General features: G+C 36.7%; 4 protein-coding genes, 3 long non-coding RNA genes and 1 pseudogene across 8 annotated transcripts; 3 read left to right on the top strand and 5 right to left on the bottom strand.

The window, feature by feature from the left end:
- The first annotated feature begins 8,802 nt into the window (after positions 1 to 8,802).
- Positions 8,803 to 14,151, top strand: LOC145166809 (vacuolar sorting protein 39-like). The gene is made up of 12 exons (XM_079085847.1): positions 8,803 to 9,390; positions 9,458 to 9,669; positions 9,763 to 9,894; positions 9,978 to 10,121; positions 10,208 to 10,320; positions 10,415 to 10,838; positions 10,924 to 11,232; positions 11,309 to 11,530; positions 11,596 to 11,838; positions 12,966 to 13,409; positions 13,495 to 13,593; positions 13,678 to 14,151. Exons 1-12 carry the CDS (start codon positions 8,943 to 8,945, stop codon positions 13,876 to 13,878), a joined length of 2,991 nt encoding a protein of 996 aa, XP_078941973.1. The 5' UTR covers positions 8,803 to 8,942; the 3' UTR covers positions 13,879 to 14,151.
- A 16,412-nt stretch (positions 14,152 to 30,563) lies between these two features.
- Positions 30,564 to 32,418, top strand: LOC145166810 (AP-3 complex subunit sigma-like). 2 transcript variants are annotated; one of them, XM_079085848.1, is made up of 7 exons: positions 30,569 to 30,894; positions 31,063 to 31,105; positions 31,397 to 31,458; positions 31,777 to 31,873; positions 31,957 to 32,027; positions 32,112 to 32,203; positions 32,283 to 32,418. In XM_079085848.1, the coding sequence occupies exons 1-7, from the start codon at positions 30,826 to 30,828 to the stop codon at positions 32,344 to 32,346; spliced, it is 498 nt and encodes a 165-aa protein (XP_078941974.1). In that variant the 5' UTR covers positions 30,569 to 30,825; the 3' UTR covers positions 32,347 to 32,418. The 2 variants fall into 2 exon arrangements, with proteins under 2 accessions (XP_078941975.1, XP_078941974.1); XM_079085849.1 differs by lacking the exon at positions 32,283 to 32,418 and having other exon boundaries at positions 30,564 to 30,894; positions 32,112 to 32,207.
- Positions 32,419 to 32,501: 83 nt separating this feature from the next.
- LOC145166811 (uncharacterized) lies at positions 32,502 to 35,925 on the bottom strand. Its single transcript, XR_013740725.1, has 3 exons — positions 33,017 to 35,925; positions 32,673 to 32,830; positions 32,502 to 32,575 (listed from the first exon to the last, which is right to left on the bottom strand). It is a non-coding gene; the product is annotated as an uncharacterized LOC145166811 (long non-coding RNA).
- A 304-nt stretch (positions 35,926 to 36,229) lies between these two features.
- LOC145164256 (putative mitochondrial protein AtMg01250) lies at positions 36,230 to 36,715 on the top strand. Its single transcript, XM_079082979.1, has one exon. It carries the CDS (start codon positions 36,230 to 36,232, stop codon positions 36,713 to 36,715), a length of 486 nt encoding a protein of 161 aa, XP_078939105.1.
- A 1,458-nt stretch (positions 36,716 to 38,173) lies between these two features.
- Positions 38,174 to 44,352, bottom strand: LOC145166812 (CRAL-TRIO domain-containing protein C23B6.04c-like). The gene is made up of 6 exons (XM_079085850.1): positions 44,099 to 44,352; positions 41,029 to 41,116; positions 40,762 to 40,938; positions 40,144 to 40,242; positions 39,592 to 39,840; positions 38,174 to 38,648 (listed from the first exon to the last, which is right to left on the bottom strand). The coding sequence occupies exons 2-6, from the start codon at positions 41,089 to 41,091 to the stop codon at positions 38,388 to 38,390; spliced, it is 849 nt and encodes a 282-aa protein (XP_078941976.1). The 5' UTR covers positions 41,092 to 41,116; positions 44,099 to 44,352; the 3' UTR covers positions 38,174 to 38,387.
- A 4,237-nt stretch (positions 44,353 to 48,589) lies between these two features.
- Positions 48,590 to 49,371, bottom strand: LOC145162728 (uncharacterized). Its single transcript, XR_013739279.1, has 3 exons — positions 49,350 to 49,371; positions 49,129 to 49,202; positions 48,590 to 48,932 (listed from the first exon to the last, which is right to left on the bottom strand). It is a non-coding gene; the product is annotated as an uncharacterized LOC145162728 (long non-coding RNA).
- Positions 49,372 to 90,334: 40,963 nt separating this feature from the next.
- LOC145164257 (lipid phosphate phosphatase 2-like) lies at positions 90,335 to 94,968 on the bottom strand (annotated as a pseudogene).
- A 4,434-nt stretch (positions 94,969 to 99,402) lies between these two features.
- On the bottom strand, positions 99,403 to 100,193 carry LOC145162729 (uncharacterized). Its single transcript, XR_013739280.1, has 3 exons — positions 99,867 to 100,193; positions 99,648 to 99,784; positions 99,403 to 99,566 (listed from the first exon to the last, which is right to left on the bottom strand). It is a non-coding gene; the product is annotated as an uncharacterized LOC145162729 (long non-coding RNA).
- Positions 100,194 to 144,179: the final 43,986 nt, after the last annotated feature.

Genomic DNA, 144,179 nt, shown 5'->3' on the forward strand with positions numbered 1-144,179 from the left:
ATAGACTACAGAGAGTTGAACAAGGAAACGGTGAAGAACAAGTATCCATTGCCAAGGATTGATGACTTATTCGATCAGCTGCAAGGTTCGAGATATTTCTCAAAGATCGATCTCAGGTCAGGATATCATCAGCTGAAGGTAAGAGAGCAGGATATTGAGAAAATTGCGTTCAGAACGAGATATGGACACTACGAGTTCTTGGTTATGTCATTTGGACTAACCAATGCTCCAGCAGCATTCATGGATTTGATGAATAGGGTTTGTAAACCATTCCTCGATGAATCCATGATAGTGTTGATAAATGACATTCTCATCTACTCGAAAAGCCAGGAGGAGCATGGCAAGCATCTACAAGAAGTGTTGGGAGTGTTGAAGAGGGAGAAACTTTATGCAAAGTTCTCCAAATGTGATTTTTGGATCCGAAAAGTCCAATTCTTGGGTCATGTGGTTAACCAAGAAGGGATAATGGTTGACCCAACAAAGATCGAAGTTGTGATGAAGTGGGAATGACCGAAAATTCCCACAGAGATTCGAAGCTTTCTGGGATTAGCTGGATATTACCGAAGGTTCATCCAAGGCTTTTCTCCGATAGCTGCTCCATTGACAACTTTGACCCACAAAGGAGCTACTTATACATGGAGTGAGAACCACGAAGAAGCATTCGAGAAGCTAAAGAAGAAATTATGTGAAGCACCGATTATTTCTCTACCCGATGGAGTCGAAGACTTCGCGGTCTATAGTGATGCATCTGGGGTCGGTTTGGGTTGTGTTCTGACCCAAAGAGAAAAGGTGATAACATACGCCTCTCGACAATTGAAGGAGCAAGAAAAGAACTACCCCACTCATGATCTGGAGTTGGCAGCGGTAGTTTTTGCCTTGAAGATATGGAAGCATTACCTCTATGGCACGAAGTGAAAACTTTTCACTGATCATAAGAGTCTCCAGTATCTCTTTAATCAGAAAGAATTAAACATGAGACAAAGACGATGGCTAGAGTTACTCAAGGACTACGACTGTTAGATACTTTACCACCCCGATAAAGCAAATGTTGTTGCTGATGCTCTCAGTCGGAAAGTCAACCATGAAAGGAAAAGGCCAAGAGTGTTGAGAATAAAAGTTGTCTCGACGATTATGGAATGCATAAAGAAAGCTCAGGAAGAAGCTTCATAGAAGAATACCTGAAAGGAAGAACGTTTGGGTAAAACGTTAGTGTTCGGTACAAACAGTCAAGGACTGAAGGTATTCCAAGATTGGATTTGGGTACCTAAGACAGGAGGAGTAAGAGATCTTCTGATGGAAGAAGCTCACAAGACCATGTACTCAATTCATCCCGGCAACACAAAAATGTATAGGGGCCTAAAACCCTACTACTGGTGGCCGACGATGAAGCTCGATGTTACAAAGTTTGTGGCTGAGTGCGTAACTTGTGCTAGAGTTAAGGCACAACATTAGAAACCGTATGAGAGTTTAGAACCTTTGCCTATACCCATGGGTAAATGGGAAGACATCACCATGGATTTTGTGACTAAACTGCCCAGGACGAAGAACGGTCACGACATGATTTGGCTAGTCGTGGATCGTTTTACTAAGAGTACACACTTCCTAGCTGCCAACGAGAGGTGGTCTATGGATAAGCTTGCAAATGCTTACGTGAAGGAATTTGTAAGACTTTACGGTGTTCCTCTAATGATTGTATCAGATCGTGACAGTCGTTTCACGTCCAGATTTTGGAGAAGTCTACAAGAGGAATTGGGTACGAAGTTGTGTTTGAGTACAACTTACCATCCACAGACTGATGGTCAGAGCGAAAGAACGATTCAAACACTGGAAGATATGCTGAGAGCATGTACCCTGGAGTTCCAAGGTAACTAGGATGAGCACTTACCTTTGGTAGAGTTTTCCTACAATAACAGTTTCCACTCGAGCATCAAGATGACACCCTATCAAGCTGTGTACGGACAAAAGTGTTGTACACCGTCTTGTTGGCTTGAGGCTGGGGAAAAGCAGTTATGGGCCCCGAGATAGTCCATGAGACTACTGAGAAGTTAAAGGTGATCAGGGAAAGGATGTTAGCAGCTCAGGATCGCTAGAAGAGCTATGCTGATAAGAAGAGACGACCGATGACATTCGAAGTTGGGGATTCAGTTTTGCTTAAAGTCTCACCGTGGAAGGGAATTATAAGATTTGGGAAATGAGGAAAGCTAAGTCCAAGGTTTATTGGACCATTCAAAGTTCTTCAGAAAATTGGGAACCAAGCTTACAAGCTCGAATTACCCGAAGAACTAGATGATATTCATAACACCTTCCATGTGTGTTATCTGAGAAAGTTCACGGGAGAAGTTCTCGACATAATTCCAATCTCAGAGTTAAGAATGGATGAGAATAAGAGGCTGATTGAAGAGCCTGAGGCAATTGTTGACCGTAAGACTAAGAAGTTACGACGCAAGATGGTCGAATTAGTGCTAGTCCGTTGGAAACATTTGAATGGGTCGAATCTCACTTGGGAAACAGAAAGTGACATGATGAGTCACTATGCGCATCTGTTTGCTGATGCATGATTCCAGGACGGAATCATCCTAAGGGGGAGAGAATTGCAACGCCCGTGTTTTGGGGCTAAGCATTAGTAGATGATGTAATAGTCTAGGTCAACTATTGTAAATCTTCTTGAAGTAATAAAGCTGAAATATTTGAGTATTATGTGAATTATGTGAATTTATATGTTTTATACTTAATTATAAAGGTATAATTAATAAAGAATAAAAATAAGCGTCAAAATTAAAGTGTGAGATAAGCCCGATATCTTTACATAAAGTTGTAGTGGTCGAAACAAGGATTCTGGGGATATAAAAAACGCTGAAATCCGAGTTATAACGAAGAAGTTATGACCCGTCGAAGTTTCGCGACAGAACCGACACGGCACCGGGAGACATAAATAGTGAATTTACGATAGAGCGACTTTTAGCCTTAGCGATCTAAACGAAAGTCGTAGAAAACGTTAAACCGAGAGCATGGATATGAAGAACGTTGAAAACGAAGCTCGTATGCGTAAGTTACGAATTTTAGAAGTCGAGATATAAATCTACGAAATGTGATGACATGGCATAATCTAGGCCGATGCTTGCTGAGCACGCCTCGCTTCGGATGGGTGACACCTGGCCTCGCTATACCTCGCGTACGAGAGGAGCGCCCAGCGTTCGAAGTACGCCCTGCGTACAAGAAGGTTACGCGCAACAGTTCGATCCTTCCTGCGGTCCGAAGAAGATCCACGATGACCCAACAGCCTTGCGACGCGTGTCTCGTACGAAGCCACACTACGCCCAGCGTACGGCTTTGGTACGCCCAACGTAGACCCAAGCTGGAGCCTATAAATAGGTTGCGAAGGCAGCCTCTTTTCTTCACCAATTTACTCACCATTTCTCTCTCTACTTTCTTTCACTACCCCCTAACCCCCCTAAGCCTAGATAAACCCCCTAGCACCCGAAGGAAGCCCCGAGGCTCCCGGAGTCCCGAGAAAAAGGGTCTTTCGTCTCGGAAACTGTAACATCCCAAATTCAGGAATATAAGTTCGGGGTGCTATGTGTAAATAAAGGAGTAGACTCGACGAGTAGGTATCTTAACTCGTCGAGTCAGAGGGGGTTTTGGCCACGTGTTAAGTGACCAACTCGCCGAGTCGGCAGCGGGACTCGACGAGTCGGTGCTGGGAAGAGAAAACCCTAATTTTAGGGTTTGCACCCTATTTAAAGGACCATATGTCCTCCCTTCAGCCTCCTTATTGCCCTTGAGAGTCAGTAAACCCTAAAATCGTGTGAGCTTCCATTGTTAAAGAGATTTGAGCTTTGGAGGAGGAATATTGAGAAGGGAGCTTGAAGATCAAGAGGCTAGCTTCAAGGGATTGGTGTAGATCCAGAATCTACTTCAGCTTGAATACATTTTGGAGGTAACAAGCTGTTACCTTGACTCTATTGCATTTATATCTATTCAAGAATGAGATTTGGGGCCATTTTGGCATGTAAGGATCTAATTCGGGTTAGGGGGTCTAGATCTGAGGTTGCTACTTCAGATCTAGACTTGTCTTGGTCCAGAGACTCACAAAGTATCAGCTCTTGGTTTGTTGGTGAAGCATCCTTGTCTTTAACCTTAGCCCTAGATTGATTTGGGCCTATAGCTTCTTGTTTCCACGTAAAGTTTGCAACTTTACGTGAGAGTCATGCCCTAGAAGAGTGGATCTACAGTTTGGAGCCCCTGCATGGCTCGAAAAGCCTTTGTTTGAATAAAGGACTGAAGAGACTCGACGAGTCACTTGGGTGGACTCGGCGAGTCATATGAAGATAGGCATGAACTCGACGAGTTGGAGGAACAACTCGGCGAGTCTATTGAAGATTGTCGTGGACTCGGCGAGTCAGAACGCAAAACCCCAACCTCTTCTGGTTAAGACTCAGATCAGTGAGTTGAGTGGTGACTCAGTGAGTTAGACATGATAGGACTCAGAGATTGTTGAACTCGACGAGTCATGGGGTGACTCGGCGAGTCGAGTCGTGATATGGGAGTTTTCTGAGTTTAGGAACTCGGCGAGTCAGTGGGTTGACTCGGTGAGTAGGGTCAATCAGGAAGGTTGACTTTGGCCAGGACTTTGACTTTGACCAGTTTGACCTTCAAGGGTATTATGGTAATTTGGATATTCATGTCAATGGATCATTGATGGCTATAGGTGTTGGAGTTTGGGGCAGTGCTTCGGGATTGTGCTTTCGTGGTTCGGTTCGGCAGTTACTAGGTGAGTTATCCTCACTATGCCCAAGGGTCTAAGGCACCAAGGCCGGCCCTTTGATTGGTTATTTGAGATAGTTACTGCTGTGATATGTTAGTTGGTATCCTGGTAGATAGGATGGCTATATGATGGTATGCTCTGTTAGATCAGTATCCTGGTAGATAGGATGGCTATATGATGGTATGCTCTGTTAGATCGGTATTCTGGTAGATTGGATGTGGCTATGCTTAGTGAACTGTAGTTGGTCTGACTGTCTGTATGATGGTAGGAGATTACCTGTTATATGTGCACGTGTTGAGCAGTAGTAGAGGGTATTCCATCCCGGTAGGATGATAGGGCCCTAGTATGTTGTCTTATAGACTGTTATATGGTTATTTGATAGGTGCACATGTTTGCTAGTATGTGGGCATTCCAACCCGATGGTTGTGGGCCAGGAGTATTCCATCCCGGTAGGATGATTGGACTCATAGTAGGTGGGCATTCCAACCTGATGGTTGAGGGCCAGGAGTATTCCATCCCGGTAGGATGATTGGACTCATAGTAGGTGGGCATTCCAACCTGATGGTTGAGGGCCTGGGGTATTCCATCCCGAAGGATGATTGGACCCATAGTAGTTATTGTATGTATAGGTGTGTGGGCATTCCAACCCGATGGTTGTGGGCCGAGAGTATTCCATCCCAAGGATGATTGGACTCATAGTATGTTGGCATTCCAACCCGACGGTTGAGGGTCTGGGGTATTCCAACCTGATGGTTGATTGGACCCATAGTATGCTGTTCATTGCTGTATTTGTATGGTTATGTGTGTACGGGTATTTTGGGGGAACTCACTAAGCTTTCGAGCTTACGGTTTCAGTTTATTGTTTCAGGTACATCAGGTGATCGTGGCAAGGCAAAGGCGTGATCGTACCGCTCCTCATATTTCATGATTTGTGATTTGGTTCTGGGGATACTCTGATGTTTAAACTATTTTGAAAACAAGTTGTAATAACTTAATGGTTTTTGAACGGGTTAAAATGTTTTAAATTGGCTTAAATTTTATGGGTGTTACAGAAACGGGTTAAAATGTTTAAAGTATTTTATATAAATTATGTGCTACGTGTGCATATTATCTGTATACTTGCTATCTATGCTGGATGAACGATTTTATACATGTTTTAATTAATTTAAATTGTATATGTATTTTATATCTACAAAATGTGTTGGGTAAAACATGGGTAGATGTAATAGTTGTTGTGTGACAAAATAAAATAATGAGAGGCCTCGTTATAGATGTTATTGATGATCCAGTCATCTAGCGGAGTAGAGATGACGACCACAGACTATTTTAGACAGTCCAGCGGAACGTTAGCAGGCTCGCAACCTGTAGGTGTTTATTTGAACTGTGTGCTCACCAGCAATACTCCATCCCCCACATGGTTGCCTTATTTGACATGAATTGCTGAGGAACCCTGTGTTGTCACCCCGATGAAAGTCCTTAGACTAGGTCCCTTGTGTTAGATGTTTTAGGGACGTAAAGTGAGGATAACGAGAAGGGGTAATCAGGTTTGATTGGTTTGATAAAGTTAATAAACTTATTTATTGTGGGTTGAAAACCCTATGTGCTCACCAGGCTCCCAAGCCTGACCCACTCAGTTTCTTGTATTACAGGTAGTGGCGCATGAGCATATATGTTTGGATGAGAGATAAGGGATTGTAGGCCTATAAATATGAAATAATGTAGTAAGGCTTACGTTGTACTGTTTATGCTTTTGATCTGTATCGAACATGACATCCCGAGGTTTTTAATGAAATACATTTCTTCGGAAATGCTTTGATAAATCTTTATCATATTTTATTTTGGGAACAAATTCTGCAACACTTTTATTTAAAATGTTACTCTGATTTTTAAACAAAGCATAAACAAAATCAGTCTTTTCTGACCGTGAAAATGGGGATGTCACATAGGGTTTGGGACGTCTCTAGGGTATGGAGGCTGAAAGTGGTGGGAGAAATGAGCCATAAGGATGTTTATATAGCACCCAAACCCTAAATATTAGGGTTTCCTTCTGTCATCTGTACGCCCAGCGTACACAAGTGTACGCCCAGCGTACTAGGGCGCGCCTAGTACGCTCAGCGTACCCTTATGTACGCGCATCGTACTCCTCTTGATTCCCAAAATTGCAATTTATCCCTTATGCTTCTCCTGGCTTCACCCATCTATCCCAGGGACTATAAATGACAAATCTTGGGATGTTACAGTCGGTATTGTTTTGTGTTGTAGGCCAAGATCCCCGGGTGGTCCAGTGTACTGTAGGCCTTGCGAGGCGATCCAATCAGACTGTAGGCCCAAGGGAGCGGTCCAGCTACTGTAGGCCTTGCGAGGTGGGCTAGTAGACTGTAGGATTGGTAGAGTCCTCCAGTCATCCTGTAGGTTTTGCGAGGCGGTCCAGGCAGACTGTAGGCTCATGTGTGCATGAATTTTATGTGTATTATTGTGTGAGGTATTTTGGGGGAACTCACTAAACTTTGGCTTACAGTTGTGAATTTAAATGTTTTCAGGTACTTTAGATGATCGAGGCAAGACGAAGGCATGATCGTACACATCCTCCTGCTGATTTTTGCTTAAGAGATGATATTGATACTCAGATTTTTATGGTTTTGTTTTGAAACAATGGTTAATTACTTTATGGGTTTATGAAAATGTCTTTTGAAAAATGAAATTTTTTACTATGGTTTTTGGGATGTTACAACACTTAACAACTCCAATTTGAAGGAGTGAGCCAAAAGGACCATCCATAAAAAGCTTTCAAACAACAAGGACCATACTTGAAGACAAAAAAAAGTTAAGGACCAAACTTGATATTACTAGAAACTATATAGATCATTTTTAAATATTTGTATTAAATATATTATATACAATATTAAAAACCAATATGAATGATGACATTGGTTTTCAACTTTAGTCTCTCTATTTTTTTTTTCTTTTTTGGTCCTTAGTTGGCATGTTTGGTGATTTTTTTTCCTTACTTAAGTTTAGTCTCTATAGACTTTTTTTTGGTCCTTACTTGGCAAGTTGGGTTTCTTTCGCAAATTTAGTCCAAATGCCTAACGTTCTTATTTTGACATGAACTCATGTTGAAGGTTTAGAGAAAATTATATTAGATATTTAGAAGACCACAGATCATTTGGTGGTTGTTCCTTGACCTTGGTTTTGATATTGTATTGTACACCCTCTTATTATAAAATTCGAAACTTGGTTGTTTAAACATTAAACAATAGATTGAGACCAAATTTCCACAACAACTTTTAAAACGATTAATTGTTTTCAAAATATAACTTAATAAATTTTAACCCGTACAATGAATGCTTCAAGCATGTAATGCGACTTGTGCAAAATATGGACTTGAGGGACACTTTGCAAGGACTTGTAAGAAAAAACCACTCATATGAAAAGAAAAGGAATTAAATGAGGAAGTAGGTGACGATGAAGTGGAAACTTAAAAGAATATTTTGAATACAAGTTTGAAGAAAAATCATCTTTTGGGAATGCATAGTGAGTGATGAAAAATGATGAACATATATTTTTAATGCCTTTTTGCTATTTTTGTTTGGCCTTTTGCCATTTTTGGATGGACATGATAAACTTATTATGTATGTCCTTTTTGATATATTTATATAAAATATGATGCTTTATTTTGTAAAACAAACCCCACTCCAAATGTAAATAGATGACACCCTTTGATAGTAATGAAAAAAGTAATGAAATCATGGAGTTTTTTGTATTTGTTACATAGTTATGCATATGTGTTTGTTTATGCATTCCAATATATGTTTATGTAGTACACACATGCAAAAGTGTAGTATCAAAACAAATTTGGATATAAACATATGTTTCTCACTCTTTCTCAACTATTACTTTGGTCATTCACACTAAAACATTATACTTTAAGAGTCCAATTATAGGAAATAACAACATATTTTGATGATTTATTTTTACTTAGAAAATCTACTTCCTCTTTGATTATATGATCCAAGGCGCACCAAACCACCCCATAAAGGCCGAGTTCAAAAGCGCGGGCAGCTTTGGCTCAGGGTTTTTCATCCTCTAAACAGTCAACGACCACTACGACGTCGTTTGACCCGAATAACCAGACACCTTATATTTCTCAGAGTTTCAAGGAAGATCACCGGAAAAAATGGTGCACACTGCATTCGATTCGCTTGAACTACTCAATGGTTGCCCCACGAAGATCGACGCGGTTGAATCCTATGGCTCAAACCTACTAGTCGCTTGTGCCGATGGATCTCTTCGAATCTACGGCCCGGAATCCTCCACCTCATCAGCTGACAGATCTCCACCATCCGATCGTCATTCTAAAACCCTAGAATTGAAGAGGGAACCATACGTGCTCGAGAGAACTGTCAATGGATTCTCCAGGAAGCCTATGTTGGCTATGGAGGTGTTGGGGTCTAGAGAGCTTCTGCTTTCTCTCTCCGAGTCAATTTCGTTTCATAAGCTCCCGAATTTGGAGACGCTAGCGGTGATTACGAAGGCGAAAGGAGCTAATGCTTACTCGTGGGATGATCGCAGAGGGTTCTTGTGCTTTGCTAGGCAAAAGAGGGTTTGCATTTTCAGACACGATGGTAATTTGTCCTGAAATACTAAGCTTAATCGCTGAAATCTTTATCACAACTTTCAATTCTTCTGTAGGAGGGCGTGGATTTGTGGAGGTGAAAGAATTTGGTGTTCCAGATACAGTGAAGTCAATGTCTTGGTGTGGCGAGAATATATGTCTTGGGATTAGAAGAGAATACACGATATTGAACGCCACCAATGGTGCACTTTCAGAGGTCTTCCCCTCAGGAAGAATTGCTCCACCATTAGTGGTGTCTCTTCCATCTGGAGAACTTCTTTTAGGGAAGGTACTGTATACAGTATACACTCTTTCTTTCTTACACGCCATTTTCTTCGATATTTTACATATGTGAATGAGTGAATCAACACACTGTTCTCAGGATAACATTGGAGTTCTTGTGGACCAAAATGGCAAGCTCCTTCAAGAAGGCAGGATCTGTTGGTCTGAAGCCCCTGCAGTAGTTGTCATTCAGAAGCCTTATGCTACAGCTCTTTTACAAAGACACATAGAGGTATTATAGATTTCTTATCTTCTTTCTTATCCGAGGTTAGTACCTAATAAACTAATACATTATTCTTATCTTGATGTGTCCAGATACGATCTTTACGAGTCCCTTACCCATTAATACAAACAGTTGTTCTTCGTGATGTCCGCCTTATTCACCAAGGAAACAATGCAGTGATTGTTGCCCTAAACAACTCCATTCATGGATTGTTCCCTGTTCCTATTGGAGCACAGGTTTGTCTGAAATCTGAAATCCAGAAACAAAAGCAATGGCCATTTATGTAATTTTACCAGTTCCTAAATCTTATATCACAATGCAGATTGTACAACTGACAGCATCTGGAAACTTTGAGGAAGCTTTAGCATTATGTAAGCTACTTCCACCAGAAGATTCAAACCTTCGAGCCTCAAAGGAGCAGTCAATTCATATCAGGTAATATTTACCATTTGTATGAGGGGTATTCTTGTCATTTTCATTGTTGTTCTCTAATGTTATTGTTCTCTAATGTTGTTGTTCTTTAATACAGATATGCACACTATCTGTTTGAAAATGGGAGCTATGAGGAAGCCATGGATCATTTTGTGGCATCTCAAGTGGAAATAACTTATGTTCTTTCTTTATATCCATCAATAGTTATTCCAAAGTCATCAATGGTTTCTGGACCTGAGAAGTTTTTGGATATGAGTGGTGAAGTTTACTTATCAAGAGCTTCATCTGGTATGTCAGATGACATGGACACTTCTTCACCTTCTCCTACACTGGAATATGATGAAACCTCTGCTCTTGAATCCAAGAAAATGTCTCATAACACATTAATGGCATTAGTAAAGTTTCTACAGAAGAAGAGAAACAGTGTAATTGGAAAAGCTGCTGCTGAAGGAACTGAAGAGGTTATATCAGATGCTGTTGGACATTCCCATGAAAGCAATCGATCCAAAAGATCAAACAAGGTAACAATTCAACATTATTTAAAGTGAATAGTATTAAGATATAATATTATAAATTGAACTTATTTTTTTTATTTTTTACTTTTAGGGGAGAGTCAACATGCCCCTTGACTCAGGTGCTCGAGAAATGGCATTGATATTAGACACTGCACTTCTACAAGCTCTGCTTTTAACCTCACAATCTACTCCTGCTTTGGATTTACTAAAAAGTTTAAATTATTGTGATGTGAAAATATGTGAGGAAATATTAAAAAATGGAAACCATTATTTATGTTTATTAGAACTTTACAAATGGAACTCCATGCATCGTGAAGCTCTCAAGCTTCTTCATAAGCTAGTCAACGAGTCAAAATCAGATCAAAAGTTCAAACCTGAGATGATAATTGAATATCTCAAAGTAAGTTGTTAACTTTTTAATTATCATGTATAAATTTTTGTATTGTGTATTTGAATTGTTTTATACTTTTATGCAGCCTTTATGTGGGCCCGACCCTATGCTTGTTCTGGAATTCTCAATGCATGTTCTTGAAAGGTGTCCAAGTCAAACCATTGACCTGTTTTTGACTGGAAACATTCCTGCAGATTTGGTCAACTCTTATTTAAAACAACATGCTCCCAAAATGCAAGCTATGTATTTGGAATTGATGCTTTCAATGAATGAAAATGGAATCTCTGGGAATCTTCAAAATGAAATGGTATGTCAATATATATTTGTTACTGTTTAATCTCTGAGAGATTAATGTTTGTGTTGTAATTGTAGGTGCAAATATATCTTTCTGAAGTGCTTGATTGGTATAATGATCTGATTGCTGAAAAGAAGTGGGATGAAAAAAGTTACACAGCATCAAGGAAAAAGCTGTTATCAGCATTGGAGGGTATTTCTGGATATAATCCAGAGATTTTATTGAAAAGATTACCTCCAAATGCTTTGTATGAAGAACGTGCAATTTTATCAGGGAAAATGAATCAACATGAACTTGCATTGTCCATTTATGTTCATAAGGTATTATTATTATTATTAGGGAAAAGGAAAACTCCATAAAAGTCCTTATATTTTGGCCTCATAATCGGTTTAGTCCTTATTTATATTTTTTTTATTTGATTAAGTCCCAAAAACCGACAATTGTAATCATTTTGACCCTTTTATTTTGGTCAACAGGGCATCCCACTTTCAAAATTTATACACTTTTGGACGAGATTTTAAATTTTATTACAAATTTGGATAACATTTTACACTTTTGGCCTAAATTTTAAAATTTTGTTACGAATTCATCATAAGTTTAGTTTTTTTACATCCTTTTTTTTCAAAATTAAGGATGAATTCATAACAAAATTTTGAAATCTGGGCTAAAAGTGTAAAGTTTGGACCAAATTTGTAATAAAACTTAAAATCTGGGCCAAAAGTGTAAATTTTGTTACAAATTCATCCTTAATTTCGAAAAAAAAGATGTAAAAAAACTAAATTTATGATTAATTTGTAATAAAATTTAAAATCTGGGCCAAAAGTGTAAATTTTGTTACAAATTCATCCTTAATTTCGAAAAAAAAGATGTAAAAAAACTAAATTTATGATTAATTTGTAATAAAATATAAAATCTGGTCCAAAAGTGTAAATTTTGGAAGTGGGATGCCCTGTTGAACCAGAATATAAATTTTATTGCAAATTTGTTCCAAAATTTACACTTTTGGCCAAGATTTTAACTTTTATTACAAATTCGGTCCATAACTTTACACTTTTGGCTCAGATTTCAAAATTTTGTTACGAATTCATCATAAATTTAGTTTTTTCACATCCTTTTTTTTTTCAAAGTTTAGGATGAATTCGTAACAAAATTTTGAAATCTGGGCCAAAAGTGTAAAATTTGGACTAAATTTGTAATAAAATTTAAAATCTCGTCCAAAGTGTAAATTTTGAAAACGGGACGACCTGTTGACCTGCTAAAACGGTCAAAACGATTAAAATTGCCGGTTTTCGGGACCCAACTGAATAAAAAAAATATACAAGGACTAAAACGATTATGAAACCAAAATATAAAGACTTTTAAAGAGTTTTCCCTTATTCTTATTATTATAATAATAATATTTTGTTTCTTACTATTCCATCAAATTTACTTGTATTCCATATTCCAGCTTCATGTTCCAAGCCTAGCTTTATCCTACTGTGACAAATTATACGAGGCAGGACTTCATCAACAACAAACTACAAAAACCAACATATACCTCACTTTACTTCAAATCTATCTAAACCCTAAAAAAACAATAAAAAATATCGAAAAAAGAATCGCAAATCTCGTATCTTCATCATCATCATCTCCAAGTCCTAAAGTCGGTTGGACATCAGTAAAAACCAAAGCAAAAGGATTAGGAAAAAAAATAGCAGACATCGAAGGCGCAGAAGATTCTAGAATCAGCCCAAGTGAAACCGATAGTGGGAAAAGTGATGGAGATGATTTTGGTGAGGAAGTTGTTTCCAATATCATGCTTGATGAGGTTCTTGATGTGTTGGGTCAAAGGTGGGACCGGGTCAACGGTTCACATGCACTTAAACTTTTACCTAAAGAAACCAAACTACATGTAATTAAATTACCCACTTACCCTTCCTGTCTTGTCTTTACTCTTTACGTTATACAAATGTTTTTGAATCTTTTTTTTTTTTTAGAATTTGCTTCCATTTCTCGGACCTCTTTTGAGAAAGACGAGTGAAGCGCATCGGAACTTTTCCGTGATTAAGAGATTGAGAGAATGTCAGAATCTCCAAGTATGTTTATGTCTTGAAATAGCAATGTAACTTTTTTTATTTTAAATTTATTTTTTTAATATGTGATTTTGTATAATGGTGTAGACGAAGGATGAGTTATATAGCCAGAGAAAAGTGGATGTGAAGATAACGGGAGAGAGTATGTGTTCTCTTTGTAACAAGAAGATAGGGACTAGTGTTTTTGCAGTGTATCCAAATGGAAACACAATTGTGCACTTTGTTTGCTTTAGGGATTCCCAGAATATGAAAGCAACTGGAAGAGGCTCATCCTTAAGGAGAAGATAGAAAGAAGAATTCATTTGGTTGTTGCAAATTTAAGATATTTATTGTATAGGTGTGGTAATTGGTGTAAAGTGTTTTCGTGAAGAGTTGAGTTTTTTTTTTTTTTTTTTGGTGTGATTGAGATTGTTGTTTTGTGAAGTTTGTAATTGACGAATGTATGTTGTGTGTGTAGACTCCGAGTTGTGTAGTTGAATCGTTGGAGAGTGTGGGTGTAATTGATTATGTTATGTGATTTTGATTGTGATAATTTTATTATATATTGTAATTTTCTTTTTAGAGACTAGTGGTTTTTCTTTGGTTTTTATAGTTTTATGATACATGTTTAATTTTGTAATGTAGCCTGCGTGAATGACTTGAAAGGGTAACTGTGTGAATGACTTGAAAGGGTAACAGAGAAAAAAAAAAATACATTTAACAAAAAAACAATAAAAAATAAGAAATGTTAAGTACAAATATCTCATAATATGTGTCACTCATCCATTCTTCCCAACTTGCCACTTAATAAAATCTATATTTAACAAATATCGTATATTTGCTTTTAACGAAAGTTACTTTTAAAGTGACATTGCAAGTCGCTTCCAGTTTAACAAATAAGAAATATCAATGGCCTATACATAGAAAGAAATTGAAACCAAATTTTCATTTTTATCCCTTCTATTTTGTTAGTGTTTCATAGTTTATATTTCTTATTTAACAAATTGACTTTTTTTATTAATATTTAAAAATATTTAATAATATTCATTATTACTCTTCTTTTAAATGTATTCATGAGATCATTTTAATTATACAACTTTTATGATTAAATAATATGTTTCTATTTGTTAGTTTTCAAAATTAATAAAGTTTCAAGGGTTTAAGATATAAATTAAAAAAATCTATGGTCTTTTCTAAAACTACAACTTAATCTGAAGGTATAAAATTGTAATATTACATTTTGTGAATAGATTGATTGTCACACATATTGACACCATAATTGAACATTATCAATATGATTTTTGTCAATAGATTGATTGTAATATTACAATAGATTGATTGACACACATATTGACACGATAATTGAACCTTATCAATATGAACCATATAGTGATACTAAAATAAAAAAATTATTCACATATATTTTTAAAAGTTTTAAGATTATTAACATATATTTTTATATACGTATTTCAAATAACTAAATAATAAAAACATAAGGGTTTGTTTTGTAAGTTACGTCTAAGTCTATAGTCTAAAGGGAAGAAAAGGAAAAAGATATAAAAAGAATTGAATTACGAAAGTGACAAGCCTGATAGGATTGGTTTTGCATTAATGAAATTAATATAAGGGATAATGACTTAGGAGGGTAATAACGTTTTCTGTTTGTCCATTTTAGGTTCCTAACGTATTTTTTGTGCGTATTATACCATTAATGTTATTATAACCGTTTACAAATAGTCTTTTTAACAGGAAGAAACCGGTAAAAAAGATTATTTCTAAACGGTTATAACAACCTTAATGGTGTAATACACACAAAAAATATGTTAGAGACCTAATATGGACAAACGGGAAACGTTATTACCCTCCTAAGTCATTATCCCCGTATGAAACTATAAACCCCTATAGTAAATTTTTACTTTTTAAATAAGAAACTTGTAGGTCTTGGGGTTGGTAATTTGGATGCTTTTGGATCGCATTCCGATAAGAGCTAAACTGGTGGAAAGGGGGGTGATGATAGATTCCTTATTGTGTCATGTGTGTCATAATTCTCAAGAAAGTGTGAAGCATTTGTTGCTGCAATTTTCGGTTGCTGATCAGGTTTGGAGTCGGGTTGAGCATTGGCTTCATTTGGACCTTTCTTTGTTTTCATCTATCCGTGATGTGGTGGATTGAGTGGATTCTAGACCGACGGTTCATATGGAACGCTCGATTATTGAGTCGGTGTTCATGATGATGTGGTTACAAAATCCAATCCAATCCAATCCAATCCAATCCAAACCTTTCTACTTTTTATTCTTTTTAATTTCAACAACTTTATATGAAATACACATATAAAAATAAATACTAAAAATCTTAAAAATATATATTCAAAATAATAAATACTAAAAATCTTAGGAGGGTAATAACGTTTCCTGTTTGTCCATTTTAGGTCCCTACGTATTTTTTGTGCGTATTACACCATTAAAGTTATTCTAACCGCTTACAAATAGTCATTTTAACAGGAATAAACCGGTAAAATGGATTATTTCTAAACGGTTATAACAACCTTAATGGTGTAATACACACAAAAAATACGTTAGGGACCTAATATGGACAAACGGGAAACGTTATTACCCTCCTAAGTCATAATACACGAATTAGTTCGTGTGTATAGGAGGACCCAGAGTGTTGTTAATAAGACACCCCTTAGACACCCTATTGACCATTTTATAAAAAAATCAACCTATAACCAACTACTTATAATCAGTTTTTTCGGAAACAATGAAATTTCAACCAATAAAAATATTTCAAAATTAAATTAGGGTGTCTATATGGTACAATGGAGTGTCTTATTAGTCAACCATTTTTAGACACACGAACTAGTGTATCTTTCACATCAACTAAGTCATTTTATTTCCTTTTTAATGTAATATTATTTTTATATAATATGAATCGAGTATTTTTTTAATAACTTAATGTTTTTAAATTAATCCCTTATAATCTTATAAAAGTTACAACTAAATTATAACCCGCGTTAAACGTATTGAAAAAACATAAAAACATTTATATATATTGCATAATAATTATAAAAGAAAGTTTATGACTATTGTTATTATTGAAATGTGAAGAAGAAACACTGAAATCGATAAATATCTATAAACGTTGCAGGACCTCTTTGTAGACAGCGTTTTTTGTTTTATTAGTTGAACGACCTTCCTCGTCACATATGAGTACCTTCAAACCTTTTTTTATTGTTACACGAGAAACAGTTACATATAACTGACCATGGGTGAAGACCGGTCTACGCAAGTATAATCCAACATTTGATAATGACTGTCATTGACTTTTGTTAATGGTCATAGCGAAACAAACTGCTATTGGGAATTGCGTACGTTGAAAACGGAATGAATTTTTTTTATCGGATGGGGTCAACTTCATGCGAGGTATATAAATAGTCTCGTTGAAAAATCTACGTTGAAAACGGAATGGAATTTTCAGTAACTCCGCTATATAAATCAAGCAATAACTGAGGTGGGTGAATCAAGTCTGGTAATTCTACTTTTCCATTATAACAACATATGGAATAAGAGGTTTTCCTTAAATATTTATTTCCTCTTATTGCTTCTCCCTTCCAAACCCTAGCTTTACATAGAGAGCAAACGTATACCGCATCACCAGAATCCAAATAATCTATAAAGAAACAAAAAATCTCATCACATAATATATACTATAATTAAGCGTAATATGAAAAGGGTGATAACATATTGAAAGGATAATTTTCATTGGATAACCAAAATTTAAAATTTTAAATAGAAAGAAACGTACCTTTGCTTATGCCAATACATTTAGTCTGGGTGTCAATCCTTACATCATTTTGACCAACTGAATTATAAGGCACGGATGTTAATTTCTTTTTTCTTGGTGCTGCAAAATAAACATAATTTAAATTATTAATAAGACAATAAATATTTATAAAATTAAGTGCAAAAATGTATAAGTGGATGTATTAACAAAATAGATGATAACATACCTTGGTAATCAACCTTATCAGTATAACCGAAGGAAGGCTAAGAACGAATAGTAGTATTGCTTGAGTTCTCCACAAAATCTTCATTCAAATCAAAAAAAAGAATATCCTTTGTATTGAATTGTTTTCGTTTCCCTCTTTTCGTTTTTGTTGTGTTATTTTCTTGAAATGTAGCACATTTTTTTGAAAAAAATAATGATTAGATAAGATCAATGATTGTGTTGGTAATAATTGTGAAGTAACTTTTAAACGTGAAAAAAGGGTATAAAGTGAAATATAGCGAACGTAATTATATGATAAAATAAAAAATACTATGCATTAATTAATAATGACATACTTTGAAACATATGACCATAGTTCAGATAGGTCTTGCCTGCATTGAAAGTTGTTGCATTTTGAATTGTTTGGTGATTTGAAATTGGCAACGTACTTGAATTGTTTACAACTATTCATTAGTAGTTTTTTATTTTAGTAAATATTGAATGTATTAAAGTTTTTATATTATCTAAATTGTTTAGGTAAACATAATAAAAAAATAATTATGAAAACTTATCCTGACCGGTGATATGTGACAGTGACGGCCTTGAGGAAATAAATGAATGTTGCACATTTTGTTGTACTATACGGTTATGAGAGGATAATGTTGAAGGTGATGGAGTAACTTCCCGAGTAACTTGAGAAACAGACGTTATGAAGATACGATTTTCTGGAAAAAAAATTGTATTGTAAATGACAATGAAAATATGAATATGTATATGTAATATTAAAGTACATATATTGAAATTAAATTTATTATCAATTAAATAAAAAAATATAATACGTAGTAATATAACAATAGGATAACTATTATCGGTGTTGTGATGCGTCCTTACATCCTTGAAAGTTGTTGAATTTTTGTTTGTTTGGACATTTGAAGTCGGCGACGTGTACAGACCGTTTATAACTGTTTATTAGTATCATAACAGTTATTAAATTTGGAAAAAATGATAGTCTTTATATGGTTTTGACTGACAGTGAAAGAATAATATAAAAGTAATTATTAATAATTTACCCTGATTGGTTATTTGTGAAAGTGGCAACCTTGATGAAATTGTTGTAGGTTGCAAATTCAGTCGTAGGACGATAAGGGATGATGAGTTTGAATGTAATTCCGGGCATTTTCGAATAACTCAACAATTAGTGGGGATGTAGAAGTTATTTTCTTCAAAAAAAAGTATGATAAAGGTGGATGAAATGAAAATATATTAGACATTAAATATGAAATTTAACGGGAATATATATTACATAAAAAGAAAATCAATAAATGATATGTATTGAACATCTAATGATAATATTAAATTAAAATTTTACCGCTTGTGATTTTCGACACTGGTGGGCATGACGATGTTTTTGATTTGGTTCTTCCATTGTTGGTATTCATATATGTTGTATATTGTAAAATGTAAGATGAAGTACATAAAATTGGAGAGAAGAGTAAATGCATAAATGGATATCATAACATACCATAAAAAATGATTATACAAAGAATGGAATTAAAGGATATTGGTAAAGATAATAACGAATTAAAGTTGGTTAACAAATATAGAGATATAATTGGAAAACATGTGTCGTGATTTTATATTAAATAAAAATATGTATAAAAATAGATGAATTAAATCCTTTTTAATAAAATAAAATTAAATGATGGTTTCTAAATTGACAAGGGTACATGATTTTGAAAAGATTTAAAGATAATATTTCCTTATTAAACGATTTAATCATAAATGTCTGGATTCTATATATTGAAACATGATAAATATACATATAATTATTTTGGAAAGTGTTTATGATTGATAGTATAATTGGAATGATAATATGCATAAATAAGAATATAAGATTCATGAAAGAAATTAAAATTTCTAAAGTATGTCCTCATGTTGACAATTATACCATTGGTCATAAGAAAATTACCTTTAAACTTAAAACAAATTGACAATAATAGACTTGGTCAACATAGTTTGTTATTTAAACTTAAAACAAATTGACAATAATAGACATGGTCAACATAGTTTGTTACGAACAATAAAAAAATTATTGTTATAAAATCTTGTTTGTGGAATAACAAACTCAGTGGCTTAAGCCAAAGATTAAGGAGATTACCTTTAAACTTAAAATAAATTGACAATAATAGACTTGATCAACATAGTTTGTTATTTAAACTTAAAACAAATTGACAATAATAGACTTGGTCAACATAGTTTGTTACGAACAATAAAAAAAAATTATTGTTATAAAATCTTGTTTGTGGAATAACAATAATAATATAGTAAACTTGCCATAAAAATTTAACACACATGCATTACTTAAGTCACACCACAATTCCAGATCATTAATCCAAAAATGAGTAATGCTTTTTGTAATCACACATATTTTCCTTTTTTTTCTTTTTTTTTTCAATGTGTTCTATCATCCGGAGTAGTGGGGACAACAACTTCAGTCGTCTCCATGCCTTTCCTTTTTTTTTTTTTTTTGTTTCTTGCAGTTTTTTTCATCTTCTTTAGAGAATTTGCACCTTCCAAATTATCTACCAACACTTAAAGACATATTATATTATGTAATGTAGCCATACAAATGAAACAATGCCTTAATGGGGAAAAAAAGAAACAGGGGTATTTTAGTAAAAAATTCACAGATGGCAATGGAAGTTTCCAAAGTTTTTTATGTTCATGCATTTTATCAAACAACTAATATGCATCCTAAATAAATCTATATTAATGTTCAAATGGAAGCTACAAAAACCTAAAGCAATTAATTTCATAAAAAATTCCTAATAAGAACTAAAACTTTAAAACTCGTAATAATTGCAAAACTAACCATACATTAGAATATCAGAAGGCAATTTCAAAAAAGTTACATTCAGATTCAGATTCATTCAGGTATGATGTTTAATTTTCTGGCAACAGATAGGGATACATTAGGCAATATCGATCGAAATTTTTATTAGCAAAACCAACAGAAGATACAGTAGGCAATATCAGTGACATTTGAATTAGCAAAATCAATAGAAGATAAAAGTAGGCAAGATCGATAACATTTTTTATTAGTAGAATTGAGACAAAAATTTTTTAAAAAGAATGCGTACCTTGAGAAGAAGAAAAGCGCACTGAGAATAATCTTTGGCAGTCAATCTTAATTTCAAGTTGTTGGTGACAAACACGACGCAGGTGATGCATTGATGGAGAAGATAAGTGGCTCGCTATATATAATAAGATGGCTTAATGATCATTGATTTTGAGGAGGAAGAACATTGATAGAAATCGGAGAGATCATCGACTCTTGATATTATCTTCATTAGAGAGAGAAATAGGAAGAGAGCAATTCGTATTTTGGAGGAAAAATGGTTTTAGACGGTAACAAAAGGCGTATTTGTAGTTCCCTTTTGTTATGATGACATCAGCGAAATTGATCTAGTGGTTTAAAATAATCAATGAAAAACATTGAAGGGGTCAGATTGTTTTAGGTGATGTAATTAAGTTTTTGGTTTAATATATATAGAGATTAATACCCTTTATTTATTAAATTTTAATATGTACTATTATCAATGTATTAATTGGATAATAAAAATATTAAGATTTTTTTGTTATTTTAGACCTATTATTTTAGACTTCTAATTAGCGTATTATTCGGTCGTTTTTTTGGATTTTCAGTTTAATCGTTTCGGTTTTATCGATTTTTACATCTTAAAACTAACCATAACTAAACCAAATAAAGTTCGGTTAATTGGTTTTGGTTAATTCAGTTACGGTTTATTCTGTTCGGTTTACAGGTTAAATTAAATAAAATTTAACATGTAAAATTAAATATTAAACTAAAATAAATAAAAACTTACTAAACTTTTAACAAATGAAAAAACACACTAATACATATTACAACTTTAAAAATCAATATATTACAACTTTATTAAAACTTTCTTACAATGTTATTTGTCTAAAACAACATGTTCACGAGTACCATTAGTGGCCAATAACTTCTTATATACATCTAGTCGATCTTTATAGGGAGTAGCCCATCCTGTTGCACAAGCATACCTCAAATGATGCCGCTGTGGCGAAATAGTAGACATCGGGTATCCTCCATCCAATGTAACTTTGACGTAATGATTGTTATTAATATATCCAAGTGCTATGGCAACACGTTCATACCACACCTGTGATAGTTAAAACATGTAGTATCACATTGTATCTTGAAGCAATGAGGATACACATATATGTCATTATCATCCAATATTCTTCAAGCGCAGGACTGCTGAAAAAATTTAAAGCGTTGTAATTATTAGACCATTATTCGGTTCCAAATATGCCAACATATTCTGTCTTGTATTTCTTCAACTCTTCAATTAATTCATATCGAAAATTGATTAATATATCGACATTTTCCATTGGCGGCGAACAAGAACGGATGCGTTGTTTGATAGGTTTTAAAGGTAGACCAGCACGACTTTTTCCAAAAAACTTATTCTTTGAAGAAGGACGACCATGAGTATTTTGGAGATTTTCATATTCGTGTATATACCACCACGATCACATTTAAATAAAACATTAAAATCACGTTTAGAATTTTTTATGTTGATAACATAACCAAGAGAACGTCGTGTTTGTTGCACCCAATCTATTAAGTCTTTATGAGAATTGAACACGTGAAAATGATATAATAATCAACAACTAGCAATATTCTAGATGACAACCTTACTGCAAATGCAAATATATATTAATGAACTTAAATTTTTACTATGTTGGTTTGAAAACTTGAGTCATTGATGAATTAACTACTTTTTTTTCTTGTTTTCATTTCCGTCGCCTTTATATACGTTTGTGTCAACATTATTCGTCTACACAAAACACACGTTAGTAATTACAACTTACAAAAACAATTTTAAAAACAAAAACGCTTACATAAAAATACCTCATAATTCGTTCGATCGTTGAATTGAACATACTCTTCACAACCTTCATATGTGTTTGTATGAACATTATTCATCTACACGAAACACACACTACAAGTTACAACTAATAAAAAAAATAAAATAAAAAATAAAACACTTATATAAAAGTACCCGATAGTTCATTTGATCGTTGAAGTGAAAATACTTTTCACAACCTTCATATGCGTTTGTATGAACATTATGCATCTACACGAAACACACGGTACATGTTACAACTTACAAAAAAAATAAAAATAAATAAATAACAGTTGTATAAAAATATCTCATAATTCGGTTGATCGTTGAATTTAAAATACTCTTCCCAACCCGCCATTACGTAAATGCTAATAAAAACCTTGTGTTTATAACTTTTTTTTTGATGAAAACTTCTACTTATAGTAAGTATTTTTAATATGTGAAAACAGAGAAAAAAACATAGTATAGAAAAATAAAAACGTGGATTATATATCTCTTTTTAGTATGTTCTTCGCCTCCTTTTGTAGGATTAATATATAATGAATTGTTACAATCACAAGTTATATGTGCCACTCATCCATTCTTCCCAACTTGCCATTTAATAAAATCTATATTTATAACAAATATCGTATGTTTGCTTTTAACGAAAGTTACTTTCAAAATAACATTGCAAGTCGCTTTCAGTTTAACAAATAAGAAATATCAATCGTCTATATATATAGAAAGAAATTGAAACCAAATTTTCATTTTTATCCCTTCTATTTTTGTTAGTATTTCATAGTTTATATTTCATATTTAACAAATTAACTTTTTTTATTAATATTTAAAAATATTTAATAATATTCATTATTACTCTTCTTTATTAATATTTAAAAATATTTAATAATATTCATTATTACTCTTCTTATAAATGTATTCATGAGATCATTTTAATTATACAAATTTTATGATTACATAATATGTTTCTCTTTTGTTATTTTTCAAAATTAATAAAGTTTCAAGGGTTTAAGATATAAATTAAAAAAAATCTATGGTCTTTTCTAAAACTCTAACTTAAACCGAAGGTATAAAATTATAATATTACATTTTGTCAATAGATCGATTGACACACATACTGACACCATAATTGAACCTTATCTATATGATCATTAAACCATATAGTGATACTAAAATTAAAAAAATATTCACATATATTTTTATAAGTTTTAAGATTATTAACATATATATTTTATATACCTATTATATATATATATATATATATATATATATATATATATACTAATTTACAACTACATGATGAACAGTTCTACGTGTAATTGTCTGAAATTTTTTTTTGTTTATTTTTTTAAAATTCTTATTTATCCTTTTTTAATTTTTTATTTCTATTTTTCTGTATATTTGAAAAAGTGGTTTCCACGTGCTACATCTTGACCGTTTGACGTTGGCATCGTCATCCCATCGGTTCATCGTTTTCTGCCACGACTCCATTCACCGCTTCGTCTGCCTTTTCACCATCTGATTGATATCTTCTGCTTCATTCTTTCATACGTGGTCTTCCAAATCGACCCACAAATGTTTATGTGGGTTTCCCCATCTGCTTAAACGAACCACAGAGAACGCAGATTCTCCCCGCACCACAGGTCGAGACGTACATCGATTTTTTGAGGGATGGAAGAAGCAAGGGTCGGCACACACACATATAAACGGTCTCTCTTAAGCTTCTACTATGCCACTGCTTCTTCAACACTCGAACAAAGAAAGGTCTAGGGGTGTCGAACGGGTAAAATTTTCGGGTTTCGGGTAGAACGGGTCGGGTAGAACGGGTATTTTCTTAAGAAAATAATACCTGATACCCGACCTATATTGTAATTCGGGTTTTCGGGTTTTGGGTATTCCGGTTTGAGGTCGGGTCGGGTAATTATCGGGTATACCAGAAAATTTCTTAAATGACACTTATTGATAATTTTTTATTTTTTTATTTTTTTATTTTTACATGTTGGTTGGTTTAATAAAGAATCGGGTAGGAAAATACTCCATACAATTAACAAGTACATATATAATAACAATACAAATCATTATAATATGTTATGTACTTTTTTAATTCCATTCCGTGCGATAGTAAGAAACTGAGAATTGTGATGACGGTTCAGGACTTCAGCTTCAGCGTCGTATTCCCTTTGCAAGTTTGCGTAGACCATCGAGCCGTCGTTCATAAGAAGGAAACGAAGGGTTTTGTTTTATTTGAAGTGTGCGTACGTGACTGCATTGTATATTTGGTATTATTTAAAAAATAAATTCGGGTATTCGGGTATACCCGAAAATAAATATTCATACCTAAAACCCGACCTATATTATTATCGGGTTAACCTATTACCCGAATGTTCATACCCGTTACCCGTTCTACCCGACCCATTCTACCCGAATTCGTAACGGGTCGTGTGGGTAGAACGGGTTTCGGGTTTTTTCGACAGGCCTAGAAAGGTCCATTTAATTCACTGTCATCGTGAAGTTCATCAGACGGTATTCCTTCAATTCTCTGTTTCTGTTTCAATATCACATAAATTTTTTTGTGGTTTAGATTGATTGGAGTGAGTTTTCAGACCCATGTTGATGTTTTTTTTCCCTCTTTCTCTTTCTGCTCCTCTGATTGAGTCGTCTACGATTCGTGACCGTTGTCAAGTCGATTATAAAGATTCAAGATGTGGCGGCGGTGGTCATGTATGCCTAAAATAACGATCGACCAAGAATGGGTCGTCAACGCTGAAAGTCCCGGTTCGCGCCTTCAACATCTGCAGCTGTTTTCCACATGGAATCCGTCTGCCATCGCTATGTAATTTGTGTTTGGTTCTTAATTCGGTTTAACATTTCTAAGATCGTTTGTTTCTTATTTACACAGAATCGACTGAGTTTGTAAATTGGATGTTCCTACTTGAGTTTTCGTTTTCTCTCTATATCGCCGTTTCTCCATCTGGTATGTAACACTGCAATGCCCTGTGCCCACCAACTGTTTGATAAAATTCCTGTTATTGTTCATCTTCCCTTTTCATTTTTTCTTTGTTTTATAATAATGAGTATTGAATCAAAACTTTATTAGATGATTCAATTTCATCATATTCCAACCGTTAACGCATATTTGTGATGGATTAGTTTAAAAGCTGAATTTATGTGAAAGGAACACTATACTCTATCTTCTTAACCTATTTTTGTACAGAAGCTGCCAATTTGTTGAAGAATCTGTCATTGGGTTCTCAATCAAAGAAATTTTTTTGGGTTGTTGAAAGAAATCTTACTCAATCTACTGTTAATCGCCATTATACAGTCAATGTTGTAAATCCGGCTCAGTTATTCTTTCATACCCTCTTATGTCACCCCCTGAAATTCGCAGTATGCTTCCAAACTCTTATTTATTACATCATTTTGATTTAAAATGTTTACACATTGTAATGATTGAGTTACTTATGTATGAGTATGATACAATGAGTTATGTTTTGTGCTATGTCTCTGTAGGTCCTGTCACATGTTATAGGAGAGACAGAGAGAATTCCTTGCAAGGGCATAAGGAAATGGTGAAGCTATAAAAGGTTAGTATAATGATATAAGTGGTTTTATTTATTTTCTCCTTAGATCAGTTTATTTATCTAATAAAGGGATGTTAAGATACAGAGGCTACCCAATTGAAGAGTTGGCTGAAGTAGTTCTTTCCTAGATATAGCCTATCTTTAAGTAAGTCCTCTTTCCCATCTCTTTAGCATGAAATGATAAACTAATGATGATTGTATTAAGAACTATTGAAACAAAGAGGAAAGATAGATTGGGTACGAACGAGGCAAGATTTTTATAAATCAATAACAAGATTTAAAATTTTGGAAAAAAAGATTCAATTTAAATTTAACATGGGTCTAAAACTTTCATTTATTTTCTTAATCAGGTTGATTCACTGTATTTACCCCAAACTAAAAACTACAGCTAAGTGCAAATTATACACTGCATGGACCAAAAATGTAATTATTGAAATTAAAAACTACAGGGACCAAAAATGCTATTAGGCCATTTTCTGATATTTAAAAGGATAGTATAATTTTATTTTTGGGATTATAGTAAATTCAGTTTTAAAGTTACTTGATTTGTGAATTTACAGGTTTGTGGGTTGCCAAATGAGAAAGAAGCTGTTTATGGAGCACTTGATTAATGGACGGCTTGGGAGTCAAAAAGCAGCAGCCAAAGCTCTTAATATCCTAAAATGCCGGAAACAATGGAACCGTGTCATTCAAGTATTAATATCCTAATTTACACTTTTGGTCCCTGTAGTGTGCTATATAGATTTTCTTGGATATGTTTCAAAAACGAATCTTCATTAACTATATGATCACATTGAAATAGGAACCAAGAGGAAAAAAAAAACGATATACCACAGGGACCAAAAGATATAATTCATGTTGACATATTCCATTGATTGTACAGGTGGCAAAATGGATGTTTAGGAAAAGTCAAGGAATGACAATAGGAACATCTGACACCCTCCTACACGCATTCGATATGGAGCAAAGAGTAGATGAAGCCGAGTCATTTTGGAACATGATTTTGCGTACACATGAAAGATCCATCTCAAAAAGGTTGTTTTCAAGAATCATATCCATTTATGCTCATCATAGCATGCCACAAAATATCATACATGCACCTTTAAAACAATTCATGTTGCCAACATACTATTTTAGGGCCTTTAAAACAATTCATGTTGCCAACATACTATTTTAGTCAAATTTCACATAAGGAGTTATCCTATTAATTTGATATCTATTGAAAAATGTCTACATAATTTGCTTCCTTTAATAAGTAGGGTTCTTTAAATTCCTTTGGATGAATTTCTTTGTTTTTCGGTTGGGTTAGAGTAGATATTGGAGCTTTCATCTTCACAAAGCCCTGTTTATGTGTGTCCGAAGGTTGAACCTGTAAGTTTTGATTGAGTTCGATTCTTTTGTTTGTTGTCTCCAATATTGAATTATTGGTTGTGTGAGCCACAAATTTAATGTCATTCAGATTTGTATTTAGGTCAAACACAACAACTGCGAAAAGGATGGTTGTTCATGCTGGAGGTGGTAGCACAGGTACTCCTTATAGGTATCTTTTTTTTTTTTTTTTTTTTTTTTTTTTTTTTCTTTTTGGTTGTTTAGTGTTTATGTTTCTGTTTTTTCATAGTGCTCCTTCTTCCTTTGAACGAAAATTTAAACAAGAGCTTCCACTTTTATATGATTATCTTCAAACAGCTCCAACTAACAAGGTAAAACCTCACATTTTTATAAAAAACTTGGTTAACATATTTATAATCTTTATATTTTTTTAAAAAATTTAATTAAGATTTATAGACCACTACTATCTACTACAGTGTACTATGAAGTGTGGACTCTCTCCTCACTAACGGCTTTTGGAGCATGATATAGGAAACCCGACAAATTTCCCACTTCCAGTCGGGGGTAATATCGTCACTCTGGATTTTTGACGAAAATGCCCCTTTCATCCAAAATAAAAAGATCCAAAACCACAGCTGATGCTCTTGGCCACTAAATGCTTCCTTTTCAAATGTTTTTACTTATAAAAAAATTATTTTCATGTTGGTTAAACATTCACTCCATATTTGGCATTGGTAAAGTAAGGGTAGTTTTGCAGTTTTTAACCACTAATACTTTTTTTACAATCAAACCATAAATTTTCAGACATTTACAGAACCTGTGGACGAATGATGTGTTGACATCTGGCTTTTTACATTGCTGTTTGCCTCTACTCCAGCAGATGCAAAAGATTGCCTATCCCCAGTAAAAGAAGATGTAAATATAAATTCTCTATCTGCTTCAGATGCTATTCGTGAAGTCTGAACCCCCGCAACACCGGATTCTTCCCTAGTTTATAATAACATAAGGGTTTGTTTTGTAAGTTACGTCCAAGTCTATAGTCTAAAGGGAAGAAAAGGAAAAAGATATAAAAAGAATTGAAATTACGAAAGTGACGAGCTTGATTTATTGATTTTGCATTAATAAAATTAATATAACGATTGTTTCATGATTTCAGGGTAATACACGAATTAGTTCGTGTGTATAGGACGGCCCATTTTAAATACACGAACTATGTAGTGTATATTTCACATCAACTAGTCATTTTATTTCCTTTTTAATATAATAATATTTTTATATAATATGAATCGAGTATTTTTTTAATAACTTAATGTTTTTAAATTAATCCCTTATACTCTATAAAAAGTTACAATTAATACCTTTTATTTATTAACTTTTAATATATACTATTATCAATGTATTAATTGGATAATAAAAATATTAAGATTTTTTTTTGTTATTTTAGACCTATTATTTTAAACTTCTAATTAGCATATTATTCGGTCGTTTTTTTGGATTTTCAGTCTAACCGTTTCAGTTTTATCGATTTTTTACATCTTAAAACTAACCATAACTAAACCAAATAAAGTTCGGTTAATTGGTTTTGGTTAATTCGGTTACGGTTTATTCTGTTCGGTTTACAGGTTAAATCAAATAAAATTTAACATATAAAATTAAATATTAAACTAAAATAAATAAGAACTTACTAAACTTTTAACAAATGAAAAAACACACTAATACATATTACAACTTTAAAAATCAATATATTACAACTTTATTAAAACGTTCTTACAATGTTATTTGTCTAAAACAACATGTTCACGAGTACCATTAGTGGCTAATAACTTCTTATATACATCTAGTCGATCTTTATAGGGAGTAGCCCATCCCGTTGCACAAGCATACCTCAAATGATGCCGCTGTGGCGAAATAGTAGACATCGGGTATCCTCCATCCAATGTAACTTTGACGTAATGATTGTTCTTAATATATCCAATTGCTATGGCAACATGTTCATACCACACCTGTGAAATAGACCGAAGTGGTAGGTATGTCTGACTTCTCGTGATAGTTAAAACATGTAGTATTACATTGAAGCAATGAGGATACACATATACGTCATTATCATCCAATATTCTTCAAGCACAGGACTGCTGAAAAAATTTAAAGCGTTGTAATTATTGGACCATTATTCGGTTCCAAATATGCCAACATATTATGTCTTGTATTTCTTCAACTCTTCAATTAATTCATATCGAAAATTGATTAATATATCGACATTTTTCATTGGCGGCGAACAAGAACGCATGCGTTGTTTGATAGGTTTTAAAGGTAGACCAGCACGACTTTTTCCAAAAAACTTATTCTTTGAAGAAGGACGACCATGAGTATTTTGGAGATTTTAATATTCGTGTATATACCACCACGATCACCTTTAAATAAAACATTAAAATCACGTTTAGAATTTTCTATGTTGATAACATAACCAAGAGAAAGCCCTGTTTGTTGCACCCAATCTATTAAGTCTTTATGAGAATTGTATAAAAATAACTCATAATTCGGTTGATCGTTGAATTTAAAATACTCTTTCCAACCCGTCATTACGTAAATGATAATAAAAACCTTGTGTTTATAACTTTTTTTGATGAAAACTTCTACTTATATAGTAAGTATTTTTAATATGTGAAAATAGAGAAAAAAACATAGTATAGAAAAATAAAAACGTAGATTATATATCTCTTTTAGTATGTCTGTCGCCTCCTTTTTATAGATTCAAAACATTTACTGCTAATGTGATCATTTAGAAGATATCTTCAATTCCTCCATTCTTCCACTTGCTTGTTGCCGAATATCAATTGTTTCTTTTTTATTTCTTCTTGGCTTTGCTTGTACATGACATGAAAATATGAAAAGATCAAATGTCAACCACTTGTAATGTATCTTTTGTTGCTGAATAAATGACAAAAGACAACCACTATCTTCTATTGTATGGGGTATGGACAAAAAAAATACACAGGTGATTTGACTACTAAAAACAACTTGAAATATAAAATGTTTTTTTTTTTTTTTTTATGTTGGACTAAAGGTAATTTCTTAAAACTGAGAAGGATCTAAAACTGAAAATTTTATTGTAATTTAATTGATGTGATTTACTTTTTACACATCATGGACATGATCAGATGATCCAGTTTTGTGTTTGAAAAACCGATTAACAGGCCGGGTATAAAGTTAGTTGCGTAATAACTTTAGCCCAGGCCCTTTGTCTAAGGTCATCACGGAGGCCGGAGTCACGATCGGATCGGAGCATCATATTTTACAATGGATTTTGGATGTATTCGGATGCGTTATCGTTATCGGATCTTCGTCTTCTCCTTCTCCTTTTCGTTACTTCAACTGAAAATTGAGATTTAGGGTTTTGTTTGTGCGAAATGATAAGGGCTATGATGGTGATCAACAACCAAGGCAAACCTCGCCTCGCCAAATTCTACAATTATACGGTATAATTTTCCTTCTGATTAGTTACTTTCCACCAAATCTAATGGATTTTAGTGCATTCTAACCTTAATTTCATATATATATTTGAAGTTGAAAGTTGCATATGAGTTGATTTCATTCGATTTGAAATTGTGAATTGTGTTATGTTGTGGAATTTATTGCAAGGTTAGCCTGTGGAACAGCAGCAACAACTAATTCGAAGCATCTATTCAGGTTCATGTTCTTTCCCATTATTTATGTTGATTCCAGAATGCATAATTTGATGATGATGTTAGAAATATCTTATTGTTTATCAACATAGCATGCATTCTAGGCTTATTACAATCGGAATCGAACCTAATATGGTTCATATTTCACTTTCATCAACAATTCAACACCAAAAAGGAGATAAGAGTCATTATCAAGATCTAGCACCATATACTCCATGATTTTAAACATTTCAGGTTCTCTCTTGATTACAATTTGAAGAACAAAACTTATTTTTCTTTGTTTTGTTTCTTCCAGTCTTATGCTTGCAGCCTGAAAATGTAAGCAATTTCATTGAAGGGGGTTCGCTATTGGGTCCGGTAATTCTTTTATTAAAAGCAAAGTACTGCTTCATATATAATAAATTGTTACAATCACATAAGCTAACTTCTTAAACCCTTTGCAGGATTCATATATAATAAATTGTTACAATCACATAAACTAACTTCTTAAACCCTTTGCAGGATTCATATATAATAAATTGTTACAATCACATAAACTAACTTCTTAAACCCTTTGCAGGATTCATATATAATAAATTGTTACAATCACATAAACTAACTTCTTAAACCCTTTGCAGGATTCATATATAATAAATTGTTACAATCACATAAACTAACTTCTTAAACCCTTTGCAGGATTCAAGACTTGTTTACAAGTTGTTTGCAACATTATACTTTGTGTTTGTATTTGATAGCTCTGAAAATGAACTGGCTATGTTTGACCTTATACAAGGTACACACCAAAATCTAATTTCTTTTTTTAATCTTTCATGAAATTATATTTTTCATGATTTAAGTTTTTATCAACTCTTTCAGTATATGTGGAAACATTGGAGAAGTGCTTCAGCAATGTATGCGAACTTGATATTGTTCTCAATTATGGCAAGGTACTTCACAACTTGTCAATTATTCTCCTTTTATAATTAATTTTCAATTTAATTAATAATTATTTATTTCTTTGTTTTTTATAGATGCATACTATCTTAGATGAAATGATTCTTGGAGGTCAAGTTGTGGAAACAAATTCTCAAAACATAATCAAAGCTGTTGAAGAAATTTCAAAGTAATCTCTCTTATCACATTATGTACTATTGATACTGCACAAGTTACAACTCTTAATGCATAAGGTACAACTTCTACAGGTTGGAAAAAGTCACAGCTGCTACCAAACTCATCTCCAAGTCCACATCTCTATTGTGGGGTTAATTTTGTAACAATTTATTTTTAAGTTATTGCAAAAATTTTACAAAAAAAAAAGGAAAAAGAAACTTTGGTAAATTCTTTACATATTTAAACATATCTTGGAAATAGAAGTGCATTACAAAAATAACATAATTCCACCAAAAAAAAAAAAAAAAAAAAAAACTAAAGAGCAAATTTATTCTTTTCCATGTTTCGGTGTAGCTGATTTTGCTTTTTGAAATTTGTCAACCATCTGTTAAATTTCAAAGAGAAAAAGAAAAAACAATGATTAGTTTATTTTTTATATGAGAAAATAAATAAAAAATTAAGTGGTTGAAAATTGTTGTAACCTTGTGCCAAGTTGCGTTGAAGCAAGCCTTGTGGTCCTTAAAAGATGCACTAACAAATGACTTGATGTATTTTTTTGAATTTCCCACATCTTTATAACAGGATTTTGTAGCACCAGGGGTATTTTCGGTATTTTTAGTTTGTAGAACCATGGTCACACCTAAACATTAACCCATAAAACTAAGATATTTAAAAAATTATAGAACTTTAAATTCAGGAAAACAAATCAAAATATGTATTTAATGCAAAGTCACAAACACCAAATTACATATATAAACAAATGGGTTGTAAATAAATATAAATATGCAAATATAAAAGAATGAAAGCAAGTTGTAATAATGTTTACCTTGAGAGGGAAATTAAGCAGAATATGAGTAGATGCTAATTTGATAAATCACCGTTTTTTTATTTAGAAGCATATGACTTTTTCTCCAAGAAAACTTGGAAAGAAAGTTATGGTGGTAGAGGAGATCGCTCACATTTTGGTTTCTATGGTTTAACTAATTATTATGTCTTTCTTTAAATGTAAAAGTTATTTTTTAAAAGAATTAATGATATTATGTTTGTATCATTGCAATAGTGTGTTTTATATCTAAATTTGTTATAATTAAAGAAATGTATTTTGATAAAATTTTGGTTGTTGATTAGATTGTTTGATGGTCCTTTTGACATTATTGATAACATTTTTAGTCGTGGATACCGCATAGGCGAATAACCTCGACCTCCCACACCCAATGATTCTTTCGATCCGATAGACCAACCAAGTGATTGATGCCAAATAAGTTTGACCATTGTTCGAGCCCAACACTGCTCTCGGACTTCGATGCAAGGAAAAAAAATCAAAGACCATTTTTCGAGCCCAACACTGCTCTTGGACTTCGATGCAAGGAAAAAAAAAATCAAAATATCAGACGAAACAAAATATTGGCCAATCGATCTTTAACCAAATCAAATTAAAAAACCATTGGGAGCAGATATTTGAAACTCGTATAGCAATTTGGGGAATTGAAAAACATGAAAGTGAAAAAGGTTGTAGGTCATCTCAAGACCCATGAAGAGAGACTTTGAGGGTATAGAGAACGAGAAGAATGACATTCTCTATTGCTCATACATATCGACTGGGAATCTCGATCTAAGCCAAGTCGATGGAGACTTGCCAACCACATCAAGGCTAAGTGGAGGATATGGTAGCTCAGGATGAAGTTGTGAAGTTGGCCGAGGAGGTGGCCATGAGTTTAATACAACTCGGAACTACCACAATTATTTACAAATAGATAAAAAGGTAAAATAAAATGTTTTACTTGTGAAAAATTTGGTCATTATGTTTTAAGACTGTCCAAACAAGAATTGACATGAGGAAGTGAACATCACTCAAACCAATAACAAAGAAGAGCATGTATTGATGATGACAATCCACAACAATATACACTCTATAAGGTGTCGCTAGAAGAGAAGAGTTATGTTAGGCTTCTTGCATCGGGAGAAGGTGGAGTTGAGTTTTAGGTATTGTATCTCGACAACGGTGCTAGCAACCACTGCACAAATAAAAAAAAAAAAAAATCAAACTTTCATCATGACACACTCGGTTTGGAGATGGTTCGAAGATCGACACGAAAGGAAAATGTCTAATCTCTACACTGTTTGCACCAAGGAAGGATTCAAAGGATTGGAGATTAATTATATTGGGGGCCTGTGGGTTTGGATTGAGTTCAAGTCCCAACGTGCATGTCAAAAGTTCGTCCAATATGGAGGGTACTAAACGTGATTTGTCTAAATATATTAATAGAATGGGTGTGCAGAAAGGTGATCCATGAATATCTTGTCTTTAAATGTTTGTGGTGTAGGGATCGCAGAGAAGAGGAGGTAAATCAAGCAATTATGTATTAGGAATAGGGTTACTTTTTTGGGTCTTCAAGAAACAAGGATGGTAAATGTTGATTTGTTTAAAATTAAAAGTATGTGGGGTAATTATAATTTTGATTTTGCGACCAGTAATTCTCGAGGTCAGGGGGAATATTATCTATTTGGGATCCGGCTGTTTTTCAAAAACATTCGGTTTCTAGTTTGGAAAATTGCTTGTTGGTGGAAGGTGAATGGGTGTTTAATAAATTGAAGTGTTATATGGTTAATGTGTATGCATCACAAGATGATAGGAAAAAAAAAGAGTTATGGGACCATTTATTGAGAATTATGAATATGAAACCGGGATTTTATGTTGTTTTTGGCGACTTCAATGTGGTACGGTTTACATCGGAACGACTTGGTTGAGTTGGTTCTCAGTTTTCTTAATTAACAGCCACAAACTTTAGTAATTTTATTAATGATGCCGGTCTTTTTGATATTCCAATGGGTGGTTATAATTTTACGCGGGTTAGTAAAAATGGCAAAAAATTAAGCAAATTAGACCGCTTTCTCGAGTTCATTGATATTGTTCCGAATCTTATTGTTACAGCTTTGCAAAAGACGATATCGGATCATCGGCCTATTTTATTGAGGCAAGAAGGGATAGATTATGGCCCTATTCCTTTCAAGATGTTCAACTCTTGGATGGAATGGGAGGATTTTAATAGCATTGTTTCTAATTGTTGGGGTTCTCGTAATAGCAATTCCACTGAAAACCCACATATTACTTTCAAGAATAAGTTAAAAAAATTAAAGAATGTTTTGAAAGTTACTCATGGTGACAGGAGACGTGGCCTTTTGGATCAAAAGCAACATTTGGAAAATCAATTGGAAAGAATTGATAAAATTATAGATGGAGGTGGGACCACTGAATCTTTAATTTTCGAGAGAAGAGAGATTGTACAGCAAATGTTAGAGTTGGAAAAAATTGATGCGTCTGATCTACTTCAAAAAATTAAATGGGGAGCTCAAGGTGACGACAACACTAAATTTTTCCATACCATGTTAAAGAGGAAAAGAAGAATTTTAGTGATAAATGGTATTAAGCTTGATGCGGATTGGATAACGGATCCGGTGGCAGTTAAAGAGATATTTTTTGAGTTTTATAAAGCGAAGTTCCAAAAGTTTGAAGGGGTGCCGATTTTAAGACGAAGTCAGAGATTCAAGTCTCTTGATTCAGCTTAGGTGGAGACATTGGAAGCGAGATTCACGATGGATGAGATAAAAGATGCTGTTTGGTCGTGTGGTGGGGAAAAATCTCCGGGACCTAACGGTTTCACTTTCACGTTTGTAAAGAAGAATTGGGAGTGTGTCAAGTATGATGTGATGGCGATTATGAATGATTTTTTTTGACAAGGCTCATATTCCTTTTGGGTGTAACTCTTCGTTCATCACACTTATCCCTAAGGTGGATAGTCCTATGTTGGTTACAGACTATCGACCTATTAGTCTCATTGGCATGCAATATAAAATTATCGCTAAGGTTCTTGCAAGCCGGCTTGCTTTGGTTATCGATTCAGTGATTAGTTTTGAACAATCCGCTTTTGTCAAAGGTCGTCAAATCCTTGACGGGCCGTTAATGGTGAATGAGGTGATAGGGTGGTATAAGAAGAAAAGAAGAAATTATTAATTTTCAAGATTGACTTTGAAAAAGCCTATGACTCTTTATGTTGGGATTACTTGTATCAAATTGTTACAATTCATGGGTTTTGGTGTTAGATGGAAGGGGTGGATCCGAGCTTGTCTTTATTCGGCAAAAGCATCTGTGCTGGTTAATGGAAGCCCTTCTAAAGAGTTCCAATTAGAAAAGAGTCTTAGACAAGGAGATCCTCTTTCTCCTTTTTCATTTATCATTGCCATGGAAGGATTACATGTTGCTTTGGAAGATGCAAAAGCTGAAGGTTTTTTGCACGGCGTTGCGGTGGGCTCTGATAATTTTATTATTTCTCATCTTTTCTATGCAGACGATGTATTGTTGTTGGGAAAGTGGGATAAGATGAATTTGGAAAACATGGTAATGGTGTTGGATTGTTTCTTCATGGTTTCGGGTTTGAAGGTGAACCTTCATAAATCCAATTTGTATGGTGTAGGGGTTATTTATAACCAAGTAGAGGAGATGTGCTCCTGGGAAATTGCCTTTTAAATATTTGGGCCTTCCAGTGGCAGAAAATACATCTAGAGTTCGGAGTTGGCAAAGAATCATTGATCGCTATAAAAAGAAGTTAGCCTCGTGGAAACTGAAAATGTTGTCTATAGGTGGGCGTTCCATGCTTCTTTCCTCCGTTCTTGGGTCGTTGGGATTATACTTCATGTCTATGTTTCTGATGCCGATTCAAGTCAAGAAGATGTTGGAATCTCTCAGAGCCTAGTTTTTTTGGGGAGCTGAAGAGGGTTCTAGAAAGATTCATTGGGTTGCTTGGGATTTAGTTATTGCTCCTAAGGACCAAGGTGGGGTTGGAATCCGTAGTTTGGAGTGTTTTAACTATGCACTCCTTCAGAAGTGGAGATGGCGTTTTCTCACTAAATCGAATTCCTTGTGGCGTAAGGTTATTATTGCACTTCATGGTAATTGTTCTCATCCTCATTTTGGTAGGTCTAGTCCTGGAAATGGCGTGTGTGGTCGTATTATGAAATCTTGGGATATAATGAACGATAAAGGCGTAATTCCTTATTCTACGGCTCTCAGAAAGATTGGACATGGAAATTCTAATGCTTTTTGGAAGGATTATTGGTGTGGAGGCATCCCTTTGGCTCTTCGGTTTGAAGTGTTGTTTCGCCTTGACCTTAACCAACATTTTTTGGTTAGTGAGAGATGTCATGATGGTTTCTGTGTTTGGAATTGGAGTCGAGATCTTCATGAAGGTGTGGAACTTTCTCAATTTCAAGATCTTCGAGTTTTAGTGGAAGGTAGACGGCAAAGTATGGAGGAAGATAAATGGTGGTGGGATTTTGATGATGACGGTAATTTCTCAGTGAAATCTACTCAGAGATGTATTGAGCAAATGTTGTTACCATATGTGGATTGCAATATGATTTGGAATGTTTTTCTACCTAGGAAGGTATATATATTTATATGGCGCCTTTTATATGATCGTCTCCCTTTGAGGACGAATTTGGTTACTAAAGGTATTGATGTCCCATCGATTTTATGCCTTCTTTGTTGTTCCAATGTTGAAAACTTGAATCACTTGTTTGGGGAATGTGAAATTGCAGCGCGTATATGGGCTTCTGTTTCTCAATGGGTGGAAATGCAAGTTCCATTTCATTTGCCTCTTTCGAGTTTACTTTCTTGGCCAGAATCTTTGATAATTACTAAAATAAAAAAAGAAATCCTTCAGAGTGATTGTGCAGACTATTTTGTGGGTTCTCTGGAAGTATAAAAACAATGTGCTATTTGGGAATAATGACAAAGGGAATGAGCTGATTTTTGATATGGTGGTAGATTATTCTTTTTTGTGGTTTTTTAGTAGGAATATAAAAGCTTTTATGTCTTGGTCTAAATGGTTATAGATCCCTTTAATTTCTATGTAATTGTTTTTTCTCTAGCTCCTTGCTAGTTGTTTTTAATAAAAATTAAGCTGTTCTAAAAAAAAACCATTCGTTACCTAAAAAAATAAATAAGCATACATTTATTTTAATCATATCATGATATCTAATAAAATTGATCAGTTACATATTAACACATGTAACTAATCGGCAATTCAAGTTACATATAAAAATATATGTTACTCTTAGTTACATGTTACCATATGTAAATAATTTGTTACATATATTAATAACCAACCATTATACATTTGGTTTGTTTCCTCTATAACTTAACTTGTAGTTTCGGAATGTCCATTGGTATCATTATTATCCGACTCCCAAAACTTGGCCTTTTTTATATCATCTTCAACCATCAATTTAGAAAACTCTTCATGGTCATAATTTAAATTGAAGTTAGCTTTTCCCCCAAACTCACGTGGAAGATTATCGGTATCAAAATACGACTTCATAATCTCGATACTTTCTTTGTCGTTTGGATAAACAAATTTTATCTTCAAATATGTTTTCGGGTCTATGAAGTAACTTATTACCTGAATACAAGATTTGAGTTAATATATCTTACTTTTTGTTACATTTAGTAACACAAAGTTACCCATTTTACCATGAAATCGGCTTTTATGTCTACGTGGTAAATTTGATCACAATATGTCCATGTGGCGCTGAAAATCACATGATGTTGATCTAAAATATTAAAGTTAAATAAAATGTCTAAATGGACGTCATGTCAACACCATACGGACATATTATGATCAAAACTTGCATATGTGATGACATCATGACACATAGACATGAAAACCAGTTTCATATGTTATAACATGTTACATGGTCAAATGAGACAATTTTTTTTTTGTTTTGTGACATTGGCATCCCTATTAAAACTTTCATGGCTAAATTGGTAAATTAGCATAACTTGGGGGTTGTTTGATATGTCTCTTGGGGGTTTGGTAACTTGGTCAGATTCAGACTATTTGACACCACATTTAGGCATCGTTTGATAGACATCTTTTCAGGTCCAAACAGATCTTTCTGGCTGAGTGAGCCGAAAAAACTGTTTGATTTGCACACAAAAAAGGTTTTTTCCCGATAAGATATGTCTTTCCTAGAAAAACCCAAAAATCATATCTTTCTGGCTGAATGATCATTTTTCATCAGTCAGCAGAGTTAGTCAGATGTACAATCAAACATCATGTTTTTTTTCCTCAGTCAGTAAACTTTCCCAGACAACAATTTCCAAATAGCAACTATCAAACAGGCCCTTAGAAGCCATTGAGTCGGTCCTCTCTCCTCTGAAACACCTCTTACTCGGTCAGTGATGAGATTCAATGATGAGTCTTACTCGGTGAGACATTGACTCAACCTATATATATATATATATATATATATATATATATATATATATATATATATATATATATATATGGTTAATTTTACAGTAACAAAAGGGAGAGAGATGTATGGGATGAGATGAGATACCTTAAATAATGCTTGGAATATTTTTGGAGGATTATAAAGGACAATAATGGCAAGTCTCTCGGGGTAATGAGATTGTGTCACGTTTATGATATCTCGAGCTGTTTTCGGCTGGATATTCGTTGCATTCATCGAATATCCAGTGAAATCAATCAACCAAGACATTTGTTCTTGACCTTCCGGAAGGTTTAAAATCGCGTTCTCTATCAGATACACCAAATGACGCACATTACCCTCACCCGTTTTCGTATTCTACAACATAATTGTAAAATTTAGTCATTACATATCATTTTTTTTTTTTACCTAATGAACTTAATGGAAACATGACTTAATATGAAATGAAATCGTCGGATTTCATTACTTGAAAAACACAAGTATAATTTCTAAATTAAATTATAATTTTTAGAAAACATTTTTACTTTTTTTATACGATTTAAAATAAAATTACAAAAAACAACTATTTTCGATGTACATTGGCCTTAATATGAACAAATCATTTTAACAATGATTAAAATTTAGTATAAGAATTTAAAAAGAGATGGATTTAGTACAAACCTGCTTCCCAGGTCTCATGATGAGAACAGGCCTTCCAAAACGATCAACAAAATTAGCTCTCGAGACTTTACCTGTTTTACCTTCTTCTTCTACTTGTTCCTGTAAAAATAACATGCAATTCCATTAAAAATAAATAGGTAATATACAATTTTTTTTTTTCAATTTATCAAATATCTTTTATTTCAATAAAAAATGAAAGCCATATATTTTTGAAATGATCCCTTATTTTCATTTTAACATGTGTTAAAACCAACATGACTTCTCGTTTACTTATATGACATCATCATACGTACTTAATGAAATAACATCATGCTTTTTGAAATAATTTTTCATTTGCCGTTTTAGGAAAATGAAAATTTATTTCAGAAAGTTACATGATATCATCATATGTACTTAATGAAATAACATCATGTTTCTTGATTTGTCATTCTTGATTTGTCATTTTAGGTAAATGAGAATTCATTTCAAAAAGTTACATGAGATAATCATATGTACTTAATGAAATAACATCTTGCTTCCTAAAATAATTTGTCATTTGCCATTTTAGGTAAATGAAAATTAATTTCAGAAAGTTACATGAAATAATCATCATATGTACTTAATGAATCAACAACTTACCCAACGAATTTCATGAGGTTTATAATTTGATCTCCATTCGAGTGTGTCCTGTAACATCTTTTTAGCTTTTTCAAGATTCCAACCTCGAGCTACCAGATACCTTCTTAAGCATGCATCCGTACAGAATTTCGATGCATGCCCAGAGAGGGGCCCAATAGCAACCCTAAGCTCTTTAATCTGTTTTTTTTATACATATTATTAACATGAATTAGTTTCAATAATTTATAAAATAGAGAGTTTATGATTTTGTGGTTAATTAATAATTACCATTTTTTCATGATCCAAAGGTTCAGCTTCATGTTGGTTCTGACCACGCCATTTTTGTAACATGTTTGTCAATATTAACGATCTGGATCTGCATGGGATGATAACTTTGAATTTAAAAGCCCAATTTGATGCAATGTTACATCACATAACTAATGAATAATAAGTGGTGATTGTAAGTTAAGATATCTAATCTGATTGGTTCGTTTTTTTCTTTATATGTTAATTGGATTAGGGGAAATTAATGAAGATCGCATTTGAGCGATGAAATGTGAGTATCATAAGAGTTGGAGTGTCGTAATGATTAATGCGATTGTTGGTGATTGGGAGATGTAGATTTCATGACTTGTACCAAATTTTGGTTTGTTGTTTTTATATAAAAGGAGATTTGGATGTTTATTTTGAAAGAAAATAAATTATATGATTTAAATAAGAGAAATTAAATTATTTCCTATTTTTTATGCCTATAAATGTTCCTACCCAATAAAATTATGACAAATGTTATCATTCCATATTTTTTTAACTAACTCATTAAGGCTATATTAGGAATATATCAAATAAAATTAAATTGAATGGTGATTCGTCATAATTTTAAAGGGTATGAATAATTGTAGGAATAAAAGGTAGGAGGTAATTTAATTTCTCTTTAAATAATTATAACTAGAAAGACTTAATCATAGGAAGATATTAATATCTTACACTTTCCCTATTCAACACATTTTTTCTTTGTTTACATCTTTTTTTTTAAGAATCGTTCAACCTAAAACTTCATTTCCGCAACATGAATTTTTTTTTTTTTTTTTTTTTTTTTTTTTGCTACGAAAATTGTTTTTGAAGATCCTACAACAAAAAATGTAACAAATTTTGATGATTCAGAGTTTAATAACCTTGAGACCGATAATTCACAATTTAATAATATTTTTTTACATCCGAAAAATAGTCAAACATATCAAAATTAATAACAGTTAGAAATCAATATCTATAAAATTTAAAAACAAAAAGAAAAATTATGTTATAAAGTTTAACTATGAATGTTGTCATATAAGTGTTCAAAAATAAATATAAAAACAAAAATAATGATGATTATTCAACTGTTAATGATCAATGTTTAAAAAACTTATTAATTGTTATGAACTTACGATGATGAATAAATGCTGCCTTTATACTATTTTTGCGGGAAAAAAAATAAACGACTACAGACAACAATAAAAACGAAGAATAAGGCATTAATATAAAAAAAAATTAGCAAAATAAGTCGATTAATCTTAACCTAAAGATATTGGCGTGTAAAAATGAAGACGATTTTGAAATACGAATTGGACTTGGACATATTCAAATATACTTATTTCGTAGGGACACATTTGACAATTCCTAAAAATAAAAGTTTATAGCTGAATATAAACGTTTTCTCCACCCACGTGAATAAATATACCGAAATTAATTCTAGTTCCCACATGTTACAAGAATAATAATTGAGTTTCATTGGTTACATTTCCTTGCAAAAGACCATGTGATTATTATTATTTTTTGGTTAGAGTTATTTCATTTTATTTTAAAATTATCAACGGGTTGCACAAATATTTTAAGAGTAAAAAAAAACTTATTTCCAAAGAAAGTTTTTATCACAAAATCGTCTAAAACGACGAATTTACACTTTAGTGTGACAAGAAAAAGAAAATAAAATAAAATAAAATAAAAATTGAAATAATTTAATTGTAAAAGAAGTCACAAATAAAAATAAAAAGAATATAAATAATGGGATAATATTTTATTTTTATTTTTGTTTTATAATTTTAATTTTTTTTTTTTGTAAATTTTAGTAGATTAATAAAATATCTGTTGTTCCAAAATATAGATAATTCTATTTTGTGTTTTTTATTTAAAAATTGATTTTCGATTAAAAAACGAAAAAAAAAATCATTTCAATCCCACTAATTTATTACGTATAGATATTAGATTCAATTCCCATAAATTATACCATTTATCTTTTCAAAAAGATAAGTAGTTAACCTTTTGCTCCGCATTTAGTAGGTAACATGCGTAAAGCATGACTTGTTTATAAATACAAATACGGAATTCAACTATTTTATACAAAATATATTTAAAATTTTGTTATTTCTTTTAATCAACATAATTTAACATAAAAAAAAATAATCTTTAAAATTCCTATTGAATTCTTAAAATGTATAAATTACATTAAATGATTTTAATTAAAGCAAAGGTATGTGTGTTTAACTTTTTGTATCAGTGAAAATACCTATATTAGCACCCAAAATCAACTCGGTTAGGATACAATTAAGTTAAAATAAATATAAAAAATTTTAAATTTTTTTTATTTAATGGAACCCTACTTAATTAGATTAGTATTGTAATTTACATGTCTTATTCTATCAATTTATTGACTTTCTTTATTGAATTCATCAACTTGATAATCAAATGAAAATGATAGTATCCAAATATATGATAGGGAATTCATTTTTTCTTGTAATATACAAAAATGAAAATCATGTGAATCCAACATCTTTCATTTATTTTTCTACAAAAATCCAGAAACACCACTTTTTTGAATTCTTCCTTCCATAAAAATAGTATACAAATTCTCTCTCCTTTTATTTTTCCTTTAAACCACCTTTATGATCAAAAAAATCTATACCGAAAGTTAAAAAAAAAAATCAACATTAATCTAATTATACATTTTCTAGATAACCAAACTTTGAATTCAGAATCTATATAACTTCTAAAGTTGAAAAAAAACCATAAACCGAAGTCATTTAGGGAGTAGAAATTAAATCCAGAGTATACGTTCATAAAACCAAGTCGATTCTTCTTCTAAGTTCTAGCAACAAAACTTTTAACGATCAGAGTGCAAAAACTTAACTAATCTGTGTTCAGATTGAGCATATGAACGCATAACAATATCAGAATCTACACGAGAAACATGAAACTGCAAACAGATCTACCAGAAACTCAAAAAGCGAAAACGATCAACAATCCTAAAACATGAGCGATATCCGATATGAATTCATATAATTCAAACAGGTAATACAATCGGCGAAACTCTGTAACAACATACCTGAGCTATGAAGATAAGAAGGACAATAACTATCTCGTCTTCAATCCGAATCGTAAGATGAGAGATAGACGCTGGAGGTAGAAACAGAAAGGTGATCGGCGGAGGGTGGCGGAGAACAACGGCAGTTTATCGAGAGATAGAGGCGGAGGGAGCAATGGAGTGGTTTGTTTATTTTATGTGATTTGAATTTATAACAAAAATATGGTGAGAATTGAGCAGGAAAAAGGTAAGAAACGTAAGGAGTGTTTGGTTCAGGTTTTCCACGCCCGGAGAATATAGAGCGTGAGAAATGGGGAAAGCGAGACGCATTACCTACTTGTACGGTACAAAATCATATGCATAATGTATAAAGTACCGAAATGGTTCGATAAGGCATGATGGGTCCCACATACTTCCCCACAAATCAAACTCTTTTGGATTTTACTTTCGGTTCCAATAAAAGTTGAGTTTAGTTACAAAAATAGTTCCTGTTGTGTATAAAAAGTTTTGGATTTCGTCGACATGTTGTATTTGTTATACTCAATAATTACATAAAATGTGGTTATATTTTATTTATTTGTATACTTTAAATAATGGTAACCAAATAATGATTTAATATCAGATTCGTTGAAAGTTTGGATTTTGATTTCGGTTAGGTCGCTTGATGAGTGAATAAGTTAGAGCGTGTGACCACACCCAGATGAGTTTGTTTAACTTTATTCATTTACATATCAAGAAAATCATATGATGAGCATGCTTGCTTTTTAATCTATGAATAAGAGCTTCATAGGTGAATCATCGACCACTAAACGTTAGCGGATGCTTTGTGGAGGACAATGTCTTCATATGTGTTCAGGGGCAAAAGGGTGTTACTGGACTATAAAGTTTTAAATTTCAAATCAAATTTTTTGTTTTTTTAATAAAAACGTAATTATTCCAATTTCGTTCTTACGATGGATAAATAATCATTTGTTTAAGTTTGACAAACCACAATAAAAATCAAAATCATAAAGATAGTAAAATCAAATGTGCGGAAGTCTCTACAATATATTAGCAGATATAATGCAATCAAGTCACGCAATTCCTCTTCTTGAAATTCTGGCGTTTTTTTTTTTGAAATCCAAAATTTTAGTCTGGAATCCGAGATGTTGTTTCAGAATCAATCAAAAAAAGTGTTTCTTTTTTTGTCCATAATGTCCATTCTGACCAAATGGTTATTTTTGCTAAAAAAATTAGTTATTTTCTTCAAATACATGTTAAAAATATTAGATTACTGAATTTAAAAAAAAAAACCCAACCACACACTCTTTAACTTTAATTAGTTCTTCAGTAAAAAATTTACACAACCATTCATTCAGTTGATGGATATCATTTATAGGTCATTAAAACTTGATGGATTTCATTTATAGGCCCATAAAAATGTCACAACCATTTTTTATATCATGTCATTAATATATTAATATATAGACTTTTATATCTTATAAATTTGTTTACACTAGCCGACGTTTAAAGATTTATAAATGAGTCGTATCAATTTGTTTGTTAGTTTAATCTATAGCTTTCATATTAAATCACAAAAAAGATGTTTTATAAAACTAAAATATATGCTATAGCGGACTAAATTTTATAAAACCAACTTTCAAATGTATATAGAAAAGCATTTGATAAAACATATTTAATATTTGTCTTATTTTGAACGAGTCGATAAGATCTGTAATCTATTGTCTGACCCACAAAGTGAACTCCTTCTACTTCGGTCTTGTATGGATATTGTTAAACTTTTCTTTGGGCTGAGGACGTGCCAACTCGTCCACATGGAGGAGGCGGCGTTGTTCTTCGATAATGGATTACGCGGGACGATTGAGGACATTGCGGTTTGTGGTGGCCCCTTCTTTGGCGACTTACAGTGACGACTTGCTTCCCTACCCATTCAGTTTGGTGGTTTGGGTTTATACTCGGCAGTAGAGGCTACATCATATGCTTTTGTTGCCTCAAGAGCCAAATCTTGTGTATTGCAAGACCACATCTTACGGGATAGCGACATTTATGGTATGGATTCTGATTATGTTTGTGCCTTAGATTCTCTTCGTAACAAGCTTCCGGACATTGACCTTAGCAGTTTTACTACTAAGGACACCGCCCCCCCTAAATCCCAGAATACACTGACAAGTGCCCTTTTTAGTAAAATTATCCAAGATATGGAAGTGAATTTCAATATGACGGCTCGGCAGAAAGCAGTTTTCCAGTGTTTACGTGCACCACATGCTCAAGATTTTCTTCTAGCTATCCCTATAGATGGGCTTGGCCAACATATGTCTCCGGTGGAGTATCGTACCATCCTTAGATATCGACTCATGATTCCAATATTCCCAGCCGATGGGATATGCCCCGTGTGCCGCAAGGCATGTTTGGACTCTTTCGGCGAGCATGCAGTTCATTGCAAAGAACTCCCGGGGTTCAAATACAGACACGATATGGTTAGAGATGTTTTGGTCGACATATGTAAGCGTGCCAGGATTTCCGCCAAGAAAGAGGCTCCTGTGAATTTCCTGACTGATCCGACAGAAGGAAGGTCAACCCTTAGACCGACTGACGTTTTGATTTTTGGATGGGTTGGAGGGAAACACGCATGTGTGGACCTTATAGGGGTATCCCCTCTCGTAAGTTTGAGGGCTGGGGGTTTCACGGCGGGACAGGCTGCATTAAAAGCTGCTACATGCAAGGTCACAAAACATGAGAAACCGTGCATGGAAAATCAACAAGCATTCATACCATTTGCATTTGATACGTTTGGCTTCCTTGCGCCGGATGCAGTGAAGCTCCTTAGTAGACTACAACGGATCATGCATAGCCATGTTATATCCCCTAGATCTATGGATGTAGTCTTCAAAAGAATTGGTTTTACCATACAAAAGGGCTTAGCGGCGCAACTTGTTGCCCGTTTGCCTTCTCATTCGTTGTATGATGATAACTAAAACATTGATACTATAAAGTAGATTTATATATAGTTTGTAATTATGTATTGTTTTTAAAAAATTAAGCTAAAATATTGAAATTAGTAAGATACAAAATGAAAAATAGTATTACAAGGATGTAATGTATATACATTACAAGAGTATCTCCAATCTCATTTTGAGTTTTGCTAGTACACTTTATTTATAAACTATAAACCAGAGTAAATACTCCAATTCAACTATATTTTAAACTATATAATAGAAAAATGAATAGTTAAATTCTAAATTTGGAATGTAAATTGTACCATCTTCCACGCATTCTATTTTTACGTTTTATTTTTAGAATGTAACATATAATGAGGTTGTAGATTGAATCACTCTAAACTCTATTTTACTATTTAAAAATAAAATATAAAAATAGAATTTGATTTAAAATGATCTAAGACAACAAAAGAGATGTAATATAAATTTAAATCTAAACTAGAGTGGTGGCGGCGGCCGGAGGGATCCAAAGTAAACACCGATTTTCTGCTATGGACCGGATTCATTCTAAACTATGCATAAATAATTAATGGACTGTTTCTTAACATCTTTGGTCCTATGGAACTTCAACATTTAATCTATAGTGAATACTCTAAAAATATATTTCTTTGAACTTCTTACGTGGCATGGCAAAATCCAATCTTTGATATTTTAAAGTCGTTTCTTTGAATACTTGAGGTTATTAACTTAACAAATTCATACAATATATAATAAATTGTTAAAAATATAAAATAAGTTAGAGTGTCTTCGTCTATCATAAAAACCATCACGATTATCAAGTGTGATTTAATTTAAAGGACCATAGAATGACAAATTTTCTTTTAGAACGATATGTCATTTCAAAGTTGAAGTTTGTATTATACGAATATGAGGTAACTCTTTTTAAATGTGTAATTCTCAGATGATCACTGCTAAAACACATTGATGGTAACACCCAAAGAAACAACACGTTTGAGGATATTCCTGAGAAATATATAAGCCAAATGTAACTTTAAATAATAAATGACGTTTTAACATTTTCAACATCAATTTTTTTTTATATATCTTCTAAAGTAGGTTTTCTCGGGTGAAGCTGATGCAAACTTTTACATTTAGAAGCAAAAATTGCATTTCGGCTGTCCATTTATTCATTGTTGTGTAGGTCCATAATGACATAACTACAACGAACACCATTATAATGTTAGTACATATATAGTACCTATAAAACAACACCCATCTAATCTAAATAGTAATATTTATAATGATTATGGCTTTACGTATGGGTAACACCATATTATCTAGTCGTGTCAGATAATGAACTTTCTTGAGATGTAGGTAATCACATTCATTTATTACTATATCATATTTGAAAATTGAAACCAATTCACAAGTATCTAACATATATATATTAACACATAGCTTTCCTTATACAAGAGCAAGGAACACGTAATTTAGGGTAAATTGCATCAAGAGCATCGAATTTTAACAATTTTATCAAAGTAAACAACATTAACTTTTACTCACAACAACAACCAACTTGTATTATTCAACTACTTTTGGCAACATTGTAACTAGAAACCCGATACAGTTGATATCGTTGATGTACTGTCACCTCGAATAGTAGAAAACCCCACTCTTCATTCACGTTAGAAGCTTCACAAAAGTTAATTCCTGATAGTAGAAAACCTCACTCTGTATGGCATTAGACCCCACCTCATTTATTGAATGGATCATGCTATCGTCCTTTGTATTCAATTTTTCATCCACCCTTTTGAAAGCTAAGAACATCGAGATTAATTCCTTTGGGAATTGTCTTCAAAATCATGGTATAGGCACTATCTGGGTTGCCCTATTTCACTGTCTAAATAAAACGCCTCCTCCTGATCAATAAATGTGGTCGTTTCACAAGTATGCCATAGAGAGAAGTCAAACGAAGTTAAAAAAAAATGCAAGAAACAATAATGTATCTTTATTAATTATATATTTCTACTGTTACAGTATTTTTATTTTAAAAGAAAAATCTAATTACAACAATGTAATCTAAATACAAAATAATTTTCAAATTTATCATCATACCTCTAATGTTCTGATATTGTGCTCCTCATCGTATGAGAGGTAAATGGAGCATGGAACACCAAGAGTTATATATACTACATAAACAAAAAAAATTATGTTATTATTTTTTATATTTGATCTTAAAAAACATCAATCTTTGGTTCAAATGGAAAATACCGATATGAGCTTGGAATTTTCCAAAACTGATTTTTGCAAAATTAAGAGAATTCTTTGAAACTTACCATTCAAACCAGAGAACTCAATAATTCACATTGAAACTTCTGGAACAATGCTTATTAGTTATATATATTACTCATTTCTTGATGTATACGATTTATTTTGGATAAATGCAGCAATTTTAACTAATTTAGTAAAAAATATAGTCAATTTGATGTTTTGCATTATATTTTATCTTAGCTTGTGATTTTTTGTTATGTGGCTGAAACTCTAAAAGAGTGTCTGCTGCTGGGGCGATGTCCGATGTCCCAAGTGAAGTCCAAGAAATGGCCCCATTTATTGGAAAGTGGAAACTAAGGTGGGGTCATTTCTCTTGGTAGATTAAAAAGATTATTGGATGCCTTAAATGGTAACTATATTCGGAGGAGCATAGACCAAAAGCTATCGACAGAAAGTGCTAATCCTATGAGTTGGATTAAATTCGTACCTTCAAAGCTCTCTTTGCTTCATTTGGCGGGCTCAGTTGGGTAGGATTCCAATGGCGACTGCAGGCATTATATGAGATAGGAGTTAACACTTGAACGGGTAGGATTCCAATGGCGATTGCAGGCATTATATGAGAGAGGAGTTAACACTTGAACGATGATGCTATGCGGTCTATGTCATGGCGAAGTTGTCCTTTTTCAAGCAAAGCTAGAGAATGGATGTTTAAAGGGGTTGACTAAAAAGACACATCATTTTTCCATATAGACACCCTATTTGGTTTTTAAGATATTTTTATTGGTTGAATTTGCATTGTTTTCCGAAAAAATAAGTTATAGATAGCTTATTATAGGTTGACTTTTAATAAAAATGTTCATAGGATGTCCAATGAGTGTAAATTTAACAACACCTGTGTTTAAATGGTGTGATATTTCATAACAAAACTTCTCCAATTTGATGGAATTAATTTACAAATTTTGTGGGATCATTGCCCAAAAAAGAGAAAACTCCTTTTTTTTTCAACTAATACAATATTTTTGGAAGGCAAAGAACGACAATATATAAAGTTCATTCTTCCCCTACATTGGTTGACTACAATACAATCGCTTTGGTATTTAATTGGTACAAATTCATGGGAAAGAACCACAATCTTAGTTGGTCCATCGGGTATTGCTCCCTGCGTATTTAGATTGTAATATCTAAATTTTGAACTCCTTATTTGCCTTCTTTGTTGGTGATTTTAGTGTTATCAATATGTTGTAGTGTAGTTGTAATTAATATTGAGATAGACTGAGTTTTATTTCACTCACCGATGTTGGAGGTGAGAGGTGTATACTCAGAGTGATTAATATTAGCTCGGGATACGGGGTCTGGGGGTAGTGCCCCTGCGTATGGGGTTCTAAAGGGCAGCGCCCCTAGCAGGGTCCAAGGGGCATAGCTCCTGGCGGTGGTTCCGTTGACCGGTCAAGACGGGGTTCCAAGGGGCAAAACCCCTAAACCTAAACAAACTTTATGTTCCATCCATGTATTTTCCCGCCAAAACTCACTTGATGACATTATGATGATGCATGTGTTGGTTAAGTCCAATACTTACCTGTTTTGGCGGCAAATTTGCATACAACCACCAAAAACCACATTTTTCTTGTATAAGAACATGTGTTATGTTCTAGAAAAGGGTTACAATACATGTACTCGAAAATTTGTTCATTAAGGCTTTTTCTATCTCTCAAGAACACATCAAACAAGATATTTTGTGTTTCACAAGCTGAATTAGGCCTATAATTCAGATTTGTTCATTCTAACTTCTGAATTCGTGTACCCCATGCAAAAGGGACGAATTACAGATTTCGGAAAGTGTTTGAAAACACGATCCTTGAATCTATCCAAGTTTGTATTTATTGTTATTTCTGATTCCCTAAAATCTAACATTGTCTAGTTTTTTCAAGCCATGACCTACACACATACACATACACATACACACACAAACATATATATATATATATATATATATATATATATATATATATATATATATATATATATATACACACACACACACACCAACACCGCATCATTAGGTTATATAACATAGAACCTCTATGCCTTGAAATTTCTCTTTCTCCCAAAGTATTTCCTTTGGGATCAGATAATTTTAAATTCAAAAATAACCAAAATTTGGAGTCTTTCTGAACCAAAGTTTGTATGAGGTTGTTTTGTTCTTTTTATTTGAAATTATGTTCAAGCCATAACATCCAGTAAGCATTGTCTCTCCCTAAAATCCCTTACTCAAACCCGAATAAGATAACATCGTGTTAAATGTGACTCAAGCATTTGGAGCATTCTCATGGAGCATTTGGAGCACTTAGATCTCAATGGAGCACTTGAGGTTCATGGAGCAAGTGACAAAGGAACGAATCATCTGAGATGGCTTTGGATCATCTGACAAAGGAACAAATCAAGTGACAAAGGAACAGATCTTCCAAAAGGGGGTTTGGAGCAACTTGGAGTATTTGGAGCAACTTGGAGTGGTTTGGATCAGCATGGAGCAACTTGGAGCAACATGGAGCACTTGGAGCAACATGGAGCAACTTGGAGCAACTTGGAGCAACTTGGAGCACTTGGAGCAATATGGAGCAACATGGAACATCATGTTGCGTCATGTAGAAGGAAGTTGATCCATCCTTGGGGATGTTTTGCCAAATGATAACATGATGCGCCATCATGTCTGAAGTTGCACCAAGGTGTTGTTGAGCCATGGAGATGTTGAGCCATGAAGATGATGTTGCTACATCAAAAAGGGAAGCTGCACCATGGAGGAGATGTTGCGCCATCATGGACCATCTTGGTACATGATGCGCCATCTTGATTCCTTTGTTGTGCCATATTGATCCACGTATGCTTAGATGGTGATTATGCTCAAGAAATACACCATGTTGTGCCACCATGATGGATGTTGGTCCATTAGTGATCATGATGCTCCACCTGTGCATCATGTTTCTACACTATGGTATCATGTGTGTTGTTGATGCTCATGGGTTGTATGACATGGAAGAATGTTCTAAAAGATGCTGCATGGCAGAATGTGATTGGTTGTCACCTTTAATAGGCCTATGGGACAATGGGCTTGGCCCAATTGGGTTTTAGGTTTTATCCCTCAACTATAAATATGGATGCCTTATTAGTCATTTGATGTTTCTTGTATCTTTTATCCTTAATGAGCAGGACGTATCTCTGGTGAATTGTACTTGTAACCTCTGTGTGAGAACTCTGAAATAAAAAAAACTCCCCTCCTGCCCGTGGACGTAGGTCACCTTGACTGAACCACGTAAATATTGTGTCTTTGTGTGCTTACATTTTTTTTCGCTTGTTATCCGCATTACTTCCTAACAAGGGTCATCAGAACTTGGCAAGTGGCATCAGATTTGTTCTGAGTCTTGACAAGTATCGTCTAATTTTCCCTAACAAGTGGTATCAAAGCTGCAGTTAGTGTTCTGTTGATTGAAGATGGCATCTCACAAGTTCGATTCGGAGAAGTTCAATGGTTCGAATGATTTCACTTTGTGGAAGGTGAAGATGAAGGATCTTCTGGTTCAATAAGGATGTGCAGCGACATTAGAAGGAGAAGCAAAATTGCCAAAGGACATGGCGGCTGAAATGAAGGTGGATATTCTTGAAAGAGAACATAACGCTATTCTGTTGAGTTTGACAACCGAAGTACTAAGAGAGGTCGTGGATCAAACGAATGTTGATGGGCTTTGGGAGAAATTATGTGACAAGTATCAGAACAATTCTCTGATGAACATGCTATACCAGAAGCGATGTTTGTACACTCTTAGGATGTCGGAAAGAACCCAAGTGAAGGATCATTTGGATAAATTCAATAGGATCATCTTGGACTTACAAGGTGTGAATATAAAGATTGAAGAAGAAGTTCAAGCACTTATCCTCTTATGTTCACTGCCGAATTCTTATGAGAATTTCGTTAATACCATGCTGTATGGTAGGAAAACAATCATTATGAATGATGTAAAGGATTCTTTGATGTCCAAGGAACTGAAAAGAAAAGTTTCAGTTGGAGAAAAAGTTTCCAGTTCCGGATTGTTCACATGCAGAGGAGGAACATCGGATAGAGGTGGAGGTAACAAAAGGAATTCAAGTTCTGAATCTAAAGCCAACATCAAATGTTATAACTGCAAGGAAAGGGGAAATTCAGAAGAGATTGTCCATTGCTGAAGAAAGGGAATAATGGTTTTGGACCAAGCAACAACAATGCTGCTGTGGTTCAAGGAAATTCTGCTGAAGGGGATGATGGTGACATTTTGATAGTATGTACATCTAGTTCTGCTGAGGCTTGGGTCTTGGACTCTGGAGCATCCTATCATATGACATGCAATCGTGACTAGTTCGACTCATTCAAAGAGTGGAATGGCTCAGTCAAGATGGGTGATGATTGGGTGAGCAGTATCAATGGCAGTGGCACGGTGCATATCAAGATGTATGATGGTATAGTCAGGAAACTAGATTGTTGGTTTATCCCAGAGCTTCGAAAGAATTTGATTTCTCTTGGCACTTTGGCGAAGGATGAATTGAAGTATTATGGAGAGGGTGACTGGTTAAGAGTCTCCAAGGGTTCTCTTGTGGTTATAAAGGGAAGGATGAATCCTCATGTGATTTATATTCTGGATGGCTGTACGGTTGGGGGAACGGTCACTATATCCCAATCCTTGGATCAGTATAATGATGAAAGGAAGTTCTGGCATCATAAGTTGGGGCATGTGAACGAGAAGGGGTTGTTTGGTGGAGATGCAACTGAAAATGCTAAACCTGGTGAATCTTGTGTTTAAGAGATACAACGCAGGGTGAAGTTCACATCGGTTCACCACTCAAGAAAGGAGATCCTAGAGTGTGTTCACTCAGATCTATGGGGTCCCTTTCCTGTGAAGTCCCATGGTGGATGTCAATACTTTGTGACTTTAATCGATGATTACTCAAGGAATACCTGGGTGTACTTTCTAAAGACAAATGACCAAGATGAAGTGTTTGGGCGGTTCAAGGAGTGGAAGATGATGGTTGAGAAACCGACTGGGAACCATGTTAAGTCACTTAGAACAGAAAATGGGTTGGAGTTCTGAAAGGCTTCGTTTGACGATTTCTGCAAAACAGAAGGTACAGTAAGGCATCACACTATACGACTAACACCACAACAAAGCGGAGTGGCAGAATGAATGAACCAAAAACTGGTGGAGCATGCTCAGTGCATGCGATTAGCTACTGATTTATTGGAGCAATTCTGGGTGGAAGAAATCAACACTGCTTACTATCTGGCGAATAGATCTCCATCAACTACAATTGATTGTAAGACTCCTCAAGAGTTGTGGTATGGAAAACCCTATAAGAATTTTGGTTTATGAATGTTTGGATATCCTGCTTACGTTTGTGTGAATGATGGTAAACTGGAGCCGAGGGCAATAAAGTGCATACGTGTAACACCGTAAATTTTCAAACAAAATTTTCATTTTAAATCACATAATTCTTATAACACATTTCTCAAAAATCCCATTTATTTAATTTACAAAACGCATAATTGTTTGATTTATAATCCAGGATCCTCAAAACATAACTCTTTCTCTGGTGTGTACAATCAAGCCGGCGCCTTCCCGCGATCCTGAGAAGAACCTGAAACACATATCACATAACACGGTAAGCATGAAGCTTAGTGAGTTCCCCAAAATACTACACATATCTCATTAGCCTCTCATGGCTATAACTCAGATAAGACCCTCCGGCCAATGTGTCTCAGTGGGACCCTCCGGTCCCACATCTCGGGTGGACCCTCCGGTCCTAACTCAATAAAGCTCAGCATAACACACAACATAAATCACAAAGACATAATGCAGGATATCACAATACTCAATATAAGCACATAAGACCATCCAGTCACACAAATTACCACTCAAGGTAAGTATAGTGAGAAGACTCACCTCGGATGATGAACAGCCCCTATAAACGCTGCTGCTACGCACCGGCCTCTACTCTGAGCCAAACCCACAATTAACCCAATTAGGAACTAAGTCCAAACTCTCACTCATTAGGTCTAAAGGTAGTCCACTAACCAGGACATCAATAACCTAAAACCCATTGGGCCCACCAAGGCCCAATAATAAATGGGCTCTCCCGAGGCCCAACTCTCAAATCTAAATGGCAAGCCCAACTCAAGGGCCCAAAGCACATATATATAATCCTCTGGTCCAAAAGTCTATTGCCACAAGTCCAAACTCCAGGCCCAACACTCAAGGCCCAAAAATGAGACTTACCCCAAAAGTCCATAGTGAGGTTACGCGGGGCGTACCTCCCTTGGTACGCTCAACGTACTCACGAATCCAGATTGGCCATCGGGGACACTGGGTCAGTACGCGGGGCGTACTGGAATTACGCTCAGCGTACTTATCAGATTCACTCTTTCTACTCATTTGGTCTTAACCCGTTAAGACATTCACTCAAATCCCAGATCTGGACTCCTTAATGGCTCTTACTCCATAAAGTCAGTGACTTTAAGCATTTGCATGGCTGATAAGGTCACAAACACACAAAACTCTCACTCTCTTAACTCAAAATGCTCATATCTCATGCATGGGTTGATTCTCACGTTCAAGACCTCATTTTTATGGATTCTCTCCACTAGAAACACTTAAAAGGACAAATATTAGGCTCTGGAGTGCAACAACTCATAAAGCTTCAAGCTTTGGGACCAAAAACCCTAAAATTGACCATATCATGCACAACACAAAAGGATGGGAAAGCTTTGAGCTTTATACCTTCAAATGATGCTCCAACCACAGAAAAGCTCAGATCCAAAGCCTGGACTCCAACTCTATTCTCTTCCATGCTCCTTCTTCACTCCAAAAATCCCACAAGAACACTTATAAGCTCACAATGGTCACACACAAGCTCAAGAACGAGGATTAGGGTTTGAGAGGGTTTATTGACTGAGGATGGTGGCCAGGAATGAGGCCATCTCATTCTTTATATAGGGAAACTCCCCTCAATTAGGGTTTTCCTTCTGTGCCTAGTACGCCTAGCATACTAGGTGGCTACGCTTAAAAGTCACGCACATGAGTACGCTAAGCGTACACACATCTATGCCCAGCGTACTCTGCTGCCACCTTTTTCAATTAAAGGACTTAACTTGCCCAAAACTTCAAACTTCCATAGCTTCCTCGATATAACTCCGTTTCCCATAAACCTCACATCCCCCGAAAGGTGACCAGATTCCCTACGCCTCTAGCAACTCATCGCAACCCCGAGGCTTCCTCATTCCGGGGTTGCAGCCCACAAACCCTAATCACAAATGATCCGAAATAGGATGTTACAATATTTCTAGGATATGCATCTGGAAGGAAAGGTCATTGTCTGTGGTGTACAGAAGAAGGAAAGTCTCCAAAATTAGGGATTTGTAGAGATGCGACCTTTAAATATGCTATGTGTAACCATAGTGGAGGTGGTATAAGTGTTGCGGGGAATGATAAGGGTGCTAGCCAGACGGTGGAGTTTGAATCAGAAACACCACACATTTTTGTTATAAATATGGAACAACATGGTGACATGGATCAACATAGGCGTGAGGAATCCCTTGATTAACCCAGGGAAGAAGTGGGTGGTGATGCTGATGCCAGGAAAGACAACTTGAAGAAGCTTCTAAAGAATGAGCTTGTGATGAACGATTTAGGAGCTGGAAAGAAGATAACAAGGATGGAGATTCAGAGTGATAGAAGAGCAGGATGGTTATACATTTCTGACTACATTAAGAAAGTATTGCGGTCGTTCTATTTTGATCAGTCTAAACGTGTTGATACTTGTAACATCCCAAAAATCATAGAAATTTAAAATTTTCAAAAACAACCCATTTTATCCATAAAGTGTTTAACAAAACCATTGTTTCAAAAGTATAATCATAATCAGAGTTTTCCTAAAATCCAATATCATAAAAACAGGGAGATGTGCACGATCACGCTTTCGCTTTCCCATGATCCTCTGAAGTAACTGAAACAATAAATTGAAATCGTAAGCCAAAGCTTAGTGAGTTCCCTCAAAGTACCACCACATAACACAACAAACAATAGCATGCAAATAGGAGCCTTCAGCTTGACTAGACCGCCTCACAGGGACTACAACCTATCCAGACCACTCTCTAGGTGTTCGGCCTGACTGGACCGCCTCGTAGGGCATACAACCTATCCGGACCGCCCTGAGTATCTTGGCCTTCTGCACAAAGTAGGACCGCCTCAACCCTCCACAATATGTTGACATATACAACATGTAAACATGAACACATATCTAATAAATACAAGTAATCATATAGATATACTAATCTATCATATAACTAGCATAACATCATCATATATACCAAGATACATAACCTAGTGGGCCGACATTGGTGCATTCGACCCACAAGCACAGTGAGGAAAACTCACCTCATAATCTAAAGAAATTGCTACACAGATCACTGCTCCAAATGCCGACTCTACCAGCCACCTGTACAATCATAATCACTTAAGCTCAAACTACTAATCAAATTTCCCAAAATGCCCCGAAGTCAAACTTGGGTCAAAGTCAACTATTAAAGTCAACCTACAGCTGACCGCCACGTCGTGGCCATCCATGGCCATGCCATGGTCGCAATACGAAAAAATAGGCGTGCTTAGCCCAACCACCACGCCGTAGTGAGGCTCCACCATGCCGTGGGGATCCATCATAATGACTTAATTCCTTAAGCTGATTTCCAGTCCATTCCACGAGTTCCCAAGCTCAAACTAGGTCCAAACCATAACCTTGATGGATAAAGTTTCCAACTTTATCCTTTAAACCTTGCCAATAAGTCAAGATCCAAATCCCTAAGTCCTTAATGGAAGTATAAAGCACATACCACTCATTAAGCACTAAATACTTAGAGTTACTTCTCTAAAGTTTCCAGAAGGGTTTCCAACACCTTATGGACCATAAAAATCATAACTTTAGAGACATGCATGTCCAATGCATGCCCTTTCCATTTTTAGGGAAAAATAAGGGTAAAAAGGGCCAAGATTCCATGCATGGCCTCCAAACTCAAGTCTACTTCAGATCCAAAGAGTTAAATGCTCCAAATGGCTTGAAGATTCATAAAGTTGCAACCTTTATGAGATCTCACCTTCCAAAACCACCAAACATGAAGAAAAGGGACCAAAATCCAAGATCTAACAACCTAGCAAAGAAAAGATTGAGTCTTGAACACTCACCCAAGTCCATAAGAGAATCTAGAAGATAATTACATTGCTTGCAAGATGATAGTCCTCACCAAGAGCTTCCTTCTCCTTCAAAAGTGCCAACAAAGTATGAACAATGAACTTTTAAGAGAGATGGAGGCTAGGTGTAACACCGTAAAATTTTCAGACCAAAATTTTCAATTTAAAAACACATTTTTCTCAATCCAAACATCTCAAAAGTGTCATAATATCAAGTCATCAAACACATATCCAAAAACTGTATATAAACAACTCCAGGATCCTCTCAAAACATAACTCAATCTCTGACGTGTGTACAATCAAGCCGACGCCTTCCCGTGATCATGAGAAGTACCTGAAACACATAACACATAACACGGTAAGCACGAAGCTTAGTGAGTTCCCCAAAATACCACTCATATCTCATTAGCCTCTCATGGCTATACTCAGGTAAGACCCTCTGGTCAATATGTCTCAGTGGGGCCCTCTGGTCCCACAACTCAGCTGGACCCTCTGGTCCCTCAACTCGGCAACTCAATATAATACACAGCATATATATATATATATATATATATATATATATATATATATATATATATATATATATATATATATATATATATATATATATATATATATCACAAAGACAATAAGCAGGATATCTCAATACACAGTATATGCACATAAGACCCTCTGGTCACACATAGATTACCACTCAAGGTAAGTATAGTGAGAAGACTCATCTCGTAAGCTAGCAAGTAACAATCTCGTACACGGAAATCTCGAACTAGCCTCCGCCTAACACATAGAATAATTATCTCTAATTAATACTTTACTCATATTCAAAATATACCAAAGGTTGCTCTCTCTTTCTTTCTCTCTCTCTCTCTCTAACTCTTGGAATGGGTAAAAGACTTTTTTACCCCTCCATGGTCTCCATCACTCATGTTGACCAACCCTAATGTCAACAGAAGTCAAACTTGGGTCAACAGTCCATGTTTGACCTGACTCGCCGAGTGCACCCATGTGACTCGTCGAGTCCACTCGTTTCCTCAGAAGTCTCGTGAAGGTCCAACTCAGCTCGTCGGGTTAACCCCCAACTCGCCGAGATATCGTATGATAAAGCTTATCGAGACAACCCTAGCCGACTCGTCGAGTCGTATCATCGACTCGGCGAGTCCATTCAGACGATTTCAAGGCAGAGAACCCTATCAAACTCTAGATCTAAGCTCTAAAGGCTCGTTTATCACGTAAAGACACAAGCTTTACGTCCATGCATGGCACTTTGGGCTTGAAATGCCAAGAACATGCTCTAATAAGGGTTTTTCACTCAAGAGCTCTATTAAGGCTGAATAAAGCAGGGACATTTGGACTCTAGGGACCTCACAAGGTCCAGATCTGAAGTCCAAACCTCCATATGAACACAATACCCTCAAAGTCCCAATATTAGATAGAAAAGAAGCCCTAATCTCCAATAATATGAGATCTACCCAAACTAGTGAGAAAGGTATAAACTTTATACCTTTTACAGAAGCTCTTGGATGAATAACAACAGATCTAACAACCTCCTCTCGTTCCTTGCTTGAAATCCTTCTCTTCTCTTTCGAAGATGCACCAAGATACTCAATATTAGCTCACACTCTCTCTATTAGCTTAAAGGGCGATTAGGGTTTCTCTCAGTGATGGTAAGCAGCTGATGAGCCGCAAATGAGGCTATAAGTGCCCTTAAATAGGCCCCAAACCCGGGGATTTAGGGTTTCACTTCACAACGTCTACTCGGCGAGTCGACTCTCTGACTCATCGAGTAGATCATTAATCCCACGTGGCACAACGCGACTCTACTCGACGAGTTGTAGCACCAACTCGTCGAGTTGCTCAATATTCCTCAAAAATAAATAAATAAATAATATACCTGGGAGTCCGGATGTTACAATTCTCCCCCACTAGAATCATATTTCGCCCTCGAAGTCATGCTCTGGAAATAACTCTGGATACTGCTGTCGCATCTCGGACTCCACCACCCAAGTGCACTCGGACCCCTTCTGATGTTGCAAGTGGACCTGAACCAGGGGCACCTCCTTGTTCCTCAGAACCTTCACTTTCCGATCCAAAATCGTAATCGGTCTCTTAATATAATTCAGGCTCGCATCCACCTGGATGTACTCTAATGGTACTACTGCCGTCTCGTCGGATACACACTTCCTCAACTGAGACACGTGGAAGGTGTTATGAATCTGGCCCAACTCTGCTGGTAGCTCTAATCGGTAGGCTGCCCTACCTACTCTGGCGATCACTCTGAAAGGACCAATGTATCAAGGACCCAACTTGCCTCGTTTTCTGAATCAGATCACCCATTTCCATGGGGATACCTTCAGGAGGACAAAATCTCCAACCTGGAACTCTAGCTCGGATCGTCTCCGGTCTGCATAACTCTTCTGACGACTCTGGGCCGTCAGTAATCGTTGTCTGACTTGCTGAATCTGCTCGGTCGTCTTGAGCACTATCTCAGTTCTCCCCATCACTCTCTGCCCCACATCTCCCCAACAGATGGGACTTCGACATCTCCTCCCGTACAGAAGCTCGAAGGGAGGCATGCCAATACTGGAATGATGACTGTTGTTGTAAGTGTTGGATTAATGTCTAAGTCCATAACTATAATTGGTAAGACTTGACCCGACCCGGCATGGTCCATTTGGGTTGCATGGCATCATGCATTTGGATAGACTAAAATGAGAGAAATAACACTTAAGGTTTATTAATATATTATAAGTTCTAATATATTAATAAGGTTATTTAATTAGTATTGATCAAGAATTAATTTGGAATTAATTAAGTGATCAAAAGGAGACTAATTAAATATATGGGTTGATTGTGTAAATCATTCATTCTTATATATGTGGGCTTGTGATCCAAGATTCCTTATGTTGGACTAAGTCCATGGGGTGACCCATGGATACTCCATGGAGGTTAAAATCCATGGAGCATAAGGAATGGGTAAAGTTATGAGTTACATGGTGTAACCCTAATAGCCACCATATAAAAGAATCCCATGGCTCAAGAAATCGGGGACTATGTGTGAGGAAAAAGGGCTAGCCGATTTTATGAAGTGTTCCAATTTCTCTCAAGTCATTCCATGTACATTTGATGTTGTGTGAACCATTTGAGGTGTCACACTTGGGGCACTAGGCACTCAGGCTTCATGAAGACATTCTACATCAAAGAGGTATGTAATTCTAACTTGAGATATTCATTTGAATCAGTGTTATTATGCTAGTTAGGATGAATACCTTGGAAAGTTCATATTTGCATGTATAATAGAGAAAACATAGATCCAAGGTATTTAGGGTTTCATGTACACTTAGGAGTGTTAGAATGCTCAAAACCCAATAGTGGTATCAGAGCCTAGGCTTGTTTTCAATTATACTTGATGCAAATTGCTGAAAAATGCTGAAAAAGTCGAATTTCGGGCATTCTGGGCACTGGACTCGCCGAGTCCACTGATGAACTCGTCGAGTCCATGAAGAAAATCATCCTACTCGTCGAGTAGGTTCATACACTCGACGAGTAGGAGCCCCTGTCAGCATATCTTCGAGTTTTTTGGCTAGAAATGGACTAGGAACATTACCATAAGCTGTTTTTGAACCTATAAACCTGTTTTTGATGTGGTAATGTTCATTCTAATCCAATTTCAAAGATAATTGTCAATAGATTCATGTTTTGTATTAGTTTAATGGTTAGTCTAATTACATGAAAAAGTTTGATTAAATTATCTTGTTCTTATGAGTTGCTTAGATTAATAGAAAAATTATTAGAAATTGTTGTTTTCAATCCATTTTAATCTAAGAGATGATTCTAAAATGTGTTTGTGTAACTTGTCCTCAAGTTACATGAAATGTCACATTAAAGTTTCTTAAAACTCATAAAAGTTGGCAAAGGTTACAAAATGAAGAGTCTTGTCTTCATTGAATGGTTTTATGACTCCATAACTTGTCCTCAAGTTATGGAGGTTCAAGAGTCACTTCATTAAGTAATAAAATGTGTAACCTTAATTAGTTCCATAAGTTACAAAAATAAAGAAAAGTTACATTCTTTCATTAGTTTAAAGTCTTCCATAACTTGGCCTCAAGTTATGGAACTTGAAGAGTTTTTTAATTAAAACTACTTTAAACACATAAGTTATGGAATTAATTAGTTTTGAATAGTTTCAAAACTTGCCCTCAAGTTTTGGAATTTGAAAAGTTTTCTCTTATGAATACTTTAATTCCAAGTTAAGCCCTTAGAATTTTAAAAGTTAAAATTCAACCCTTATACTTTATAATATTATAAGTTAATATATATATATATATATATATATATATATATATATATATATATATATATATATATGTATAAGAGAAAGTCAGTCTTACCGTTAGTAGGCCTCATTCACGAAGCCGGTCTATAAGGGGGGTATAAGGTTACTGTCCATAAAATAGCAGTTTAATGGGTGTCCACTCTCACCCACCGCTTCCTTGACTGGTGGAGGGTCGTTAGCCGAACGGGTAGGACAAGGACTATAATTCTCCCTTCATTAAAAGTATTAATGATAAATACTAAGTAACTAAACATTTATAAATTCCCAATCTTAGTTACTTAGGAAAATGTGAATTTGGTGCTAACCCATGAAATTACACTTTGCACTTTGTTTAAGTCGGTTAGTGGAGCGTGTGTGGTTAACCGACACACTAACTCGTATTTAACAAGGTAGGCAAATGGTAACTTAATGTTTATCATAGTATCGATGGAGCGTGTGTGGTTAACCGGCACATCGATTGAGGGGTAAACGCTTAAGGGTACCAAGTATATTTGCATGGTTATTCACACCTTGTTTTGTGATCCTCGGGATCCCAGTCACAAAACCTGAAGGGCACACTCGAGATTGAAACATGCCATTGAACAGTTCAATGAATCTCAAAAGAATCTAGGAGTTTCAAAACCAATTAAAACCTAATAATACATTTCGTTTATCTTGGTGGAAATTGGTGAATAGTCATTCACCTACCTTCAAATATTTTATAGCTTGGATTACGGCATCCCTCTTCCAAGTTATAAAAGTATTGTGTTGGGTCCTAGCCTTAATATTTCATATTGGGTGTTATATTAAGGACTTTAAATCAACTATCTTGAATATCTCCCAAAAGATGATCTTCCCAAATCTCTTGAAACAAGTTTTCCTAAAATGAAGATGATATCCCATGGAAATCATACTTCTTTCACCTCCTCCAATTATTCTCCCTAACCCACAAGTTCCTGAAAAGTTTAAGGTCACTCAAGCCCTATTGGCAAGCAAAGGTCTATGTGTGATCACATCTTGGAGATGTAGTTACATATTGACAAGCCGGGAGAGTTGGGTGTCAAAGTCTAGAGGAAGCTGATGATCAATCACTTTCTAAGTCACATAGTGAGTTCCTTTGGGACTCCAATGAAACAGACTATGACAAGACCCTTAATGATCTTATCTATTTGCTAAGATCAACTTCCTAAAACTTTATGGACATTGACAATGATGACATTGGATATCCAGTAAAGCTCTCTCTTCCCAATGGAAAGGGATCGGCCATAGTCAACTCGGTTGACCAAATGGTAAAGAGAAAGGCTAAGTCTGAGATAGTCCCATTATCAAGGGTCCATTGCCAAAGAAAGGGGCATTGGTTGCGAAGCTGCCAAATTTACCTAAGGATGTTAAAGTCAATAAGTTTGACTCTACTTCAGGTAAAGTCCACTATCTAACTCTGCTAAGTTTCTATTCTGAGATTCTTGATACATGATGTGACTGGGTCACATGGTGATGTTTTAAGAATCAAAGAAAAAGTGAAGAAACTTAAAGAAAGAATATGCTGAATCTGATCGCGTAAATGGATTTCTATCACATAGTTTGAAGATCGGATTCTTGAGCTACTTCTTAGGAGTTATGATATTTTGCTTAGGAATAGATAACAACAAGTTTTCATATGGATTGTAAGGATGAGTTTTTTCGCAAAGTTTTAAAATAAAAGGTAAATCTTTTGATTTTATTTATTTTAAAATATTCTTACATTGGCATTTGTGAAAAACTGTGTTGCTTATAAGATTCCATTAAGAGCAAGAGTGGAAATATGAATTTGATTCTTTCATTTGTGGTAGTGTCTAAATTTACCAAATAAGGAAAGATTCTCATCACCCAAGTTTCAATTGGACCGAAACTTGGAATCATGCAATTTGTAGAGCATGATGAATGAGAACCTTCAAGCATTGGAAAAATTAAGACTAACTACTTGTTCACATGGATGTGTGAGTCAAGTAACAGACTAAGGGATCGAGTACACATTCTTGTGCACTGATTAAGTCCACCACAAAAGATCGATAAGAGTATTCATCATGATTTACTAAAGTTTAGTAAATATGGTTATACTTACAGGCTTAAGTATAATTCTGAAGCATTGGAAAAAATTTCAGTGTATGGCGGAACGAATGAGAAGAATCAAATTAGGCAGAAGAATAAAAGTTTCTCAAATCTGAAAAGATGGGAGAGTACTTTAGTATCATGTTATATAATCATCTTAATGATTAAGAGACCTTATCACAATTCATCCTCTAAGTACATTCTGGTAGCTAAGAAGAGGAGTTATGAATTGTTGAAGTGGTTAAATCAAGAAGATGAGTCATATTTCATTCCAAAACAATTCTTAGAGTCATACTCCAAGATTGTAACTTGAGTGACATGTCTTAAAGAAGGTTTAAAAACACTTGTCAAATGTAAGAGTAAAAGGTTTCTACTCTTGTACATTTGAAATTGGTAAGTTGTGATGTTTTGGATAAAACAAAGACCAACTAAGGCCAATTGTGTGAAGTGTTTGTCTTGATTAGAATCCACACTATCTCTTGAATATTTGACAAGAGAGTCTTATATGTCAAGAGGACAGTGGGAGTCTTAAAAGGTCTTGAAAGTCTCAAGAACTAATCAAGAGTAAAACCTAAAGTTCTTCACTAGCACACGACTTGAGGTTTATAACCTATCGTGTTGACTATTTCTGTGTCCATTCCAATTATAGTTGGCTTTGCATATGAGTTCTTAGAGTTCTCAATTGGTTGCACAACAACTTGGAAGCAATGGCAGACCCTTGAGTTGCCACATGGCAAGAAATTAAGATTCAGTTCAGTCCATATGAGTTTGAGTTTGTCATTATCCTTGTCTTGTGACTATGGTTTTGACAATTCACATGGATAACAACACATACACCATTAAATCTAAGTGTCATAAGGTTTCTCTCTGATTCATGAAAAATTATGGTGAGGAAACACTTTCACTAAGTAGATTTTAGCTAGATAGCAATTGTGATATTTGCATTCTCAAAGTCGTTAGTGGAGCATGTGTGGTTAACCGACACACTAACATGGACTTGTGAGAAGTGGCAAAGGTCTAAACAATTGAGACTATGATTATGGCATCCCTTTTTATAGTTCTTAAAATTGTTTAGACACACAAGTGTGCTATCTAAGGCAAGGTGTATGATTTTGATAAAGTTTTATCAAAGCAATGTAGTATCAGAAATCTGAACTTTGGTAAGAAAGTCAATAAAGTATTGTTTTTCTAGAAGTTCAGCTGATTTCTGAGTACATGTCAAAGGTAGTGGGAGCATAAGTGTTATGCTAATAATCATCGTGTTAGTGGGAGCATGATAATTATGATAAAGGTTGCAAGTTAGCAATGTTAATTATAGAAAACAAAAGGTTTCAATTGGGAAAAAGTTGTTTTGCTATAATTAAGGGAGAGGAAATTATACTTCATCTCAAATCTAAAAGTTTAGATTGAGGTTTTAAATCGTATTTAGTCAAGGATATATATATGAATTTCATGTTGGAATGGCTCAACATAAGGAAATTCTATATATGGGTCCATTATTTGCGTTCTAAAATTCGATTATGATTATGGCATCCCTTTTCATAATCTGAATTATGAAAACTTGGCAAATTGAAATGGAAATATTATAGCAAAAGACTGGTTTAGTCTTTATGTGAGACATCATGAATCGTGTCCCATATGCTTCGGATATAGGATCGATTACATGTGCTATATTCATCCTTTCTAAAATTTTCCAAATGTCTGGGGCATTAAGAAGGGAAAAGGTCTAGAACTGGATATGACTAAAAGGATTAAGCAATTGTCGAGGACAATCTAAGGTTTACCAAAGATTGGTTGCTCAAGGACAGTTGGAAGTAAAGTGTTAATTCTGGAAGGACCATATTGACATAATCTGTAAGGAGGCAACTCTTGTTCAGAAGTGATAGTCAAAATGGAATATGGAAATGTTTTAAAGTTAGAAATTATTAAATCTGTGTAAGATTAGGAAACTTAATGCAAGAAGGATGTTTCCAAGGAGTAGATCTCCTTGGAATGCTCTGTAATGTTTGTTGTCAAGTCCTTGTGACTTTGTGCATAATCATTACAAGAGGATCAATGCATATAAGTTTAGAATCTAACAGATTTCAGTAAATGGCATGAATTTGGAATTCTTGCATTTGTAGTAAGGATTTGGGACTGTGAAAAGAGAATCATTGAAGTTATGTTCAATTGATCTATTTCACAAAGTAAAGATGATAGACAAACATGGTATGCATACTTGGTGTATGGCATGACTAGTGTTTAGAAAACATAGTGTACATGCTTGGAGCATGGGACAACTATTGTTTTAATTCAAGTATAAAGTTGATAGTTTGAAACAGTATACAATGAATAATGTGTAATCATATGGTGATAAATAAAAGGTGTTTTATTTATATTCATAAGTTCTGAGACCATATTGGATTCGATTATTATTGTGTTTCACTTTGCATGTTTTGACTTCCAGAATAACTAGGTCATTCTTCCTGAATGATTAAGTTATTCAAACCATCCACAGTCGGTCATATGTTGGAAGTAGATATGAATCAAGAATGTCATGGGTTGGGCTTGTAGAGGTCTAAGATGTGGGACAAGGTGGTGCTACAACACTCATGAGTGCTCATAAGTTCTGAGTATTGGATTCAACCCGCGCTCATTGGAATCACTTCATGCATTTTATCACGAGTGATCATGAGACGATAATATCTTATATTCTTCAAACCTAGAGATATGAGTTGTTACTATGAGTTGGTTATACATTGATTGCACGAAAACGCATTGGTAACTCGATGTTATAAAACGTGCCTTTGTGTATGATTCAACAAGTAGTAGAACAAGCCATATGAGTCGAAGTTTATCCATTCCTTTTACCTTCGGGATAAAAGTGATATCTGTGGGCCCCTCGATGATTTGGTGATGACAAATGTAAGTGCTCGGCCGGGCCTGGACTGATTTGATTTGTTCAATTAGTCAGTCATCATAAATCGGAAATTGGGAAACAACAAATGGACAAAGAGAATGATTATAATCCATGTCTCAGTCCATATGATATCTAGAATGGAGGAATATATGATCCCTTATCTAATGGACAAGTCATTGACAAAGGTCAGAGATCATCGGCAAGGTCAGAGTTCGACAAAAGCTTTTGAGAGCTACGATTGCCAGTCGGTTCTTGAAGTCGTACGCAATAATAGTTTTAGACTTATCCAAGTGGGAGACTGTTGGATTAATGTCTAAGTCCATAACTATAATTGGTAAGACTTGACCCGACCCGGCATGGTCCATTTGGGTTGCATGGCATCATGCATTTGGATAGACTAAAATGAGAGAAATAACACTTAAGGTTTATTAATATAGTATAAGTTCTAATATATTAATAAGGTTATTTAATTAGTATTGATCAAGAATTAATTTGGAATTAATTAAGTGATCAAAAGGAGACTAATTAAATATATGGGTTGATTGTGTAAATCATTCATTCTTATATATGTGGGCTTGTGATCCAAGATTCCTTATGTTGGACTAAGTCCATGGGGTGACCCATGGATACTCCATGGAGGTTAAAATCCATGGAACATAAGGAATGGGTAAAGTTATGAGTTACATGGTGTAACCCTAATAGCCACCATATAAAAGATTCCCATGGCTCAAGAAATCGGGGACTATGTGTGAGGAAAAAGGGCTAGCCGATTTTATGAAGTGTTCCAGTTTCTCTCAAGTCATTCCATGTGCATTTGATGTTGTGTGAACCATTTGAGGTGTCACACTTGGGGCACTAGGCACTCAAGCTTCATGAAGACATTCTATATCAAAGAGGTATGTAATTCTAACTTGAGATATTCATTTGAATCAGTGTTATTAAGCTAGTTAGGATGAATACCTTGGAAAGTTCATATTTGCATGTATAATAGAGAAAACATAGATCCAAGGTATTTAGGGTTGCATGTACACTTAGGAGTGTTAGAATGCTCAAAACCCAATAGTAAGAAAACTCAACCAAGGGCAGATATGTGTCCCAACTTCCACCGAAGTCCATAACACATGCTTGAAGCATGTCCTCGAGTGTCTGAATTGTCCGCTCACTCTGTCCGTCTATCTGTGGGTGGTAGGCTGTAATGAAGTCCAATCGCGTACCCAACTCCTCATGAAACTTCTTCCAGAACCTGTAAGTAAAGCGCACATCCCGATCTGACACATCGATGTCGGCACTCCATGCCGAGCTACCACCTCTCGTACGTAGATCTCGGCCAACCTTTCTGCAGAAGAGCTCTCACTGATAGCAAGGAAGTGAGCACTCTTAGTCAACCAGTCCACAATCACCCAAATTGCGTCAACCCCACGCGCAGTCCTTGGCAACTTGGTGATAAAATCCATGGAAATCTGTTCCCACTTCCACTGGGGAACCTCTAGTGGATGCAGCTTGCCATGAGGACGCTGGTGCTCGGCCTTAACCAGACGACAGGTCAAGCACCTCTCAACTACCCATGCCACATCTCTCTTCATACAGGGCCACCAGTAATCTCTCTTCAGATCCAAATACATCTTCGTGGCTCCTGGGTGGATCGAGAATCTCGATCTATGTGCCTCCTCTAATAATACACGACGAGCTCCACCTGTATAGGCACCCAAATCCGCCCATGGAAAGTCATAAGCCCATGATCGTCCGTCACAAACTTGGAAACCTGCCCAATCACGCCCTCTCTCTTGCGGTTCTCTGGTCTCACAGCCTCCACCTGAGCCTCTCGGATGGTATCTAAGACTGGAGTCATCACCGTCATCCTCATACACACATTCCGGATCGGAGCACTCTCGGCTCTGCGACTCAAGTCATCGGCTACCATATTAGCCTTGCCTGAGTGATATAAGATCTTGCAGTCGTAGTCCTTCACTACATCCAACCATCTTCTCTGCCTCATATTCAGGTTGGGCTGATCTATCAAGTACTTCAGACTCTTATGGTCCGTGTATATGGTACAACGAACACCATAAAGATAGTGGCGCCAAATATTGAGGGCGAACACCACCGCTCCTAACTCCAAATCATGGGTGGGATACCTCATCTCATGAGGCTTCAGCTTCCTCGATGCATATGCTATCACGTGACCCCTCTGCATCAACACTGCACCCATCCCTGAGATAAACACATCGCAATAGACCACAAAGTCCTCCACTCCCTCCGGAAGGGATAACATCGGAGCTTCGCACAATCTATGGCGAAGAGTCTCGAATGATGCATGCTGCTCAGGCCCCCAAACAAAAGTAACGCCCTTCCGGGTCAATCTGGTGAGAGGAACCACAATCTTGGAGAAATCCTTGATAAATCTCCGATAGTAGCAGGCAAATCCAAGAAAACTCCTGATATCGGATGGGGATCTCGGTACCTCCCATCGCATAACCGCCTCAATCTTGGCCGGATCGACCAATATCCCATTCTGATTAAAGAGATGTCCCAGGAACTGAACCTCTCGTAACCAGAAATCACACTTGGAGAATTTGTCATACAGCCTCTCCGATCTCAAAACCCCAAGAACCTCTCGCAGATGCTTCTCATGTTGCTCTCTGGATCTCGAATATATTAAGATATCGTCGATGAACACGATCACCGACCAGTCCAACATAGGCCTAAACACCCGGTTCATGAGATCCATGAATGCCGCCGGTGCGTTGGTGAGCCCGAAAGGCATCACCACAAGCTCGTAATGCCCATAATGAGTTCTAAAAGCCGTCTTCGGAATATCCTCCTCGCATAATGAACATGGTTTGAACATGGTTTGGCATGCGGAATTAAAGATTGCACAATGAAATGGTGATTTGGGTGTTCAAGAGATGTATTGATTATGTATGGTGTTACACAAAAAGGATCTAGATCTAGACTACATAAATAACACACACTTACACACTTACTTTTACATCTCTCAAGCACACCTCTACAAGTGGTATGAACCCACTATTTATAGAGGTGTTTACATGTCTCTCTCTCACTCTCTATCTCTCATGTGTCACAAGGCTAATACTCCACATGCAAGTGGGTTTTACAAAAGTCAAACACTACAAAGTCATTCAAGGAAAACTTTGTACCCCAACATTCTCCCCCTCAAAGTTAGGAATGAATGACCCACTTCAAATCTTCCAAAATCGAGCAACTACGCAATCCGAGCCTCAAGGGTGACACATGTCGAAACGAACTTCAATCTTCAATTCTTCCATGATTCTTCAATTTGGGCTCTAGGATGTGAGACCGTACAAACCGAGCATCAACGAATGATCACGAGCTTCTCAAACTCCAAATTGATCACCAAAAGTTGAGCATAAAGCACACCCCAAAAATCTTCAATAAAACCAAACCCATTTCGAATACATCACTTCCGAACTTCCAATTTCATCATTTCGTAAGCTTCAAAAATTAAGGTCACTTCGGTAGTCAAATCCGCGTAATATGAAAAATTCAAGTTCGAATTTCCATATAAATTTCTCCCTCTTTTTATAATCGAAACTTGATTATAAAACCTTCAAGGAAAGAGAACGTGCTCTATTCGGAATTTTTCGTGTGAAAACTCCCCCTTAACATGTGGCATAAACTTTGTGCTTCAATCCGGAAAATCCAAAAAAAATCAAATTTTAGCTTCGTTCACGGATCGCCTTTGACAAAATTTCTCAAGAATGGGTAGAAATTGTCAATTTCAAAATTCTGCAGTGACCCGGTGCGCCCAAAACAGCAAAATATGCAAAACTCTCCCCCTTTTCCAAAGCTGGGTAGAAAGCGGCAATTTGCACAAACTGCAGGGGCTTAAAATGTATTTTCTTCAATTTTCAGCAAAAACAGTCCTTTTTCGAATTTGGGTATGAACCGCCAAACATTCGAAGCCTCAGGGACTATTTTCGAAAATTCTGCCATTTGTGTTGCAAACATACGAAGAGTTGACCAAACATTCGAAATTTCAGAAAATATTCGAATTTGGGTGAAAAGTGTCAAACATTCGAAACTTCAATTAATTGATGAGTTTGCAAAACATTCAAAATTTCAGGGGCTGAATTCGAAAATTCTGCTTTTTGATCAAAACATACGAAATTTTGACCATTCATACGAAGCCTTTTTCCATTTGTCAACCATTCGAAACTTGAGGGGCTACATTCGAAAATTTTGATTTTCCTTCCAAACATACGAAATTTTGCAACGCTTCGTACGAAAGCATCTCCTCTTCATACGAAAATTTTCCCAAACACACGAATTCGAAGCATTCGAATCCTCTTAATGAACAGTAACCTCTGAATACCTCTGAATCGACATTTCGTTATTTACAGTTCTTCTCCAATTCATCAACAACAAAGTTTCGTTCAATTTTCTCTACCCAATCAAACGAAATCACAGCACCATATGAACGAAAATTTTCACTTCTTTCGTTCCCAATAAGCCCATCTGTTGCCCTTCGAATCTTATTCACCCAATTCCAAACCTTCAAATCACAAAAGAAACTTTCGTACATCACACTTCGTACCAATCGTTCAATCTAAACCGATTATGAACCCTTCGAATCTTCATCATTATCAATTCTCGTTCCCAGATCGATTGCTTCATCTGTCATGACCATTTGAACAATCCCAAGTCAAGATCTATTCTTCGTACATTAACTCCATTTGACTTTTCCCAAACCTTCTCCTTCAAACACCGACTCAATCTTCGATTAACGATTCCAACATATCGATTATTGATAATCATCCAAATCCATCGCTTGATAATTGAGAATCCAAAATCGAATTCAGCTACTCGTCATGAAATTTCTTTCGTTAATACACTTTTCTTATCAAACGATATTAGAACCATTAATTTCAGTTGAGCACAAATCAATGTTCTTAACACAGATAACACAATCAAAATCGATTCCAACATAAACATCTGAGTTTGTTATCCTTAGTTCGTTCCCAATCTATCTTCTTCTAGCATCGATGAACAAAAAATCGATTTGGACTTTTCTTAAAGTTTGATCGTTCAATTCCAGAAGTGAAATTGATTCAATAATCAAGACAATCGATCACAAATCAAGTTACAAATCTATAATCGACATCAACGAACACCTTCTATTCGATTTTTCAGATTAATCGAAAGAAGTTAGCAAATTCTTTCATGTTCTTCATCTACTAAATTTCATGTCATCATCAAATAGATGATCAATTTCTAAAAGAAATATGATTCAAGAACACAGAAGATCAAGAAATCGATTATGATGTTCAATCAATCAACCGATGATTTGGAAAACAAAACCGATATAAATCCCAAATAGGAGTCGACATTCACGAATTTTATGGATGAGAGATGAATCAGATACGAATCAGATAATATATCAAGAAATGGGCTCAGAACTTGGATATGAACAGTAAGCTATCGAAATTATGGGCTTAATGTATTGAGTAGCCATTATAGATCAATTAAATGACTTTTTGGGCTTGTAACAATGATTCGCAAAATCTTTTTGTGATCTAGGCTCAAAAAATGTGAACAGTAACGAATCATGAGAATTGGACTTGAAAGTTGTATCAATGAACAGTAAACGAATTTTGATTTTATTTTTGGTTGAATTTGATCTTAAAAAAAAATTATTGGACCATCAATGGGGTTTTTCAAAAAATATTTGATCCAATGAGTCAAACGATCACAAATCAAAAACGCAACACACGATTCAATGAAATAAAGAGAGATCATAGAGAGAGACTCACCAAAAACTGCTTCAATTGTGACAAAAGTTGCCAAACCGAGAATCGTTCTTCAAAAATCACCTTGATCTTGAAGACCCGCTCTGATACCAATTGTAGTGACATAAGAACATGGTTTGGCATGCGGAATTAAAGATTGCACAATGAACATGGTGATTTGGGTGTTCAAGAGATGTATTGATTATGTATGGTGTTACACAAAAAGGATCTAGATCTAGACTACATAAATAACACACACTTACAGACTCACTTTTACATCTCTCAAGCACACCTCTACAAGTGGTATGAACCCACTATTTATAGAGGTGTTTACATGTCTCTCTCTCACTCTCTATCTCTCATGTGTCACAAGGCTAATACTCCACATGCAAGTGGGTTTTACAAAAGTCAAACATTACAAAGTCATTCAAGGAAAACTTTGTACCCCAACACATACTCTCATCTGGTGATATCCGGATCTCAAATCAATCTTGGAAAACCAAGATGCCCCCTGCAACTGATCGAACAAATCGTCGATCCTCGGAAGTGGATAACGGTTTTTGACCGTCAACTTGTTCAACTCCCGGTAATCAATGCACATCCGGTGTGAACCATCCTTTTTCTTGACAAAAGGATCGGTGCTCCCCACGGTGAGCTACTCGGTCTGATGAACCCTTTCCTCAACAGCTCCTGGAGCTGTGAGGATAACTCTTGCATCTCTGGCGGCGCAAGGCGATAGGGTGCCTTGGTAATAGGCGCCGCACCCGGAATCAAATCAATCCGGAACTCCACCTGCCTCTCGGGAGGCACACCCGACAACTCCTCGGGGAAAACCTCTAGAAACTCGCACACTATCGGAACCTCGGAGATAGAACTCAGTCTATCTGTAGCAACCCGTGTATCCATCACGTATGCCAGAAAACCCATACAACCCTGCTGTAAACTCTGTCTCGCTCTGGCAGCAGAGCAAACAGCTGATCCAGATCTAGTACCCTCGCCGTACACCATAATTACTCCCCCACTAGGGTCTCGTATAGTCACTAACTGTCGCTCGCAGTCTATCACAGCTCCAAATCGACTCAACCAGTCCATGCCCACTATGACACAAACATCACCCATAGCGATTGGTACCAAATCTATCGGAAACTTAACACCAAAAATCTCCAGTATACACCCACGGATCACGTCAGGAGGAAAAACCGCATGATCGTCGGCCATAGAAACCCTCAGAGGTCGACTCAACGCCTCACGTCGGATACTGATGTGACGACTAAAAGCTACAGACACGAAGGATCGACTCGCACCCGAGTCAAATAACACCAAAGCAAGTACAGAGTTCACAAGAAAAGTACCTAAGCAGAGCACAATATAAGCACAATATATCTCAAAAGAATAATAATAAGAATACATAGCAGTCACGACGTCAGGTGCTGCGTGGACCTCCTCCGCTGTCAGCTGAAAGGCTCTCCCACGAACCCTCGGTGTCTCGGCCTTCGCTGGCCGACTCTCAGTAGCATGCAAAGCAGCAGGTGCAGATCCCTGTGCTGATTCATGCACGAGCTGAGGGCACTCGGCCTTTCGATGGCCGGTCTGGTTGCAGTGGAAGCAAACCAAAAACCCCTTGGGGAAATCCTTCGCCATGTGCCCATCCTTTCCATATTTGTAGCAAATCCCCGCACGACACGACCCATCGTGACTCTTGCCGCACTTGCCACAAGTGCGGCCCTTCTGGCCCCCAACTCTGGTATCAGCGGGCTTAGCCAGCTTTATCGCCGGCTGCGACTGCACTGGTCTCCGGTCCCTACCCCAGGACTCCTCCTCCTCCCTGGTCTGCAACTCAAGCTCAATCTCCCTCCTCATGGCATTGGCCTGAAGCTCAGCCAATGTCCAGTATGACGAGTTCGCCACAAACTCTCGTATATCCCTCCTCATTATGCTCAAATATCGGCTCACACGTGCTTGCTCAGTGGACACGTGCTCAGGGCAAAACATCGCCCTCTCGTGAAACATCCTCGAAATCTCAGTCACTGACTCTGTCTTCTGCTTGAGAGACAGAAACTCCTGTGCCAATCGTTCCCTCTCCACCGAGGGAACATACTCGTCTCGGAACATCAGAACAAACCTCTCCCATGTCACTGCATCAAGATCTGCAGAGGTAAAGCTGGTTGTCACAAACTTCCACTAGTCATTCGCTCCCAAGCGAAGCTGGTTCAGCGCAAACCGAACTCTCAAGTGATCTAGACATGAACATGTGTAAAAACACCCCTCGATATCAGAGATCCATCTCATCGCAGCAATCGGATCCTGTGTCCCATCAAACTCTGGTGGCTTCGTGTCGCTGAACTCCCGGCACAACAACGAGTCACCTCCCTGAGGCCTAGCAGCGTCGACGGCTGCAGTGGCAGCAACAACAGCAACCTCAGTGACAACATTGTATCACTCGTTAAACGTCTCAATCAGGGTGGTCTTAATAGACCCAAACATCTCAGGAATCTCCGCTCGAATAGCTGCGACCACCTCCTCGTGAATCATCCTGCGAATCTCATCATCACTAGTCCCACCGCGTTCGTGGTTGTGGCGTGTACCCACCATGATGTCTCTGAAACACAACACAAAAATCATCAGAGACTCACTCGAGCATACTCACACTCGATCACTCATCCCTACTTGTTCCTTAGTTTCCTAAGGATTCTTACTTGAGTTGCATAGAGGTCTGGTGCTTTCAGTAGTACGGGCCCAATACTACCTTCCACACCCGACCTGTAGTCACCCCAAGTCCTCCTCCTAGGATTTTAATTCACAAGTACTCTATCTCTCATGAATATCAGACTACTCCCTTAGTAGATTCCTCTAAAGCACATCTAGGTATCTCACCTAGATTACTCCATTACTCTAAGCTCTCTTTAAAAGATTCCTGCTAGATACTCTTACTCAACACATACTCAAGGCACATAACATATAACAACAACTCCTAGGCTAAGGCATCACAAATCAGGCAACTCTAGCCCTAAATTATGAAATACCTAGCCTATCCTCTGACATGCATCACTAATATCTCAATAATAACTCATAACACAAATAAGTAAGGGTATTTTGGGAAATCACCATTCGGGCTCTAGCTGATTGTACACACCGATCCAACTCGATTTCTCCTAAAACTCTTTCTCATTTAAGAAAATTCATTTCTTTTGGAAATCTTTCTCAAATCCTCAGTTTGAGTTCAAACAAACCCGAAGGTGCATCCGAATCCCTCAAACCAAGGCTCTGATACCAACTTGTAACACCGTAAAATTTTCATACCAAAATTTTCAATTTAAAAACACATTTTTCTCAATCCAAACATCTCAAAAGTATAATAATATCAACTCATCAAACACATATCCAAAAAATGTATATAAACAACTCCAGGATCCTCTGAAAACATAACTCAATCTCTGACGTGTGTACAATCAAGCCGGCGCCTTCCCATGATCCTGAGAAGTACCTGAAACACATAACACATAACACGGTAAGCACGAAGCTTAGTGAGTTCCCTAAAATACCACTCATATCTCATTAGCCTCTCATGGCTATACTCAGGTAAGACCCTCTGGTCAATATTGTTGGGCTTTGAGCATTCTAACACTCCTATGGTGTACATGAAACCCTATAAACGTTGTATCTATGTTTTCTCTATTATACATGCAAATATTAACTATTCCAAGGTTTCATCCTAACTAGGATATTATGAAGCACCTATACTACAAAGTTCTAGTTAGATGACATACCTTTTGATGTAGCTTGATGTCTTCAAGCTTTAAGAGCTTAGCCCCAATAGTGTGGAAGCCTCAAATGGAATCACAAATCACCAAAACACCTTGGAAGAACTTGAGAGAATATGTATGCACACTAAAATCGGCCCACTCTTATTTTCACACACTTGTGCGAATTTTGTGAGCCAAGGACCCCTTTATATATTATGGAGGATTAGGGTTACATCCATGTAAACCCTAATACCCATGACCTTTCATTTACATAGGATCCATGGGTTAAAAGCTCCATGGACCATCCATGAAAGCTTAGCCCAACCTCAATGAACTTGGCCCATTCCATATATATAAGAGTCCATATTTAATTAGTTCTTTTTGATCACTTAATTAATTCTAAATTAATTCTTGATCAATACTAATTAAATAATATGATTCCATATTAATATATTAGAACTTATAATATATTAATATAAATCATAAATATACTATTCTCAAAAGACTATCCATATAAATTGTGCCGGTGAAGTGCAACCCAAATGGACCATGCCGGGTCGGGTCAAGTACATACCAAATATAGTTATGGACTTAGACATTAATCCAACAGTCTCCCACTTGGATATGTCTAAAACTATTATTGAGTATGACTTCAAAACCTAACTCACAATCGTAGCTCTTAAAGTCGCTGTCAAACTCTGACCTTGTCAAAGACTTGTCCATTAGATAAGGGATCATATATTCCTCCATTCTAGATATCATATGGACTGAGACATGGATTATAATCATTCTCTCTGTCCATTTGTTGTTTCCCGATTTTCGATTTATGATGACTGACTGATTGAACAAATCAAATCAGTCCTGGCTTGGCCAAGCACTCACATGTGTCATCGCTAAATCATCGAGGGGCCCACAAATATCGCTTTTATCCCGAAGGTAAAAGTAATGGATAAACTTTGACTCATATGGCTTGTTCTACTACTTGTTGAATCATACACAAAGGCAGGTTTTATAACATCGAGTTACCAAATGCGTTTTCGTGCAATCAATGTATAACCAACTCATAGTAACAACTCATATCTCTAGGTTTGAAGAATATAAGATATTATCGTCTCATGATCACTCGTGATAAAATCCATGAAGTGATTCAAATGAGCGCGGGTTGAATCCAATACTCAGAACTTATGAGCACTCATGAGTGTTGTAGCACCACTTTGTCCACCAACTTGGACCTCTACAAACCAACCCATGACAGTCTTGATTCATATCTACTTCCAACATATGACCGACTGTGGATGGTTTGAATAACTTAATCATTCAGGAAGAGCGACTTAGTTATTCTGGAAGTCAAAATATGCAAAGTGAAACACAAGAATAAATGAATCAAATATGGTATCAAACCCTATGAATATAAATAAACACTTTTATTTATCACCATACTGATTACTCATTATTCATTGTTTTGGTTTTATCAACTTTATACTTGAATTAAAAACACTAGTTGTCCCATGCTCCAAGCATGTACACTATGTTTTTCTTAAACAATAGGTTTGCCATACACCAAGTATGCACTCTATGTTTGTCTATGATCCTTACTTTGTGAAATAAACCAATTGAACATAATTTCCATGATTCTAATTTTACACTCCCAAATCCTTATCGAAAAATGTGAGAATTTCAAATTCCTATCATTTATCGAAATATGTTTAGATTTTAAACTTATATGCACTGACCCTCCTGTAATGAATATGTACAAAGTCACAAAGACTTGTCAACAGTCATTATAAGGTATTCCAATGGAGATCAACTCCACCTATGGAGACAACTCCATATTCTCATTTTGACTATCACTTCTGAATAAGAGATGCCTCTTTTCAGAATATGTCAATATGGTCCTTCCAAAATTAGCACTATACTTCCAACTGTCCCTGAGCAACCAATCTTTGGTAAACCTCAGATTGTCCTCGACAATTGCTTAATCATTTTAGTCATATCCAATTCTAGACCTTTTCCGTTCTTAATGCCTCTAGGCATTTGGAAAAATTTAGAAATGACAAATATTATAGCACATGCAATCGATCCTGTACCCAAAGCAAATGGTACACGATTCATGATGTCTCACATAAAGACATGATTCTAGACCAGTCTTTTGCTACAATATTTTTATTTGCCATGTTTTCAAAATTTGACTATGAAGAGGGATGCCGTAATCATAATCGAATTTTGAGAACGCAATATATAGAATTTCCTTAAGTTGAACCAATCCAACATGAAATTCATATATATATATTCTTGACTAAAGATGATTAAGGTCTCAATCTAAACCTTTAGAACTGAAATGAAGTATATCCTCTCCCTTAATTATAGCAAAACAACTTTTTCAATCCCTCACGAATTGAAACTTTTGTTTTCTATAATTAACATTGCTAACTTGCAACACTAACAATAATTATCATGCTCCCACTAACATGATGATTATTAGCATAACACTTATGCTCCCACTAGCTTTGACATGTACTCAGAAATCAGCTGGACTTCTAGAAATCAATACTTTATTGACTTTCTTACCAAAGTTCAGATTTCTGATACGAGATGCTTTGATAAAACTTTATCAAAATCATACACCTTTCCTTATATAGCATGCATGTGTGTCTAAACAATTTCAGAACTATGAAAAGGGATTCCGTAATCATAGTCTCAATTGTTTAGACCTTTTGCCATCTGCTTCAAATCTACTTGGTGGAAGTGTTTCCTCACCATCATTTTCATGAATCGGAGAGAAACCTTATGACCCTTAGATTTTATGGTGTATGTGTTCTTATCCATGTGAATCGTCAAAACCATAGTCACAAGACAAGGATAATGACAAATCCAAACTCATATGGACTGAACTTATGCAATCTTAACTTCTTGCCACCTGGCAGTACAGGGCCTGCCATTGCTTCCAAGTTGTTATGCAACCAATTGAGAACTTTCAGAACTCCTATGCAAAGCCAACTTTAACTGGAATGGGCACAGAATATGTCAACACGATAGGTTATAAACCTCAAGTCGTGTGCTAGTGAAGAACCTCAGGTTTTATTCTTGATTAGTTCTTGAAATTCTTTTTAGGATCTTTAAGACTCCCACTATCCTCTTGACATATAAGACTATCTTGCCAAATATTCAAGAGATAGTGCAGATTCTTTATCAAGACAAACACTTCACACAATTGGCCTTAGTTGGTCTTTGTTTTATCCAAAACATCACAACTTACCAATTTCAAATGTACAAGAGTAGGACACTTTTACTCTTACATTTGACAAGTGTTTTAAACCTTTCTTTAAGATATGTCACTCAAGTTACAATCTTGGAGTATGACTCTAAGAATTGTTTTGGAACGAAGTATGACTCATCTTCCTGATCTAACCATTTCAACAATTCATGACTCCTCTTCTTAGTCATAAGAATGCACTAAGATGACCTTTAGAGGACTAATTGTGATATGATTTCTAAATCATTAAGATGATCACAAACATGATACTAAAGTACTCTCCCATCTTTTCAGATTTGAGAAACTTTTATCTTTCTGCCTAATTTGATTCTTCCCATTCGTTCTGCCATACATTGAGACTTTTCCAATGTTTCAGAATTATACTTAAACTTGTAAGTATAACCATATTTACTAAACTTTAGTAAATCAAATAGTCTTAACGAGCTTTGTGGTGGACATGACCAGTGCACAAGAATGTCTACTCGATCCCTTTAGTCCTTCACTTGACTCACACATCCATGTGAACAAGTAATTAGTCTTGATTTTCCAATGCTTGAAAGTTCTCATTCATCATACTATTCAACTTGCATGATTCCAAGTTTCGGTCCAATTGAAACTTGGGTGATGAGGAACTTTCCTGATTTGGTAAATTTAGACACTACCACAAATGAAAGAATCAAATCCATTTTCCAATATTGCTGTCAGTGGAATCATATAAGCAACAATTTTCCACAAATGCCATTGTAAGGATACTTCAAATAAATAAAATTAAACAATTTTCTTTTATTTTAAAAGTTTGCGGAAAAACTTATCCTTACAATCCACATGGAAAATTGTTGTTATCTATTCCTTAGCAATATATCATAACTTCTTAAGCAACTGCTCAAAATTCTGATGCGATCGAAATCCACCTTCGCAATCAGAATCAGCATATACTTCCTTTAAGATTTCTCTCTATTATTTGATTCTTAAAACATCAACATGTGACCCAGTCGCATCATGTAATGAGGATCTCAGAATAGAACTTAACAAAGTTAGATAATGGGCTCTACCTGATGTAGAGTCAAACTTATTGACTTTAACATCCTTAGGTAAATTTGGCAGCTTTGCAATCAACGCCCCTTCCTTTGGCAAAATAAACATATGGACCCTTTGGTAATGGGACTATCTCAGACTTAGCCTTTCTCTTTACCATTTGGTCAACCGGGTTGACTATGGCCAATCCCTTTCCATTGCGAAGAGAATGCTTTTTCTGGATTTCCAGTGTCACCATTGTCACTGTCCATAAAGTTTTTGGGAAGTTGATCTTCTAATCAAATTTGCTTTACTATCGTTCCAAATCATTGCTGATTCAGCAGCACCAAGCAAATAGATATGATCATTAAGGTTCATGTCATAGTCTGTTTCATAGTAGTCCCAAAGGAACTCACTATGTGACTTAGAAAGTGATTGAACATCCAACTTTCTGAAGACTTTAACACCCAACTCTCCCGGCTTGTCAATATGTGACTTCATCTCTAAGATGTGATCACACATAGACCTTGCTTGCCATTAGGGCTTGAGTGACCTTGAACTTGTGGGTTAGGGAGAATAATTGGAGGAGGTGGAGGAAGAGAAGTATGACTTCCATGAGCCAAACTCGGGAAGTCATATTCATTAGGAAAGCTTGGTTTGGGAAGATCATTGTTGTCTAAACCAGACATCAACAATGGGAAAAATTCACGTAAAGTTGATTTAAGTCCTTAATATAACACCCAATATGATATATTAAAGCTAGGACCCAACAAACTATTTTATAACTTGGAAGAGGGATGCTGTAATCCAAGCTATAAAATATTTGAAGGTAGGCGAATGACGATTCACCAATTTCCACCAAGATAAACAAAATGTATTATTAGGTTTTAATTGGTTTTGAAACTCCTAGATTCTTTTGAGATTCATTGAACTTTTCAATGGCATGTTTCAATCTCGAGTGTGCCCTTCAGGTTTTGTGACTGGGATGCCGAGGATCACAAAACAAGGTGTGAAGTAACCATGCAAATATACTTGGTACCCTTAATATTTACCCCTCAATCGATGTGCCGGTTAACCACACACGCTCCAACGATACTATGATAAACATTAAGTTACCCTTTGCCTACCTTGTTAAGTCCAGGTTAGTGTGCCGGTTAACCACACACGCTCCACTAACAGCTTAAACAAAGTGCAAAGTGTAATTTCATGGATTAGCACCTTATTCACATTTTCCTAAGTAACTAAGATTGCGAATTTATAAGTGTTTAGTTACTTAGTATTTATCATTATACTTATAATGAAGGGAGAATTATAGTCCTTGTCCTACCTGTTCGGCTAACGACCCTCCACCGGTCAAGGAAGCCGTGAGTGAGAGTGGACACCCATTAAACTGCCAGTTTATAGGCAGTAACCTTATACCCCCCTTATAGACCGGCTTCGTGAATGAGGCCTACTAATGGTAAGACGACTTGCTCTTATACATATAATATATTAAACTTTTAATATTATAATAGTATAAGGGTGTATTTTAGACATTTAAAATACTTGGTGGTTTAATCTATTAATTAAACTAGACTTTTAATTTAATTAAACTCAAACCATATATTTATGGATTAATAATACTCTTTTAATTAAACGCTTTAATTAACTATTAATAAAGTCCATAAGAGTTAATTTGAACTATTCAACAAAACATCATAATTCCAATTATTAAACTCAAAATTAAAACCATTTAATTAATTGTTTAAGTTATGAACTTAAGAGTTTTAGAATTCAATTCTTTTTTTCATAAAAAACTTTTCTCAAATTCCAAAACTTGAGGGCAAGTTTTGTAATTCTTGAAAACCTTTGGATTCCATAACTTATGGAATTAATGGTGTTTTATGATGAAACTTTCCATGTTCCATAACTTAAGAACAAGTTATGGAATTCTTTAAAACATTAACACCAAATTTTGTAACTCCATAAAAACTTTGAATCAAATTTTTTTTTAAAAAAAAAACTTTCATATCCATAACTTATGGAAGTTTCAAAAACCCTTAAGATCACAACTTTAAAAAAAAACTTTTGAGCTCCAAAATTTTATGACAAAATATGTAACTCCTTAAAACATTTAGATCAAACTTTAAAAACTAATAAAATAATCATATCATTTTATCTTTTACTAAATTTGACCTAATTCAACTCATATAACAAATGATTCAAATTTTACAAATAATTCGTTTTTCACAAAACAAGTAATTATCTTAAAATTTGACAAACGTCATGTTTTTTTTTTCCTTTTTTTTCCAACTTGAAAATAAAACATTTGCATCAATATAACAGAAAACGCAAATCTACTCGACGAGTTGTAGCACCAACTCGTCGAGTTGCTCAGTAGTCCTTAAAAATAAATAAATAAATAATATACCTGGGAGTCCGGATGTTACACTAGGGTTAGGGTTTTAGTGCTTGAGAGAGTGATGGAGGCTGAATGACCTCGAAACCCTAGCCATAATGTCCTTTAAATAGGTCTCAAAGACCAAAGGATTAGGGTTTCACCAAATATGGCTACCATGCCGTAGTACCTCATGGCCACGCCGTGGTGGTTCATTAAAACCCATGGCCCAAAAGATAATGCCATTCCGTGGTGAGGCTCCACCACGCCGTGGCCACCAAAAACAATGTTGTCTTTTTAAAATTAAATTGTACCTGAAACGGGTGTTACAATTCTCCCCCACTTGAATTAGACTTCGTCCTCAAAGTCCTCAACTGTGAATAACTCAGGGTAATGCTCATACATCTCTGCCACAGATTCCCATTTCCATTCAGAACCCTTCCAATGCTGCCACTGGACCTTTACCAAAAACACCTCCTTGTTGTGTAGGGTCTTCGTCCTCCTATCCAAAACCGCCACCGGTTTCTCAACATAATTCAGACGATCATCCACCTGAACATCATCCAAAGGGACAACTGCTGATTCATCAGCCACACACTTCCGAAGCTGAAAAACGTGGAAGGTGTTGTGAATCTGACTAAGCTCCTCAGGAAAATCGAACCTGTAAGCTACATTGCCAACCCTGGAAATCACTCGAAATGGCCCAATATACCGGGGCCCCAACTTGCCCCTCTTCCTGAAGCATATTACACCCTTCCAGGATGATACCTTCAGTAGCACCATGTCGCCAACCTGAAACTCCAACTCTGATCGGCGCTTGTCGGCATATCTCTTCTGCCAGCTCTGAGCTGTCTGCAGCCTCTGTCTGATCTGCTGAATAAGCTTTGTCATCTGAAGGACTACTTCAGTCCTCCCCATAACCCTGTGACTGACCTCTCCCCAACATATTGGGGTACGGCACTTCCTCTAGGGATGAGATTTAGAACCAGAAAACCAGAACGGAACCGAAACCGTTAGAACTAGAATATGTAGAACAGGTCCGGGTCCCGGGTTTAAAGAATGGCTTTATCCGGGTTCCGGGTAATCTGGGTTTCGAGTCCTTCGGGTCTGGGTAAACCGGGTTTAAGAACCGGAACCGTGTTAGGAACCGGAACCGGTTTCTATGAAAAGTTTAAAACATGTATGTCTCATTCGTTTGAAGTCGGATTGGCATGAGGTTTTTTCTAGAGTGTAGTTTATAGTTTGTACATGATTTTAGACTGTAATTTGGTCATTTTGACTTAATATTCATTGACTTACAGTCCCTCAAAGTCGGGATATCAAAGATGGGCATTTTATGTTTTTCAGATTTTTTGTATTATGTGAATGTTTTAAAACATACATATCTAATTCGTTTGAAATCGGAATAACATGCGGTTTTTTCAAAGTGTAGTATAGAGTTTGTACATGATTTTAGACTACAATATTGTCATTTTTTGTTTCATATTCACTGACTTACAGTCCCCCAAAGTCGGGATATCAAAGCTGTGAATTTTCTATTTTTCAGCTTTATTTTTATATTTTGTGAAATTTTGAAAATGCATATCTAATTCGTTTGAAGTCGGATTATCATGATGTTTTTGCAACGTATAGTTTAGAGTTTGTACATGATTTTAGACTTTAATTTTTTTATTTTTGGTTTCATATTCGATGACTTACAGTCCCCCAAAGTCGGGATATCAATGCTGTGAATTTTCTGTTTTTCAGTTTTATTTTTATATTTTGTGAAACTTTATAATGCATATCTAATTCTTTTGAAGTCGGATTATCATGATGTTTTTTGCAACGTGTATTTTATATTTACATGATTTTATAGTATAATTTTTTCATTTTTAGTTTAATATTTAATGACTTACAGTCCCCCGAAGTTGGGGTATCAAAATTGAAAATTTTCAAAGTTCAACCATTAAGTAATTTCTAAAAAATTCCGGATTTTCTGGTTCTAGAGCCACTTTACCTGGTTCCACCCGACCCACTTTAATGTTTCCGAGTTTTCCGGTTTTAGATCCACTTTACCCGGTACCCTACTCGGAACCGAACCGGAACCGATTCCTATATACCGGTCCGGTTTTCGGTCCTACAAAATCCCGTTAACCGGTTCTCGGGTTTTCCGGGTCTAGGTCTACTGGTCCGGGTTTGTACCCACTCTTATCCCTAACTTCCTCCCATAGAGAAGCTCGATTGGCGGCTCATTGATACTAGAGTGATAACTGTTGTTGTGAAACACAACCACGTCAACATATCCCACACTCCCTTTAACCACTTCAAGTCAAAGCATCTTACTCAGAAAAAAACTTGAGAGACTATGCGGAAACCATAACTGCCAACAACCAATAACTTGAAATTACTCAATTTCACGAATCTCTTTCTCCCTTCAACTGAAGACCCAGCTTCCAGTGAGAACCCAACAACCAGAGTCTTCTTTTGAAGGTGGAGAAACCTATCATGTTCTATGACTGGTTATGCATTCAAAAGTAGGGATGAAAGTGGGTCCAAACCCGGATCGGATGAACCGGACCCGGAAAACCCGAAACCGGTTAACGAGATTTTGTAGAACCGGAAACCGGAACGGTATATATGAACCGGTTCCGGTTCGGTACCGGGTAAAGTGGGTCTAGAACTGGAAAACCAGGAAATATCAAAGTGGGTAAGGTGGAACCGAGTAAAATGGATTTAGAATCGGAAAATCCGGAAAAGTAGAAATTTTTTTTTGTAATGACCTCAATCACATAATCTTTCAGCCGTTATAAAAAAAAATTAATAAACAAAAAATTACAACAAGAATTAAAAATTAATCTAATTTGACATTAAGGTTACATAAATGACGACATTGATTTTTTTAAAAAAGAAGTAATGTAATGACCCAATAATGGTTGGTAATTTGTATAATATTACTGTGGAAGACATAATGAGAATTGAGAGGTAATGTAATTATACGTTCATACTTCATATCCACCATTAGTTCTTTTTATCTTACCCTTCCTATATTAATTCCTTAATACTCGTTCGAATAAACAATCGAAAGAAAATTCACTGCAGCTAAGAAATATACAATACAATATACCAAAATGAAAAGGAATATATGGATAATTAGCAGATGATGGTTCTTGTAGTTTTCATTTACAAATATAATATAGACATTTATTTTATTAATTTTCAAAGAAATAATTAATATTTGTTGTTAACTTTTGGCAAAGATATTTCCCATCTTCATGATATTTATGTGTTTTTTTCTTCATTAGTACCATATCAAGGCTCTTGTGAACTGTGAACATTACAACCAAACTGAGAAAACGACTATATTACAACAGTAAAGTCAAGGTGGAGTAAAAGTAGGAAACAATATTTTTTTTAGGATGGAGTCATAGATATTGAGGAATTGAGAGTTAAACCTAAACTGGTTCCTTGGCCCACTAGACCCGGACCCGGTCCATTAAACATGGTTTCGGTTTTTTAAACAAAACCGGTTCAAAAACCCAGATTAACCGGACCCGTTGGACCCATACCCGAAATACTCGGAACCCGGATAAGAGTAATTTTGAAACCCAATACCCGGACCGTTTAAGCATTTTCCGATTATACCGGTTCCTGTTCCGGTCCGAATCCTGTTCCGGTCCGGTTTTCCGGTTTTATAACTCATCCCTATTCAAGACTCTGTTGCGAAGGAGAATCCGGAAGACATGGTGACAAGGATGTTGCCCTAAGAGAAGTTCAAGCTTTGCTTGGACTTGGTTGATGTTCGCAGGAGGTAATCCCCTTCGGGGCTTGATAGTAGGAACGGAGAGGAGGTTTTTTGTTTGAGGTGGAGTTCAGAGGATGCTCAAGTCAAGGTAGAGATTGTAAAATGTGACTCGAGTATTTGGGGCATTCTCATGGAGCATTTGGAGCACTTAGATATCAATGGAGCACTTGAGTTTCATGGAGCAAGTGACAAAGGAATGAATCATCTGAGATGGCTTTGGATCATCTGACAAAGGAACGGATCAAGTGAGAAAGGAACGGATCTTCCAAAAGCGGGTTTGGAGCAACTTGCAGTGATTTGGAGCAACTTGGAGTGGCTTGGAGCAACATGGATCAACTTGGAGCACTTGGAGAAACATGGAGCAACATGGAACATCATGTTGCGCCTTGTAGAAGGAAGTTATGCCATCCTTGGGGATGTTGCGCCAAATGATAGCATGATGCGACATCATGTCTAAAATTGCGCCAAGGTGTTGTTGAGCCATGGAGATGTTTAGCAATGAAGATCATGTTGTGCCATCAAGAAGGTATGTTGCACCATGGAGGATATGTTGTGCCCTCATGGACCATCTTGGTACATGATGCGCCATCTTGATTCATTTGTTGTGCCATATTGATCTATGTATGCTTAGATGGTGATCATGCTCAAGAAATACACCATGTTGTGCCACCATGATGGATGCTGGGCCATTAGTGATCATGATGCTCCACTTATGCATCATGTTGCTCCACTATGGTTAAGGTGGTCTATCATGTGTGTTGCTGATGCTCATGGGTTGTACGACATGGAAGAATGTTTTAGAAGATGTTGCGTGGCGGAATATGATTGGTTGTCACCTTTCATGGGCCTATGGGCCAATGGTATTGGCCCATTAGTGGTTTAGGTATGATCCCTCAGCTACAAATAGGGATGTATGCTTAGTCATTTGATGTGTCTTGTATCTTGTATCATTAGTGAGTAGGACGAAATTCTAGTGAATTATACTTGTAACCACTGTTTGAGAAATCTGAAATAAAGAATACTCTTCTCTTGCTCGTGGACATAGGTCACCTTAACCGAACTACGTAAATACTGTGTCTTTGTGTGCTTACATTTTTTTGCTTGTTATCCACATTACTTCCTAACAAGGGTCAACAGAACTTAGCAAGTTGCATTAGATTTGTTCTGACTCTTGATAAGTATCGTCTGAGTTTCCCTAACACATCGAGTTAACGATTTCTTTCAAAACTCGATGTTTGGTAACACCTTTTTTTGTGATGTATATGGAATCATGGTCGGATGATTCCAACTAATTGGAAATAATGAGGATCTCTATACTTCCCTCCATGAGCAGTTCTAAGACCTTTAACTGAATTTCCCAATTTCAATGCCACCTCGATTTTGTATATTTTGAACTTTTATAAGGCGTCATCTTTAGAATGCAACAAATACACGTAAAAAAACCGAATCGAGTCATCAATTAAAGTAATCACATAATTGTTACCAAAAGAATTTTTATAATGGAAATCACAAAGGTCTCTATCTATCAATTCCAAAATGTCTTAAAACATTTATAAATAATTTTTTAACATGCACGTATTACATTTTTAAACACTAATATCAAAAGGTGGAATTAATCCATCTTTTGACATTTGATGCATTCTTCTAAAGTTTACATGACCTAAACGAGCATGGCATAGCACAAATTCATCAGTTTTGGAAGATGTAAAAGACGAAGATGATACAAAAACAAAATAATCATCACAAGATAATGTATTAAACATATTTAAATGAAACATACTATTGCATAGATCTCCAAAACCAATAACCATGCCAAATCAAGATATATATATATATATATATATATATATATATATATATATATATATATATATATATATAGGCTTAGATTATTGTATTCTAACTAATTATTGTCTGGATGTAGGAATGATTATGGACCAATCATTTTAGTTATTTTAAGAAATACATTTATCCATATTATTAAATTAAAAAAAATAGAATAATATCATTTAATTAAAATAAGGGTAAAAATGTACATTTCCATTACTTTCAAATTAGGAAATACAAATTAAAAAAGGAATTTTCGGATTTTAAGGGATTTTTTATTATCTTAATTTTGAATTCTGATTTTTTTAATTAATTCAATTTTAATTCTGTCAGAATGTTATTCTGTTAGAATGATGTTCTATGATATTGTTTTGTTAGAATGTTATTCTATTAGAATATTAATGAATAATAAAATTCTTGAACCTGAAATTGAATAATAACAACATTATAATATATTCATACACATCCGAACTTAAATACAAACTCATAAATATTCTTACAGACTGATACATTTTAATATAATTGTACATATTCTAACAGAATGTCGTCAAAATGAATAAAATTCTTAAGAATAACATTCTAAAAAATACAATTATTGAACAAATACACTTAATCTTCTTCATTGGTCCAAATAATCGACTTTTTTACACTTCATCTTCTTCAATGTAACTTGTTATTTAACTCAATTCGAAGTCTTTCTCTTGTATGATCAATCATTGATTCATTCTTCAAGCCAAACTGAAAGAATAATTCATTACCAAATGAAAAAAAAATTGAAGTCCTTTGTACAAATCTGCAGACTTGTGAATTGCACCAAAACTAATAACCAAGAATTATAGAAAATGCACAAATCAAAGAGGAAATATCGAGATTCCATTCCGACAAAATCAGAATCTGATTTTCCATTCCGACATAACTGAAATTCAAGATTCAATTCTGGTAGAATCTAAAAGTTTAAATGACATTACTATTTGTTACTTGAACTTCTTGCTCCCTAGTAAGATCCAAAAGTGACATCAAAGTTCATACCTTTAGCACGATATGGTGGTGCAAAAAACTGCAAGTAGCAAAATATGGCCATTGTGATACCTACAATAATACATAATAATGCATGCTTTTTAAAATAAACAAGAAAGATAGTTATTAGACTAATATAGAAACACACACACACACACACACACACACACCCCTATAAGGCCTCCTACACAAACATCCTGCCAGTGATGCCGATAGTTATCCACTCTATAAATGGCAACAAGAGATGCAACAATCAAAGGGAGAAACACTATGCATAGCTTTGCAGCATGGCCTTGTTGATCAAAAGCTCTTACTTTTCCAAATAAATAGAGCGATAAAAATTCCAAACCCGCAAAAGACCCTACAATAAAATCAAAAAAAGGCGTCTTGTTTGAATCTTGTATGAGTAATCAGAGTGTAAATATGTCTTTTACTCACATGAACTATGCCCCACTTGGGAAGCTTTGATGGCCTTGTCCTACAACATCGATATCACCATGACATTTAACATATCTCCATTGATCATAAACCCGAAAATGATTGGAGAAAGTTACAAGAAAATGATGATGGGATTGATTGATATGATGGAATGCATACATCTATTCCGTATGGAAAACAACGCCATAAAAGTCTAGGCGAGGTCGACCAATTGCACCGTTTAAAGCTTCTGTTATAACTCCAGTGATAAAAACAGAGAACAAAAGCCTTGTGGTAATTCAACACATGAACATAAAATTATTCTAATTCAATCGATTGAGGATAATGAGAATGAATTTGAAAGATTTGATCACCTAGAACTGCATGGTGAAGATCATAAATATCTAATCTATAAAGATAGAATGCCAGGAAGATAGTAATTGGCAATAAAACTGCATATAGCTAATTGAAGGGACATGAAATAAGAGAAATCAACATTGGAATTGTGTTTGTATGTGGAAGATGGAGAAGATGAACTTACTGGAATAGACCAAAATGGGATGGTGCTAGGCTTCATCGGATACTTGAGATCGGCCATCATGTCTTTTCCGATAAAACGATGGAAAGGATGGAGAAGACCTAGAAGCCCCATGACCGCTAATAGTAGTGCAAGAATCAACCAATCATGCATGTGAATCCTGAATCTGGTTAGGCCATGAGACCTTATGGTATGTGTTGTAGGCTGTGAATTCATCATCCTGGTATAACGAAAAAGATTTAGCAACTTCCATCCCCAAATTAGGTGCCAATTAGGTCTACGATTATAAGAGTTACTCGATTTAACTTTATAAGTTTTTAGAACAACACAAGAACTAAAAACCCCATTAAACCCACATGAGAAATTTCATGGGAATCCTAAAACCAAAAAGGGGTCTCAAATTCTACGGATAATAGTTGCACGTATTCATTGATCACCATACAGAAACATACAAACTAATGGAAGAAGCATATATACTAAGCGTTAAATGAAATAAGTAGTCAAAATTGCAAACAAATTTTGGAAGGAAGAAGAAAGTGAGGAAGAAGCTTCTTAAGAAAAAACAGAATAACAAATATCGAGGAAAGATAACCATGAAGAAGAGAGAATCGCCGAGAGGGATGAGTAATTAATATGGTTACCTTGTATTAGTTATTCTCGTAGTAGTTATTCCAAATAGCTAGGTTTTAAGGAGTCAATTTTTTAGCATAATTATAGGGAATTAAGTATGGAAGTTATTTTTTATCCTAATTAATTATATTTAAGATTAAGTTAATTAAATTAAAAATATTAATTAAAACGTAACATTACATAAATACCGTTTTGGAATGATTGGTCCACAATCATTCATTCATGCACACAATAATTAGTTAGAATATTTGAACCTATCTCTCTCTCTTTCTCTCTCTCTCTCTCTATATATATATATATATATATATATATATATATATATATATGATTCACAAACATGTTTAAAAAACATCACAATTTTATGGACTACCACTAACAAGATTCTTCCAAATCTTAGAAACATCATCAAATAACTCTAATGTTTTTCTAGAAGTAAATTGAATATTGTTAGCCCATAATTACCCCATTATCTTGTACTATGTTTTGTATATTTATTTTCTGGGTTTAGGCCCATGTACACAATATGTTGTAATTCTTCTTCTATATAATGTTAATAATATTTTGTCGCCAATTATGGGTAATATTCTCAAAACATTCACATGATATCATATTGGATACCCCTCACATATATTTTTTAAAACCCTATTGCTTGCCTTGTGCCTGCGGTTGCATCTTTTCACCATGGTCGATTCTGCCTTCTCTCTTCCATATGTCACTCTCATTCATATTATTACAATCAAACTCACATATGCAAATTATCTCTTGTGCCATAACCAAGTGGAGACTCTTCTCACTTCTCAAGATCTGTTTGGCTATCTGGATGGTTCTAAGCATATACCACCATCTTCATCCTTTGATGTGGCCATACAAAAAGCCAATAAATATTGGCTTGCTCAGGATCGTCAATTGCATAACCTCCTTCTCTCTTCCTTGGCTGAGGAATCTATGGGGGAAACCCTAGGTTGTAAAAATGTTGCTGATGTGTGGATTGCCCTATAAAAAGCATATTCTCTTCGCTCTAAAACACGTGAAATTCAACTAAATTATGAACTGAAACATCTATGCAGAGGTAATGATTATGTCACTATCTATAGTACCAAATTTTGTTCCTATTGTGATCAACTTTCTGAGGGCAACAAGTTACATTGGTACTCGCGTGGCCTTGGTTCGCTATTTTCTACATTCTCCTTATCACATATGTATATTATACCTACAACCTCTATTCCGGATGTAATATCTGAAGCGGAAAGTTACTCTCTCTTCTAAAAATCTCTGGAACATTCTCAACCAACACCTGTAGAATTTGTGGCAAATAATAGCTCAAATTCACACAACAATCAACATGGTGGTCGCTCTCATGCATATTCATCTTTTTATGGTGTTTCCCGCTCTTCTCATGCTCATGGCTCTTCCAATAACTCTAACTCGGGGTGTCAAAATAACCATTGCCCTTATATACCATACTGTCAAATCTGTAAAGTTGATGGGCATTATGCTGTTGATTGCCCCGATCGTTATGCTTGCTTAACTTCTTCATCATCGCAAGCCCACTTGGCTTCAACTTTTAATGCTATGAATATTTAGTCAACGAATGCACCAGATTGGTATATGGATTATGGTGCGTCTTCGTATATGACCTCAGACGCTTCTCAACTTGATTCGGTGACCCCATATAATGGTAATAATCAAGTTTATGTTAGTAATGGTAATCACTTATCTATTTCTCACATTAGATCCCGTTCCATTACTCGTGATTTACGGGATGTCTTAGTTGTTCCCCAGATTACCAAAAACCTGTTATCTATTAGTAAACTAACTCGAGATCTTCTAGTCACTATTTTGTTTGATGATATTTCATTTTTTATTTATCACAAGAAAACAAGGATGATCGTGGGAAGAGGCTGATGTGAACTTGGTCTATATATTCTACAGTGATCTTCAAAACCGACGTCTTTGTGCTTCTTTTAAACTTTGGCATGCCCGTTTGGGTCATGTTGGTTATGATATTTTTACTTTGCTTAATAAAATAGGACTTGTGTTTGTTACTTCTCACTTGTCCAAACTAACTCGTTTTCAGTCTAGCCAATTGGCCAAGAGTAAGCGGTTGCCTTTTTGGAATAATGATAAACTTTCTTTTCGTGTATTGGATTTAGTTTATTGTGACTTATGGGGTGCTACACCTATTTCGTGTAAACATGGTTATCATTATTATGTCATTTTTGTTATTGATTACTCCCACTTCATGTGGTTTTATCCTATGTGCCAAAAATTAGAATCTTTTGATACATTTCAACGATTTAAAGCACTTGTTGAAAATCAATTTTTGGTTAAAATCATGGGTTTTCAAACAGATGGTGGAACCAAGTTTACCTCTAAATCATTACAGGAACATTTAGTGAAATATGGTATTCATCATCAGATGTCGTGTCCTTACAGCTCTGCTCAGAATGGTAAAGCTGAGCGCAAACATCGACATATCATAGTTGGCCTTGGCATTTCATGGTTCTGTTCCACTTACTTACTGGGTTAAGGAATTTAAAGATGGTTTTTTTTACCATAAGCCGGTTACATTCCTCTATACTTGGAGGAAAGTCTCCATTTGAGTTGTTATTTAACTCTACTCCTGATTACTCGGTTTTTCATCCATTTGGCTGCCGTGTTTATCCATGTTTACGAGCCACTGTGCCAAAAAAATTCTTGCCACATAGTATACCTTGCATCGTTTTGGGTTATAGCTTTCATCACAAAGGTTTTCGCCATTTAGACACTCAAATAGGGCGCACTTATGTTTCTCGTCATTCTTAATTTGATGAGAATCTCTTCCCGTATGCTTCTGGTTTAAATGGCTCTACTAATCCTAATGCTTTGGATGTTTCTATTTTTCAAGACCCGCTAGAAGATAGTTTTCCGGTTACCATTCCAACCGAACCATCTCCAGTCTCGACTACACCTCACTTATCTGGTCCATGTCAGATTTACACTCATTCTGATGAGCCGGTCCACTCAGATGCTGATATTCCGCTTCCACGCCAGTCATATCTACAATGGTTCCTTCTTCTTCTAACCATGAAAATGCGACAAATCAGCCTAACCATGATGCGTCTCGCCATCAAATGCGGACCAGGTCCAAAACTGGTATTTCTAAGCCAAGACAATTTCCTGATTATGAACCTCATGGTCTTCTTGCTGCCTTGTAAGACCAGTCTGAACCCAAAGGCATTAAATATGCTTTAAAACACCCAAGTTGGGTTGAAGCTATGGATAAAGAATTAAGTGATTTGAGAGCTAACCAAACCTGGCAGCTTGTACCTCGACCGGTCGGAGTAAACATTGTTGGCTCTAAGTGGGTATACCGTAAAAAATATTTATCTGATGGCACTAATGATTGTTTAAAAGCTCTCTTAGTAGCTCAAGGATTATCTCAGTTTCCTGGTCTTGATTATACTCATACTTTCAGTCCTGTTGTTAAAGCTGCTACGGTTAGAACTATTCTCACTTTAGCAGTTCAACGCAACTGGCCTCTCCACCAGCTTGACGTTAAAAATGAATTTTTAAATGGGTTTTTGGATCAACCGGTCTACATGGAGCAGCCTCCAGGTTACATTGACTCACAGTTTCTTGATTATGTATGTTGTCTTAAAATGGATTTATACAAAATCAAGGAAGCACCCCGTGCCTGGTGTACTCGGTTCAGCGACTACCTTACACGAATTGGTTTTCACTATAGTCAAGTAGATAGTTCCCTATTTGTGTACTTCCATGGCACTACTCTTATATATTTTCTACTCTATGTTGATGATATTATTCTCACCGTAATGACTCTACATTCCTACGCAATTTCATTAAACGGACGGATAAGGAGTTCTCCAATAAAGAATTAGGGCACCTGATTTATTTTTTGTGTTTGGAAGTAACACACACCAGAAACGGTTTATTCTGTGGACATGCTAAATATGCCAAGGACATTCTTGATCATGCTCAAATGCTTACATCTAAACATGTTGCCGCCCCGCGGGCAGCCGATGCTCAACTTCACAGACCACAGTGCCCAAGGTCGTCCATTTCGTGATCCTACTATCTGTCGACCACTCGTTAGAGCATTATAATACCTCACTATTACTCGCCCTGACCTTTATTTTGCAGTGAACTCTGTTAGTCAATTTCTCCAAGCACCTACTGATGCCCACTTCTTGGCTATTAAACACATTCTTCGATATGTTAGGGGTACGATCCATTGTGGCCTTAACTTTTCCTGATCCGTTGACTACCGAATAGTTCAAGGCTACTCTGATGCTGACTGGGCTCGTTTCCTAGAGATTCAATGTTCCACATATGGTTATGCGAACTTTACAAGAAACAATTTCATTTCTTGGAGTGCGAAGAAACAACCCACCGTCTCCTGTTCCAGCTGCGAATCTGAATATCGGGCGCTTGTAAATACCGCCTCTGAGCTAACTTGGGTTGTTCATCTTTTAAGAGATTTACATGTTAAGTTACCTATTTCTCCTTTGTTTCTTTGTGACAACAAAAGCACACTATTTCTGTTCCAAAATCAGGTGGCTCACAAACGTGCAAAACTCATTGATATCGACTACCATTTTGTGCGTGAACAAGTTGCTTGTGGAAAACTCAAGGTCCAATTTGTTCCCTCTCACATGCAGGTTTCCGACATCTGCAACTTGCCAACATCTTCACCAAAGGCCTTGCTCATCTATTGCTCCTATTCGTTCGGTCCAAGCTCTGAGTTCGTCAAAACCCAATACTTCACTTGAGGGGGGATATTAGCCCATTACCTTGTACTTTATTTTGTATATTTATTTTCTAAGTTTAGGGCCATGTACACATAATGTTGTAATCCCTCTTTTATATATTTTTAATGATATTCTGTCATCAATTAAGGGTGATATTCTCAAAACATTCACAAATAGTAACATCACCAACACCACAAACTGGTTGGCTCGATTCATCACACATCTTAACCGTGGATCCATCATCTATTGGTGTCAATTTCTTGAATCATCGATGATCTTTGCAAAAATAACTTGTTTCACCTGATTCAAACCACCATGTACAATCATAAAATGATTCAGGAATTAATAAACAATAATTCTAAATAAAACTATTAAGGTTAGAATAATTTTGACCTCCTTTTGTTGCAACCAAGTCCATAGACCCATTGTTTCCACCACCACTACTATTTCTAGAATCATTCTTATTGAGATTCACCAGGTCCTTAGGTTTCTTGTTTGGTTTTTCATGGCCATCATAGTTCGACCATGGGGATATCATGTTATCCAACATCGTATTTCCCTTTATCTTTGTCACAATTTTGAACAAAGATGGATTATTCAATCCGTATGTAACTCCTAAGTTGTACTAATGACAACTTTTTTTTTGATGTTTTAGGGTATGTTTAAAGTCCTTCCGAGACGGTGGTAACTTGTCAGCCACACCTACTACATTAACACATTCATCCATTTTCATCTTGTGTGTAGTGAAGTGACCAAGAATATGAACAAGCTCACTGTATTTTTCCATAACGGACTTTGAGTCTACCATTTTATAATTACTAAAATTGCTAACCAGAAACTTCTTACTAGAAACATCTTTAGCGAGATACTTAGATTCAAGGGAATCCTACAATTCTTTCGTACTATCCATGTTTTGGTAAATATCAAAGAGAGGATCAACCATACCATTGCGAATGTGGCATCTGCAGATGTAGTCATCATTCTCTGATTTTCTTATCCTCCTTGTTTGTTCCAGAGTCTCTTTTTCCATGACTTCAAGCATTAGTGTACTCAGCACGTACACAACCTTCAACATGTAAGAAGAAAGTGCATCCTCTTCTGCTAACGATGGAATTCATTTCCTTAGAACTTCTCCAACTTGTCGAACTTGGAAGCCATCTCTCTCATAGATTCACTCATGATTTCAGAAACATAAAAAATATCACATTCGATTGTTGGGGTTAGGGAGGAATATAGGGTGATTTATGTAATCACTAATCAATTGGATTTCTTGAAGGATCATATATAACACTTTTCGAATTTGATATTTCGACCATATGTTTGGGCAGTGGTAGAGCCAAGAACTTTTATATGGGTGTACAAAAATTTCCAAGATTCAAAATAGTAAATGCAAAGTGTTTCTTAATATTTAAAGTCGTAAATTGAAATATATATAAGCAAAAGTTACAATTGAATCCTTCTAGTCGTCATGTCTTGAAATTGATCAATGATGTCATCAAGAACTTGTAGAAACACATCTTTCTCAATAAAAATGACTAAACAACCGTTTCAAACTTGATCATCCATGATATTCCGCAACTTATTCTCTCTCTATATTTGCTTTAGCAACAGGAAAATATATATTTTATGTAGTTATTCTATCCCAGACATTAAAAAGATGGTACAAATCCTTTAGTTGGGAGTGCAATAACATAAAACTTGTTTACGAATAATTATATATATATATATATATATATATATATATATATATATATATATATATATATATATATATATATATATAACAAATTTTTTGGGGATGCAGTACCCCCATTAACCCATGTAGCTCCGCCACTGTGTTTGGGTATCATGAAATCAAGATTATGGGGATAATCCGTCAAGAAACAATTAGAGATCAAAACACTAATATAAAATCACATACTAGAAATTTACGGGATTTCAAATTCTTTAAGTAAGCAATCATTTATTAACTGCCAAAAGACATTTTATGAAACTATTCTTTAGCCGCAAGGTTTTGAACTCATGCTTAGGCTAATAAATTATCATCAATGAGTTTGAATACTCAATGCGGTTTCAAACGTTACAATAACTTATTATTAATGAATTTAAACACCCATCATCAATGAGTTTACATACTCATTATTTGTGTCATTATGGTCGATCGAGATTCGAGAGCAAACTTATACAAGTGTATACTCTGCATCTTCTGACTTGTTTAAAATTAAGAATTTAACTGTACTGATAATATTATAAATTTCATATGCTAAAATGAACCGGTCATACTAAAATCACCAACATTACACATTTGGCACAGTCGTTCTGCCTTCGTTCCTCATTGGACTATTGGAGGCATGTTGACATCTATTGGTTCCACATCCCTCTCTTTTGCTGTTGTGTGTGTAATCAATCTCGTAAAAATCTTATGATATATAATGACTAAATATATCTCAAATAAGTTACCTGATTTATTACATTACATTAGTAAAATAAAACACGATAAAAATGCCAAAAGTAAATAAAAATCTTCAGCACTTGATGATTAGAATTATGGCTGATTTCGTCCTCCCTCCTTTTCTCCTGTTTCGCTCCCTTGACTCCTGTCATATTCTTTAATCAAAACAAATCTTTAATTACGTTAGCGTCGTTGGTTTGAAGCTTCAAAAAAAAGATATCTTTAGAAGAACGTACCTGGAGCATTTGCATTAACAATTTTTTCCTGTTCTCTACCCGAAAGAGATTGGTTACCGCTAAAGGTACCTCCAAAACTCTCTTCGTCTGACCTTGTTGAGTATCCATCTCCGAATGAATTCGACATCACATGATCCCTTCTTACAATATGTAAGTAAGATTCTGCTTCAGATACATTAAACATATTCAACTACAATACATAAGAGTAAATAGAATTACCCTTTCTGAGTAGGTTCCTGAGAGTGTTGAATCTTCTCCGCGTTGATAGGAGTTGTCTGGTTGTTAATGGAAGGGCCACTGCCAGATCTTCTTACACTCCCAATGATCGTAGATACTTTTCCGACTGCTTGTTTGGTATGGACAGAAACTGATCTGATAGTGTTAAACATTTCCTTTGTGTTTATCTTTGAATTCTTGATTTGGTGAAAGTGAAGCAGGTGGAAAATATGAGTAGATATAGATTTAGACATATAGAGGTAGAGATAGAGAGAAGAAGAAGGCTAGAGGGTGGTGGTGGGAGTCCTGGTCCTGGTCATGCTCCTGAAAAATGAGATGTTTGTGGAGTTTGACAAGTGTGCATTTTTTAAGGGAAAAAAATAGTAAATTAGCAGATTAATTTATAAAACTTTATTCGTATGAGTTCAAAGTTATTTTAAGATTTTATATTAACATTTTAAAACTGTATTAACTACAAAACATAGGTTTTTTTATGTTTGATAAATTTTGTTTATATATATTTAAAAATATAAAAAATGATAAAAATTGAAGGATAAATTTATATATGCATGCCGATCATGAAAAAAGATGGACAGCCATCCACACAGATTAATATTTCTCTTTTAAGTTTTAAAACTTAAAAATTAGTTTAATATATATTTACTATTTTATTTTATTATTCAGAAAATTATTGTATGGTGAACATGGGATCGTCAAATTTATGGGAAATTGAGTAATCCAACTAATGGAGTGTTTGATTTAAGTATGGACGAGTGGGTCCAAAAACCTGATTCAACATGTTTGGTATAACATTTAGACAAAATTATAAGAATGGTCCCTATAGTATGTCAAAACTAGCAATTTTGGTCGAAAAACGTTTGGGCTTGCAATGATGGTCCAATAGTTTGGTTTTGTTGCAAGTTTGGTCCAATTTGGTTTGGACTTTTTTGTATTGACGATTTTGCCCCCAATTATTTTATTTTTCAATTTTGTTTTATTACCAGGAATTAAAAATAAAACAAAAATAATCTCGCTCTCTCTCTCTCTCTCTCTCTCTCTCTCTCTCTCTCTCTCTCTCGGAAAAAACATAAAAAAACCTACAGTAGATAAACACACATTTAGATTCACATTCATCTTTTGTAAACTCACACACAATCGATTCACAATCACATTCATCTCCACTCTTGTTAAGAATCTGCTTGATCCTCATGATCTTAACAACCCTCTGATTGTAAATCATCGCCCCAAATCGCTAATATGTTATTCTAAACACTAAGGTCTTTAAATCCCTAATTATCAGATGGAAGAACACCTGATTTTGCAAGTTCATCACCTCATAGATGTTGGCCACCCATGGAAGAACACCTTTATTGCTCCATCCAGTCATCGTCTTCTTGACCTACCTCCATAAACTTCAATAATTGACATCCCTTGTTGTTTACTACACCATCAAAAAAAATCAAAAAAGAAAAATAAAAGAAGCCATGTTCTTGCTGCACTGCATATCGATCAAGGAGAAGGATATGCATATCGATTAACTTTTCGATCTTTGACATTGACCTAGGGGTATTTGGAGTTGTAGACTGAGCTTTGGTCATTGTTTGTTGTAAAGGTGATCGGTAGAGTTGGTATTCCGAGCGACGTGTTGTTCAACTATTTCGTCAGACTGTGAGGTGAGTTTTCCTCACAGTACTTGTAGGTCGAGGGCACCAACACCGACCCACTAGATTATGTATCCTGGTATACTAGATTTATGTTATGTTGAGTATGTGTTATATTGGTAATCCGTATAATTATCTATTTGTTGGTTATATGTTTATCTGTTGCATATGTCGACATAGTGTGGTTGGGTTGAGGCTATACTGCTTTGTGCTATAAGCCAATAAACCCGTGCAATCCAACCGGAAGGTTATAGGTCAGGGGTAATCCAACCCGAAGGTTGTGGACCCAATATATATTGGTCAATCCAACCAAAAGATTGTGGGCCAGGGTAATCTAACCGTAAGTTTGTAGGCTAGGGGTAATCCAACCAGGAGGTTGTGGGCCCAATATATGTTTTGTATATGTTCTGTTGCGTGGTATTTTGGAGGAACTCACTAAGATTTGGCTTACAATTTAAGTTGTACGTTTCAGGTACTTCAGATGACCAGGGGAAAACAAAGGTTTGATCGTGCACATCCTCCTGATTTATGATATTTTATTTCGGGACACTCTGATATGTGATTATTACCTTTGAAAACAATGTTTTGTAAACGTTGGATTTTAAAAATGAAAATTTTATCTTGATTTTTGGGATGTTACAATTTGGTATCAGAGCCCTGGTTTGTGAGAATTAGTTAAACGTTCGTGTGAATCCAGAGAGTATACCTCGAGCTAGACATACTATTATTTATCATTGATGATTATGAAAGAACTGCATGCTAGTGGTAGGCTAGGGATCTTCTGGAATCGCATGATAGAATTGACTGATGTATGATGCCTGATAGCGTAGGAGGACTTCTTGTATGTTAGATGAAATTGACATCATTACTGTAGTTTCTTAGTGTCTGCATCATAGTTGTACATGACTAAGATTCTATAGCCTGAGAATGTTTGATTTAGCCTTATTTCATGTTCTTGTCTAATGAAGGGCTTAGGGTAGAATCAAGTATTTGACTATCTATAGGATCCATCGTTATGTATGATTAGCATGCACGAGTGGCTGCAGAGTTGGTGGAAGTTTCATGAGTGAGTATGTGGGTGTAACAGGCCAGTCAAAGAATGATTAGCCACTCTCGAGAGGTTGAGGATAGGATGTATGTGTATCCTAGTTTTGGGTTTGTTGTTTGGGTTGTTTGTGATGATCCATTGAGACAAATACGGGTAGGTGTGAGAGGTAGTATGGCCCATACTACTGGAAGCATAAGACCCGTATGCGTAGCAAGGTATTCACAAACCCTGAGGGTTTATTCTATCTGTGATGGTTGTGATGGAATGAATTCTGGCATTTCGGATGTTTATTGGTTCATTTTCAGTATGGTGTTCATGAGAGGATCTGGTTCGTGATCTGGAGTGGGTGGCCAGGATTGGCCGGGTTGACTGACGACCAGATACAAGAGATTATTGCCGCTGAGGTGGCTACTTCTGTCAGGGGTTCTAATCCATAGTTGTTTGGGTATATCATGACCGCTATGGTTGAGCTATTTAATGATCACTATGCTGCCCTCTCACAGGCTGTTGCTGCTGCAGCTACCACGACTGTTTCTGTTGCGGGGATTCGAGGGGAGATATCATTCTAGTATCGGGACTTCGACAACATGAAGCCTCAGGAGTTTTATGGGGTCAAGGACCCGATTGTAGCGATAAGTGTTGGATTTGGTGTCTAAGCCCATAACTATAACTGGGATGTACTTGACCCGGTAGCATGGTCCTTTTGGGTTGCCTTCATCATTGCAATTTGATAGGATGGACTTTTGTGAATAAGGTTATTTATGATTTATTAATATATTACAAGTATAATATATTAATATGAAATCATATTATTTAATTAGTATTGATCAAGAATTAATTTGGAATTAATTTTGTGATCAAAAGAGACTAATTAAATATGTGGGGATTGATTATGTAAATCAATGGTTCTTATAGTGTAGGGTAACGATCCATGGTTATTTAGGATAGGCTAAACCAATGAGATAGTCCATGGATAGTCCATGGAGGTTTAACCCATGGAGCCTAGGTAATATGAAAGGTCATTAGGGTTTGCAAAGTGTAACCCTAGCATTTGTCACACTATAAAAGCACACCCCTAGAGCCAAAATCGACTACTCCATTCATTCTAGTAGAGTGATATTGATTTTGTGCTAAGTAACTTATTCTCTCAAGCCTCCTCTTGCATTTGGTGTTTGTGACACATTAGAGGCATCACACTTGAGGTGCTCAAGCTTTCAAAGGCCAAGAACTACAAGTCCTACTAAGAGGTAAGTTATCTAACTAGTTGTATTGTTCAGTTGTCAACTTGTATGCTAGTTAGGATGTATGCTTTGGAAAACTGAAAATACATGTATAATTAGAGAAAACATAGATCCAAAGCATCCAGGGTTGCATATGCACCATAGGAGTATTATAGTGCTCGCAAAACCCAAAAGTGGTATCATAGCCTAGGATTGTTTTCTGTTATACTTGATGTTTATTGCTTTGCAAAGTTGTAAAAATCGATTTTTTTGGTTTCTGACTGATGAACTCGCCGAGTCCACTGGCTGACTCGACGAGTCCACTCAGTAAAAGACCTACTCGACGAGTCAGGATCATGCACTCGTCGAGTTGAAGGCTCTGGGTGCAGATTTTCGAGTTTTTGGCCAGAATTGGATTAGGATCATTACCACAAACTGTTTTTTGAAACATATAATCTGTTTTCTTGATATGGTAGTGATCATGCTCATCCAATTAAAAAGATAATTGTCAAAATTTCAAGATTTGTATTAGTTTATATGATTAGGCTAATTTCTTGCAATTGTTGATATGAATTATCTTGACTTATATATTTAACTAGATCATAGATAAATTACTTGATAATTTTTGTTAGTTAAAATTTTGATCTTAATGATTTTAATGACCTCCATAACTTGTCCTCAAGTTATGGAAAATGAAAAGTCTCATCCATTAAAATAACATTAAACTCATAAGTTATGAATTCCAAGAGTCATCAAAAGATGGTTGTCAAAATTCTTATGATAGTTGTTAGTTTATAAGTTAATCTAATCACTTGTATCATTTGATTTAAAACTATTTTTCCTTATGAGTTAGTTTAGATCATGATTAAAAAAATTATATGATATTTTTCCTTGTTAGAATTGATCTAAATATTCTTTAATGAGTTCCATAACTTGTCCTTTAGTTATGGAACATGAAAAGTCATATCATAAATGATTTAATGAACTCCATAACTTGTCCTCAAGTTATGGAAAATCAAGAGTCTTTTCATAAAACCAACATTAACTCATAAGTTATAGAAATGAAGAGTTTTGACAAGTTTCAAAACTTTCCCTCAAGTTTTGGAATTTGTAAAGTCTCACTAATGAAACTTTAATTCCAAACCCTAGAGTTTTAAAAGTTAAAATTCAACCCTTATGCTATTATAATATTATAAGTCTAATAATATATATATATATATATATATATATATATATATATATATATATATATATATATATATATATATATATATATATATATATATATATAAGACAAGTCAGTCTTACCGTTAGTAGGCCTCATTCACGAAGCCGGTCTATAAGGGGGTATAAGGTTACTGCCTATAAAATGGCCGTTTAATGGGTGTCAACTCTCACCCACCGCTTCGTTGACTGGTGGAGGGTCGTTAGCCGAACGGGTAGGATAGAACATTAATTCTCATTAAAAGTATAATGATAAATATAAAGTAACTAAACTTTTATTGAATTCCCAATCTTAGTTACTTTAGGAAAATGTGAAAATGGTGCTAATCCATGAAATTACACTTTGCAGCTTGTTAAGTCGTTAGTGGAGCGTGTGTGGTTAACCGACACACTAATCTGGGATTGACAATGTGTGGCAAAGGGCAGCTCGATGTTAATCATAGATCAATGGAGCGTGTGTGGTTAACCGGCACATTGATTAAGTGATTTGTAACATTGAGTGTACCAAGCTAATTTGCGTGGTTATTCACACATTGTTTGTGATCCTCGGCATCCCAGTCACAAACTTTAAGGGCACAATCGAGAGTTAAACATGCCATTGAAAAGTTCAATGAATCTCAAAAGATCTAGGAATTTCAATTCATTTAAAACCTAAAATTCATTTTTCGTTTTTCAAGGTGGAAATTGGTAAATCGTCATTTACCTACCTTCAAATATTTTACAATTGGATTACGGCATCCTTCTTCACAATTGTAAAATATTGTGCTGGGTCCTAGCCTTAATATTTTGTTTTGGGTGTTATATTAAGGACTTAAATCAACTAACTTGAATTTCTCCCTTGTAAATGTCTAGTTCAGACAACTATGGTCTTCCTGAATCTTTTGGAAAAAGCTTTCCAAATGAAGATGATATTCCACAATATCATACTTCACTTCCTCCACCTCCTCCAATTATTCTCCTTGACGCACATGTTCGAAGACTTGAAAAGTTCAAGGTCACTCAAGCCCAATTGGCTAGTAAACACCAAGATGGAAGGTCTGTGTGTGCATATGTCTTGGATATGAAGTCACACATTGACAAGCTGGGAATGTTGGGTGTCGTTTTCCCGAGGAAGTTGGCTTGACTTGGTTCTTCAGTCACTTCCCGAGTCGTATAGTCAGTTTGTTAAAGACTACTATATGACAGACTGCGACGTGACCCTTATTGATCTTACCTATCTGCTTCTTGCTTCTGAGTCAGCAATTATTTGACGCAATGGTCAAGCAAATTTGATTGGAAGATCTACTTCCCAAGATGCCATAGGCATACGCAATGACATAGATAGTCTAGAAAAGATCCATTCTCCTATGGGAAGGGAATTGGCTATGGTCAAAAGATTTGACCATAAGAGAAAAGACAGTTCTGAGATAGTTCCATGTGCAAATTCCAAAGAATCCACTTGTTTCTACTGCCATTTGAAGGGACATTAGAAGCGAAGCTGCCCTGAATACCTGAAAGATCTAAGAGAAGGTAAAGTCAAAAAGGTTTGACTCTACTTCACGTAAATCCACTATCTAACTCTATTAAGTTTCTATTTGTAGATTCTTAATACATGATGTGATAAGATTACATTTTGATGTTTTGTAGGATCGAAGAAAAGAAAGGAAGCTTAAAGAAAAAGCATGCTGAGTCTGATCGCGAAGAGATGGATTTCGATCGCATGGTTCGATGATCGGATTTTTGAGTTGCTGCTTAAGAGTTATGATAGATTGCTTAGAAATTTGTAATAACATAGTTTTCATTTGTAATTGCGTTGTAAGGAAAAGTTTTTCTGCAGTTATATAAATAAAGAAAAAGATTTATTTTATCTTATTTTATATTTCCTTGCAATGGCATATGTGAAAATTGATGTTTGTATTTTTTAGAAATATGGATTTGATTCTTTCGTTTGTGGTAGTGTCTAAATTTACCAAATAAGGAAAGGTTCTCATCACCCAAGTTTCAATTGGATAGAAACTTGGGATCATGCAACTTGTATTGTATGATGAATGAGAACCTTCATCTTTGGGAAATTAGGACTAATTCCTTGTTCACATATAGAGGTGAGTCAAGTGAAGGACTAGGGGATCGGGTACACTTGGTTGTGCACTGGTCAGGTCCAACACAAAGAACGATAAGACTATTCGTCATGATTTACTAAAAGCTTAGTAAATATGGTTATCCTTACAAGTTTAAGTGTAATTATGAATCATTGAAAACTTTTCAATGTATAGCAGAACGAATAAGAAGAATCAAAGTCGGCAGAAAGATAAAAGTTTCTCCAAATCTGAAAAGATGGGAGAGTACTTGAGTACCGTGTTTTATGATCTTAATGATTATGAAAACCATATCACAATTTGAGGACGCCTTAGTGCATTTGTTTGGCTAAGAAGAGGAATCAAGAATTGTTGAAATGGTTAAATCAATTCAGATGAATCATACTTCGTTCCAAAATAAAATCTTAGAGTCATACTCCAAGATTGTATATTGAGTGACATATCAGCAAATGTAGAGTAAAATGTTTTCTACTCTTGTACATTTGAAATTGGCAAGTTGTAATGTTTTGGATAAAACAAAGACCAACTAAGACCGATTGTGAGAAGTGTTTGTCTTGATAAGAAACCGCACTAACTCTTGAATGTTTGTTTGTCAAGTAATGTTTCTTGACAAAGAGAATCTTATATGTCAAGAGGTTAGTGGGAGTCTTAAAGGTCTTGAAAAGTTTCAAGAACTAATCAAGAGTAAACTTATTGTTAATCACTAGCACACGACTTGAGGTTTGTAACCTATCGTGTTGACATATTCTTGTTTCTGTGGCCATTCCAGTTAAAGTTGACTATGCATGTGAGTTCTATGAGTTCTCAATTGTTTGCATAACAATTTGGTAGAAATGCTAGGCCCTTGTGCTACCGAGTGGCAATGAATTAAGATTAGATAGGTTTAGCCCATATGAGGTTGGATTTGTCACTAACCTTGTCTCAAGATTATGGTTATGCAAAATTCACATGGATAGGAACACAAACACCATAAAAAAAATCTAGTGTCATAAGGTTTCTCTCCAATTCATGAAAATGATTGTGAGGAAACGCTTTCACTAAGTATATTTTAAAGAGTTAGCAATTGTGATATTTGCATTCTCAAATTCGATTATGACTACGACATCCCTCTTCATAGTTTGAATTGTGAGAAATAGCAAAAGGTCTAAACATTTAAGACTTATTGTTGTAAGTTCTAAAATTATTTAGACACACATGTGAGCTATCTAAGGAAAGGGGTATGAGTTTGAGAAGCTTAGATAAAGGCTTATCGAAGCATCTCGAGTCAGAAATCTGAACTTTTGTAAGAAAGTCAATAAAGTATTGATCTCTAGAAGTCCAACTGATTTCTGGATTTATGTCACAGCTAGTGGGAGCATAAATGTTATGAAAGTAACAAAATAATTGTTATGCTAGTGGGAGCATAATTATTTTGGTAAGTGTTGCAAGTTAGCAATGTTAATTATAGAAAACAAAGTTTTCAATTCGCAAAGTTGCAGGGTTGAAAAATTGTTTTGCTATAATTAAGGGAGAGGAACTTATACTTCATTTCAATTCTAAAAGTTTAGATTTAGATTTTAATCAAATTTAGTCAAGGATTTATATGAATACCATGTTGAAATGCTTCAACATTGGAAATCCTATATATATGGAAATATTATAGCAAGAGACTGGTCAAGTATCATGTCTTTATGTAACATATTATGAATCGTATCCCATATGCTTCGGGTATAGGATTGATTGCATATGCTATAAAATTCATGTGTTATAATTTTCCAAATGCCTAGGGCATTAAGAGGGAAAAGGACTAGAACTAGATATGACTAAAGTTATTAAACAACTGTTAAGAACAATCCAAGGTTCGCCAAAGATTGGTTGCTTATGGATAGTTGAAAGTATAGTAATGGATGAACCATATTGACATTATTATGAATAGACAGGATTCTATTAACAATGAGTTGTCATATAGAAAATATGGAAATGTTTCCATAATGGGAGATGGATATCAAGAATCTATGAGAAAGTTAGAAACTTTTATGCAAGAAGGATGTTCAAAGGAATGTGCTTTGAATATGAGACTTCGGATCTATGGAATTGTCTTGTAACAATTTCCAATGGAAAGTTTTGTAATTAACAAAGTCTCTGTGACTTGTGTACATAGTCATTACAAAAGGATCACTGCATATAAGTTTAGAGTCTAACAAATTACAGTAAGTGGCAAAGAACTTGGTATTCTTACACTTACGATAAGGATTTGGAATTGTGAAATGAGTATCGTTGGAAATGTATACAATTAATCTATTTCACAAAGTAAGGACCGTAGGTAAACATAGTGTGCATGCTTGGAGCATGGGATAGCTATTGTTTTAATTCAAGTATTAGTTGATAAATCGAAACAATATACAATGAATAATGTGTAATCAATATGGTGATTAAATAAAAGGTGTTTTATTTACACTCAAAAGTTTTGGGGCCATATAGGATTAGTATTATTCTTGTGTTTCACTCTGCATGTTTTGAGTTCCCGAATAATAAGACTATTCAAACTATCCACAGTAGATCATACTTTGGAAGTAGGTAATGAGTCTAGACTGTCATGAGTTGGCTTGTAGCTTGTCTAAGGCGTTAGACATAGCAAAAGTTTGCTACACCATTCATCAGTAGTCTTGAAATAAGATTTGAGTATTGAATTCAACCCGCGCTCACCTGAATTACTTCATGGAATTTATCACGAGTAATTGTGAGATGATAATATCATATAATCTTCAAACTAAGATATATGAGTTGTTGACTACAAGTTGGTTGTGCATTGATGATATGTAAACGCATCAGTAACTTGATGTTATAAAACGTATCGTTGTGCATGACTTAATGAGTAGTTAGTACAAGCATATAATGTCGAAGTTTATCTGTTCCTTTTATCCTAAGAGGATTAAAACCGATATCTTGGGCCCCTCGATGATTCTTTTTTGACTATGTGTCGGGCCCGGTCAGAACTAAATTGATGTGTTCAGTTATGTTCTATGTCAGACGAATCGGAAATCGGGAAACAAATTGCAGGACAATAAGTATGACTATGGTCCATGTACTTGTCCACATAGATATTTTGAGAACAGATGAATATATTATCCCTTATCTAAAAGACAAGTCACTGACTGGGTCAGAGTTCGACAGCGGCTTTTGAAAGCTTACGATTGCTAATCGGATCCTGAAGTTGCATTGGCGGTTATAGTTATTAGACTTATCCAAGTGGGAGACTATTGGATTTGGTGTCTAAGCCCATAACTATAACTGGGATGTACTTGACCCGATTGTAGCATGGTCCTTTCGGGTTACCTTCATCAGTGCAATTTGATAGGATGGACTTTTGAGAATAAGGTTATTTATGATTTATTAATATATTACAAGTATAATATATTAATATGAAATCATATTATTTAATTAGTATTGATCAAGAATTAATTTGGAATTAATTTTGTGATAAAAAAAGACTAATTAAATATGTGGGGATTGATTATGTAAATCAATGGTTCTTATAGTGTGGGCTAAGGATCCATGGTTATTTAGGATAGGCTAAACCAATGAGATAGTCCATGGAGGTTTAACCCATGGAGCCTAAGTAATATGAAAGGTCATTAGGGTTTGCAAAGTGTAACCCTAGCATTTGTCACACTATAAAAGCACACCCCTATAGCCAAAATCGAGTACTCCATTCATTCTAGTAGAGTGATATTGATTTTGTGCTAAGTAACTTATTCTCTGAAGCCTCCTCTTGCATTTGGTGTTTGTGACACATTAGAGGCATCACACTTGAGGTGCTCAAGCTTTCAAAGGCCAAGAACTACAAGTCCTACTAAGAGGTAAGTTATCTAACTAGTTGTATTGTTCAATTGTCAACTTGTATGCTAGTTAGGATGTATGCTTTGGAAAATTGAAAATGCATGTATAATTAGAGAAAACATAGATCCAAAGCGTCTAGGGTTGCATGTGCACCATAGGAGTGTTATAGTGCTCAAAACCCAACAATAAGGTGGTTGCCTGATGTGGAGGGTTGCTTCTTCACATGTTCGTGTCCGGATGACCGGAAGGACAAGTGCGCCCTGAACCTTCTCCGACTAGGGGCGAAGGGTTGGTGGATATTGGTGACCTGTTCTTATACTCTTTAGTAGAGGGCTGCTATTACTTGGGAGCAGTTCTTGGAGATGTTCCACACGAGATATGTTCCCCTAGTGGAGAAGGAGAGATTGGCTCAGGAGTACCTGGATCTGAGATAGAAGACTGAGACAGTGACGGAGATCACTGATATGTTCACGGAGAGGGATCTTTTCTACTCTTTGTTTCCTGCTACGAAGCAGGCCCAGATGACTCGGTACTTGAACATGCTCAAGACAGATATTCTGTCGTCTGTGTCTAATCTGAGATACAGTACTCTCGCTGAGCTTCAGGATGCCGCGAGGAGGCAAGATATTGAGATAGAGACTCACACGAGGGAGCAACTGTTGGATTAGGTGTCTAAGCCCATAATTATAATTGGTATGTACTTGACCCGAGAGTAGCATGGTCCTTTTGGGTTACCTTCACCAATGCAATTTGATAGGATGGACTTTTGAGAATAAGGTTATTTGTGATTTGTTAATATATTACAAGTATAATATATTAATGTGAAATCATATTATTTAAATAATATTGATCAAGAATTAATTTGGAATTAAATTAGTGATCAAAAGAGACTAATTAAATATACGAGGACTGATTTGGTAAATCAATGATTCTTATAGTGTGGGCCAATGATCCATGGTTAATTAGGATGTGCTAAACCAACATGGATATTCCATGGAGGTTTAACCCATGGATCCTAAGTAATATGAAGGGTCATGGTGAATTAGGGTTTGCATGGATGTAACCCTAGCACTTGTCACACTATAAAAGGAACTCCCTAGAGCTGAAATCGGTGGCACATACATTCTTGGAGAGTGAGAACTAATTTTTGTGCTAAGTAACTTATTCTCTCAAGCCTCCTTTTGCACTTGGTGTTTGTGACACATTAGAGGCATCACATTTGAGGTGCTAAAGCTTTTGAAGGCCAAGAACTACAAGTCCTACTAAGAGGTAAGTTATCCAACTAGTTACATTGTTAAATTGTCAAATTGTATGCTAGTTAGGATGTGTGCTTTGGAAAATCAAATTGCATGTATAATTAGAAAAAACATAGATCCAAAGCATCTAGCAGGGCCGGCCCAAGCCCAGGGCGAGCTGGGCTACGGCCCAGGGCAGCAACAGTTATGGGGGCAGCAACAGTTATGATAGATGTTATGGGTATCTTCAATTTGGGCCAACGAAATGATCCATAAGTCCGACTGCAAAGTCCAGTCCATTGAAAAAGGTAGGCGTCGACCTAAATTTGAAAGCGGGAAGCCTCTCAACAAATTAAATCGTACACCTACTTGAAGAAGACGAAGGGATTAGGAGAAGACAAGGAGACGAGTATCAGGATACTAAACGACACATACGTACAGTTGAAAAGAGTGCCATCACTTGCTTCTGGAATTCAAGAGTATGAAGCATTGATGCTGAAGTATTCACCATAAAACTTACTTGATGTTGAATATAAAGTGCACCAGGAAGTTATTCTCCTTAAATTTTTGAGTTTTAGGTAATAAAGGGTGATCTGGACGGTTTTGCCCTTAGGTGGGTTTGGTGGTAAAGTTTATCTTGAGCTGTTGTAGTTTTTAATCCGGATGATCTTAAGGGTAGCAAAGAGTGTATATGTGCTGTTAAAATTTTAGATTTGCTTAATATATTTTTGATCAAAATGCTTTTTTACTTTTATCGTCTCTTGACATGCAGAGATCCTTACCCTTTGCTTATGTTGAATCTATTCGTGTATTAGTTTTAGTGGTATTTTGTTAGAAAAGGTTTTGGTGAAATTTGAAAATAGTGAATTATATTTAGTTAATGTAAATTTTGTTGGGATCTTGATCTTAGAGCATACTAACATAATTGTGAAATTTTTACTGCAACTTATTGAATTTAGGTCCACCACTTCCATCTTCTGAAGTGTGGAATCACACCAGCTACTACATGCCTCTCTCCTACACTCATGTATATATGTGTGAGTGTTGATAGACGATTATATTCACGAATTTGTTTAGAAAATAACTAGATTGCTTTTTTTGTTTAGGTTAAATTCAAAAAATTACAATGAAAAAGTATTTTATAAAATGATAGTAAAGAGGCTGTAGTTTTTAAATACATATTAGCTTGCTTTGGTGTCATGCTTCATACTTGTAAAATAATCAAATCTTTTAATATTATATGATCTTAGGAATTAGATTGATATTAAATCTTTTAAACATTTTATGATTTTGTTGTTTGCAAAGAAAAGGCCCGGTTTTTTTTAATGTTAGAAAATAGAATTCTAAGATCGTTATGTGTGTTTTGTCATTTGTGTATATATACGATGTTTAAAAATGGGCATTGTTATTAATGTCGCCCCGGGCATCATAGACCAATGGACCGGCCCTGGCATCTAGGGTTGCATTTGCAACATAAGGTTGTTAGAGTGCTCAAAACCCTTTAGTGGTATCAGAGCCTAGGATTGTTTTCTATTACACTTGATGCTTATTAATTTTCAAAGTTGAAAAAATCGATTTTCTGGCCTCTGACTGAGGAACTCGCCGAGTCCACTGGCTGCTTCGATGAGTCCATTCAGTAAAAGGGCAACTCGACGAGTCAGGATCATGCCTTCGTCGAGTTGATGGCTTTGGTTGCAGAATTTCGAGTTTTTGGCCAGAATTGGATAAGGATCATTACCACAAACTGTTTTTTGAGACATAAAAATCTGTTTTCTTGATATGGTAGTGATCATGCTCATCCAATTAAAAGATAATTATCAAAATTTCAATATTTGTATTAGTTTATATGATTAGGCTAATTTCTTGCAAATTGTTGATATGAGTTATCTTGACTTATGAGTTTAACTAGATCATAAATATATTATTTGATTATTTTGTTAATTAAAATGTTGATCTAAATGCCTTTAATGAATCCCATAACTTGTCCTCAAGTTAGGGAAAACGAAAAGTCTCATTTTTAAAAGTCATTAAACTCATAAGTTATGGAAATGAAAAGTTTTGAAGAGTTTCAAAACTTGCCCTCAAGTTTTGGACTTTGTAAAGTCACACTTATGAACACTTTAATTCCAAACCCTAGAATTTTAAAAGGTTAAAATTCAACCCTTATACTATTGTAATATTAAAAGTTTAATTATTATATATATGTATAAGATAAGTTAGTCTTACCGTTAGTAGGCCTCATTCACGAAGCCGGTCTATAAGGGGGTATAAGGTTACTGCCTATAAAATGGTGGTTTAATGGGTGTCCACTCTCACCCACCGCTTCCTTGACTGGTGGAGGGTCGTTAACCGAACGGGTAGGATAGGACATTAATTATCGTTAAATGTATAATGATAATTATAAAGTAACTAAATGTTTTATTAAATTCCCAATCTTAGTTACTTTAGGAAAAATGTGCAAATGATGCTAATCCATGAAATTACACTTTTCACCTTGCCAAGTCATTAATGGAGCGTGTGTGGTTAACCAATACATTAACTTGGACTAGTAAGGGTGGCAAAGGGTAGCTTGATGTTTGTTATAGATCAATGGAGCGTGTGTGGTTAAACGACACATTGATTAGGTGATAAATGACATCGAGTGTACCAAGCACATTTGCATGGTTATTCACACCTTGTTTGTGATCCTCGGTATCCCAGTCACAAACTTGAAGGGCATAATCGAGATTTAAACATGCCATTGAAAAGTTCAATGAATCTCAAAAGAATCTAGGAGTTTCAATCCAATTAAAACTTAATAATCAATTTCGTTTTTCATGGTGGAAATTGGTAAATCGTCATTACCTACCTTCAAATATTTTGCAATTGGATTACGACATCCCTCTTCCAAATTGTAAAATATTGTGTTGGGTCCTAACCTTAATATTTCTTTTGGGTGTTATATTAAGGATAATTATCTAATCTAATCTTTGTCTTTCTTTTCAAATGTCTTCCAACACTGCGTCTGGCTCAAACCCTACTGGCTCTTTCTCCCTAATGAACTTGTGTGGGAAGAGTTATCTTTAATGGTTCCAACTTCAATGATTGGATCAGGAACATCAGGATGGTTACTCGTTACGAGGACAAGGAATATGTCCTCGACAAAGAGCTTAAGGAAATTGATGAGTCGTCTACTACTCCTGAGGAGATTGCTGAGTATAGGACTCATGAGAAGGATGCCACCAAGGTGTCTTGTATCATGTTGGCTACTATGACAACTGAATTCCAAAAGTCCTATGAGGACTATTACCCTTTTGAGATGCACCAAGACCTGATGGAAAGGTACCATCAGAGTACTCGTCAAGAGAGGCATGATATCATCACCTCCATGATAACAACAAAGATGAAGGATGGAGAATCCATCACGACCCACTTGCAAAAAATGCAAAGGTTTGTAGACCGCTTGCTGAAGTTGAATGTGAACTTCGATGAAGAGTTGGCCATAAATATCCTTCTACACTCTTTACCTCCATGTTATGATCAGTTCCGAATGACCTATCATATGAACAAGGAGGAGGTCACTCTTAGGAAGCTTCAAGTCCTTTTGAGAACTGCTGAAAGTAGTCTTAAAGGTAAATCCGTTGTTTCTACTCCTACCGCTACTGCCCCTGTCTTGGCAATTGGGCATGAGAAATGGAAGAAGAGGAAGGCTCCCTCTAAGAGCCACAAGGGAAAGTCTCTTGATGGATCCTCTTCCAGTGGGACCAAAGTTGGTGCTATTAATGCTTTTTATACAAACAAGGTTTTAGTTTTCCATTTGATAATGAAATTGGTGCTATTAATTCTTTTTATAATGGTGTTTTTATTTTAAAGCATTGCCTTGTAATGGTGTATATGAAACTGTGATGGGTGTAGGCAACTTAGGAAATAATGTGTTGCACATTGATTCTTCCAATAGTTTGGATAAGGCATGCTTGTGGCATTGTCGTCTTGGACATGTCAACAAGAAGCGCATATGCCAACTCCAAAAGGCTGGAGTTTTGGAGTCGTTCGACTTAAGGTCGGATGACACTTGCGAATCTTGTTTGCTTGGAAAGATGACCAAGTCACCCTTCACTGGTACTTGTGAAAGGGGTGAAGGTTTGTTGGATCTCATACACACCGTTGTGTGTGGACCTTTCAGAACCGTGACAAGGGATGCTAACCGTGTCACACCCCGATCATTGTCGGAATTGATCAAGGCGTGATATATTGTTCAAAGTCTCATGACAACTAGGTTATAATGTGATTAGATTCAATTAAGTACTAAGTATGCAAACAAGATCCACAACATACAAGTACAAATACAAATGCAAACCACATTTATTACATCAAATTTAAATTGTCTTGTGGATTTCTAAGGCACAACCTATTTTTCATCATTCTTCATTCTTCAAATCTGCATCATGGGTAAAAACAGGTCAACTACGAGAGTTGGTGAGTAATCAAATTTTGGTAGAGAAAATTGTGAAGTTGAAACATTTATAATTTGAAATCTGTTTTCTTTTGAAGTCGCCAAACAATTGTATTTGAGATAACGGTTTATAAATCAAAAATTGATTAACAATTGATAACAACAACAATAAGTCCTCACCCTATATATATACATATGTATATATATAAATATATATAGGATGGAGCATCTAATCATCGTACACACTCAACCACGTGTGATCAATCACCTTAGCGTCCCAAGGCGGGGTGGTCAACCCAATAGCGCTATTATTGTCCATAACGTACCTCAAGAATACGGGCATAGTCATGGAGATTAGACTAAAAATGATAATGCACTACAAGTACATGTAGCGTAAACAAACAATAGTTATACAATTAATGACTCACGTATAAATGTCCCAACAATGTCTCAATTGTGATAAAACAATAAAATGAAGTTGGAACATATTAGAACCACATGATACACCCCAAAAGTATTGAAAATTATAAAATATGAGGTAGATTACTCACATTAGTTCCAAAACGAAATGCGTGTGTCGTACGATAGACGATTCGGGTCAAAATGGCGTAGAACCTAATATAATTAATAGTTTTGGTTTAGGAACTGCTAAACGAGAATGGGGTATTAATACAAATAATTAGACACATATTCTTATATTAGATGAATTAACAATAATTCATTTTGATTATAATATTAAGATATTTATTTGTTAAATGAATTTTAAATTGAATTACTTACTTTGCATAATTAATTTATATTTTCAATTTAGGCCAGATTTTAATAATTTCTTATTAAAATAATAACTTGCCCAATTATAATTATTTACAGATTTTAACAATTATTTATATGAAATAATCATTAAAATGCATTTTTACATGCTTAAATACTTAGGAAAATAGTTTTAAATAGTAAACAGTATTGAAAAATTATGAAATTATTAGGAAATCATTATTTCATACAATATGAATTACTGTAAAATTTGTATATTTTTCTGAACTGTTTTAGTAATTATTAAATATTTTAATGATTAAACAACACAAAATTCGGGAAAAATAGTAAATGATTCTCAAAAAATCTGTAAAATTAACCATAGTTTTATAACATGATGTAGAGCCCAGTGTATAAGTTTCAGATATTTGTGACTATGGGAAGTATTTTTTATATATTTCATTATTAATTAATCAATAAAAACATAAATAATAGTAAACAGTAATATAAATGCATGAAACTTCATATATCATGTTTAATCAGTATACAGGTCATCCCAGAATTTTCTCAGAATTTATTGGATGCAACAAATATTTTATGTGAATTATTGCCCTACTTTATTGCAATAATTATGATAATTCAATAATAATAAGTTATTTTCTGAAAATTTCCAGAACTTCTTATTTTATTGATGGTATTCTGAGAAAAATCAGGTTTATGCAAAAAATGAGTTTTAGATATTTTGGTGGTTTTAATTTGTTTCTTGTTTGAATTTGAAACTTTTAACAACATACCTTGATGAATGCTTCAAGAGGGATGAAGATTTGAGTATAATAGATTGTTCTTGGATGGAATATGAGTATTCTTGGAGGAAATTTCGAGATTGAGAGTGAGAGAAAGAATAGAGAAGATTTAAGTGATGAAGAGAATAATGTGTTGGGAGAAAAAGGAAAGGAAAGTGGATGGGAGGTGTGAGTGGGAGACCATGGGAATAATCTTTTTGCTTTTGGTGGTCTTCATAATTTCCCACTAACACAAGCATCTTTTACATAATTAATATAAGAGTTTTATAAAATTTAAAGTAAAGTTTATAAAAAATAGAGTTTTATAAAATTTAATGTAAAGTTTATAAAAATGGAGTTTTATAAAAGATAGGTTATTATTTGATTATAACAATCTACTTTGATTTGAAGTTTAATTAGAGAATTCAAGTTTGATTCTTTTAATTTAATTAGAGCATTATACTTTCATTTGATTTTAATATGGTATCATAATTTACTTTGATTATAGTTATAACGTTGTACAATACTATGTTGCTATTAACGTCAAGTTATATCGTATTGTATGGGTTTTGATCCTATTAGCGTCAAGTAATCTTGAGTAGGGTTTATTAAATTTCCAATTGGGTTGGGTTGACCCGAATCCATTTTAGGCGGATGTCACAGTCTCCCCTACTTTAGGAAATTTCGTCCCGAAATTTAAGAAGAGAGTACCTTAAGAGAAAAGTTGTGGGTATTTGGTACGCATATGATCCTCACGCTCCCATGTATACTCAGGTCCACGTGCCGACTGCCACCTGACCTTAACCAGGGGAATGCGACTTCTTTTGAGTTGCTTTTCCTTTCGATCAGCAATTTCCAAGGGTTTCTCGATAAATTACATTGTCTCGTCGATTTGGATATCCTCGAGAGGAACATGAAGGTTCTCGTCTGCTAAACACTTCTTGAGGTTGGCTATATGAAATACCGGGTGAACTTTCTTAAGCTCTGTTGGTAGATCCAACTCGTAGGCTACTGGTCCGATCCTTTTTATGATCTTAAACGGGCCTACGTAGCGTGGTGCCAATTTACCCTTGCGTCCAAATCGAACCACACCTTTCCATGGGGACACTTTTAACATGACCATGTCACCTACGGTAAATTCAAGCGGTTTGCGTCGCTTGTCGGCATAACTCTTTTGTCGGCTACGAGCTGCGAGAAGGTTATCGCGAATCTAAGTGATTTTGTCGGTTGTTTCCTGGATAAGCTCAGGACCAACGATTGGAGAATCCACTGTTGCGCGAATCACGTGGGACTCACCGATTTCATGCCAGCAAATAGGAGATCGGCATTTACGGCCATACAATGCCTCAAATGGTGGCATCTTGATGCTAGAATGATAACTGTTATTATAGGAGAATTCCACCAACGGTAAATGAGAGTCCCAGTTTCCTCCGAAATCCAAGACACACGCCCTCAACATATCTTCGAGTGTTTGAATTGTCCTCTCAGATTGACCATCGGTCTGAGGATGATAGGCGGTACTGAGATCGAGGCGGGTTCCCATGGCTGTTTGAAGTGATTGCCAAAACCGAGAGAGAAATCTCCCATCACGATCTGAAATGATGCTGAGAGGAATGCCATGCCGACTAACTATCTCGTTGATGTAAATCCGAGCAAGTTTTTTGACTTTGAAATTTTCCCGGATGGGAAGGAAATGAGCGGATTTGGTCAAACGGTCAATGATTATCCAAATGCTGACGTGTCCTTTTGTGGTACGGGGAAGTTTGGTTACGAAATCCATGGCGATCGCTTCCCATTTCCACCTGGGGATTTCTGGTTGGACCAATAGTCCAGAGGGTCGTTGATGTTCTACTTTGACCCTAGAACATGTAAGACATTTGGCCACGAATAAAGCAATATCCTTTTTCATTCCCGACCACCAATAATTGGTTCTCAGGCCATGATACATCTTGTCAGTGCCTGGATGAATGGAATATCGGGTTTTATGGATTTCTTCCATCAGGAATATGCGAAGATTGTCACGATCTGGGATCCAGATGCGATCTTGATAATAGAAAATACCATCAGATTTGGTTTCCAACTCCCTATCAATTCCTGTGGGCATGTCATTTTCGGTAATTGCCGAGTGTTGGGCTCCTCGAATTCGGTCCCTGAGATTGGACAAGATAGGAGAACATATTAGATGAAACGCATGGGCATGTTCTTTTCGGCTTAACGCGTCGGCTACGACGTTTGCCTTGCCCGGATGATAGCGTATTTCACACTCGTAATCATTTAGGAGCTCGACCCATCGTCTTTGCCTCATATTGAGTTCCTTTTGATTAAGAATATGTTGCAAGCTCTTGTGGTCGGTGAAAATTACGCATTTAGTGCCGTAAAGGTAATGCCTCCAAATTTTAAGAGCGAAAATCACGGCACCGAGCTCCAAATCATGAGTCGTATAATTCCTTTCGTGGATTTTGAGTTGTCGTGATGCGTAAGCTATAACCTTTCCCCTTTGCATCAAAACACAACCTAGACCGAGATTGGAGGCATCGCAGAATACCACAAAATCTTCGGATCCTTCAGGGAGTGTAAGAATCGGAGCGTCACACAAACTTTGTTTAGGGGTTTGGAAAGCGTATTCCTGCTTGGGTCCCCAATCAAATGGTGTACCCTTGCAAGTGATAGAAGTAAGCGGTAAAGCAATCTTTGAGAAATTTGAAATGAAACGCCGGTAATAGCCGGCTAAACCAAGGAAGGACCGAATTTCCTTGGGGGTACGGGGGGCTTTCCAATTCTGGACTGCTTCAACTTTTGCGGGATCGAATAAAATACCCTTGTCACTTACAATATGACCAAGGAATTGTACCTCATTTAACCAAAACTCGCATTTCGAAAATTTGGCGTAGAGCCGATTTCCTTGCAACGTTTGGAGAGTTAGGCGAAGGTGTCTTTCATGCTCTGCCCTTGTCTTGGAGTAAATGAGGATGTCATCAATAAAGACGATAACAAAACGGTCGAGATAAGGTTTAAATACCCGATTCATCAAGTCCATGAATACGGCAGGGGCATTTGTTAGGCCGAAAGGCATCACGGTGAACTCGTAATGACCATAGCGGGTTCGGAAAGCGGTTTTGGGGATGTCTTCTTCCCGTACTCGAAGTTGGTGATAACCCGAGCGAAGGTCAATTTTTTGAGAAGCATGAAGCTCCTTGAAGCTGATCAAAAAGGTCGTCGATCCGAGGTAACGGATATCGGTTCTTGATGGTTAATTTATTTAACTCCCGATAATCGATACACATACGAAACGAACCATCTTTCTTTTTGATGAAGAGAACCGGGGCTCCCCAGGGTGAAGTACTAGGGCGGATAAATCCCTTATCGGTTAGTTCTTGGAGCTGACTTGCCAATTCTTGCATCTCGGTTGGAGCCAACCGATATGGAGACTTGGCTATGGGAGTAGCCTCAGGAACAAGATCGATGCGGAACTCTAGCTCACGTACTGGAGGGAGTCCAGATACGTCATCGGGAAAGATGTCGAGAAAGTCTCGTACTATCGGAATATCTTCAATCTTCTTTTCTTTGACCTTTGTTTCCACCACATGGGCTAAGAAAGCCATGTATTCTTTTCGTAGATATGATCGAGCTTGAGTACATGACATAAGACTAAGCTTTTTCGAATGAGTCTCGCCATAAATACGAAGACTTTGACCGTCGGCGAGAGGAATACGAATGAACTTATCGTAACATACTATTTCAGCATGGTTTTGGGATAGCCAATCCATTCCTACGATGATGTCGAAGCTACCAAGTTCCATAGGAACTAAATTGACAGAAAATTTATGACCGGAAAAATCGAAAGTGCAATCTTGGATGACTGCATTGAGTGAAACGTATTTTCCATCGGCGACTTCTACGGTAAAGTACTCATTAAGAATCGTGCGAGGTGTGTGAAGTATGGGCTCAAATTCCAAAGACACAAAACTTTTATCGGCACCTGAATCAAAAAGTACTGACGCGTAGCAGTTATTTATGAGAAACGTACCATTTACGACCTTGTTATCGGTCTTTGCTTGGGTTGCGGTAATGACAAAGGCTCGGCCTTTGGGAGCTGGAACCTGCATTGTTGGATTTGCCTGGGCTTGGGTGTTGATGATATTGACTAACCTAGGACACGCGTTTTTGAAATGGGTGGGGTCACCACAGTTGAAGCATGTTCCAGTTGGATACCGGGTTTGTGTTTGCTGATTTGAGGGTAGATAGAGTAGTCGCTGAGTTTTTGGTGCACGACATGTGTCTGCCAAGTGGCCATAGCGACCACAATTCGTACAGAGGCGACACGGGCTGGTGGTCATATGGTGATAGTTACAGTGGTTACAGAGGGGGTGAGGTCCGGTATACGGCTTTTTATTTGGTTGGGCTGGTGGGGTGACTTGGGTGATAGGAGTAGCAGGGGTAATAACAGCATGGTTGTGGTGATGACTTTTCTGCTTCTTTTTGTCATGTCGGTGGGAGGACTCGGACTTGACAATTAGGGGGGTCTCAGGGGTCGACTTTTCAGTTGACATCTTTGAACCCTTGCGTGGGAGGACACCATCGTTCACATTGTCCTCGTTGAGTTGACCTGCTAATTCAATGGCGGATTCTAGGGTAGATGGCCTACTGCTGGTCACCGAATCACGGATCTGGCGTGGTAACCCTTTGATGTAGCGGCGTATTGCAGTTTTCATAGGTTGAACCATGTGAGGTAGGAGTCTCGAGAGATCATGGAATCTATTGGTGTAGGCCGCGTTGTCGCCTCCCTCCTGTTTCAGATTCCAGAATTCATCCTCGAGAGTTTGCAATTCGCTGTCAGGGCAGAACTTCTCCATCATGCGTTCTTTTAGTTTTGACCAGGTCATTCCCAAGGCAACAGCCTCTCCCTTTGCCCGTTTTTCTAGGTTCCACCATGTGAGAGCATGACCTAGGAGGCACCCTGTAGCATGACGGACCATCAGGTCCTCAGGACACTCGCTATGGATGAAAGTACTCTCCATTTCTTCAATCCATGTGAGGAGTGCGGTGGCACCATCGGTGCCTTTGAAGTAAGGCGGATTGCAGTTACGAAAGTGCTTGCACGAGCAACGAGGAGTTGTTGCTGGAGCTTGTGGCTGAAGAGAATGAAGTTGGGTTGCAATTGTTGGGATGACGTTTGCTACCTCCTTGGCGACCAGGGCAGCTAGCCTTCTGTTGTTGCGAGCAGCGTATGGGGGTCGTAATGCCATCTACGAGAAACACGCATATGGACTTGTGAGTTATTTGTAAATTGATTATGGAAATAAAGTTTTTAGACATTGTTGGGTAAAATAATTGTAAAACACTTGTTGGGCCATGGTTAGGAGTGTTGGGCACCTTTTGGGCTTTCCATGGTTACTAAATGTGAAACATGTAGCACTTGCGTGGGCCCCCACAAAACTAAGTTTTCACATTTCTTTCCCACTTCTAGGCCCATTAGGGAACTTAATAGTCCAATGAGTTGGCCATTTTGGAGTGTATCCTTTCGGATACGTTTGATAAGGTCGGGTATTTTGATGGCTCAAAAGTAATGTGAATGACGCGCTTTGGCCTATAGGTTTGGGAAATCTCGCCTTTGGTCCCCAGATAAGCAAACTGGTCCCTCGGTTGATTGGGATGTATACGAATGCTTACCTAGTCTGGACTTTCGGGCTACCGGCACCTCCCCCTTCCAGTTACTACGCGTCCATTACTATGATCCTACCCAACTAGAGTGGATGACTTTGAATTTCCTATGAGCTCTAAGGAATACATCTATGTATATACATTTTGTTAAACAACTTGAGTATGTGTGTGATTTTCAGAGAAAGTGGAGAATATTCACAAGTGTATGCACACATATAAGTGTCAGGAGTAATACGTATGCACATAAGGGAGCAATTAACACACAAAGGTATTCCTAGGATTTTATAAGTGCGAATTGCATACAGTTGTGTGTGCATTTTATAAACTAGCATACGAGAGGACCCTAGAGGCTATAGACTAGGTCAAGGCAATTAACCTAATTCCCTATAGTCAAGGGCTCTGATACCAATCAGTCACACCCCGATCCTTGTCGGAATTGATCAAGGCGTGATATATTGTTCAAAGTCTCATGACAACTAGGTTATAATGTGATTAGATTCAATTAAGTAATAAGTATGCAAACAAGATCCACAACATACAAGTACAAATACAAATGCAAACCACATTTATTACATCAAATTTAAATTGTCTTGTGGATTTCTAAGGCACAACCTATTTTTCATCATTCTTCATTCTTCAAATCTGCATCATGGGTAAAAACAGGTCAACTACGAGAGTTGGTGAGTAATCAAATTTTAGTAGAGAAAATTGTGAAGTTGAAACATTTATAATTTGAAATCTGTTTTCTTTTGAAGTCGCCAAACAATTGTATTTGAGATAACGGTTTATAAATCAAAAATTGATTAACAATTGATAACAACAACAATAAGTCCTCACCCTATATATATACATATGTATATATATAAATATATATAGGATGAAGCATCTAATCATCGTACACACTCAACCACGTGTGATCAATCACCTTAGCGTCCCAAGGCGGGGTGGTCAACCCAATAGCGCTATTATTGTCCATAACGTACCTCAAGAATACGGGCATAGTCATGGAGATTAGACTAAAAATGATAATGCACTACAAGTACATGTAGCGTAAACAAACAATAGTTATACAATTAATGACTCACGTATAAATGTCCCAACAATGTCTCAATTGTGATAAAACAATAAAATGAAGTTGGAACATATTAGAACCACATGATACACCCCAAAAGTATTGAAGATTATAAAATATGGGGTAGATTACTCACATTAGTCCCAAAATGAAATGCGTGTGTCGTACGATAGACGATTCGGGTCAAAATGGCGTAGAACCTAATATAATTAATAGTTTTGGTTTAGGAACTGCTAAACGAGAATGGAGTATTAATACAAATAATTAGACACATATTCTTATATTAGATGAATTAACAATAATTCATTTTGATTATAATATTAATGTATTTATTTGTTAAATGAATTTTAAATTGAATTACTTACTTTGCATAATTAATTTATATTTTCAATTTAGGCCAGATTTTAATAATTTCTTATTAAAATAATAACTTGCCCAATTATAATTATTTACAGATTTTAACAATTATTTATATGAAATAATCATTAAAATGCATTTTTACATGCTTAAATATTTAGGAAAATAGTTTTAAATAGTAAACAGTATTGAAAAATTATGAAATTATTAGGAAATCATGATTTCATACAATATGAATTACTGTAAAATTTGTATATTTTTCTGAACTGTTTTAGTATTTATTTAATATTTTAATGATTAAACAACACAAAATTCGGGAAAAATAGTAAATGATTCTCAAAAAATCTGTAAAATTAACCATAGTTTTATAACATGATGTAGAGCCCAGTGTATAAGTTTAAGATATTTGTGACTATGGGAAGTATTTTTTATATATTTCATTATTAATTAATCAATAAAATCATAAATAATAGTAAACAGTAATATAAATGCATGAAACTTCATATATCATGTTTAATCAGTATACAGATCATCCCAGAATTTTCTCAGAATTTATTGAATGCAACAAGTATTTTATGTGAATTATTGCCCTACTTTATTGCAATAATTATGATAATTCAATAAAAATAAGTTATTTTCTGAAAATTTCCAGAACTTCTTATTTTATTGATGGTATTCTGAGAAAAATCAGGTTTATGCAAAAAATGAGTTTTAGATATTTTGGTGGTTTTAATTTGTTTCTTGTATGAATTTGAAACTTTTAACAACATACCTTGATGAATGCTTCAAGAGGGATGAAGATTTGAGTATAATAGATTGTTCTTGGATGGAATATGAGTATTCTTGGAGGAAATTTCGAGATTGAGAGTGAGAGAAAGAATAGAGAAGATTTAAGTGGTGAAGAGAATAATGTGTTGGGAGAAAAAGGAAAGGAAAGTGGATGGGAGGTGTGAGTGGGAGAGCATGAGAATAATCTTTTTGCTTTTGGTGGTCTTCATAATTTCCCACTAACACAAGCATCTTTTACATAATTAATATAAGAGTTTTATAAAATTTAAAGTAAAGTTTATAAAAAATAGAGTTTTATAAAATTTAATGTAAAGTTTATAAAAATGGAGTTTTATAAAAGATAGGTTATTATTTGATTATAACAATCTACTTTGATTTGAACTTTAATTAGAGAATTCAAGTTTGATTCTTTTAATTTAATTAGAGCATTATACTTTCATTTGATTTTAATATGGTATCATAATTTACTTTGATTATAGTTATAACGTTGTACAATACTATGTTGCTATTAACGTCAAGTTATATCGTATTGTATGGGTTTTGATCCTATTAGCGTCAAGTAATCTTGAGTAGGGTTTATTAAATTTCCAATTGGGTTGGGTTGACCCGAATCCATTTTAGGCGGATGTCACAAACCGCTTCTATGTGACTTTTATTGATGATTACAACAGATATGGCTATATCTACTTAATCAAACATAAGTCAGAAACCTTTGAAAAGTTCAAAGAGTTTAAACAAGAAGTGGAGAATCAGCTAGGCAGGAAGATAAAGATGCTCCGATCCGATCTGGGTGGTGAGTATCATAGTATCGAGTTCCAAGACTATCTTAAGGAATGTGAAATTGTTTCACAATTGACGCCACCCAGGAGACCACAGCTTAATGGTGTGGATTAGAGGCACAATCGAACCTTGTTGGACATGGTTCGTTCCATGATAAGTTGAGCTTCGTTACCCATCTCATTCTAGGGGTATGCCTTAGAGATTGCCGCCCATATCCTTAATCTAGTCCCAACTAAGAAGGTTGCCAAAACACCTCACGAGATGTGGACAGGGAAGGTTACCTCGTTAGCACACATCAAGGTTTGGGGTTGTGAGGTTTTCGTTAGACGCGAGACTCACGACAAGCTCGAACCTCATAGTGAGAGGTATATTTTCATCGGCTACCCACAGAAATCCTTTGGATATCTCTTCTATAGACAGAGTGACAATTTTGTCTTCATTGCGAGGAGAGGAGTCTTTCGCGAGGGAGAACTCATAGGCCAAGGGGACAATGGGAGGCAAATTGACCTTGAAGAGCTTCAAGATTCAAGCGGTGAAGGAACCTCAAACACTAGCGATCAACCTAAGGAGGAAACTCCAGTTGAACAAGTTGACGAGTCCGTACCTCTGAGGCGCTCTAGTAGAGTTAGTGTTCCACCTGTGTTATATGGTTTCCATATAACATCTGAGGATAATACATTTATCAGTGATAGCACACTCGTAAATTTGGATGAGCCTAACAGTTACAAGGAAGCTATGGCAGGCCACGAGTCTGCAAAGTGGAAAGAGGCTATGGACAGCGAGATTCAGTCCATGTATGACAATCAATTTTGGAACTTGGTTGACAATGTACCGGGTCGTAAGACAATCGGGTGCAAATGGATCTTCAAGAAGAAGACCTACATGGATGGGAAAGTACATACATATAAGGCGCGACTAGTTGCGAAGGGCTTTACTCAAACTCATGGAGTTGACTATGATGAGACCTTCTCACCAGTAGCGAAGATTAAATATATTAGGGTTATGTTAGCCATAGCTGCATTTCATGACTATGAAATATGGCAAATGGATGTCAAAACCGTTTTGCTTATTGGGAAGTTGGCTGAAGATGTTTACATGAGTCAGCCAGAGGGTTTTTTTCAACGCAAAGTACCCTAATAGAGTGTGTAAGCTTGAGAAATCCATTTATGGATTGAAACAAGCATCTCGCAGATGGAATCTTTGTTTCGATGAGAAAGTCAAAATGTTTGGATTTTCGAGAAGCGGGGATGAGTCGTGTGTGTATGTCAAGGCTAGTGGGAGTATAGTTAGCTTTCTAGTATTATATGTGGATGACATACTACTCATAGGAAATGACATTCCAACCTTGTAGGAGGTTAAGTGCTGGCTTGGGAAGTGTTTCGCTATGAAGGACCTTGGAGAAGCTGCTTACATCCGAGGGATAAGGATATTGAGAAACAGGAGTAAAAGACTAATTGGACTTAGTCAAAGTACCTACTTGGACAAGGTGTTGAAACGGTTCAGCATGGAGAATTCCAAGAAAGGTGACTTACCAATCAAAGGCAATACCAAACTGAGTAAGACTCAGAGTCCGAGTACAGAGGCTGAAATAGTTGAGATGAGTCAAGTACCATATGCTTCCGCAGTTGGCTCAATCATGTATGCTATGACTTGTACTCGCCCTCATGTGGCCTTTGCTTTGAGCAGGGTCAGCAAATATCAAGGGAATCCTGGTAAAGCTCATTGGACTGCGGTAAATAATATTCTTAAGTACATACGCAGGACTAAAGAGTGGGTCCTTACTCTTGGTGGGAGTGATGACTTAAGAGTCACAGGGTATAGCGACGCCAGTTTTCAGACCGATAGAGATAATTTCCGCTCTTAGTCGGGCTGGGTTTTTACCCTAAATGGAGGAGCAATAACTTGGAAAAGTTCCAAACAGGAGACTGTAGCTGATTTAACGTGCGAATCAGAGTACATAGCAGTAAGCGAAGCGTCGAAGGAGGCGATATGGCTGAAAAAAATTCATCGGAGACCTTGGAGTTGTACCAACTATAAAGGAGCCTATGGAGATTTTCTGTGACAATGAGGGTGCGGTTGCCTTAACCAAGGAACCAAGGGATCATGGCAGATCCATGCACATCGACAAGAAATATCACTTCATAAGACATCGGGTGGAAGAAGGACTCCTCGTGGTAAAGAGGGTATCATCAGATGAGAACCCAGCAGATCCCCTCACGAAGGGACTGAGTAGGGTTAAGCATTTGCAACATGCAAGGAGCATTGGGCTGGAGGATGATATTAGTTTTAATGATTAGATAGCTTTTTTGAAACTTGTAATAGATAAAATGTAATTGACATTTGATGATTAAATAAAAGGTGTTTTATTTATGAGTAAACTTACTATCTTGTGTCAATTGTTTACTATTGTTTCATTTTGCATGTTTTGACTTCTAGAATAATTATATTATTCAAACTATCCACAATCGATCATACTTTGGAAGTAGGTATTGAGGCAAAACTGTCATGAATTTGGCTTGTAGATTGTCTGAAGTGTTTTAGACATAGCAAGAGATTGCTACAACATTCATGAGTGCTCATAAGGTCTGAGTATTGGATTAAACCCACACTCACTTGTATCACTTCATGGAATTTATCACGAGTGATCGTGAGACGATAATATCATATAAGTCTTCAAACCAAGATATATGAGTTGTTGACTATGACTTGGTTGTATATTGATAGTGCGAAAATGCATCAGTAACTTGATGTTATAAAACGCACTGTTGTGTATGATTTAACGAATAGTTAGTACAAGCATATAATGTCGAAGTTTATCTGTTCCATTTAATTCTTGGAGGATTAAAAGCGATATCTTGGGCCCCTCGATGATTTTGTTTTGACTTATGTGTCGGGCCTGGTCGGGACTAAATTGATGTGTTCAATTAAGTTCTCTGTCAAACAAATCGGAAATCAAGAAACAAACTGCTGGACAATAAGTAAGCCATTGTTCCATGTATTTGTCCGGCTGATATCTTGAAGAACAGAGGATTATATGATCCCTTATCTAAAGGACGCGTCACTGAATGGGTCAGAGTTCGACATCGACTTTTAAGAGCTACGATTGCTAGTCGGTTGTTTAAGTCGTACTTGCAGTTATAGTTATTAGACTTATCCAAGTGGGAGACTGTTGGATTAGGTGTCTAAGCCCATAACTATAATTGGTATGTACTTGACCCGAGAGTAGCATGGTCCTTTTGGGTTGCCTTCACCAATGCAATTTGATAGGATGGACTTTTGATAATAAGGTTATTTGTGATTTGTTAATATATTACAAGTATAATATATTAATGTGAAATCATATTATTTAATTAGTATTGATCAAGAATTAATTTGGAAGTAATTTAGTGATCAAAAGAGACTAATTAAATATACGGGGACTGATTTGGTAAATCAATGATTCTTATAGTGTGGGCTAATGCTCCATGGTTAATTAGGATGGGCTAAGCCAACATGGATAGTCCATGGAGGTTTAACCCATGGAGCCTAAGTAATATGAAGGGTCATGGTGCATTAGGGTTTGCATGGATGTAACCCTAGCACTTGTCACACTATAAAAGGAACTCCCTAGAGCTGAAATCGGTGGCACATACATTCTTGGAGAGTGAGAACCGATTTTTGTGCTAAGTCACTTATTCTCTCAAGCCTCCTTTTGCACTTGGCGTTTGTGACACATTAGAGGCGTCACATTTGAGGTGCTCAAGCTTTTGAAGGCTAAGAACTACAAGTCCTACTAAGAGGTAAGTTATCCAACTAGTTATATGGTTCAATTGTCAAATTGTGTGCTAGTTAGGATGTGTGCTTTGGAAAATCAAATTGCATGTATAATTAGAGAAAACATAGATAAAAAGAATCTAGGGTTGCATGAGCACCATAAGGTTGTTATAGTGCTCAAAACCCTTCAGCAACATCATGGTCCTGTTCAGTCGCAGCCTACGGCAAAGCGGTTCATGGCCTTTGATTCACGATCTGGAGGACAGAGGGGTCGTACTTGAGGCAAGTTTGGCAAGGTTCATGAGGGTGTTCGCCGATCGTCTTCTGGATGCCACAAATGTCGTAAGGAGGGGCATTATGCGAAGAACTGTCGCTAGCAAGTTCTGCCGTCGATTTCCAGAATTTGTTATCATTGTGAGCAAGTAGGCAATGTGAAAGCCCATTGTCCCTTGCTTGCTGCCAGACCCGTGTAGGCACTCGATACTTCTACCTTGAGGGTCAAAGATGGACGCCAGGGCAGGGCGGAGCCCCCGAGGGCTTGGGGTCGTCTGTTCCAGCTCACAGTAGAGGAGGCTAGCAAGGCGCTGGACGTAGTTACTGGTATGTTTTCATTTATTATTCTGTCAATTATTTTATGGTATTGTAACACCTGTTCCAGGTATTATTTAATTATATAAGTTTTAGGGTTTCGTGCTGGGACTCGACAGGTCGGGGAGCTCCAACTCGTCAAGTAGAGGTTGTTATGAGGACGCGGGACTTCAGATCTACTCGACGAGTCGGAAGGCCCGACTCGACGAGTAGGCACTGTAAAGAGAAACCCTAATTTTAAGGGTTTGTACCGTATTTAAAGAACTTGTGGCTCATTTGCATTCTCTTCCATCATTCCTACAGCGAGAGAAACCCTAGTTTGAGCCTTACACCTTCTTGAGAGAGAAAGAGAGCTTTTGAGAGTGAGTTTTGGTGTGATTGTGAAGATTTTGGAGCTTGAAGAAGAATGAGCAAAGAGGGAAGCAGTAGATCTGACATCTACCCTGTATTGGCGACCATCATGAGGTATAAAGTCACTACCTTGACCTTTAGTTGCTTAGATCTCTTTTCTTAGAAGTAAATGGTCACTTTTGTTGCCAAAAGGGTGTGACACTCGGATTTGGACTTGTCACAAGGATATGGTTCCAGATCTGGACATCTCTATGTCTTCAATGACATAAAGTTGCTCACTTTATCGAGCTTAGGCCCTTTCCATGCACTAAAACCTTGTAGGGACCTTAGTTTTGATGTCTTAGCCTTGTGAGGCCTTGTATGCACGTAAAATTTGCAAATTTATGTGGTAACTACACTAGGAGAAGTTGGATTTTAAGTTTGGGACCTTGGATCTCACTGGAAAGGACTGAACACAAAAAGATTGAAGGAACTCGTCGAGTCCCTTAGTCGACTCGATGAGTCGGGTAGGGTTTATCCGTTTTCGAGATTCTGAATGAGTGCAATAAAGGATGGGAGTTTTCTGTCTACATGAGTTTTCGGTCTTCTGGACATTGAGGAAATCGACAAGTTACACAGGTAACTCGGCGAGTTGACGAGTTACTCAGGTAACTCGACGAGTTGCTGGATGAACTCGACGAGTTGAGGTCAACATTGACTGTTGACCTTGACTGTTGACTTTGACTTTGACCAGGGTTGCCTTTGAGGGCATTTATGGTATTTCGGGATTGTGACAAGTTAATCACATGATGCTTATAGGCAGTTGAATTGGATTAGTGCATGGGACTTATCCGATTTTATCTTGTCAGTTCAGCATTCGCGAGAGGTGAGTTTTCTCACCATACCAATGGCTCTAAGGCACCAAGGCTGACCCATTTTGTGATATGTGGATTGTCAATTGATTATGTGTTATGTTGGTATGACAATTGCATGAAAGACCCCAGGAGGTTCCCGTAGCAGTAGACTAAGACCATGTGGGGGTTCCCGTGGCATTTGGTGTAAGACCTTGGAGGGTTTCCATGACATCCTAGTATATTTGCATGTGTAGTTTGTATGATATTTGCTTGGTAGTGAAGACCATGTGGGGGTTCCCATGGCAGTTATAGAAGACCATGTGGGGGTTCCCATGGCAGGAAGACCATGTGGGGGTTCCCATGGCAGGTAGTTAAGACCACGTGGGGGTTCTAGTGGCACTAGGTGTAAGACCCTGGAGGGTTTCCATGGCTTCCTTATATGTTTGTATGCATGGCTTATGTGGTTTATGTAGCTTTTATTGCTAATATGATTATGTGATTATGTGGATGGTGTGGGGTATGCTCTGGGGACTTACTCATTAGCTTATAGTTTGTGGATTTGCTTCACGTACATCTAAGCCTAAGGGCAAGGGCAAGGTTTGATGACGCGGCATGCACTCTCTCTCTCTCTCAGGCGCTTTTATGGGACACTCTGATGATTTGAAATAATATTGTTATTGATATGAATTTGAAAACAATTGTATTTGCGATTTTATGGTTTATGGAAAAATGTTTTGGCTATTTAAAAATGAAAAAAAATTCCTTTGCAAATTGGGTCGTTACAAGTTGGTATCAGTGCCTTGGTTTGAGAGATTCGGGTACACTCTCGGGTGTGTTAGGACTCAAACTACGGAAATGGTAAAATTGTTTTCAAAAATAAAAGTTAAAAACTTTTAAGAATGGAAAAAAAGAGAGTGCAATGTGCGTGATCGGCCGAGCCAAGTAAGTAGTTCCCCAATATGTTAGCCATGTTATACTGATATTTGAGTTATGATAATCGTATGGATCTTGCTATATGTATGCTTTTTAAATTGTATACGGTTAGGAGCTTATAGCCTTAGAATGATTGATTTGGCCTTATTTCCTGTTCCTTGTCTAGTTGTGGTCCTAGGGTAGAATCTATTATTGGAAAGTCTATTTGATCCTTTTTCTGTGTATAATTTGCATGCATAAAGGCAACCTGTTATGATTGAGTTCTGGTTTGATATGGATGGAGGAAATCTTAGGTTAGCCTAGGATTTTAGCTATGCGGTAGCCTCTGAGATATGATTTGTTATGGGAGGAATTAGAGTTATCAGGTAGAGCCTTGGGGAAGGTACATGTATGTGTGGAAGGTAGTATTGGGCCCGTACTACTGAAAGCACAGGACCTGTACCCGAACTGATGTTAGATCTGGAAGCTCTAAGGAGGACCGGTGTGGGAAGATCCCCTATTTGGATATCCTGATCATTATGATTTATGACATTGCAGTTCAGTATGGCGGTGACACAACATGGAGCTGGGGGATCAGGATCGGGATCCGGATCTGGGTCGGGCGACGGTACTTAACCCATTGATGAGAGGTTGCGCGAGCTCATTGCAGCCAAGGTGACGAGGGGAATCCTTGACGCTACCCAAGTGATTTTTGGTATGGTCAAGGAGGGTATGATGGAGATCATGGAGGAGAGGCTCAGGGCATTCAGAGTCGAGATTGCTGCAGGCCAGGTCGGGGCCCGAACTCCCTCGTTCCGGGAGTTCAAGGCGTGCGGGGTGCCGGATTTTTTCAGGGTCAGGGACCCCATTGTTAGCCGACGTTGGGTGGCGGACATAGAGAACGCCTAGCGCACGAGTTCTTGCCCTGATGCGGCCAAGGTGGGTTTTGCTTCATGTATGCTGAGAGATCGTGCCCGAGACTGGTGGGGAGAGGTGACTAGCCAGGTGGGAGCAGCCGGTGTGGCTGAGATGACATGGGTCGAGTTTATCAGGTGATTTGACCTGGAGTTTGCACCATCTATTAAGGTGCAGCGATTGGTGAGGGAGTTTCAGGAGCTTCAGCAGACCACCGAGACTGTGGCGGAGATCACCGCCAAGTTTTGGGAACGAGCATTGTTGATCCTACAGTATGCTACAGATGAGGACATGAGGTGGACGAGGTATCATTCCATGTTGAGGGATGATATCCGTGAGTTTGTGATATTCACAGGGTGCAAAACCCTAAATGAGATGGTGGAGAAGGCCCGTGAGCGGGAGATGGAGTTGGACTTTCGCACCAAGCGGAAGCTGAGCAGGCACAAACATTAGTAGGTCAGGCTAAAAAGCCTAATACCTCGGATTCATCCAGTAGGGGCCAGCAGGGTCGTGGCCGGTGTGCCAAGTGTGGGAGATCTCATTGTGGGCTGTGTCGGGGGACGGGCCCAGTGTGTTATACGTGTGGTCAGCCAGGCCACGTGAGCAGGGATTGCCCCAAGAAGGGATTGATTTCTTTCCACTGCAACCAGACTAGCCATAAAAAGGCCGATTGTCTGAGGTTGCAGGGAGGGGGAGGAGCAGTGGTGGCGCCTGCGCTCGCCACGATGAGGATTACTGATGGCCGCCCTGCTAAGGCGGATGCTTCGACGGTGAAGAGCCACGCATTTTAGTTGACCACCGAGGAGGCTCGGGCAGTGCCCGACGTTGTGGCTGGTACGTATTTTATCTCCCTGCTCTAGATTTATTGCATTGCTTATATGTATATTGTTCTTATGTATAGGGACCTTTTTGGTCAATGGTATGTCTGCTCACGTTTTGTTCGATTCGGGAGCTACCCGATCATTTGTATCTCTTGCTCTTAGCAAGAAGTTTTGGGATGCGCTAGGGACTTTGGATTCCCCGCTTGAGGTTGAGATTACGGACGACCGCACTGTGAGTGTTGTGAGGGTGTATTAGGACTGTGTCCTGAATGTGCCTGGGGAGAGGTTTCGTGTTGATCTAGTCCCGATACCATTGCGAGGGATGAAGGTGATTGTCGGGATGGACTGCTTGGCGGCCAATGGGGCCATGATCGATTGCGAGCGCCAGTTGGTGAGGGTTCGAACCCCAAGTGGGGGAGAGCTGGTTATTCATGGAGAGAGGGCCTCGTAGGGGCCAACCCTCTGTTCAGCTGCAAGGGCTAAGAGATTTCTGTAGCATGGTTGTACGAGATTTCTGGCATATATCTCGGATACGAGGGTTAAGACCACGACGGATTTGGGCAGTGTACCGGTGGTACAATAGTTTTGGGATGTCTTTCCCGAGGAGCTCCGGAGAGGTAGGTGAAGTTTCACATCGATTTAGTGTCGGGTGCCTCTTCGATAGCAAAGGCACCGTACCGGCTAGCTCCGCCCGAGATGCAGGAGCTATCTACCCAGCTTCAGGAGCTGCTAGATCGAGGGTTTATCCGTCCGAGCAGTTCCCCGTGGGGAGCTCCAATCTTGTTTGTGAAAAAGAAGGACGGGTCCCACAGGATGTGCATTGATTGTCGAGAGCTGAACAAACTAACGGTGAAAAACCGTCATCCACTGCCGAGGATCGATGATTTGTTCGATCAGCTGTTGGGTGCGTCTTGGTTTTCCAAGATTGATCTTCGGTCGGGGTACCATCAGATGAGGATTCGGGATGAGGATATATCGAAGACAGCTTTTAGGACCCGGTATGGGCACTATGAGTTTGTGGTGATTCCATTTGGGTTCACCAATGCCCCAACAACGTTCATGGATCTCATGAACAGAGTGTGTAGACCGATGATGGATCAGTTGGTGATCGTTTTTATTGATGATATCCTGGTCTATTCTAAGACCAAGGAGCAGCATGAGCAGCATCTGAGGGAGGTATTGGAGACATTGAGAACGGAAAGGCTGTATGCCAAGTGCTCAAAGTGTGATTTTTGGCTGCGTGAGGTGCATTTTTTGGGGCACATCATCAATCAGGAGGGAATTTCGGTTGATCCAGCCAAGGTTGAGGTAGTGATGCGGTGGGAAGTATGGAAGAACGCATCCGAGATCCGTAGCTTCTTGGGTTTAGCTGGCTATTATCTAAAATTCATCCAGGATTTCTCCAATATTGTTGTGCCTTTGACCCGCTTGACCAAGAAGAATGTGACATTTCGATGGGGCACGGATCAGCAGTTGGCTTTTGAGACTCTGAGACAAAGATTATGTGAGGCTCCGATTCTAGTACTACATGAGGGGTTGGATGACTTGGTAGTGTACTGTGATGCATCGATCTCAGGGTTAGGCGTGATACTGATGCATAGTGGACATGTGATCGCTTATGCCTCGAGGCAGTTGAAGCCTCATGAGTCTAATTACCCCATCACGACCTGGAATTGGGGGCAGTGGTGTTTTCCCTCAAGATTTGGAGGCACTACTTGTATGGAGCGTGGTGCACTATTTATACTGATCATAAGAGTTTAAAGTATTTGATGGATCAACAGAACCTCAACATGCGGCAGAGGAGGTGGTTGGACGTGCTGAAAGATTATGATTGTGAGATATTATACCATCCAGGGAAGGCCAACGTGGTGGCCGATGCCTTGAGCCGCAAGACGGCGGGTTCCCTGATTGGGAACGTTTGTTTGAGGATGACAGTGATCTCTCCATTGTTGGATATGATCAAGGAGGCTCTAGTCGAGGGTGTGAGGAAAGATAACTGGAAGATAAAGCAGATTCGGGGTCAGTATCCCTTGTTTGTTCGGGATAGCCGAGGTCTTCTGACACAGTGTGGCTGGGTGTGGGTACCGGTGACTGGAGGAGTGAGACAGAAGATATTGGAGGAGGCACACAAGTCCAGGTTTTCTATACATCCGAGGGCTACGAAAATGTATAGAGATCTGAGACTGAGCTATTGGTGGCCCTGCATGAAGCGAGAGATCGCTTGGGGTCGTGGAGTGGTGCTTGACCTGCAGGATGGTCAAGGCCGAGCATCGGCGGCCTCATGGCAAGGTTCAGCCGCTACCCATTCCCATGTGGAGGCGGGAGGAGATCACTATGGACTTCATCACGAAGTTACCAAGGACAGCAAGAGGTGTGGATTCGATATGGGTGATTGTGGACAGGTTGACGAAAAGTGCCCACTTTATTCCGATCTCTGAGAGCATATCCGCTAAGAAGTTGGCGGATATTTATGTGTGAGAGGTGGTGGTCAGGCACGGGGTGCCAGTGTCAGTAGTCTCTGACCGGGATGTTCGATTCACATCCAGATTCTGGAGGAAGTTCCACGAGGAACTGGGCGCTCATTTGCATTTTAGTACGATGTACCACCCCCAGACAGATGGCCAGAGTGAGAGGACGATCCAGACACTTAAGGATGTGCTTCAGGAATGCTTGTTGGATTTTGGAGGGAGTTGGGATACATACCTCCCGCTAGCAGAGTTTTCATACTATAATAGTTATAATACTAGTATTGACGGACCACCGTTTGAGATGTTGTATGGTCGGAGGTGTAGGACACTTGTTTGTTGGGGCGAGGTAGGCCACCGAGTCATGGGGAGCACCGTAAGACGACCGAGTTGATTCATCAGGTGCATGACAGGCTGCGAGTCGTACAGAGCCGTCAAAAAAGCTATGTTGACCGGCAGCGATTGGATCTTGAGTTCCAGGTGGGGGACTTTGTGTTACTAAAACTGTCTCCATGGAAGGGAGTCATCAGGTTTCGGAAGAGAGCCAAGTTGGGGCCCCGATATATTGGACCGTTCAGGATTACGGCCCGGGTGGGCAAGGTGGCCTATCGCTTGGATCTGCCAGATGAGCTTAGCCAGATTCACAACACCTTCCATGTGTCATAGCTTCGGAAGTGTGTCACCGATGAGGCCGTGATCGTTTCTCTGGACGAGAGCCTGAACTACATTGAGAGGCCTGTTGTGATTCTAGATAGGAATACCAAGGTTCTTCGGAACAAGGAGGTGAAGCTAATAAAGGTGCAATGGCAGCACCGAAGGGGCTCTGAATGGACATGGGAGCCGGAAGAGGAGATGCGAGATCACTACCCAGACTTGTTCGCATCAGCAGACTTCGAGGACGAAGTCTAGTTCAAGTGGGGGAGATTTGTAACACCTGTTCCAGGTATTATTTAATTTTATAAGTTTTAGGGTTTTTTTAAAGAGAAACCCTAATTTTCTGATCTACTCGACGAGTCGGAAGGCCCGACTCGACGAGTAGGCACTGTAAAGAGAAACCCTAATTTTTAGGGGTTTGTACCGTATTTAAAGAACTTATGGCTCATTTGCATCCTCTTCCATCGTTCCTACAGCCATAGAAACCCTAGTTTGAGCCTTGCACCTTTTGAGAGAGAAAAAGAGCTTTTGAGAGTGAGTTTTGGTGTGATTGTGAAGATTTTGGAGCTTGAAGAAGGAGCAAAGAGGGACGCAATAAATCCGACATCTACCATGTATTGGCGACCATCTTGAGGTATAAAGTCACTACCTTGACCTTTAGTTGCTTAGATCTCTTTTCTTGTTAGTAAATGGTCACTTTTGGTGCCAAAAGGGTGTCACACTCGGATTTTAACTTGTCACTAGGATATGGTTCAAGATCTGGACATCTCTAGGTCTTTAATGATATAAAGTTGCTCACTTTATCCAGCTTAGGCCCTTTCTATGCACTAAAACCTTGTAGGAACCTTAGTTTTGGTGTTTTAGCCTTGTGAGGCCTTGTATGCACATAAACTTTGCAACTTTACATGGTAACTACACTAGGAGAAGTTGGATTTGAAGTTTGGGACATTGGATCTCACTGGAAAGGACTGAACACAAAAAGGACTGAAGGAACTCGTCGAGTCCCTTAGTCGATTCGACGAGTCAGGTAGGGTTTATCCGTTTTCGAGATTCTGAATGAGTGCAATGAAGGATGGGGGTTTTCGGTCTTCTGGACATTGAGGAACTCGACGAGTTACACAGGTAACTCGGCAAGTTGACGAGTTATTCAGGTAACTCGACTAGTTGTTGGATGCACTCGACGAGTTGAGGTCAACATTGACTGTTGACCTTGACTGTTGACTTTAAGTTTGACCAGGGTTGACTTTGAGGGCATTTATGGTATTTCGGGATTGTGACACGTTAATCACATGATGCTCATAGGCAGTTGAGTTGGAGCAGTGCGTGGGACTTATCCGATTTTATCTTGACAGTTCAACATTCGCGAGAGGTGAGTCTTCTCACCATACCAATGGATCTAAGGCACCAAGGCCGCCCCAATTAGTGATATGTGGATTTTCGATTGATTATGCATTATGTTGGTATGAAAACTGCATGAAAGACCCCGGGGGGATTCCGTGGCAGTAGACTGAGACCATGTGGGGGTTCCCGTGGCATTTGGTGTATGACCTTGGAGGGTTTCCATGGCATCCTAGTATACTTTCCTGTTTAGTTTGTATGATATTTGCTTGGTAGTGAAGACCATGTGGGGGTTCCCACGGCAAGTAGTTAAGACCACGTGGGGGTTCCAGTGGCACTAGGTGTAAGACCCTGAAGGGTTTCCATGACTTGCTTATATGTTTGTATGCATGGCTTATGTGGTTTATGTAGCTTTTATAGCTAATATGATTATGTGAGTATGTGGCTGGTGTGGGGTATGCTCTGGGGGACTCACTAAGCATTAGCTTACAGTTTGTGGATTTGTTTCAGGTACATCTGAGCCTAAGGGCAAGGGCAAGGTTTGATGACGCGACACACACTCTCTCTCAGGCGCTTTTGTGGGATACTCTGATGATTTGAAATAATATTGTTATTGATATGAATTTGAAAACAATTGTATTTGCGATTTTATGGTTTATGGAAAAAATGTTTTGGCTATTTAAAAATGAAAAAAAAATTCCTTTGAAAATTGGGTCGTTACAAGTATGCTTATGGTTATGATTCCTTTAGGTACCTTCTTAGTGAACTCCTTGCAAGCTCTTGTGCTTTTTGACTCGGGTGCGAGACGGTCTTTTGTGTCTCAATCTTTCAGTAGGAGTTTTTATATGACTCTTGGAGAGTTGGAGTGTCTGTTGGTTTCTATCACCAATGAACGCGGGGTTGCATTTATCAGGGTTGTGTTATGGAGATTTTCGGGGTGTCTTTCCTGATTGATCTAATCCCTATCCCCATGGGGGATGTATGTGTGATAGTAGGGTTGGACTGGTTAAGCAGGTTTGGTGTGATGATTGATTGCAAGGATCAGCAGATAGTAGTTCGAACCCCAAGTGGGGGAGAAGAAATTATTTATGGAGAGGGTACCACGGTTGGATCTGCCTTTTGTTCTGCAGCCACGGCACGAAAATATCTTCAACACGGGTGTTTGGGTTATCTAGTGTATGTGGCGATACTCGGGTCAGGAACGAGGTCTCAGTTTGAGATGTGATTGTAGTAAGGGAGTTCCCAGATGTGTTTTCGGAGGAATTACCCAGTGTGCCTCCTGAGAGGAACGCTGAGTTCAAGATTGACTTGGTCCCCGGTGTGGCCTTGATTGCTAAGGCATCGTACCGATTGGCAGCACCAAAGATGCAGGAGTTTTCCTTTTAGCTTCAAGAGCTGTTGGGCAAATAGTTTATCAGACCGAGCAGTTCGCCTTGGGGAGCACCGATCTTGTTTGTGAAGAAGAATGATGGGTCTCATCGCATGTGTATTGATTATCGGGAGTTTAACAAGATGACGGTGAAGAACCGTTACCCACTTCCGCAGATTGATGATCTCTTCGATCAGATGTAGGGTGAATCTTGGTTCTTCAAGATTGATTTGAGGTCAGGGTATCATCAGATGAGGGTTAAAGAGGAGGACGTGGAGAAGACCGCGTTTCGGACTTGCTATGGTCATTACGAGTTCATGGTGATGCCGTTTGGGCTCACCAATACACCGATGACATTTATTGATTTGATGAATCAAGTGTGCAGGACAATGCTCGATTGATCAGTCATTGTTTTATTGATGATATCCTGGTCTATTACAAGACCAGGGAGAAACATGAGGAGCGCCTTCGAGAGCTTATGGGAGTTTTGAGGTGGGAACGACTGTATGATAAGTTCTCGAAGTGTGAGTTTTGGTTACGGGGGTCCATTTTTTAGGACACCTCGTTAACCAAAATGTGATTTTGGTCGACATGGCCAAGATTGAGGCTGTTATGCAGTAGGAGGTTCTGAAGTCTCCCTCGGAGATCAGGAGTTTTCTGGGATTAGCAGGGTATTACCGGAGATTTATTTCAGGATTTCTCCAAGGTTGTTGTACCCCTCACTAGTTTGACAATGAAGGCCGTGAATTTTCATTGGGGGCCTGAACAATAGGCTGCATTCGAGACGCTGAGACAAAACTTATGTGAAGCCCCAGTGGTGACCCTTCCTGAGAGTGTTGAGGGTTTTGTTGTTTATTGTGTAACATCCTAATTTTTAGGTATGAATTTCAAGAATTTTTATACATCATTTAAGGCCTACTCGACGAGTTGGAGGCCCCAACTTGTCGTGTAGAAACTGATCAGGCCGCGTGGTTTATGGAACCTACTCGATGAGTTGGAGGATTCCAACTCGACGAGTTGAGGATGTGCATGAAAACCCTAATTTTTAGGGTTTACACCCTATTTAAAGGACCTTAAGTCCCCTCACCAGCCTCCCTTATCACTTTACAGCCCATAGAAACCCTAGTTCGAGCCTTATACCTTCTTGAGTGTGTGTGAGAGCCTTGGAGTGTGATTTTGGTGTGGTTGTGAAGGAAATTGGAGCTTGAAGAGGTTGGAGCAAAGGGAGAAGCAGTAGATCCGACATCTACTCTGTGTTAGCAACCATTTTGGAGGTAAAAAGTATTTACCTTGGCTTTCCATTTATTAGATCTCCTCTTATGAAAGTATATGGTCATTTTTGGAGCAAAATGGAGTCATTCTTGGGTTTGAGCTTTTCATTAGGACATGGTCTCAGATCTGGACTCCTCTAGGCCTTATGGACATCAAGTTGTCGACTTTATCTGGTCTCGGCCCTTCTCCATGCCCTAAACCTCTTCCTAAGCTTAGTTTTGGGTGTTTTAGCCTCTTGAGGCCTTGCATGCACGTAAAGTTGGCAACTTTACGTGGTAACTACACCCTAGGGGCGAGATCTACAGTTTGGAGCCTTGGGTTCGCTTAAAAGTGTCTGAATGATAAAACGGCTGAAGAAACTTGACGAGTTGCTTAGCCAACTCGACGAGTCAGATAAGGGCTTTCCCGCTTTCTGGATTCTGAGTGAACTCGGCGAGTGGGTGAGTTAACTCGACGAGTTGGTTAAGGTTTTCCCGATCTTCTGAACACAACTTGGATTCGATGAATTGTTTGGTAACTCGGCGAGTTGACTCGATTTTTCACGGTTTCTGAGTTCTGAATGAACTCGACGAGTCCGTAAGCTGCACTCGACGAGTTGGGTCAACATGGACTGTTGACGTTGACCGTTGACTTTAACTTTGACCAAGGGTTGACCAAGTTTGACTTCTGAGGGTATTTTGGTAATTTGGGATTTTGATGGAATTAGTCATATGGTGGTTACAGGCGGTTGAGTTCAGAGCTATGATTGGGAGTTGGATATTGTCACTACAACACTACTTGTGAGGTGAGTTTTCCCCACTATACTCAAGGGTCGAAGGCGCCAAGGCCGGCCCTTTGGATTGTTATCCTGCTTTATTATTAGTGAGATCTGTTAGATCGGTATCCTGGTAGATAGGATGTTTATATGTGGTTATGATCGGTTAGATCGGTATCCTATTAGATAGGATGTTGCTATGCTTAGCGATCTGTAGATCGGTTTGACTGTCTGTAGACTGTTATGTGATTATCTGATATATGTGCACATGATTGATTGGTGGTTGACGCTTTTCTGCTTTGTGCGAGAGCCAACACACCGGGGCGTTCCAACCCGATGGTTTTGGGCCGAGAGTATTCCATCCCAAGGATGATTGGACTCATAACATGTGGGCATTCCAACCCGATGGTTGTGGGCCGTGGGTATACCATCCCGAGGATGATTGGACCCATAGTATGTTGGCATTCCAACCCGATGGTTGAGGGTCTGGGGAATTTCAACCCGATGGTTGATTGGGCCCATAGTATGCTGTTATTATATGTGTGTTATTTGTTGTGCGGGTATTTTGGGGGAACTCACTAAGCTTCGTGCTTAGAGTTGTTGATTTTGTTTCAGGTACTTCGGATGATCGCGGGAAGGCGAATGCTTGATCGTGCACATCCTCACATGTTATGATTTTGATTTCTGGGATACTCTGATATGAAACTATTTTGAAAACATTTTTTAATAAGTAATGGTTTTTGGATGCTTGAAAAAGTTTTAAATTTTTATGAATTTTGTGGATGTTACACGTTGGTATCAGAGCCTTGGTTTGAGTGAATTGGAGGAACACTCGTGTGAATCCAGTCTCAAACTAACGAAAAGATTTTCAAAATGATTTAAAATGGTTTTTAAAATAATAAAGGAGGATGCAGAGTGTACGATCAGACGGAGCCATTAAATAGACCCCAAAATACTGTAATGTTATTTGATATTGTGATACGTTAGAACATCATGCTAGTGATAGGCTAGGGATCTTCATGAATTGCATGGTAGAATCACCTGATTATATGATGCCTGATAGCCTAGCGTTTTCCTTGTATGAAATTGACATCAATATTGTAGTTGCTTAGTGTATTCATCATAGTTATACATGACTAAGATCTTATAGCCTGAGAATGTTCGTGTTGAGAGAAAAACTTGAGTAACACACTTGAACAAACGTTAGAACAAGTAATAATGCGGAATGAAGTTTAACTTAGTGGATCATAAAGCTCAACAATAATAACAAGTTAGAGTTAGATAGTTAGATAACTAGGTGCGGAAATATAAGGAAATATAAATGACAACAAGTATTATATCAAGAAGACACTTAAGCTGATTCTTAACGAGGATTGCAATCAACCC

Source organism: Lactuca virosa, chromosome 3, assembly GCF_052849685.1.
Source record: "Lactuca virosa cultivar CGN04683 chromosome 3, Lactuca_virosa_CGN04683_v6, whole genome shotgun sequence".
NCBI lineage: Eukaryota > Viridiplantae > Streptophyta > Magnoliopsida > Asterales > Asteraceae > Lactuca > Lactuca virosa.

Coding starts and splice junctions, on each gene's coding strand:
- LOC145166809 (XM_079085847.1), top strand. CDS start 8,943: ATGGTGCACACTGCATTCGATTCGCTTGAACTACTCAATGGTTGCCCC. Junction 9,670..9,762: donor GAGAACTTCTTTTAGGGAAG/GTACTGTATACA, acceptor CACTGTTCTCAG/GATAACATTGGAGTTCTTGT. Junction 11,233..11,308: donor TGATAATTGAATATCTCAAA/GTAAGTTGTTAA, acceptor ACTTTTATGCAG/CCTTTATGTGGGCCCGACCC.
- LOC145166812 (XM_079085850.1), bottom strand. CDS start 41,091: ATGTTACAAAAATGGCGTGGTCAGAACCAACATGAAGCTGAACCTTTG. Junction 39,841..40,143: donor TCATGAGACCTGGGAAGCAG/GTTTGTACTAAA, acceptor ATTATGTTGTAG/AATACGAAAACGGGTGAGGG. Junction 38,649..39,591: donor TATTCCAAGCATTATTTAAG/GTATCTCATCTC, acceptor TCTTGTATTCAG/GTAATAAGTTACTTCATAGA.
- LOC145166810 (XM_079085848.1), top strand. CDS start 30,826: ATGATAAGGGCTATGATGGTGATCAACAACCAAGGCAAACCTCGCCTC. Junction 31,106..31,396: donor AATTCGAAGCATCTATTCAG/GTTCATGTTCTT, acceptor TGTTTCTTCCAG/TCTTATGCTTGCAGCCTGAA. Junction 32,204..32,282: donor GCTGTTGAAGAAATTTCAAA/GTAATCTCTCTT, acceptor CAACTTCTACAG/GTTGGAAAAAGTCACAGCTG.
- LOC145164256 (XM_079082979.1), top strand. CDS start 36,230: ATGACTCTTTATGTTGGGATTACTTGTATCAAATTGTTACAATTCATG.